The sequence below is a fragment of the Canis lupus genome, chromosome 26 (assembly GCF_003254725.2).
Source record: "Canis lupus dingo isolate Sandy chromosome 26, ASM325472v2, whole genome shotgun sequence".
In the NCBI taxonomy this organism is placed as follows: Eukaryota; Metazoa; Chordata; class Mammalia; order Carnivora; family Canidae; genus Canis; species Canis lupus.
Genome location: NC_064268.1, coordinates 19124535 through 19240072, shown reverse-complemented (window position 1 = coordinate 19240072; position 115538 = coordinate 19124535). Strand labels below are relative to the sequence as shown.

Sequence of the window (115538 nt, the reverse complement as noted above, 5' to 3'; positions counted from 1 at the left end):
ACTCCACTTTCTCAAGAGGAAGATTGTATTTGCACCGAAGAGAGCACTGTGATTTTCATCAGAATTTGTGTGGTGGTTGCCCTTGCCAACCGTTACCTTATTTCAGAGGATGTTTACCATTGGCACACCAAGGCTGGAAATAAACAGCGAGATGGGGTACATTCCCTCAGCAATGGTTTTCTCCTGCTTGGTTGAGTGATCCTGTAGTCAGCATCTGAATGAGCTGGAGAGACACATCCTTCAGGAAAAGCAGCTTCCTCCAGGTGTCCTGTCATTTATTTGGGCACCAGTGTGTCAAACATGATGTCCCATCTGGCTCCTTAAGTTTTTGATAGCAGTAAAATCAGTGCAGAGTAAGAGGGAGCTGAGCCTCATGGTGGTTCTCGTCTTCTGAACCTGCAGGTGGCCCTCAGAACTAGTGACAGCGGTACGTACCCTGAAGCAGTCTCTTCCTGTCTTTAGTCGGAGCGCCAATCTGATCCTGTGTCCTCACTGGAATGAAAATCACAGGTGTAGTGAACTAAACAAAAACCCAAACCAGAAAACGGGTCTTCCAGGTGGAGACCCATGGACATGTTTTCACAAGCAAAGGGGTAGCATTCAGGTAAGGAGTTTGTGTCCAGAGAGATAGAGGGAAGTAGAGATACATGGACGCCAGGGCTCAGTGAGTTCAGCAACTCAAAACTGGGATCCCACTTCTGGGTTGGCAAGGTCCCTGCTCAGCATGTCTGGGGTGTGGGGCCCCACACTAAACCAGTACCTACCTAGGCTCTAGCCTGCATCAGGAAGGAAAAGTGTGAGCTCCTGAAGAGGATGAGGTGTGCCCCTATCTGACTATGACCAGCCCATGTGTATGGGGTCCTCTCCTCTGCTTAGAAGCAGCCCCTGCTGGGATTCCTCTAGGACCCGAGTGCAGACCTTCCTGTCTGAGTGATGCCAGGACCTCTTGTAGTGCCTGCCTCATGGATAGGAGCCCAGAGACCAACGGAAATGAAGTCCGGTCAGGCCAGCAAATTCCACTGCAGGAACACCCTAGGCAGGGAGGTCACAGCTTCCTCATTTTTGGATCCTAGACCTGAGCTATCCAAAGAGGCAGCCGATAGCCAGACATGCCTGCATATGTTGAAATTCCTTACAGTCAATGACGTTACACATTCCATCCCTCATCATACCAACCACAGTGCCAGAGCCCAGTAGAGCATGTTGAAAACACAGATCATTTCCATCATCATGAATGGCTCTCCTGGGCAGCTGCTCTGAGTCTGGCATAGTGCTGCACATGGACCCCATCTAACCTAGCGGGTGTCCACACCCATCACAGGTGGGTCCAGGTGGATCCGTGTCCACGTGAGAGCTATCATGATCTTGTGGAAATGGGGAAATGCCAGGTGAAGGGGCATCCTCTCTCTCTCAAGGAAGGTTTGCCACTGTGGTCAATGTCTTGGTGAAGGGTTCTAACTCCCAAGAGCCCAGGGAAGGTCTGAGGATCCCAAGGAAGAGCAGGTGTTGACAGGTGTTCCAAAGTGGCCTCAGTTGGAATAGCAGGAACACGGGGCCTCACTGTCTAATCACCTCATCCTCGTGTTTGTATCTCTAAAGATTGGGCGGTGGAGAATATTGAGGATGAAATTCCTGAAGAGGAAGAAACCTCAGGTCCGGAAGCACAATGAGGCGGGAATCAACAGGAGGGGGTCCCTGGTGCAGTTGGAGTATACCTGCTACTTTGTAGACTGAGTGGGCGGGATGAAATAAAGACGACGATGTATAGGAATGCGATTGTTTTGTTTTTCATTTACTTGTTTACTTATTTGAGAGAGGAAGAGGAGAATGGGAAGGGCAGAGGGAGAGGGATATTCAGACCCCGCACTGAACAGGGAGCCTGATACAGGCCCTGATCCCAGGGTCCTGGTAATGATCCAAGCTGCAGTCAGACACTTAACCTACTGAGCCACGAAGGTGCTCTTCTCTGGTCTATTCCATCATAAACAGTAGGGTATTTGGATAAAATAGTAAGAAGAATTCTGCCCTGGGATTGGATTGTGCAGTTGGTCATATTCTTCTTTTTATTTGATGGTCATTCTCTGCAGACCAGCTCTGACTCCCTTTGTCAGTGGCAAGCATCAAAGCCCTTGTTGATGTTTGGTTAGCACCTCTTGGGAATAGAGCAGGAGACCTTTTGGTTCGGGTTATTGCCTTTGGTCTTGGATGGAGCCAATCTCTTGATACACAGCTGTGCCACGCCCATCTGAACTTGCACACAGACTACTTCGGTGGGAGCCAGTCGCTGGTACAGCCGGGGCCCCACTCCCTCTGCACCTACAGGTCACACAGTAGCAATGCTGGGCTACCCTCAGTTCTGCCCAGAGGGTGGAAGTGCACTCTAGGGATGGGCATCCCTGAAATGGTCCCTCAGCACCTCCTCCCGGGTCCAGCAGAAGTGAGGTGGGAGGGGTGCCGGGAGCACAGTTCCCTCCTCCCCTCCTTGCACAATCCTCAGTCCTGGGACAAGAATAAAATCTGCACTTGCCTCTGTGTGAGAAGGGATCGAGTGCAGCCAGCCAAGGCCTTCACTGGTGCAGGGAATCTAGAGGAATCTGTGAAAGGCTGCTGGGCTGCCGGCACACGCTTGCGCTCAAGGTCCTGCAGAACTAGTCTCCTGGTCTGACCAGGCCCAGGACACAGGCCCTAGGCAGGGAGGCGAGCATTTCTGCTCCTGTCTGATCTCACTGCTATAGCCACACAGTGCTGGGCCTGCTCCCACGTCAAGGGTTGGCCCAGCCTAGGACATTCCCTCATGCCTGCCTGGAGCCCATGGCCCAGTCCTTCCAGGGATCAGGGCAGATGCTGGCTCAAGCTGGTATTGAGGAGGCCTCACCTGCTGTACAAACCCCATCAGCCCACTTTTAAGCTAAGGGAAATTGGGCAACATAGTTTACCTCTAGCATCACATTCATCTCCTCTATGGGCTACGACATGTATGGGCTGTTCCAAAAATTCAGTGTGTCCCAGATTTAGGAGTCTCATGGTTTGTCTCCCTCTCTAATTTTTCCCACTCAATCCCCCTCCTTTCCCTCATTATCTTGTTCCTATTTCTTATATTCCAGGAGGAGACCACTTGCTGGCATGAGCACTGGTTGTTACATTATATGTTGGCAAACTGAACTTACCTAAGCATAAATAAAAATGTTTAAAAAAGAATAAAGGTTAAGTTTGTCTCAAGTACCTAGGATCACCCCACGCACAAAGCAGTCACATTATAAGTCCAGTGGGATATCACTCTCAGGGCCACATGCAACCCCAAACCATAGGCCCCCAGGCCCATTGCACCTACTCCAGCATTGCCTGGATTGGCTCTTTGATCAACTGATTAAGGAGGGGAGCCCTAGGCTCTGAGACTGTGGTCTCCTTGTTGCCCTCAAAAGCCATACAAAATTTGGAAGGACAGAAAAGCAGGACACCTCATTTACCCAGAAAAACACCCCTTTTGAGGTTCTTATGTTCCTGAGGTTCCAAGCATCTCCCTGTGTCATTTCACTCCATTCGGTAGAAGGTTCTTGCTCATCATTTAATGTCCAAGTTACCTACTGAGGGGAACTGGGTGGCTCATTCAGGGAAGCATCTGACTCTTGATTTCAGCTCAGCACATTCTCTCAGGAGCCTGAGATCCAGCCCCTCGTGGGATTCCTCACTGGGCATGAAACCTTCCTAGGATTCTCTGCCTCCCTCTTCCTCAGCCCATTCATATCCAAATTGGCCTTCCCTCAATCAAACTATATTAAAAATAATAAACATGAACTGCAATAAAAAATTTTTTAATGAAAATAAATAAATCAGGCTCAATGACTGATTCTTCCAGTTGTTTACCACCTGCTTGTCTGCCGACTTTGTCTTGTTTTCATTTTCATTCACCTTTTGCCTTCATTCTTTAAAGCTATCTTTCCTGAACATAACATCCTAGGCTCAGAGGTGTTTTCCTTCTATACTTTGTGTCACCATTGCAGTGTCTTCTGACCTCTGTTTTCTGAGAAGTCACGGGCCTTGGAATTCGTATTCTGTTAGGTTGAACGTGTCCTTTTCCTCTACTTTCAAGGTTTTTCTTCCTCTTTGCCAGCAGATTGGTTACAATGTGTCAGGAGGAGGGTTTTCAGAGCTTTGTAGATCTGAGTCACGTATTTGTGAAATTTTCAGCCATTTTGCCCCCATACCTTCTTCTACACCAACTGTTTTTTTTTTATTTTTATTTATTTATGATAGTCACACAGAGAGAGAGAGAGAGAGGCAGTGACATAGGCAGAGGGAGAAGCAGGCTCCATGCACCGGGAGCCCGACGCGGGATTCGATCCCGGGTCTCCAGGATTGCGCCCTGGGCCAAAGGCAGGCGCTAAACCGCTGCGCCACCCAGGGATCCCCACCAACTGCTTTCCTACAGGAACTCCATGCTGTGGAACTTAGCACTTTTGATGTATCCTAGGCATGCATGTTTAAGTTCCTATCAATTTTTGTTCAGTCTTTTCGCACTCCTCTCATGATAGTACGATTTCTCTTGTTCTGTTTACACGTCCACTGTCTACTTTGTTTCTTCATCAGATTGCTGAGCCTATCCAGTGAATTTTCATCCTGGATAGTGCGTGTCAAGTTTCAAAATTTCCACTTGGTCTTCTGACAGCAAGATGTCCACAGCTCTTTCTATGGTAACGAGTTTTCCAGTGTCTACAATCAAAAACCTTAGGTGAAAAATGTTTATGGATCTCTGTGGATACAAAACTGGACCAAACTACTTCACGCTTGAGGAAAAACCAAAATACAACCAGCAAAGGAGTCGATTGAAAGTAACCAGGAAATTCATTCCTTTAGTTGATTCAAGAAAACTTATTCCAGGGGCACAGGTTTGGTTCATTCAGGTATGTGACTGCCTCCTGGTTTCATCTCAGAGTTCATACCTCAGGTCATCAGATTATCCTAGGTTGGACTCCATGCTTAGGATGGAGCCTGCTTAGTATTCTCTCTCCCTTTTCCTCTACTGCTCTCCCCCTTACACTTTCTCTTTTGCTTTCTTTACAAAAAAAAAAAAAGAATCATTCTTTTACTGTGCTCAGGATACCATACTAAACACAAAAATACAAATCTATATTATTTACATTTTATATGTGAAATTCATAATTTAAATGGTCAGTCAGTAGTTTATGCCAAAATAGTAAAACTGCTTTTACCACTCAAATTTGGTCAAATTAAAAGGTAGGGGTTGTGAAGCTAACATTTGGACACTAGTCTGTGTACAGTATTAACAACATAAAATCACTGATTATGTTTTAATAAGGAGACCTTATTATTGAGATTAGGATTAGACTGGTGTCATAAGGCAGCATATAATATAAAAATTTCCATATCACCCTATCCCTTGGCACATATTTTCCACGATCATACATGCCTGCATTAGTGTGGAATTTTTATCACAAAGAACAAACCAGTGTAGAGACATTATTATCAATGAAGTTGACCACATATATTAAGGACTGCTCTGTGTTATGCATCTGACTGTTTTGACAAATACATAATATTATGTATCCAAGGACCCTGGGATCATGATATGAGCCCAAAGTAGATGCCCAACTAAAGGAATGAGCCTTGTGCCCACATTACTACTGTTTTTTTAAATTGAAATCGAGATGGTACACAAGGTTACATTAGTCTCAGGTGTACCACATATGGATTCGATACTTGTATAGGGTAATACTGTGCTCACCACAAGTGTAGATACCATGTGTCCCCATAGAGCACTATTACAATTCCACTGATCATATTCCCTATGCTGTACGTTTGATCTCTGTGATTTTTTTAATGCATAATGAGAAACCTGTCCCTCCTACTCTGCTTCACAGCTATGGCTATTGGTAAATGGTATACTTTGAGTATTTAAACCTCTCCCGGATGGAATATTTTCACCAAACTGATTACCGGTGCACCTGGGTGGCTCAGTGGTTGAGCGTCTGCCTTTGGCTTAGGTTATGGTCCCATGGGCCTGGGATCGAGTTCTGCATCGGGTTCCCCACAGGGAGCCTGATTCACCCTCTGCCTATGTCTCTGCCTCTATGTCTCTCATGAATACATAAACCTTAAAAAAAAAAACCTGTTAGTGAATAAATAAAATAGAGCACTAGACTAAATAGAACAAAAGAGAATAATTGTCTAGCATTGAATCAAACCTACCAAGAAAAGGGGTAAAATCAGGTTGAAAAACTTACAAAAGAGAGGACAGCATATGTGGACCTACAGAGACAGAAATGATTTTGCCAGATGTCCAGAAGGTGGGAGTTTTTAGTTGGGTTTCACAACAAGCTGCATGAGCGATGGGAAGTCATCATTGGAATCTATGTGCAGATCAGTTCTATTTGTGCCCTGATTATGTCAGGCTACTTGAAGTTGCTGTTGACTTTCTGGGGAAGATTTTATTTATTTCAGAGAGAGAGAGAGAGAGAGCATAAGCAAGGGAGAAAGGCAGAGGGAAAGGGAGAAGCACATTCTGGGCTGAACAAGGCCCCAAGGAGGGGATGGATTGCAGGACACTGGGGCCTTGGCCTGAGCTGAAGGTTTTCCTCATCCACCAAGGAGGATGGACCCCAGACCCTCATATGATACTTATTGATCACTCACTACAATAGTCTTGCCCTGTATCCATATAAACAGTGATCGCTCAGTAATTCCTGAGCACCACATCCAATGAATGCATTGACAGTTATTTTGTGTCCTCCTAAATCTTGCCAAGTGTGTGGTGCAGGAGTTTTTCCACAAAAAAGTCAGTGAATGAGTTTCCAACTTCTTCTATGGAATGCTCACCCATTTTCCTGAATTAGAAATGGTCCTTTTTTCCTCTTTTTGGAGCGAATTCAGATATGACAAGGAACAGTGTATTTTTTAGGAGTAAGGACCATTTTTGTGGGGTTTGGAGGGGATGTTTTAAACTGTGTAGTAAGGGACCTTTCTCTCACATGCAGTTTTTCCTCAAGAATTTCGTGTGGCTCCTTCAGTGAAGGAGAGATCCATCCCCCAGGAATAGCTCCTGCTTTTTCATGGGTGCAACCTGTGCTTCCTTTGGAGGCCTATCGTTTTACTATTGTTGCTCATGTGGTGTTGAATACTCACTAGGAGAACCAATGACAAAGGACACACATGACCTGACCCTCATGGTTTACTCTTTTGTGTAAGTGCAGACATCTCAGAAACCAGCGAAAGTGGTACGTATTCTGGAACCACTCTCTTGCAGAAAAAAAAAAAAATCTAAATAGTACGGCAGATGCAGCAACCTGCTGTTCTCTTCTGGACAGCCACCCGGTTCCATGTTCCTGAGGCTTGGGGGTGTGAGATAGGCAGCTTTCCCAGGTGAGAAAACATGCCTACATTTCTACAATACTAGGAGCCGGTGTGTTCACTGTTTGGTATGGTTGTGAGTGCATGACTCTTAGGGTGGAGTGACTTGTTTAAACCTATGAGTGTGACAGAGTTGTGTGTGCATGTGTGTGACACAGAGAGAGAATTGAGAGAGAGAGAGAGAGAGAGAGAGAATGAGAGACAGCTATGGACACAGAAATACAGAGAAAGGGAGAAGGAGAGAGAAAGAATAAGAGAGTTTTCCCCCAACATTGTCCCACTGACACTGCACCATGGCTTCTCTCATCATTCTCCAAAATAAACTCCTAACACACCATATTTTCCAGCCCTAACCCCGTGAATGGCCCAACAGTGGTAGCTCAGCCCATGCTTAGTTACCAAATGCCATCATGTTCACTAGCCTTCATTCATACTGATCGACAGTCCCCAAATTAGCCTTTTATTTTCTTCAAGAAATTATTTATGTATTTGAGAGAGAGAGGGCAGAAGAGGCAAGAGGGGCAGAGGGAGAGAAAGAAACACACCCTTTGCTGAGCAGGGAGCCCCACATCAGGCTCCATTTCAGGTCCCAGACACCGTGACCTGAACCAAAGGCAGACTCTTAGCTGACTGAACAACTCAGGCACCACTACCTGAATTATTCTTGAGCAGCATGACCAATGTGCTGACGGGTACTCTGTGTCCTTCTAGAAGCACTTTATAATACCTTCATCATGAGAGTATTCCAGAACATCAGAGGAGAAGTGCAAGTTAATGCTGTCAAGGTGAGCTCAGTATCTTTGAGGAACGAATGTTGCTTTCTCGGTTGCTTTCCACACAAATTCTGATGAACATCAGACAGCGTCCATTTGGGATGAAATACATAATCTTCCTGGTGGCAAGGGTGCTGAGTGCTTGCCTCTTGCCATGCATTAGCTTATCTGAGAGGATGTTTACCATTGGCGACACCAAAGCTGCTTATAAAGACAGTGATGGGGTACTTTCCCTCATCAACGGTGTCTCCTGCTTGGCTGGGCAATGTTGTAGTCACCATCCTGAATGGACTGGAGAGACACATCCTTCAGGACAAACAACTTCCTCCAGGTATCCTTTCACTTCCTTTGGGCACCATGGTCTCAAACATGATGTTCCATCTGGTTTCCTAAAGTCATTCAGAGCAATAAAGATCAGTTTTTACTAGGTAATAACATCTATTGAATAAAAACAATAGAAGATTTATTTTTGCTAAAGTTGAGCAATAGAGTAACGTCCAAATATTAGCTTTACTCTAAGAATCATTAACCATAATCACATTTGAGTTGTAGGGTGCCAGTAGTATCAGTCACTTAATTGTACGCCCTGGGGTCAGGACCTAATCCCATGGTCGGGGTTCAGCTACATGTTGGCGTCCCTCCACATGGGGAGCCTACTCCTCCTCCTAACCCTCACCCCGCTCATGTTTTCTCCCTCTATCCCTTTCTCTTTCTCTCCCTCTTTAATAAATTGATTAGTTAATTAACTAATTAAATCTTGAAAAATTAACTGAACTTGATTGGAAAATGCATTTTTACTATTCTGGCCATCAAATGATGTCTCACCTTCTAAATTGAAATATTCACACAGAAAACAGTAGGAATATGGCTTAGAACTTTTGACCTATGAATGGGACACAAGCAAACTAGAATAATGATTTTTTTTTTTTACGCATAGGGATATCCTGAAAATGCACTACCATAAAGAAAGGCAGGACCATAATAGAGTCATGCAAAATGAAATAAATATAAAGGAAACTAATTAAATAATCAGGTAATTACAAGTTCCAGACAGACAGGGAAATGACTTTCCATTTCATTCATGAGTTGAAAACGATGCTGCTGGAATAGTAACTCCTCTCCTGCTGTCAGTGGAGCTAAACCCAAAATTGTAGAACTCACTCATAAACATACATGGAAATGGAAAGGGAGCCCTTACAGGGACCACAATACACTGGTAGATCATGTGCAAATGGCTTTTTTTTTTAATTTTTTTTTTATTTATTCATGATAGGCACACAGTGAGAGAGAGAGAGGCAGAGACACAGGCAGAGGGAGAAGCAGGCTCCATGCACCGGGAGCCTGACGTGGGATTCGATCCCGGGTCTCCAGGATCGCGCCCTGGGCCAAAGGCAGGCGCCAAACCGCTGCGCCACCCAGGGATCCCGGCTTTTTTTTTTTTTTAAAGATTTGTTTATTTATGATAGACCGAGAGAGAGAGAGAGAGAGAGAGGCAGAGACACAGGAGGAGGGAGAAGCAAGCTCCATGCCGGGAGCCCAACGTGGGACTCGATCCTGGGACTCCAGGATCATGCCCTGGGCCAAACGCAGGCGCCAAACAGCTGAGCCACCCAGGGATCCGCAGAAAGGGCTTTAAAACAAAATGGAGACAACAGGGGGAAGAAGGCCGGAGAGTAGAGTCCTCAACTCACCCGATCCGCCAACTCACCTAGATAAATTTCCAGTCATCCTGGAACCTACCAATGCGAGCTGAGAGTTAAAGAGAAGGGTTTTCCCTTCTAACAAGGTAGAAGGTGGATACAAAGAAAGAAAGAGGCGGGTGGGGGGGGGAGCGGCCTCTAACAAGACAAGACAGGAAGGGGGAGAGCTCGGGATAGCACTGGAGCTGCAGCCGGCGGGGCCTCGGGGAGAAGCGGGGGGGCAGGCGGGGCGCTGCGCCTGCTGCCTTCGGGCGCCCACTGCGGCCCCGGGAGGGCGATGCCAGCAGCAAAGGCCCCGGAGCCCAGGGTGCAGGGGACACGGCCGCAGTCCTGCCTGCCCCCGGGGCAGGCGGAGGCTTCATGACTGCAGAATTAAGATCTCATCAGGCTGAAGTTAAAAATCAATTAAATGAGGTGCAATCCAAATTGGGGGTCCTAATGGCAAGGCATAAGGTGCTGGAAGAAAGAATGAGCAACACTAAGACTCCTTGATGGCAAGGAAGGAAGCTGAGGAAAACAGAGAAAAACAATGAAAGGACCACGAGGAAAGGTTAAGGGAAATACATGACAGCTTCAGAAGGTAGAATTACATATCACTGGGGTTCCAGAGAGCACCCAGAAGGACAGAGGGCCAGAAAGCATATTTGAACAAATCCAAGCTGAGAACTTCCCTAATTTGAGGAGGGGAACAGGCCTTCAGACCCAGGAGATAGAGTGGTCCTCCTCCCAAATCAATAAAAACCATTCAATACCTCGACACTTAATAGTGAAACTTGCAAATTCCATAGAAAAAGAGAAAATCCGTAAAGTAGTTAGAGACAGTAGATTCTTAACGAATATGGGGAGAATTATTACATTAATAGCAGACCTCTCCTCAGAGACCTGGGAGGCCAGAAAGGGCTGGCGGGATTGATTCAGGGTCCTAGATGAGAAGAACATGCAGGCAATAAAACTCTATCCAGGAAGGCTCTCGTTCAGAATAGAAGGAGAGATAAAGAGCTTCCAAGATAGGCAGAAACTGCAAGAATATGTGACCACCAAACCAGCTCTGCAAGAAATATTAAGGAGTATCATAGGAAAATTAACATGCTTCCAGAAAATTTGTTCAGGTTTAAGTGAGCAGTTGAGATAGAAATGATTTATATATGCTGTGATTTAGTCTATGGTTTTATTCCAAAATTAGTCACCATGCAGAGTCTGTTTTTATAGCGTATGCATAATGATTGTACTATATAGGAAGGATGACGTGGTGTTACATTATCCCTAATAGGAACAATGCTTTTAACTGTTAAAGAGTAATCTTGCTTTCCTCAGGAGGGGGGGGGGGGAAACCAACTCTACAGAGCTCCAGACATTCTGTACAATCCCTTAGAGGATGGGGCTTCTGCACACACTTTTGGTCAAAGAAGAGACTAAGGGCACATCTTTTGAAAACATTCTAATGAAATGACTCATGTACCCATTCCACCTATAACTGTAATTTAACTCAAATACCAATAACTAGAGCTTGGCTCAGCAGGGATTCCTTAGAGCCAGGTATAAAGCCTTGTGAAGGAAGCCGGGGTATGCCACCCCAAAATATACATATATATATTTTTTGGGGAAGAGGAATCCAGAAACAAATCTTAGTGTTAATGTCTTCCCATATATTTACCTTTCCAGTTTGCCGCCCTTGATAGCCTAAAACTGCTTTTCTTTAGGTTATCATTTTTTCTACAAACGTATTATTGTTCTTTGCTGAAGATGCTATAAAGCCCACAGTTTTAAACTGCTGCTTTGAGTTCCTCCTTGTTTTTGATTTCTTCAGTGTGATGTGCACTGCAAACCTTTATAAATTTTTTCTTTTGATGATATCCTCTTGGTAATGAGTCCCCCCGGAAATCCTAAGATGGGTAGATATGGAGTTTAGCCTCCCGCCACATCAGAACTCATTCTAGTTGTATCCTCATGGAAGAACGCAGGCAAAAATGAACTATTTGGTCGGCAATAAGCCTGGGGCTGGCCACCCCAAGGATGCAGTTTCCTACATGAGATTGTGAACTTATCGCGTCAGCTACACTGGTGGATTTCTCCTAACATACTGAACACTGGAATCCTCAAATTAAAACTCCAAAAGATCCAAGGTCTTTCTTTCATGCAGAAAAGGATTCTGCACATCAAGAACCAGGCATGTGACACTAACAATAAGACTGAAGAAAAAGAAATTACAGAAACAATCCCATTTACAATTGCACCCAAAAGCATAATATACCAATGAATAAAACTAACCAAAGAGGTAAAGGATCTATAACCTAAAAATTAGAGAACACTTTGAAAGAAATTGAAGAAGGCACAAAGAGGCGGAAAAATATTCTGTGATCCTGGGTTGGAAGAAGTAATATTGTGAAAATGTTGATGCTACCAGGGCCATATACACATTTCATGCGATCTCTACAAAAATACCACAGACTTTCTTCAGAGAGTTGGAACAAACCATCGTAAGATTTCTGTGGAAAGGGAAAAGACCCCGATTAGCCAGGGAACTATTAAAAACTTGACAAACTTGATATGGTCTCATTCATTTGGGGAATAAAAAATTAGTGAAAGGGAACAGAGGGAATGGAGAAAATGAGGGAAAATATCAGTGAGGGTGACAAAACAAAAAGACACACTGAACTCTGTGAACTGAACAAGGGGTAGTGGAAGGGGAGGTGGGCAGGCGGTTGGGACGACCGGGTAATAGACACTGATGGGGCACTTGCCGGGATGAGCTCTGGGTGTTATGCTATATGCTGGCAAATTGAACTCCAATAAAAAAATGTAAAAACAGAAAACATTTTGCTAATATTTAACATAGACTAGTTATTCCAAATGTTAGTTTCACAATCCCTTCCATTAAATCTGACCAAATTAGCGGTCTCAATGCAATTTCACTATTTTGGCCACAAACTGATGACTGACCTTTTAAATTAAGATGTGGACACATGAAACAAAGAATACGGCTTAGGAGGTTTGTCTTTACTATGGCACCCCGAGCAAAACTGACTAATGATTCTGTGTTGCGTGTGTGGAGAGAGCAAAAGAGCAAGTGTAAGGAGGAGAGGGGCAGAGGGAAAGGAAGAGAGAGTACGAAGCAGGCTCCATGCTGAATATGGGTGAATCTGATGACCTTGAGGTCATGACCAGAGCTGAAAACCAGGAGGCAGAAACTTAGCTGACAGAAACACCCAGGTGCACCTAGGACAAGATTTCTTGAGGCGATTTAATGAATGAACTTTCATCTTACCTTCTGATATCTCCTATGGTTCTTCAAATTTTCTACGACGGAAGATGTTCAATAATTTCGATTGTTTTACAGGATAGGTGTCGAAAATTTGTCCACATGGTTCTCGTGTTGTTTCCACAACAGATCCAAGGGCATTAATAGACATTGGTAGAGCAGTTGACATTTCGTTGTTAGAAGAGCCTAGAAATTTAAGGATTCAATCCCATTTACAATTGCACCCAAAAACATAAGCTACCTAGGAATAAACCTAACCAAAGAGGTAAAGGATTTCTACCCTAAACACCACAGAACGCTCCTGAAAGAAATTGAGGAAAGCATCAAGATATGAAAAAATTTTCCGTGCTCATGTATTGGAAGAATTAATATTGTGAAAATGTAGATGATACCCAGGGTAATTTACATATTTCATTCAATCCCTATCAAAATACAATGGACTTTCTTCAGAGAGTTGGAACAAACCATCTTAAGATTAGTGTGGAACCGGAAAAGACACCAAATAGCCTGGGGACTATTCAAAATGAAGACCACAGCTGGGGGTATCACAATGCCAGATTTCAGGTTGTACTACACAGCCGTGGCCATCAAGACAGTGTGGTAGTGGCACAAAAACAGACACATAGATCAATGGAACCGAATAGCGAATCCAGAAGTGGACCCTCAACTTTATGGTCAACTAATCTTTGAGAAAGCAGGAAAGACTATCCCTGGAAAAAAGACAGTCTCTTCAATAAATGGTGCTGGGAACATTGGACATCCACATGCAGAAGAAAGAACCTAGACCATTCTCTGACACCACACACAAAGATAAACTCAAAAAGGATGAAAGATACAAATGTGAGATGAGAATCCACCCAAATCCTAGAGGCGAACAGAGGCAACACCCATTTTAAACTTGGACACAGCAACATCTCGCAAGATACAACCGCGAAGGCAAAAGAAACAAAAGCAACACGGAATTACTGGGACTTTACCCAGATCGAAAGCTTCTGCACAGCAAAAGAAACAGTCCACAAGAGTAAAAGACAACCTACAGAACGGGAGAAGATCCTTGCAAACGACCTCTCAAAGGGCTAGTGTCCAAGATCTATAAAGAACATATTCAACTCAAGAGCAAAGGAACAAACAATCCGATCGTGAAACGGGCAAAAGACCCGAACAGAAATCTCACAGGGGAAGACAGAGACACGGCCAACAAGCACATGAGAACATGTCCCGCATCGCTGGCCATCAGGGAACTACAGATCCAAACCCCCATGAGAAACCACCTCACACCAGTGGGAATGGGGAAAAGTCACAAGACAGGAAACCACAAATGTTGGAGAGGATGCGGACAAAGGGAAACCCTCTTGCACTGTAGGTGGGAATGTGAACTGGTGCAGCCAACCTGGAAAACTGTGTGGAGGTTCCTCAAAGAGTTAAAAACAGATCTTCCTTACGGCCCAGCAATTGCCCTGCTGGGATTCACCCCAAAGCTGCAGATGCGGTGAAATGCGGGGACACCTGCACCCCGCTGTTTATGGCAGCAACGTCCACAGTAGGCAAACTGTGGAAGGAGCGTCGGGGTCCATCGAGAGATGAATGGATAAAGAAGATGTGGTCCACGGCTACAACGGAATTATTACTCAGCCATGAGAGACGACAAATACCCACCATTTGCTCCAACGTGGATGGACCTGGAGGGACTTACACTGAGTGAAATAAGTCCATCGGTAAAGGACAAACTTGATATGGTCTCATTCATTTGGGGAATATAAAAACTGGTGAAAGGGAATAAAGGGAATGGAGAAAAGGAGGGAAATATCAGTGAGGGTGACAAAACAGGAGACACACCAAACTCTGGGAATCGAACAAGGGGAAATGGAAAGGGAGGCGGGCGGGCGGGCGGTTGGGGCGACCGGGTGATGGACACTGATGGGGGCACTTGGCGGGATGAGCTCTGGGTGTTATGCTATATACTGGCAAATTGAACTCCAATAAAAAAATGTAAAAACAGAAAACATTTGCTAATATTTAACACAGACTACTATGTCCAAATGTTAGCTTCACAACCCTGCCCATTAAATCTGACCAAATTAGAGTTCTCAATGCGATTTCACTATTTTGGCCACAAACTAATGACTGACCTTTTAAATTAAGATGTGGACACATGAAACAAAGAATACGGCTTAGGAGGTTTGTCTTTACTATGGCACCCCGAGCAAAACTGACTAATGCTTCTGTGTTGCGTGTGTGGAGAGAGCAAAAGAGCAAGTGTTAGGAGGAGAGGGGCAGAGGGAAAGGAAGAGAGAATACGAAGCAGGCTCCATGCTGAATATGGGTGAATCTGATGACCTTGAGGTCATGACCAGAGCTGGAAACCAGGAGGCAGAAACTTAGCTGACAGAAACACCCAGGTGCCCCTAGGACAAGATTTCTTGAGGCTATTTAATGAATCAATTTTCATGTTACCCGCTGGGCTCTCATCCGTTGGATGAACTTTTCCATTATGGAAGATGGCGAAAATTTTTGTTCGTGTTGCAGGGCAGGTGTCCCCAGGTTGTCTGCTGGGTTCTGGTTGTGTTATTTTCACAGCAGATCCTGGGAAATAAGGACATAGACAGAGCTGTTGAGTGACAGGTTGTTGTTAGAAGAGCCTCGAAAATTAAGGAGTCAATCCCACTTACAATTGCACCCCAAAGCATAAGCTACCTAGGAATAAACCTAACCAAAGAGGTAAAGGATTTGTACCCTAAGCACCACAGAACGTTCCTGAAAGAAATCGAGGAAGGCATGAAGAGAAGGAAAAATGTTCCATGCTCAAAAAAAAAAAAAAAAATGTTCCATGCTCATGGATAGGAAGAATTAATATTGTGAAAATGTCCATGCTACCCAGGGCAATTTACACATTTCATGCAATCCCTATCAAAATGCCATGGACTTTCTTCAGACATCTGGAACAAACCATCTTAAGATTCAAGTGTGGAACCGGAAAAGACCCCAAAGAGCCAGGGGACTATTCAAAACGAAGACCACAGCTGGGGGCATCACAATGCCAGATTTCAGGTTGTACTACACAGCCGTGGCCATCAAGACAGTGTGGTAGTGGCACAAAAACAGACACATAGATCAATGGAACCGAATAGCAAATCCAGAAGTGGACCCTCAACTTTATGGTCAACTAATCTTTGAGAAAGCAGGAAAGACTATCCCTGGAAAAAAGACAGTCTCTTCAATAAATGGTGCTGGGAACATTGGACATCCACATGCAGAAGAAAGAACCTAGACCATACTCTGACACCACACACAAAGATAAACTCAAAAAGGATGAAAGATCTAAATGTGAGACAAGAATCCATCCAAATCCTAGAGGCGAACAGAGGCAACACCCATTTTAAACTTGGACACAGCAACATCTCACAAGATACATCCGCGAAGGCAAGAGAAACAACAGCAACAAGGAATTACTGGGACTTCACCCAGATCGAAAGCTTCTGCACAGCAAAAGAAACAGTCCACAAAAGTAAAAGACAACCTACAGAACGGGAGAAGATCCTTGCAAACGACCTCTCAGACAAAGGGCTAGTGTCCAAGATCTATAAAGAACATATTCAACTCAAGAGCAAAGGAACAAACAATCCGATCATGAAACGGGCAAAAGACCCGAACAGAAATCTCACAAGGGAAGACAGAGACACAGCCAACAAGCACATGAGAACATGCCCCGCATCGCTGGCCATCAGGGAACTACAGATCCAAACCCCCATGAGAAACCACCTCACACCAGTGGGAATGGGGAAAAGTCACAAGACAGGAAACCACAAATGTTGGAGAGGATGCGGACAAAGGGGAACCCTCTTGCAATGTAGGTGGGAATGTGAACTGGTGCAGCCACTCTGGAAACCTGTGTGGAGGTTCCTCAGAGAGTTAAAAACAGATCTTCCCTACGGCCCAGCAATTGCCCTGCTGGGATTCACCCCAAAGGTGCAGATGCGGTGAAATGCGGGGACACTTGCGCCCACTGTTTATGGGAGCAACGTCCACAGTAGGGAAACTGTGGAAGGAGTTCGGGGTCCATCGAGAGATGAAGGGATAAAGAAGATGTGGTCCACGGCTACAACGGAATTATTCCTCAGCCATGAGAGACGACAAATACCCACCATTTGATCCGACGTGGACGGACCTGCAGGGACTTATGCTGAGTGAAATAAGTCCATCGGTAAAGGACAAACTTGATATGGTCTCATTCATTTGGGGAATATAAAAACTGGTGAAAGGGAATAAAGGGAATGGAGAAACGGAGGGAAAATATCAGTGAGGGTGACAAAACAGGAGACACACCAAACTCTGTGAACTGAATAAGGGGTAGTGGAAGCGATGGTGGGCGGGCGGTTGAGGCGACCCGCTGATGGGCACGGATGGGGGCACTTGGCGGGATGAGCACTGAGCATATGGTATATGCTGGCAAATTGAACTCCAATAAAAAATGTAAAAACAGGGATCCCTGGGTGGCGCAGCGGTTTGGCGCCTGCCTTTGGCCGAGGGCGCGATCCTGGAGACCCGGGATCGAGTCCCACGTCGGGCTCCCGGTGCATGGAGCCTGCTTCTCCCTCTGCCTGTGTCTCTGCCTCTCTCTCTCTCTCTGTGACTATCATAAATAAATTAAAAAAATTTAAAAAAATGTAAAAATAGAAAACATTTTGCTAATATTTAACACGGACTAGTATGTCCAAATGTTATCTTCACAACCCCTCCCATTAAATCTGACCAAATTAGAGTTCTCAATGCGATTTCACTAATTTGACCACAAACTAATGACTGACCTTTTAAATTAAGATGTGGACACATGAAACATAAAGAATACAGCTTAGGAGGTTTGTCTTTACAATGGCACCCCGAGCAAAACTGAATAATGATTCTGTTTTGTGTGTGTGGATAGAGCAAAAGAGCAAGTGGAAGGAGGAGAGGGGCAGAGGGAAAGGAAGAAAGAGTACGAAGCAGGCTCCATGTTGAATATAGGTGAATCTGATGACCTTGAGGTCATGACCAGAGCTGAAAACCAGGAGGCAGAAACTTAGCTGACAGAAACACCCAGGTGCCCCTAGGACAAGATTTCTTGAGGCTATTTAATGAATCAATTTTCATGTTACCTTTTGATGGTTCGAGTGATAGTTCTACTTGTAAGCCGCAGCAGATGTTTAATAGTCTAATCTGCATTCCTGGGCGGGTGTCCCCAGGTTTTCTGCTAGGTTCTGGTTGTGTTGTTTCCATAGCAGATCCTGGGAAATAAAAGGGCATAGAAAGAGCTGTTGACTGACAGGTTGTTGTTAGAAGAGCCTTGAAAATTAAGCAGTGAGTCCCATTTACAATTGCACCCAATAGCATAAGCTACCTAGGAATAAACCTAACCAAAGAGGTAAAGGATCTGTACCCTAAACACCACAGAACGTTCCTGAAAGAAATCGAGGAAGGCATAAAGGGAAGGAAAAATGTTCCATGCTCATGGATAGGAAGAATTAATATTGTGAAAATGTCCCTGCTACCCAGGGCAATTTACACATTTCATGCAATCCCTATCAAAATAACATGGACTTTCTTCAGAGAGTTGGAACAAACCATTTTAAGATTAGTGTGGAACCGGAAAAGACCCCAAAGAGCCAGGGGACTATTCAAAACGAAGACCACAGCTGGGGGCATCACAATGCCAGATTTCAGGTTGTACTACAAAGCCGTGGCCATCAAGACAGTGTGGTAGTGGCACAAAAACAGACACATAGATCAATGGAACCGAATAGCGAATCCAGAAGTGGACCCTCAACTTTATGGTCAACTAATCTTTGAGAAAGCAGGAAAGATGATCCCTGGAAAAAAGACAGTCTCTTCAATAAATGGTGCTGGGAACATTGGACACCCACATGCAGAAGAAGGAACCTAGACCATTCTCTGACACCACACACAAAGATAAACTCAAAAAGGATGAAAGATCTAAATGTGAGACAAGAATCCATCCAAATCCTAGAGGTGAACAGAGGCAACACCCTTTTTCAACTTGGCCACAGCAACATCTCGCAAGATACATCGGCGAAGGCAAGAGAAACAAAAGCAAGAAGGAATTATTGGGACTTCACCCAGATCGAAAGCTTCTGCACAGCAAAAGAAACAGTCCACAAAAGTAAAGGACAACCTACAGAACGGGAGAAGGTATTTGCAAACGATCTCTGAGATAAAGGGCTAGTGTCCAAGATCTATAAAGGACGTATTCAACTCTAGAGCAAAGAAACAAACAATCCAATCATGAAACCAGGAAAAGACACCCACAGAAATTTCACAGAGAAGACAGAGACATGGCCAACAAGCACATGAGAACATGCCCCGCATCGCTGGCCATCAGGGAACTACAGATCCATACCACAATGAGATACCACCTCACACCAGTGGGAATGGGGAAAAGTCACAAGACAGGAAACCACAAATGTTGGAGAGGATGCGGACAAAGCGAACCCTCTTGTACTGTACGTGGGAATGTGAACTGGTGCAGCTGTTAGAAGAGCATTGAAGATGAGTGATAACCTTATCAGAGGTCAAACTTTGATCTTATTACTGGTCATTTGCCTTGCAGAGCAACCTGAGTCAGCATGCCGTGCAGAAAGGCCTGGAGTTGCCATATGCTTATGGTTCCTGACTGAGAATATAATCTGCTAAATTTACAATGAAACACAATATGGAGTCTCACCCCTCCAGGTATTTAAAAAGGTCTGATGTATATTCTAGAAATCTGAGTTTTGGCAAATAGTTCACAAAATATTGAAAGCTGAATTTTGCAGAGGTTTTGTGCAGTGTCTGCAGCACCTTTCAGCACACCCAAGAAAAAAGCAATGATTTCACGTCCATTGATGAACAAAAGGATAAAAAGATTAGTCTATCTCTACAATGAAATATTATCGCAAGGTAAGAGGAAGGAAATCTCAAGAATTGTGATGACATGCATGGCCATGTAAATCAAATACTGCATGATGGCACTTATAGGTGCACTGGCACGGTCAACACACAGCAGCAGGAAAGAGAATAGGAGCTAGAAGGAGGGACAAAGGGGGAAATGTTGCTGGTCGGATACAAAGCTTCAGTGATACAAATTCAATGTGTTCTGGAATTCTATCTGCAACCAAGGGCCTGTCATAAGCAACGCTGTATTATATGCTTGAAATCAGGAAGAGATTAGAGGATATCAAATGCACTTACTGTCAAAGAACAAGAAATTCGCTAGCAGACACTGTGTGGGGACATACCTTTCTTTTGATGAGACAATATGCAAAACAGAACAACATAGTCATTGAGAACGCAGTGCATAGTGTTGATGACTTGCCAAAAGTTACAATACTGATGAGGAAGGGGTCCGAGACAGGACGTGAGTTGGTTCCCTGGGGAGAGAGTTCCCTGAACACTTCAGATCTGCCTAGGGTCCCGGAGATCATGCTCTGATCCCCTGAACCAAGGGCTGCCTCAGTCTCTTTCTCAAATCCTCCTGCCCTAAGTTCCCTGTGCAAGACATTCCACAACAAGGGGGACTGCCTGAGCCAAGAGTAAAGTTCACATCCTAACGGAGTCATCCACCTCCCGGTTTCAATCCCTGACCCAAAACACAAAGCAGTTGCCCCCAAGTCAAGCTCTTGGAAATGGCAACGGGAAGCCCAACTGTGGTCATCCTCCCCCAGTGCTCACACTGCCATCTGGTTCCCATGAAGCCTTCCTGGGCACCAGTGGACTCGCCCTCAGTGACCAGTGGACTTCTCCCAAGCTGACTCAGAACCCAGGATTTTCCAAACATACTGTCCCATGAGGGCTCTGCCAAGAAGTAGCTTCTTCTCTTCAACTGACCAAACATGTTGAACAGTTATTGTGAATTCATGACATTCAAGCATGTTTTAGGTCTCAGGGTGAATGTGTTATCAGACATACTACCACATGTGTCTTATCACTTTTTTTTCCCTTAGGAAGGCTGCATGCCCAACATAGACTAGACACATGACTCTAGATCAAGAGTTGCATTCTCCACTAATGAGCCAGCCGGGCAGTCTCCACTCTGCTTCCAATTCTTATTGTATGTGTGCCACGGCCTGAGGTCAGACCATGCCATGACACTGATGGCCGGGCACTGGTCAGCTCTGTATCTCAGCTGTACAAGCAAATAGCAATGAGCGGGGAATGGATACCAAGCTAACCATAACCTGGCCCTTGAGTCTGATCTTCATTATCCCAGGGGTAGGCTCTCATTTCACCATTACTAGCGCTCATCATACAGACAATGCCATCACATACCATGAAAGAAAGTCCTCGATTCTCAGCGGATCGAGGTCACGTGCTCAGCACTGACAGACTTAGACCAGGTTATCTAATGGTGCCTCCAAACCCTCAGAATCTGCAAACCGACCACAACCATGGCTTTGCACCTACCACTATCATAGCTTTATGCTGACCATAATCATGCTTTAACTGACCAGAACTATGACTTGGAATTGACCAGCCTCCTATGTCCTTTTCCTACTAGTGACTATGGCAAGATCTTTACCACTACGGCTCAAGAGCTTCCCTGGGCTATGTAACCACGGAGGTGACCTCATAATGGTAGACAGTGCTGGGATTTCCCTTGGCACAACAGGTCCTTCCTGACATACACACAGACGCTAAAGATCCTTTGCACAGTAACCAATAACTCCATGCCTGAGTCATCATTGCAGTTTAGTTCACTAATTAGAATATGAGTTTTGGACTCTAAGCTTGGATTCATATCCTGGCTCCTTAATTCGGAGTTCATGAACTTCATCACTGTGTCTCTGTTTCCCCACCTGAGGAGGAGGGAGTGTCAACAAAACATCACATATGTGTTTGATGAGCATTGAATGAATAAAGGTATGGATAGTGATCAGGAAGGTTAAGTAGAAGCTAAATATCCTGTCTGACATCTCACGTTTCCCAAGTTCCAGAGCTGGATTGAACCCTGGGAATCTGACTTCCCAGACCATTGCCTTGTAACGCAAACTGGCTTTGCCTAAATACAAGTATTTTACCTTAACACCATTTAGTATTCACAGAATTGGAGGCCTTGAAAAAAAAAAGCTATTTGCTTCCTCCCTGAATATACTCTTGAGACCCTTGATCTATCCTGACTATCCTGCACGACGTTCCAATTCCTGAGTCATGATCAGCACATCAAATGTGATGCATAGTAGTGTGCAGGAAAGTAGAGTCACTAGTATCAACTCTGTGTTTTAAAACGTGTGAGACAAGGTCACTGTGCATTAATTATTCCTCACACTAATATACGTGCCTCAAAACAGTGCCTGGTGACCCTTGGCATGTCCTCGGATAAACCACAGCTTAGCTTTTGGACAGAGTTCTGGAGGGCAGTTTAGGAGAACTGAGTAAGACGTTATATGAAAACAACTCTAATGAAGTCTCTGTTTTCAAGCGACATTCCTAAGTGCAAACGCTTGCCATTCTCCACATCTGTAAAATTTACTTTCTCTACTCAACTGTGTGCATCACCTATTTTTCTTTGAGAATGACTAATAAGTGTTTACATGGTTATCTCTCAGTCATTAGTTTATTAACCAATTATCCACGCAAGTAGAAAGACTGGCTATTTGTTGCACACCTGAGAATAATATCATATATTCACCATGCTTACACCTTAAGAGGGGAGGAATGGGATGAGGGATAGCATAAAATTGATATCTCTATAAAGTGTAATTTTGGAAAATGCCCAAAGGGTAACAGGAAATATGTGTTTGGGGCATAAATGGAATCAGAGACATTCATATTCACAGGGGGACTTTTGGGCAACCATTCAGATGAAGGTAGCAACGTGCCCCTGCAAATACGGAACTCGATCCCCATTTTGGGAAAAAACGCAAGGAAGACATTGTAAAGCATTGATAAAACAATGACAAGTATCCTCCATATCAACCTTTCTGGATTTGCACTTAATTTCTGAAATGAATACTTTGAATGTGTAATTTTGGACACTAACGAAACCTGAAAATAGACGTGGCCATATTTCCCCCTGTGAGGTCCTTTGTGATGACAAATGAGGGCTGCAGGATATAATAGGGAGTTAGACATTTTTTCAAAACGGAGGCACAATATTCAAGGCAGTTAGTTTGGTAGAATAACGAAAAACAGAAATGGAGCAATAGAACAAACGAAAACGCGTACGTATAACGCTGCATGACAATTTGGGGAGAGGAAACTAAACAATGAGAAATATAGTCGGAGAAAGAGTTAACCATCCAGTTGGTAGCAAAGAGCATTCAGAAGATCTTTAGGAACATACCATCGCAGAGTAAAGAATTGAGATTGCCCATTGTCACGACGCCAGGTAGAGAGAGCTGAGCACCTACTCACTTCTCACTCACTCAGCTCAAAGAGTGACAGGTGGGAAGAAAGTCAGAGGTGTTTCCCGTCACCATGGCAACGGGCATCCTCATAAAGCTTTCAAAGTGAATGCAGCTGCACAGCAACCAACTTCTGCTCTGTAGACTGAGGTGCATCTGGGGAGACAAGGGTGGTATTTGAGAGGAGACACTTTATATCACAAAGTGTTAGATAAGTAGAGTTTGTATAGCAAACTCTATTTTAAGCTGCCTGAGGACCCTCGCACTGTTTTCCAGAGTGGCTGCTCCAGTTTCCTTCCCATCAGCAGGGCCGGAAGGTTCCCCTTTCTCCACATCCTTGCCAACGTTCGTTGTTAAATTTAGCCATTCTCACCAGTGTAACGTGGTACTTCATTGTGCTTTTGATTTGTATTTTCCTGTTCACAGGTGTTGTGGAGCATTCTTTCCCGTGCCTTTTGGCCACGTGTAGGTCCTCTTTCGAGAAACGTCTGCCCCTTTGCTCTGTCCATTTCTCAAGTAATATTAAAATATGTCATTAGGGGCGCCTGGGTGGCTCAGCGGTTTGGTGCCTGCCTTTGGCCCAGGGCGTGATCCTGGAGTGCCAGGATCAAGTCCCACATCAAGCTCCCTGCATGGAGCCCGCTCCTCCCTCTGCCTGTGTCTCTGCCTCTCTCTCTGTGTCTCTCATGAATAAATAAATAAAATCTTTTAAATAAAATACATCATTAAAATATAAAAGTTTAAATAAATAAATAAATAAATAAATAAATAATATATACAAGTTAAAAAAGGAAAGATTTCAAAAAGAAGACTTGATAAAACAAGAAACTAGGTGAGATGAGAATAAAGGAAAAAATAGAGGATGACTGTATCTTGAAAGAAAACGGAATCATACAAGGAAAACCTTGAGTTGCTGTGCTCTGTTCCCCAGTGCTAGAGGTTCCACTTCTGTTTGGTCAGGAAATGTGCTGCTCACCTGTCCTTCCAGCTGATCCTCCCAGGAAGGGCCTGCTGCACAGATTCTCAGGTGTGTGTGCCTGGGTGGTGTTGCACCGACCTTGTCAGGGGGCCAGGCTGTTTGCTCTGTGAGGGTTTTGTTCCCTGAAACCTTTCATGTCTTTTTGGGGAGTGAGAGGCAAAAAGACCACACCCCGATCTCCAGCCCCAGAGATGAGGGATGTGGTGACTGACCAATCTGCAGACTCCGATGGTGCCTGCCTACTCCAATTCTCTCCTAGGGGACCTGGGGGGACGCAGAAATGTGCAATGTTTAGGTTTCCTCAGGCAGTCTTTGCCGCTCCTGCCCTCCCCGCCTCTTCCTGGAGGAACGGGAGGTGTGTCCCTTTCTGTGGTTGCTGGCCCCCCACAAGGAGAACGTTCAACCGGGCCAATGCTGACCCACTCTTCCTCTCCCAGAGGAAGGTGGAGGCTGTGTTCCAGGCCAGTGTGGACGGGGGTCACCTGGCCCGGCGGGGGATCGTGGTTGATGGCACCACAAACTGAACATTCTCGCAGGCTTGCTCATCTGAACCAGTACTTGGGAACTCTGCTGGCTCAGGCACCTGAGTGCTTTCTGGCCTCCAGGAATATTGAGACCCCCCCCACCCCCGCCCTGCACTGATCTGTGGTTCTGCACCCTTTCACCAATGAGTCCCTTTCAGGCAGGGACATCTCTAGAGGAGCACACTTCTAAGGGCCCAGATTTGAACCTGGGGGCACTTTCACTTTCCTAAAGTTGGCTTACACGTGCTCCCTCCCCCACCCCACCCATTATCCTCTAATATATCCCTTTCCGTTTTACTTCTCCACACTCCGCTTCATTTTTTCACTTTTCTATTTGTACACTCAGCCATTCTTGCTTACAACTCGGCTTGATTTCATTGGTGTTCAGGATGGCTTGATAGTTATGTAGCTAATTTTGGGGGACCAGCTGACATGAGGACCTCTACTCCGCTTTCTTCCATCCATCTGAAATTTATTTTTTTTTTAACAGGCCTAATCCAACTGATTCAGGAGGTTAGTCCATGAACCTGTCATTCCCCAAAATTCAAGTTTGTTTTTCAAATAAAGTCAGCTTTATTTAGGATCACGCAAACTACTTGAAGCATCACACACACAGGATTCCTTAAGAAGAATCTGCGGAAGGTATAGTCCCCCCACACACCAACTTTACTGTCCTAGCTCCATGAGCCTGACTTAAGCAGTAAGAGAGGTTTCTATTCACAGCCACTCACATCTTAGGGGGAGGAACTTCCTCACAAGGTTGGGGCTGTTTCTATCTGTGGTGGGAACCAGGCCCCAGTGACAAGCAGAAGAGGCAGAGGAGAGGCATTCCCCAGCCCTAGGACCTACAAAACTCCAGAATAAAGAAGTTTACTAAACACAAACCATCACCAGGCTGTGTTTATGGATTTTAATAAGTACCCGAGCTTAACAAGCCCTCCTACATCAAGGCTTGCAGGGAGATTAGAAAAAAAGGAACAGGTTCTTAGGGGGTTCCATGGGGAGAACACAATCCGGAACGTTCTAGTTCTGCTCTGTCCTCTGACTTGGGTGTGGACCAGAAAGTCAAAGAATGAATTCCCCATCCAGCAACTGATGCCCTCTGTGCCATGCTCTCTCTCTTAATTCACAGATCATAACTGTGATATTCCTTTCAGAGACTGAAATGTAGAGTTTACACAATCTGCACTTTACAATTTATATACCCAGAGTCTTTAGGGTACACAGATTTCAAGGAGGACTCAATCTGTGGGACTTCATGATCCATCAGTGCTTGAAGCTGAGCATTCCCAACTCCATCCCGATACACAGTTTCCTGTAGTAGAAACTGATTATGTTTCCACCAGAGCTTCAGGGCAGCTGGAAGGAAACCAGAAACACGGGTGAATAAGCCGTAACTCAGAACCAACTGGCCACTGCTATTTGTAACAGCTTCTAGGTTCATGTTCTTTCAATCCTGTAGCCTCCAGGACACATTCACTGCCTTTTGGTCTTCACGTGAGCTCAGCATTTCTCAACAGCACCACTACAGAAATTCTGACCCAGATAATTCTTTGTGGGGGCAGAATGGGTGTTGCTGTCTTCTGTAGCATGCCTGGTCTCTACCCGCTAGTTGGAGGCCAGTAGCACCTCCATCCCACCTCCATCCCATCCTAGAGCGCATCTCTAGGCATTGCCAGACGTCTCCGGGGGGACAGTGTGTCCGCTGGCAGACAACTACCGGATGGAGTCAGGCAACCAATCTTGATGGGACACTAACCTTCCAAGCAGGTTTTAAGCCCGTTCACAAGCTCTTGACCCGACTCCTGGAAAATGCACTGAGAGAACCACCTGTTTGGAGAAAAATAAGCTGTCAGTTTGAGATTTGGGAGTCTTAAAATTCCCTTATTTTTCATACTGAGTTAATCTAGAACCTCTGGTGGTGGGGGGGGGAGGGGAGAGTCACTATGGGTAGCTGAAGATACAGTCAGGAATCCATTCTTTGATGCCTCTGCCGATATCGAAGCATTGGTCTCTTCCAGTACCCTAGGCATTCATTAAAATTGTGAATGCACACAAATAGGAATATGGAAGCATTCACTAACATTGGTACAAATTACACGCACTTCAATGTGCAGGACTACTGCTGTCTCATGGTGGACACCCAAAATAAATAACCAGTGTTACTGGAGATTGCCGCTTTCAGGCTGAGGTCTTAAACAATGGTTCATCCATAATCATGGTTTGAGGGAACCAGTTGCTTTGGAGCAGTAATTTTTACTTGACCACTACCCAACAGATCAAGCAATACTGGTCTCAAGTTTCTATACCCTGTTTTTTTTTTTAATTGCTTCAAAGTATTACAATGACCTGACATGATATAATACATTTGTCTGCTTCTTTTCCAGAATTTACAGTCTACAAGATGAAATCATGGTATGTTCAAATGCTGAGAACAGAGCAGTGGAAATGTTGTGCCAAAAAGCAAGATTTCAACATTATTCATGAACTGAATGAAATCATTTGGGGAATATAAAAATTAATGAAAGGGAATAAAGGGAAAGGAGAGAAAATGAGTGAAAATCTCAGTGAGGGTGACAAAACATGAGAGACACCTAACTCTGGGAAATGGGGGGTAGTGGAAAGGGAGGTGGGTGGGGGTTGGGGTGACTGGGTGATGGGCACTGGGAGGACACTTGGCAGGATGAGCACTGGGTGTTATATGTTGGCAAATTGAGCTCCAATTTAAAAGAATTAAAAATTAAAAAATGAACTGAATGAGAGCTTAATTTCTTCCCATGATTGAAACATTATTTTCCACATGCCCTTCTACCAAAAAAGCAAACCAATATTATATTAAACTAGAACTGGAACTAGACTGGAATAATTGATGCCATTCATGAAAATAAAAATGGACCCCCTTAAAGAATACTCTGTAATTATACCTAGGGGGCCACAATTCTCAGGAAGCATAAAAATGACTGGTGATGGTCATACACGTGCTAATGCTCAAGAAACTAAACTGAAGAATGTGCAAACTCTTTTGAAGGTAGGTTCTACTCTAAGCACAGAAAACAAAAGTATCCCTGAAGCAAGGGAGAAACATGAGATATGGAAGCATATCTTCTTCGGCAGATCCATTACATATAGATCTGTGAAGAGCAGATCCTGTACCTATAGGATTCTGATTGTATTCCTAGGTCTGTCTTCCCCATGTGGGGCCTGAGTCCTTCCCCATGTGTTAATGGGGAGACTCACTGATCATTAGAGCCCCCAGTGAGCAGAAATCTAACGCTTGGAATCTGTGACTATTGTATCGCCCCTGTGATTATGTCCTATGTCACAGTTGGCTTTAGGGGAGATTTTCCAGATGGACCTTATCTAATTTCATAACCCCCTGAAAAAGCAAGATAGCAGAAGGGGGAAGAGAGATTTGAAGCAGAACAAGGAGTGTGTGCTCTGGGGGAGCAGGGCATTCGAGAAGGAATATGGATGAAGTCCCAGGAGCTGAGACAGGTCTGTAGCTGGCAGCCAGCAAGGAAATGGGGACCTCTGTCCTTCATCTACCAAAAACAAAAGCAAAACAAAACAAAACAAAACAAAACAAAAAGATTCTGCCACAAGTATGTGCAATTGCAATAGGACCTCAAGCCTCCAGAGGAGAATGTGGCTTGGCCAACATGGCCAACCTGATGGCTGCCTGACACACCTACACGCAGACACAGGAGTGTCCTCTTAAGCTGCCATGTTTGTCATCATCTGTTAAGCAGCAACAGAAAAATGATATAGATCCTTCCACATCAAATGTATTTGGAGCATAACTTTGCCAGAAGAGGGAGAGAATACCCTGCCCATGGCCCTTGTCAACAAACATTAGTTAGGCCCACCTCTCCTCTTTGGCCTACAGCTAGTTACCATCTACACAATGTCTGCCTACGCCCACTCACTGCGTCAATTCTTGATTGATGCTGGACACGAAGCCTGCAACTGACTTCCGCCGATTTACAATATCATGGAAACAGTCAATACCAATGAACATCGCATTCTGTAACTGAAATTTTTAAAAAAAGGTAAGACATTGAGTTAGAACACAATAGAAGCACAATTAAGCAATTGCGTTTAAGATGGTTGAGTCTTAAATTCCACTGAACACAAGTGAAATAAAGAGAAGGCAATGAAATCCAACGTACTCCTGTCTCCACCTTCCGGAGGGCTCCTCCCATCTTGCAGTTCATCTGCTGGGCAATCTTTGTCACAATGGTCATCAGCGTCTGGGGTTTGTCTAAGGTCCGTGCCACGACACACTGGCTTGGGGTCGGACAATTGACACACAGGTATTGTTTTATGCCATCATACAGGTCTTTCTTTTCACTGGACAGCACGCAAAGGACCTTGAAATAAAGCAGCAACAAGACTACCTAGGACATGAAACCACAGTAATGGGAGAAGTGGATGTCACGTCAAGCAAACTACCTAGGTGGAGGAACAGAGTCTGTTCATTCAATCCACAGCTGGCCCAGGAGGGTAAAGGGTCTGGAATCCCATTCCATTCAATAATGGCGAAGGTGAGCATATGGAAGAAGAAAGAGCCTAGGAGCCAGGCACGGGCAATATGCATGAATCACTTGCACTTGCAAAGTCTTTACGTCCTGGCTATTCTGTTTCTAGGAGTTCATCATGAAGTTGACACAGAGGGTTAACAAGCACAGACTGAAACGTACCATCATCAGGAACGTCACCACTTACATGATGGGTGCTATGTGAGAGCACTTGCCAACCATTGTACTTGACTCAGTTAATTCTTCAATAACCTACTGAGATCAAGACTAGTATCCCCATTTTACTAGTGGGGATAAGCAAATAAGCTCAGGAGTTATGGAAACTGTCTGATGTACAGGCAGCAGGGCAAGACTTCTAACACGTGCTCAGACCTCCAACAGGACATGGGATCATAAGAAAGAGCAATTACTGTTTGGTTGCTTTCTAACTATAATGGAAGATCCTCAATGTATTATTTCTAACATGATGATGCTTCTAGGAAGATTTTTTGGGGATAATCCTCAATCAGACTAGGGAAATTCCTTTCTCATTTTACAATTTTCTTTTCACATGAATGAATGTGGAATTCTATCAAATGCATTTTGTACTTTTTTTTTTACATTTCATCTGCAATTATTTTTCCTATAATTCACCACACTAACTGTTTCTTTTTCTGAAGATTGCATTTCAGGCTTACTGTCACCCTAGGCCCATGGTATTCTACTTTTTCTTTTAAGATTTTTAATTTACTTATCTGATAGAGAGTGAGAATGAGAGCTATCACAGGAGGAGAGAAAGAGGCAGGTTCCCCACTGAGCAGGGAGCCTGAAGTGGAACTCGATCCCAGGACCTGAGGATCATGACCTGAACTGAAGGCAGACACTTAATTGACTGAGCGAGCCATCCAGGTGCCCCATCTCCTGATATTTCTTTAACCTCTAGCAAATCTGTTAATCATGAACTCTCCTTGTTCTTAATGTTGCCAAGCCTCCCTCAGACTGTTTTCTTCAATCTTGACAACACCAAGTTTTAACACTTCTTGCTTTCGATCTGTCATTCTGTTTAGTTTCTGCTTTTTGTTTATTTCATTCTACTTTGTTTTGGTTCACTGCGCTTAGTGCATTAAGGTTCAGATATGCTTTTCTTAAAGCACCTAATCTTTTGGGTACAGATTACACACACACACACACACACCTCCATTTATTTATATATATACACAAATATAAATATACATATATATGTATATAAATTTATGTATATACATATACACATATATGTATATTTCAATAGCTCAATAAGTCAAGCTTTTAAGTACAATTGCAAAATCTAGATTCTAATTTTTCTGTGATGATTTCTGAGTAGTATTCAGAGAGTGATCAGCTAACGTATCCTACAATTTCAGCTTCTGGAATAGCATAGGCCAGTCTCCTCCTAAGAAGAGCTGTTCAAACTGATGAAAACACAGGGACTGTGCCTGTTTGGGGCTCAGCCAGTCTAACAAGGTCATAAAGAGTTATTAGGTTAAGACAGGAAAGAAGTAGGGACCCAGAGAGGTGATCTCAGCAATTGAGGCCACTTTCTCCCAAAGTGTCTGCCCACTCTCCAGTGAACATGGTTGAAAGGTCAGAGACCATGAACAGGCTGACAGCCTCAGAGACAGGAAAGGACAGAAATTGAAGACAAGTCCCTGCCAAAGAAAGGGCACTTGAGATAGATTTTGAGTGTCTACCACTCAAAATTAAACAGATGAGATTTATAACACTACAAAGTAAGACAGCAAGCTGCTGTCAATGGGATGCCGGGGTGGCTCAGTGGTTTAGTGCCAGCCTTTGGCCCAGGGTGTGATCCTGGAGTCCCACATTAGGCTCCCTGCATGGAGCCTGCTTCTGTCTCTCCTGTCTCTCCTGTCTTCCCGTCACTTTCATGAATAAATAAAATCTTTTTTTGTTGTTGCTTTTAAAGGAAGTGCTATCAAATAGACACTTACCATCTGTGTTTTGGAGGAAACATGATTTTCTAAGACAGTTGTATAGGACTGGACTGTATCACTTACTTCAAGCCTAGAAAATAAGTATATATCATCTGTATTCAAAAGGCAAATATGTAACAAACGTTTTATGCAGCCAATGGAGCACCACATAAAAACAAGGTATAATGTTAAAAAAAAATTACTTTTAACTAATGGTCGTGAAAGATTTACTTATTTGAGGGAGAGCTTGTGCACGTACACACATAAGGGGAGGGGCAGACAGAGTGAATCTTAAGCATACTCTCCACTGAGCACCCAGCACGATCTGAGCCAAAACCAAGAGTCAGATGCTTAACTGACTGAGCCACCCAGGTGCCCCGAAAGTTTGTTCTTAAAACAAAAATAAGTTCAATTTCTGGCTTCCTCAGCATGTATCCCAATAGCCACAAACTATATATCCCCAAAGCCTATTTTACAGTTAATTGGAATAGATTAGACTTTGTTTACAAACCTCCATGGTTTTAATACAGTGACCAATTCCTATAATTTAATATCGTCTGACTCTACTTTACCTCTGATTTGAAGATCGGTTGTTATAGATCTTAATTTCAGCTCTACTTACATTTTTGCCTCTCTCATAGCTATGCCCATGGTGGGTGTGACTTTCCGTAGACTCTGTACTAAGGATGAAGCCGCTCCATAATTTCTCGTAGGATAGAGTATTAGCCAATGATCTAGTGACTTCACATTGAGTAAGGGTCCACTTCTGGTCTCTCTCGACCAATCTGCAAACTGTGGATGGGAGTCAAACTGGAAGACACAGTATAAGACTTCAGTTTTTAAAGAAATACCAACAAAGAGCCTTTCTATTGCAAATTTTTGCTACTTCCTACTGAAACGTTACAATTTTAAACTTTGGTCATAACTGAATTAAATATTCTTTCCTTAAGATAGTGGTAAGTAATACTGGGATTCTATCACGGGTTACTCTGGATTGTTTGGATTCTAGCTATTTGACTCTTAAGGATATACTTGGCAGATTGTTTTGCCATAAGAGATGTCCACCAACACTAACCAAAGGTAAACTAAAGTTTACCTTTAACCAAGGTAAACTATAGAGTTTACTATATGCCAAGGGTGTTACATGCATTCTAATCGAACACCTGCTTGCTCTCCCCTAGAGAAAGGACAAACAGCCCAAGAAGAGAGAGCAGAGAGTTACTGACCTGACTTAGGTCCTCTGCATTATTATTCATTTGGCCCCAAATGACTACATGAGTAACTAGAACATGACCATTTTGAAGCTGCCTTACCACTGTTCTTCCTTGAAAAATTCTTACTCCTTTCAAGATCCTTCTCGAGACGGACAAGAAGTTGGTATCAAACTTCAAACCCCAGAGTCAAAGTTCCCGTCGTACCTCCCTATTTCTGAAAGTAAAAATATTCCCACAGAATCAAACCAAAGGAAATAAGCAAAAGTGATGATCCATTTGCAAAATTCTCCTTTAATCTAAGATGCCTTGTTGTTTGTCTTCTGTATTGACATGTTGCAGAGAGAGGGTCTCTAGTACTTTGAAGTCATGTCCTTACTCTCACATTTGTGCTTAGGGTCTTTCTATTTTGTTCTTCCCCTCCAGACCTCCTCTAACTTTGCATCGATGGAACAAATAGAGTTGTTCCCACAAGAGGTCATTTTCTTCCAACCTGTTGTTTTTTAGTTGGAGAATCTGAGATATCAAGAGTTCTGCACGGGTCTCAACTTCAGGACATACACACAAACACATACAGAGAAGAATAGGACTTAACATTTGTATAGTATTCATCAGTTTCCGTAATTCGTGCTGCCTTTTTTCTGGATCCAACCTCATATGAAGAGCCAAGTCTCTCATCACCCTGTAATCTTTTAGCATTTTAACTGATAGACCCTTAAAAAGTTAAGAAGATATAGCTAAACAAGCAAGAATAAATATGTATGTGAAGAAGCCTTGATGGTTTTATCTGGAAGAGGAAGAGCCAACGGAGAGAACACAGCTCTGGGTCATTATGGAGTACTGTGAGAAGCCTGTACTTCTACATCGTAACATCTGGGGCTTGAAAGGGGTGGTCTTCTAAGAGGACTGCATAAATCTGAAGTACCTGTCAGGTAGCATAGCTCAGGAACCAGCATTATAGGCTTATGGGGTACGTCCTGTTGGCTCTTTTTCCATTTGCCTTTGCTGATCAACAGTGGCTGAGTTAGGTCGGTAACCTCTGTATTATACTGCTGCTCAAAAGAGGTGAGAAAGAACACTGGTGTGACTGTCAGCAAAGGCTAGTCAAGTCACCTAAATAGGTACAAAAAAGCCTGGATCACTAACAGAGGCCCAGGGGTGTGCTAGGAAGACTATTTCCCCAAGTTTAAGAACACATTAAAGATACTCTTAATAGTCTCTTATTTTAGATGTCCCAGGGATGACCTCTTTTTTCCCTGTAAGCACACATGGCCCAGGAGAACAAGACTCTCATAAACATTGTGTTGGGGTCACTGCACCAGGCTTCTTTAACTTGCTATAGGTAAATGCGGGACCAAGCCTTGAATTATGTATTTCTCACTATAGTACTGCCTTAAAAAATTAAGGATGTAATTAAGAACTTTGAAGAGGATTCCCACATTAATGGGGGACGACAAACCTGGTCACTCCTTGCAGCTGCAATACTACAGCTATTCCAAACATGCCTCCTGCATCATCGAAACTTTTCCGGCAGGAAAAGGCATTTGCCAAGACATCTATCCAGAAGCTCCTATCCCTAGGCTGCAATTCCTGTACAATAAAGTGCCTTTCCTCTCCCACATAAAGTGATGGTCTGTCATAGATCCTTCCATGCTGATCAGTGAGATCCTCATTAGTCACCAGTTAGCCACATGAATTCTGGTGGGATTGGTTAAGTATCTTGAGAATGTCAAAGGAGTTCCAGAGACAAGAAGACTTCGAATCCAGTGTTCATGGCGCTTTACCTCTGGAGCTGAACTACTACTTTTAATTCTCTGTAGTTATTTGAAAGGCAGCTGGGATTCACCTCCATTCCCCTGCTTCTAGAGTCTTAAGGCAGGAGCTTGTGCAAGTATATGTATATACATGTATGCAGAATCATGGCATCATTTTAGGGCCTCAATCACCACTCCCACTACTGAGACTAGCACAGCCTTTGTACAAGCTATTCTTTCTGTCGAGAACTTTGAGAAACACACTACTTAATTCTCATGGCTGTCCTGTGATATCCCAGACGGATCTCCTACAACACCAACTTCTGCATCTCCACAGGAATTTCCTTGTCCCACTTTGCATTACTATGAACGCTTTTCTGCAAGCCAGGATTGTGCTTGCCTTTTAAGGGCTCATCTATGGATTTCAGGAGTTTTCTAGATCTCATGACAACACAACTAGATTGCCATCTGTTATTATACTGAGTTCCCCCCAGGACATCCCAAGACTACCCAAGTCATTTCAAAGGTCGTCTCAACCAATGACCTTTGAAGTAAAATCTGGAGAATGAGCAAGCAAATATCAGCCTGATATCCCTGTCTGCAACTGCATCAGAGGCTATGTCAACCCAACAATCCCCAAGCCAGCTCCTCACACACAATCTCCCATTGCAATAAGTGATGCCAGCCTCCACTCACTTCCTCAGATAAAGCCAGAGACTCCTCTTACCATTACTCACTACATTTGAGCCATCAAAAGTCCTCCCGTCTGCCTCGTCCATTCCCTTTCTAATCCAGGTCACCATTATCACTGATCTAAATGGACTTAAGCACCTCCCCACTGGTGTCCCTGCCTCCCTTTTTACCCACATACAGTGCATTCCCTGTACATTAGACGCACATCTATAAAATAAAGTACCCCATTTCATCTATCTGTATAGTGTCACTTAGCGGTAAAATCCAATGCGTGTAGGTGGACAGAACTTTATACAATGTGGCTCCCACGTCCTCCTCTGACATCATATCCTGCAACCCTGTACACGTCCCACCCACAACTGGGTTTATTTCTTGACGGGACACTCTAGCTTTGTTTGGGATCTGGATACATCATGCCCATCCTGAAAGTGGTGTAAGAGACAATTCTTCTCACCAATCTGCACACAGCTCGCTCCTTTCTGACAGTCACATACCAGCTACTCAGAGCTTTCTATGACCAGCAGTCTAAGCCACCAGACATTCTCCATAACACCTCTTGATTATTTGCATAGATTTTCCCCAATACATGCTTTCTTCTTGTCTGCCATCTCTCTTCCTGCTACAAGGATGCAAGTTCCTTAAGAACAGAGAACTCAGTAGTCTTACCAATGTATACCCAAGTTGTATAATGAGCACTCATTACATGCTTTCAGGTTAAACAAGTAAGTACTAAGCGTGGAGCACAAGTGGGGATGATGCCATAATAGCACCATACTCTTGAATGGCTGTGTACCCTCAGTGCTTCCAAGTAGCTAGGTTTTGGATTCCTAATATAATTTAGCAAAAAACCCAGCTTATACTTTTCTATGTTCTTTCCGTTTGCTATAAATATCCGTAACTCCTTGAATTCTCTATTATCTGCTGAAGCTAGAAAACCAACCTCAGCACCCAGTGCACCTTCGTTCACAAAGTTTACTTGTTTCTTTGTGAATAAAGATTGAGGGAATTCATGAGTTATGAGATTTAGCACATAAGTGACATCATTTCTGATGGTAATTGCTCACTTTTTCTTTTTGAACCAAGTCCTAGAGAGCTGAGACTTCTACGTAGGTGAAGTCTTCATATCTGAGATCTTGCCATATTTTATTTTCAACCCAATAATCCATCAACATGTTTAAAACTATCATTGCCACTTCTAAAACTCACGAGAGAGGTCATATTGGAGCCATTCTAATTATGTAACATATATATACAAGCACCTATATACAAGGTACTCAAATACGGACAATTCATGTAAGTGATAATACCCTATAGATTATGACTTATGATCTAACATATGTGACTATCAGTTATATATAAGAGACATATTTGATTAAATAAGAAAAATACTTAGATATACTGAAATAAAAGATTGCGTACCTCCCTGTAGTAGTCTACAAAGGTGATTTCAGCACCACCTGATTTTTTAAATTTAGTTCTGGGATTATTCTTCCAATTAATAGAATCCACCCTCTAGGTTTTGTTGTTATACCTGTGGAATATTCACAATATATGGTATTATTCCTAATGTATTCATAGTATGGGGTCAGGCAAGAATTAATAGGCTTTAAAAACTACAGGTAATTGCAGGATAGATCAGCTTTATTATATTTAATATATTCACCGAGTTGTACACCCTTCAACACAACCCAAAGAAACACCACAACCACGAGCAGTCACTCCTCATGTCCACTCAACTTCCCCAGTCTTTAGATAACTGCTAGTTTAAAGTCCATCCTATACGTTTGCCTACCTGTCCTGTTTCATAGGAATTGAGTCATACGATATGTGACCCTTCCTGACTGCCTTCTCCCACTCAGCATAATGTCTTTCGAGATTCATTCCTGCTATAGCATATACTTGTACTTAATTCCTGTTTATTGCCAAATAATATATCTCATTATAGATATGCTATGTTTTTATTTATCTGTTTCAGCGGATGAACATTCAAGTTGTTTACACTCTTGAGCTATAATGAGTAATGATGTCAGGTCTACAAAATTGGTACATGAATGGCCATAAGTTTTCATTTTTCTTGGGTACATAACCAGCAATAGAACTGCTGGATCATATGACCACACTATATTTAGCATGTTGAGGAAGTGCCATACTGTTTTCCAAGGAGATCATACCATTTCACATTTATACCAGCAACGTTTGAGGGTTGATTCCGATTTTTCACATCCTTGCCAACATTTAGTATCTGCTTTTTTAATTTTAGCCATCCTAGTGGGTATGAAGTGCTATTTCACTGTGGTTTTACTCTGCATTTCCCTCAGGGCTAATAACATTGAGTATCTTTTCATGTGATTATGGATCATTTTTATATTTTCTTCAGAGAAATGTCAATTCAGATCCTTTACCCATTTTTTAAAAAGTTATCTTCTGACTTGTACCTGTTCTTTACTTAAATAGATGCAAGTTATGAGATTGAGAGAAAACAATTGCAAATCACCTTTCTATCCACTGTTTTTCACTTTTGACTTTGAAGAAAGAAAGTGTTTAATTTCATGAAGTACAATTTATAGTTTCCTTTTGTCATCCCTTCTCTGTTGGTGTCCTATAAGGGTTTTGGCTCACCTAAAGTCAAGAAGATTTACTCCTATAGTTTCTTCAAAGGCTTTTATACTTTTAACACTTATATTGAGGTCTATTTTGAGTTTATCTTGGAGTGAAATTGGAGTTAATTTTGTATATTGTGTCAGGAAGCGCCAGGTGGATACCCAGTGGTCACAGCAATATTTGCTGAAAGAGTATTCCTTCTCTAATTCCTTCTCTATTTTATACCAACTTGTGATCAAAGAACTCAGTGGCCTCTTGCTTGCTAGAATAGTTGTGACCAACTTGCTTCAAAATTCTAAAAATTGAAGAATAATTTTGTTGAAAATTTAGTGAATATTAAGCATTCGGTAATACACATGAGGACACATTAGGGGGAAAATCTGCCAGCAACTTTGTCTTACACATAATAAGCCTGGTACCTGGTACACATAAGGTACCTGGCACAAGTACACATAATAAACCTGGTACCTGGTACACATAATAAACCTGGTACCTGGTACACATAATGTACCTGGTACAAGTACAAGTAAATTATATTGTGAGGTAGATATTAAGGTCCATTTATCCTCTGTTTCCCCTCCTTTCCATTATATACAACAAACTGTCATGGAAAGACCGTTAGGATGTCCTCCATTCCCAGAAATGAACCAAAACATCTTTTGCATAGATTATGTGCCTCCAATTTGGGATATTTGTCCACCACTGTTACTACAAAATAAAAAACCAGTGAATTTGCTCTAAGGAGAAATATGCATAGGCATGCATACTCGATGTATGCTCCTCCTTCCAGGCAGGTCCAGGCACAGGATATGGGGGTAGGCAGGGAGAATCACATTGAATATAGGCCACAGAACTTAAGCATGTGTAGGTGAGGGTCAAGTCCCATTTCATCTCCAAGATCCTCTGCCCTCTCAGGATGAGGAGGTGTCAAGAACATGAAATTCTAGGAGCAAATATCTATGTTCAATGCCACTGACACACGAACACAGTCATATCTCAAGAAAACTAAAGCTTATAAAGAGAATGTTGCAATAGCGTAAGCAGTCTGGTGAGTTGGGTGAGAGTTCGCTGATGAATTCAATGGTCAGCGTCATAACCTGGTTTTTCAATAAGCTGACCAATTCCGTTTTCCGAGATAAAGATAAAACAAGAAGGTCTAGCAGTCCTTCCGAAGACAATAAGCTCATTACTGAACCACAAATCAATAGGTCACCTGGGTATGAAACACACCAGCGTGGCTTTGCCCCGAGAGACACATGCAGGGAGAATATAAGATTTATGAGGCTAGAGTGAGGAGTCAGAATTAAACATTTACAACTACTTTTTTTTTTTTTAACTTAAACGAGCCTCTGTAGATTATTCATTTGGTAAATAGATGTTTATTGAAAAAATATTAACTCCTTCTAATGTTTCTGCTGAAAGATGAGAACAAGAGATAAAAACTATTCAATACTTCATCAGCATTTTACCCATATTTGCCACTGAAAAGGTAAAAATATGTATATATTTTGCTCGGATTCATTTTAAGCACTAAAATGCTTAAAATGAAGCATTTTAAGCTTCATTAAAGCTTAAAAGAGAGAGAACATCAGTGATAAGCACACATGGCATGTGGGTTTTGTTATAAATCCCATGGGCAAGAGATCTTCAGGTCTCCTCAACTCTTTGTACAAAAATGGTATTTGCTTTAATACAGTGAAGATGTAAGAGGAAGAGAACAAAGGTCAAGAAAATGCCTAGGGCACCTGGGTGGCTCAATTTGGTAAGCATCTGCCTTTGGCTCAGGTCGTGATCTCAGATCCTGGGGTTGAGCCCCGAGTTGTGCTCCCTTCTCAGTGGGGAGACTGCTTGTCCCTCTCCCTCTGCCCTCTTGCTGGTTCTCTCTTGCTCTCTCAAATAAATAAAATTTAAAAAGAAAACATCCAATAACAGTACTTAACCTGCAACAGTAGCTTGTGAGGTAATAATAAAGAGTTCCCATCAAATATAGGACACTCTCTGATAAATGCTTTATGCTGCAAAAGCAATTCTGAATGAACCTTCCCATCCTCGATGTCTGGCATATAGTCAATGTTGCACTTATATGTGACCTGCTGGGGGCGGGACGTCACTCGGAAATGGTTTGTGAATAGCTTTACAGGTCTACCCAGCGTGCCTGCAAAAATGAATCCACGTGTCAATAATGAAACAAGCAGACCGACTGTACCTAAATAATGTGGATATCCCAATACTGAAATCCAAAGTTAGGCCAAACAAGGATATTAACCACCAAACACAAACATTTACATACAGCTGATGTCCAGAGTATGTATCATCCATTTAGAGGAGTCCTCACTCAAGCAGACATTTAAAGAGTTAAAATAGAAGATTAAAATATTTAACAAGAGATCAGAAGAAAGATCTCTAACACAAGGCTTCCAACAGGGGGAGTGGGTGGGGAGCCAGAATAATGTTAATGCTGTAATTATGTTCAGGTTTCTTTTTTCTAAAGTCTCAGTGCATTCAAAGAGCTGGGTCATTCTGTCTTAGTGGCTATAAAAGGAAGAGAAAAATGGAGAGTCCATCTAGGACGCTCTAATAGTCTCTGTTTCTGCAAAATTGGGTGCCATTACAACAACGTAAGCAGATTGGGAGCTTACCTCCACTCACAGTGATGGCATGAAGCTTTACACACACTCTTAAACACAAACATGCACAGGTTTCACGTGAACAATTCCCTCATGCTGGGTCGTTAACGGCCAGCATACCTGTTGTGGACTCTCTAACATGTTCCAAGTACTGTCCGGTATCCACCACATGGTCTTGAAAAATGCCCCAAAACGCTTTTTCTCCTTCAGTGAGGTTGCCTGCAGTCTAGTTGCCAGCTGAAGTTCCTCTACATGGAAACGGATGTGAAAGCCATGAGTGTTATACAATAAAAAAAAGGGGGGGAGGAAACATAAAACCACAAAGGACAATATTAAACACCAGCTATTAAGTAAAACTAAGTTGAGGTTGCTGGAGTTAGGAAAGTTACGACTGTCCAAGAATCCAAAGGGTATTTCAGTCATTGGTCACCAGAAAGGGGGAATGGGACCTGGAAACCCCTCTGAACAAGACCCCACCCCACATCAGTGGCCGGCCTGGCCAGCCCCACATCCATCCCCATGGAATTTACTTTTGCGCCAGACACTTGTTCGGAGTGCAAGCTTCAAAGCAGAAACTTTGTCCTTAGCCAGCGGCTTTATAGGCCAATCACTTGGCACCTCACTGCCCTCTGAATAAGCAGTTTATTTTTAAGAAGTGCATGAAATTGCCTTTGATACAAAATAACTGAGACGTTCTTTTTATTAACAGCTACTGGAAAAGGCTCTATTTTTTAATTATGTTGAAATATGTATACAGATTTTACGAGGCACCATTTGGAGGACAAGACAAAGCAGTCTTTCAAATACCCTGGAAGAGGGGATTTATGAAGATGATGGAGGAGTAGGGTCCTCACCTCACCAGGTCCCCCCGACTTACCTACAGAACTTCCAAACCATCCTGAACACCTACGAATGTGACCTGAAGTTTAAAGAGAGAGCAGCCGGAACTCTACAGAGAGAAAAGTTTTGGCTTCTAACAAGACAAGACAGGAAGGGGGAAAGGGAAAGGGAAAGGGAAAGGAAGAAAGCCTGGGGGAAGGTGGGGGGGTGGGGAGCTGCGGGCCAGAGGAGGTGGCTCCAGCCTGGCGGGAAAGCCTGGGCGCCCCTAGAGCCCAGTCCCGGAGAGGAGGGCGTCGGGCTGAACCCCAGGAGGGGCGGCGGAGCCCCCAGGCTCCCGGGGTCACGAGCAGACGAGGCGCGCCCGGGGCAGAGCGCCCCACAGCCCGCGGGCCGAGCTCGGGACAGCGCTGGAGCCGCAGCCGGCGGGGCCTCGGGGAGAAGCGGGGGGCGCGGGGGCAGGCGGGGGCTCCGGGCGGGCGGGCGCTGCGCCTACTGCCTTCGGGCGCCCGCCGCGGCCCCGGGAGCGCGATGCAGGCAGCACAGGCCCCGGAGCCCAGGGCGGGGGACACGGCCGCGGTCCTGCCTCCCCCTGGGGCGAACAGAGGCTTCAAGACTGCAGAATTAAGATCTCATCAGGCAATTAAATGGGGATTAAATTAAAAAGCAATTAAATGGGGATCCCTGGGTGGCGCAGGGGTTTGGCGCCTGCCTTTGGCCCAGGGCACGATCCTGGAGACCCGGGATCGAGTCCCACGTCGGGCTCCCGATGCATGGAGCCTGCTTCTCCCTCTGCCTATGTCTCTGCCTCTCTCTCTCTGTGTGTGTGACTATCATAAATAAATCAGAATTTTAAAAAAATCAATTAAATGAGGTTCAATCCAAATTGGGGGTCCTAATGGCAAGGCATAAGGTGCTGGAAGAAAGAATGAGCAACACAGAAGACTCCTTGATGGCAAGGAAGGAAGCTGAGGAAAACAGAGAAAAACAATGAAAGGACCACGAGGAAAGGTTAAGGGAAATACATGACAGCTTCAGAAGGTAGAATTACGTATCACTGGGGTTCCAGAGAGCACCCAGAAGGACAGAGGGCCAGAAAGCATATTTGAACAAATCCAAGCTGAGAACTTCCCTAATTTGAGGAGGAGAACAGGCATTCAGACCCAGGAGATAGAGTGGTCCTCCTCCCAAATCAATAAAAACCATTCAATACCTCGACACTTAATAGTGAAACTTGCAAATTCCATAGAAAAAGAGAAAATCCGTAAAGTAGTTAGAGACAGCAGATTCTTAACGAATATGGGGAGAATTATTACATTAATAGCAGACCTCTCCTCAGAGACCTGGGAGGCCAGAAAGGGCTGGCGGGATTGATTCAGGGTCCTAGATGAGAAGAACATGCAGCAAGGCTCTCGTTCAGAATAGAAGGAGAGATAAAGAGCTTCCAAGATAGGCAGAAACTGCAAGAATATGTGACCACCAAACCAGCTCTGCAAGAAATATTAAGGAGTATCATAGGAAAATTAACATGCTTCCAGAAAATTTGTTCAGGTTTAAGTGAGCAGTTGAGATAGAAATGATTTATATATGCTGTGATTTAGTCTATGGTTTTATTCCAAAATTAGTCACCATGCAGAGTCTGTTTTTATAGCGTATGCATAATGATTGTACTATATAGGAAGGATGACGTGGTGTTACATTATCCCTAATAGGAACAATGCTTTTAACTGTTAAAGAGTAATCTTGCTTTCCTCAGGAGGGGGGGAAAAAAACCAACTCTACAGAGCTCCAGACATTCTGTACAATCCCTTAGAGGATGGGGCTTCTGCACACACTTTTGGTCAAAGAAGAGACTAAGGGCACATCTTTTGAAAACATTCTAATGAAATGACTCATGCACCCATTCCACCTATAACTGTAATTTAACTCAAATACCAATAACTAGAGCTTGGCTCAGCAGGGATTCCTTAGAGCCAGGTATAAAGCCTTGTGAAGGAAGCCGGGGTATGCCACCCCAAAATATACATATATATATATTTTTGGGAAGAGGAATCCAGAAACAAATCTTAGTGTTAATGTCTTCCCATATATTTACCTTTCCAGTTTGCTGCCCTTGATAGCCTAAAACTGCTTTTCTTTAGGTTATCATTCTTTCTACAAACGTATTATTGTTCTTTGCTGAAGATGCTATAAAGCCCACAGTTTTAAGCTGCTGCTTTGAGTTCCTCCTTGTTTTTGATTTCTTCGGTGTGATGTGCACTGCAAACCTTTATAAATTTTTTCTTTTGATGATATCCTCTTGGTAATGAGTCCTCCCGGAAATCCTAAGATGGGTAGATATGGAGTTTAGCCTCCCGCCACATCAGAACTCATTCTAGTTGTATCCTCATGGAAGAACGCAGGCAAAAATGAACTATTTGCTTGGTCGGCAATAAGCCTGGGGCTGGCCATCCCAGAGATGCAGCTGCCTACATGAGATTGTGAACTTTTTGCATCCGCTACACTGGTGGACTTTCTCCTAACATACTGAACACTGGAATCCTCAAATTAAAACCCCAAAAGATCCAAGGTCTTTCTTTCATGCAGAAAGGATTCTGCACATCAAGAAACAGGCATGTTGAGGTTTTCAACTTAAATATCACTTGCTTTACATGGTGGTAACATGCTTTTTATATGAAGAAATAAGAACCGTTTACTTAATATCATATAGCTACACTGTTCTATCAGATTATCTTTTTTCTCACGAAACTAAAACATTTGCAATGTCGCATCTTGAAACTGTTAGTGTTTGTAGCATTGAGATGTTTTGCAAGTATACACCGATGACGGAGACTGACCCTTCCTTGTGGGGAAATTTATGTTAAGTTTGAAAGTAAAACACCTGAGGGATCCCTGGGTGGCGCAGCGGTTTGGCGCCTGCCTTTGGCTCAGGGCGCGATCCTGGAGACCCGGGATCGAATCCCACGTCAGGCTCCCGGTGCATGGAGCCTGCTTCTTTCTCTGCCTGTGTCTCTGCCTCTCTCTCTCTCTCTCTCTGAGTGTGACTATCGTAAATAAATAAATTAAAAAAAAAAAAAAAAGAAAGTAAAACACCTGAAATGCTATATGTGCTATATTTCCTGAATTGCCCGTACTTAATCTCAATGACATCGGATCAGAACACTATGATCATATTTTAATGACTAGAGTCCACTGTGCATTAGTTGGGCAAGAAAAATTTCATTTTGACTGATAGTACCCTCACCTGTATAATGGAAATGTACAGGACCTAGCCCTTTAATTTGTGAATCCTACTCATTCTTAACATTACAAACTATGTGCAGAGTGACTGCATACCTGCAGTTTCTTAAAAGGAAAATTAAAAAACAAGTTTTTTCTCTTCTCCAGAAGTTTTTCCTTTCTGGTTTTGACATTAAAAAGCCCAACCTTGGGATGCCTGGGTGCCTCTGAGGTTTGGTGTCTGCCTTCCGCCCAGGGCGTGATCCTGCAGACTCGGGATCGAGTCCCGCATCAGGCTCCCTGTGTGGAGCCTGCTTCTCCCTCTGCCGGTGTCTCTGCATCTATCTGTGTGTCTCTCATGAATACATAAATAAAATCTTTGAAAAATGATTGAAATCTGATGTTCTGGATAGCCTTTACATGGAAAAAGAGATTGTTCTCAGTACTCTTAGAACAACTGCAGAACAACTGGATAGAGAAAGTCACTCCCCCAGTTAGGCCTCATATTGTTACGTTGAAGATGACTGGACGTTTTCTTCATAAATTCACACCTCCCATACGTTTCCTTCTTGTTACCTACACTGCCGGGATCTTGAAATCCCTTCGCGGTGATGGCCTGGGGGAAGCCCACGTATCTTTTTGGGCTTCTCCCTATATTTATGTCAGCTTTCGTATCTGTACATAATACATCCCAGACACAGGGATAAACAGGTAACATAGCTGAACTATCAGGGGGCATTATCCTAAGGTTCTGTTGTACTAACATTTCTGTTTCCTCGGCATCTTAGGTTTGCTTCCTAGGCCTGTAATTAAACGGTGTCTGTTTCTGATGAAGCACTCTAATTGTAACTTGCCTCAGTTAACTCCTGGGAGTGAGTTTGTAAAAGCCTACCTTCTCAGGTATCTAGGCAGGGTTGACTATTTATGGACTGTGGCATTCACCGTGAAAAGTGCTACTTAAATGCAAGGGATGCTTTTCAAGAACTCTGACGCCAGTAAAATGTCCACATTAATAAAATGTTCTCCCTTGAAACATGATTCTAGGTAACTCAAAGAATAAGCCCAAGAAGCTTCTGGATAGAAGTATGACCAAAAAACAATTATTGCACCATCTTTCTGATCGAGGAATGTCAAACATTAGATGTGTTGTCTAGTTTATGGATACATAAAAGGAACTCATAATCCATCCCCGATACTATCTTTTGTACCACCACCAGGTAGAAATGAATAGGGCAGAAACGACTGATCCCACTTACCTGGGAAAGAAACTGGGGCACAGAAAGCTTTAGCAGTCTTTGTACGTCACACATTCCTTTTGGCTTTCTTTTGAAGGCTCCTCCATTCCTTGAAAGGTCAGGTAGAAATATCAATAATGGAATTCCAGTGCTGGAGGATCACTTATCCTGACCCTTTCCCTTTTACCAAAGAAGAAACGGAAGCCCTTCAAGATTACCCATTGATACTCCGAGAAGTTCATAAACGTCTTGATTTCTGAAGTGTCACAAAAATCCTACACGATATAAATAAGACTGTTGAGTGGGCCCTGACACATCTGCAGCGCAAGACACCTTGAGTTTGATTTTAATTATATTACAGTTGACTGTATTATATTAAAATAGAATCCCCCCTGCTACTCTAGAGAACCCCACAGTGTCGGGGCCCCACCCTACCTATTCTCGCAGGGCAGCTCGGGCTTCTGCTCTGAAGAAGGTGGGCTCTGGGCAGCCCCTGGGCATGGCCGGCCTCGGAGGGAGGATAGAGAGCTTCGAAGCCCCTGCTGGAAAGGGACAGAGAGGTCTGGGGTCTCAGGCAGTCAAGGTCGGCTATAAACAGCCTGGGAGCCCTTTCGCCAGTGCTCCCATCCCTCAGTGTACAGCCTCTACCTGCCCACCCTGGACACAGAGTAAGAACAAAATATTTGAATAATGAATAGCCAGAACTTTCCCAAGTTGCTAAAAAGTATATACACACAGATTCAGGAAAAATAAAAGAGTCCAAAGTAGTATAAAAAAATAAAGCAGGCTAGGAACCCTGGCTGGCTCAGTCAGTGGAGCGAGGGACTCCTGACCTCAGGGTTGTAAATTCAAGCCCATGTTGAATGTAGAGATTACTTAAAAATAAAATCTTTAAAGTAAATAAATAAACCAGGCCAAGAAATAATATAATGAAACTACTGAAGTCAGTGATAAGGAAACATTTTAAGGTAGAATGAGAAACAAGAAACATTGAATATAGATTAAAGGAAGGAAAAAAGCAAAGAAGAGGAAAAGAGGGAAGGAAGCAAGGGAGGAAGGAAGGGAAGGAAAGAGGCTCATCACAAACTATCCAAACAAGAAGATGATGGAAAGATATCTTTATAATTTGAGAAAGAAAAAAAAGATCTGTCACCAGGAAATTTTGACAATCTTTGTGACCATGGATTAGACAATTTCTTAGACTGGACATTAAAAGCTCTAAACATTAAAAAATGATAAATTGGGGATCCCTGGGTGGCTCAGCAGTTTGGCGCCTGCCTTTGGCCCAGGGTGTGATCCTGGGGTCCCAGGATCGAGTCCCACATCGGGCTCCCGGCATGGAGCCTGCTTCTCCCTCTGCCTGTGTCTGTGCCTCTCTCTCTCTCTATGTCTATCATGAATAAATAAATAAATAAATAATCTTTAAAAAAATGATAAATTGGACTCAGCAAAATTAAAAATATTTACTCTACAAAAAACAGTGGTAATAAAAGATAAGCCTAGGACTGAGTGAAAATATTTGTAACACATATATGTGATAAAGGACATGTAAGTTGAATATCTAAATAATCTTACTACTCCTTTAATATGAAACCAAGTAACTTAATCAAAATGGGGTTTTGATTATATCATACATTTCACCATAGAAGATAAATGAACGGAAAATACACAGGAAAGGACACCCAACATCATTAGTCATTAGGAAAACACAAACCAGATCACATATGATAGCACTACCTGCTCAGCAGAATGGCTGAAATTAATAAAACCAATAATACTAAGTTTTGTTGAAGATGAGGGACAAAATGATAGTAAGAAATGACATGTACCACTGCACTTTGGAGAGTGGTTTGGTAGTTTCTCAGAAAGTTAAACTTGACTTTCCTAATGATCCAGCAAGTCTTCTTATAGGCATTTACCCAACAAGAATGAAAATGTATGTTTACACAAAGAACTATATTTGAATATTTAACATAGCTTTATAAATAATAGCCAAAACCTGGGCATAAAAATAAAGTGTAACTATTTTTACATCAGAGAATACTGCTCAAAGGTGAGAAGGAATGTACATTCATACAAAAGACAGAGGAAGTACAAAGGTGGTAGGGAACATTTGAGTCCACAGACATCACAGAGACAAAGACATATGGAGGGGTGAGAGGATATGTGGCATTCAGTAAGTACCTATTAGATAATTGGATAAGTTACTGTTTCTCTTGTATTTGAGTCATTTGGTTTGAACATTGAGTCAGAAGATACAGGCAGCTCATGGTAGGATTCAGAATCTGATTATCTTGTAATATGAGTATTTTGACAGGGTAAGGAAAAATCTTGCACAATTATTATGATGATTAAGTCTTTAACTGTGAAGACACAACAGTGTCTGGGACAAAGTAACCACTGCATAAATGCATGCTATTGTAATTATTAGGCCAAATAGATTTGTCTTTTAGAAAGATCTCTCATCCCAGAGTGTACCGGACATGTATGAGTGGATGCAGTTACACGCTGGGAAATAGCGGCAAGGCATTTTCAATCATTTACAATGGAGATATTGAAATCCTGAAGCATCTTCTGTCTTGCCTGGACACCTGGAATGTTCATCATTCTCTCCTGCTATAGTAAACTATCAAATCCTATCAATTTTTCTAGATGCCTGTGAAAGTTTATATTTTTCAGTGAAGCTCATCTACACCACCGTAATTTCAACATCATCTCTCCTTAGGAATATTATTCCATTGACTCGATACTTTTAGTGTTTATAACTCCATCTATTATATATATAATTTACATATTGATGATCTCTATCCAGTGACGTAAGCCAGTAAAGTAATAATTATGTTATGAACTCTAATGATTATGAACTATAAAGTAATGGCAGGTAAAACTTTTAAAATAATTTTCTTTGAAAAAATTAACTGTATCCACAAAAATATTTAGATTTTCAGTATTTAATTTAAAAACTTAAAACTGCCTTTTTCTCAAAGGAACAGCATTGATTTATAGTGGAAAAGAAAAGAGTAGGTGAATTATGGATAACAATCAATCATTTGAACTAAAATAATTAATGATATTGATATATTTTCATCGATAGAGAACAGAGATTTCAATTGACTGAAGTTTCCTTAAGGGGGTGGGAGTGAATGGGTGACGGCACTGGGGGTTATTCTGTATGTTAGTAAATTGAACACCAATAAAAAATAAATTAAAAAAAAAGATGATTTTAGTCAAGTAAGTCAGGTGAGCTATAACTGCTATATAATTCTAGAAAAAATAATGAATTCAAGATTTTGAATTTTTAAAATGTAGTTTGATTAAACAGCAATTCTGGCACAAATATTTTTGTTATGGTAAAATACACATACAATTTACCATTTTAACCACTTTCAAATGTGAAATTTAGCATTTACTCTACATGCACAATGTGTGAAACCATCACTTCTATCTAGCTCCAAACATTTTTATCAACCCCGAAAGAAACCACCTATCTATTATGTTCCCATCGCTTCGTGCCCAGCCCAGCCTCTGGCAACCACAAATCTTCCTGTCTCTATGTATGTGTCAGCGTGGATTTTTGATATAAATGGAATCATATTAATATGTAACTTTTATGTCTGGTTTCTTTCCCTTATTATAAAGTTTTCAAGCTTGATCCGTGTTGTAGTATGTGTTAGGACTTCATCCTTTCTAGGGCTGAATAATATACTTTATATGTATTATGTCACCTTCTGTTCATCTGTTCATCAGTTGGTGGATATTTGCATCATTTCTACCTTTTGGCTATTGTGAATTTTGCTATGAACATCTACATACAATTTTTTGTTTGAATAATAGTTTTCATTCTTTTGAGCAGATACCTAGGAGTGAAATTGCTGGGTCAGATTGCCATTCTCTGTTTAAGTTACTAATGATAAATCTTTTTATTAAGATTTATTCTTTGCTGTGTTGATATTATGGCTAGGGAATCTGAAAGAGATTATATATATATGTGCAGGTACAACTTCACATGCCAATGTATTACTGAAACATATAGAGAGATATACATGTGTATATACATATATACGTCACATGATAGGCCTGAAAAGTAATCTGTTAATAGAAAATGTTTTGGGATCCCTGGGTGGCGCAGTGGTTTAGCGCCTGCCTTTGGCCCGGGGCGCGATCCTGGAGACCCAGAATCGAATCCCACGTCGGGCTCCTGGTGCATGGAGCCTGCTTCTCCCTCTGCCTGTGTCTCTGCCTCTTTCTCTCTCTCTGTGTGTGACTATCATAAATAAATTTAAAAAATTAAAAAAAAAGAAAATGTTTTCCTCATAATATGTATTATTAACTATAATGCTATTGATTAATGGCTATATGCCAGATTTTTATTACTAAGATTTTGAACATGAATAAGTCACCTTATACATGGTTCTTGCCTTAAAAAAAATTAAATCTAAATGAATACAGAAAAAAATACAGGAGAGCTAGGGAACGAAAGGTAAGTCTGATCCATAATGGGACGGATAAAAATCTTGTATGTGTTTAGAATTGAAAAACAAACTTTATGTGGCTTTTCAATCTGAAGATCCTTATATGAGGAGAGGATCTATATAATAATAAGATCATTCTATTGTCAAGCTTCTAAAAAATCAAGAGCCAGGGCAAATGAAAGTTGGATGGCTTTGGAACCTAAAATAAACTAGCAAATTGTACTTACTGAACCTGGATCCAAACTGTATTCTGCCAATCCCCTCTGAAGCTGGGAACTGGCTTTTCTGTGTACTGGTTTCCAACATGGAGTCACATTTCAGTTAGGTCCCCACCCAGAGGGAAGCATAGATGCAGTAGTGGCTGAAAGATTCTTTTGAAACTAATAAGCTGGATTTCCTTGAGATTCAGGACACTACATGAAAAGGTTTCCAACTTTGGATTTCTCGCAACTTTGGATCTCTCCTGCTGTTCCCTATGAAACTGGGAGAGGATACTAGAGTAGATTATGTGGTTCAGATCATCTTACCACGCTGGTGAAGTTAAAATCCATAGCAGATGGATTTCAAATAAGCCTTCCACCTCAATACTGCATCTCAGTCTTCCAATCCAGATGTATGTATTAGCACTCTTGATGCAATCACTAAAAGAAGTACTTACAGCTGTATAATCAGCTGCAAAATAACTTGGTGTAATTCACATGACTGGTTTATTTATCTATTTTTTAAGATTTTATTTATTCATTAGAGACAGAGAGAGAGAGAGAGAGAGAGAGAGAGAGAGAGAGGCGGAGACACAGGCAGAGGGAGAAGCAGGCTCCATGCCAGGAGCCCGACGCGGGACTCGATCCCGGGACTCCAGGACCACGCCCTAGGCCAAAGGCAGGCACTAAACTGCTGAGCCACCCAGGGATCCCCACATGACTGGTTTATGACCAGCAACATCTCTGTCAAAATGACCATTGTGTGACTATTTAAATATTTTGGTTTTACTAGATTCTTCCCCTCAGGTGTTTAATAACTATCAAACAAGAATGAAGAGCTGGGTAAAATGGTGAAAAACTTCAAAGAGGTGGCCAGCATCCCTGACTTGGTTTATGTATACAAATTCTGACATGGGCATATAATAAATAAGTAGCATCTATAAGCATTTTGTATACAGATAGAGAATGTTGCTATTACCTGTTTATATTTTTTCTTTCTCTTGATTGAATGAAAGTTACTTAAGGAGAGTTTATGGTTTTTTTCTTTCTTGTTTTTTTTTATCCCAAACCCCACAAAGTCCAACCTACTGGTGATAGATAAATGATCAATTAAGAATGAGTGAATTCAGATGAAAATTCTAGGTATCTTAATGGTTTCTAGTGATGACTTTCAGGGTCATGTATCTAAACTCTTCCATTTTCAGACAACATGCTATTTATAATGGGCTTATTCATACTACATTGATATTAATCTTTTACCAGAATGATTAAAGGAATGATTTTTTTGTTATAAAACATTTAATGTTAACCTACAACACAATGGAAACTTTTATGAAAAAAATTTAAAGTACACTAGATTTCTTCAGTAAATTATCACGTAAACTATTCAGGCTCAGTACAAGTTGGGACACTGCATCTTTTGTGGAGGGATTTCCTGTTTGCTGCATTCCTCACAAGTCCTAAAAAAAAAAAAAAAAAAAGGAAACAGTTGCAAAGTGGAGCTCCTTGTTCAAGCACCAGGTAATACTCCCCTGATTTTGCATTCTGGGGGTTATCACTCCTTCCTCCTACAGTCATTTTCTGAAACTCTTTCCTTGGCCTTGGCACCATTAGCAATTTTCATAATGACTGCTCAGTTGAAGATTCTAGGTTCCTTATTATTTTTTAAGAGATATTCTCCGATCATTTTTTATCCAAACATCACAGTGGAGGCAAGCAAGGACAAAAGAAGTATTTGCTGCAGGAAATTATGCAGAAGTGGAAGAAAAGACCAGAAATGCCCCCACTAACTGCAGAAATTCAACTGACTCCAACTGGGTGTCTTTGCTTGGTCATTTCCCATGTTATTCAGTTGAATCTACAACGTCAGTTTTGGGATGCAGAAGAGAACTTGAAACAAGTGTTTTTTTTTTTTTTTTTTTTTTTTTAGGTTGATGGCTTGCTGTTTGATAAACAGCTGAAATAACCCAGAGGTGATCTGGAAATGAGAGAATCCTTGCAGATCATCGGCTTCTCAGTATTTTCTCCCTTGCAGGTCCCATGGAGTTCCGAGGTCCTTGGGAGTAACAGATTGTACTGGCTTTAAGTGACAAAATGTGCATCCTTCCTGGAGGAGGAAGGGAGATGACACCTATGCAGCAGCCCTCGGTAAGGAGACAGGAATGGGGTCTGAGCAAAGCAGGCTTGTTTCCACACGTACTAGGAAGGAACATGTGCTTCAGATAAAACTTCCTGAAACCTAAAGTAAATGGGTAGGCCATCCCAAGAACTGTACCGACATACACTTTTTCTTAATAATCTGGCATCTGACCTCCTTCCCTGAGCAAGTATTGAAAGTCCAAGAGACATAACGTGCACATTGTAGAATAAGATGCAGACTGAATTAAGGAAAAAGTTTTACAACTTCCCAAAGACGTGTGGGCAAAACACCCAAAACAATACCCAACCTAGAGAAGGCCCTTATTATCCTGCCCTTCTGTGTACTGCCAGGGAAATAGCTATGAGTTTGACAGGGAGGAGAACTCGAAGTTAAGTGGGAAATTCCTCTTTGCATGGTTGTAAGCATGAAGCAGACTTCACATAAGGCTGAATAGAGAACATGCTTTATCCTGGTATCCATTCCAGATACCTTTCATGCCAATAGACAGTGACTTCCCACTCATCTAGCCTTGAGGCAGCAGTAAACAAAATGGAATAATAGGCAGCCAGGAGCAAAATTAAATTAAATTTTCCTAGAGATGGTGTTTTAGACATCTGTGCCAAGACCCCTGGGTAATTCCCGGGCTCCCTAGGTGGTGCCTTGTGAGGTTCCTTATCCTGTCCCTTACCCATGTTTACCCCAACCACTGGTGGGATGCAGAGGAGAAGCCACGTACATCACTGCTACCTAAAAGAGAAAGAGTTGCCCTTAGATTTTAGGGAAGCAAGAGAGAAAGCCTTTGGAGACTGCAAATCTACCACGTTATGTTTTATCTTGATATGAAGCCTGGCCTCAAAGCATGCTAGGCTCCAGTTACTTCAGTAGGTTGCTGTGTTACAAGTCTGCACCAGTCTAGCTATAGAACACTTTGGAATATTTGCCAGCTCATGCTGACATCTGTTAATAATACATGGCATGACCCATGTACCCAATACCATAAACTCAACCAAAGAAGGGACATCCATCCAGAGGTTAAAAAACCCCTATTACCTCAACACAGCAATAGAGGGAGAGAATTAAAACCTGCCTCCAGCATGTGGCTATATCAGAAACTAACTGTACCTTCCAGCAGATTACACACACCTGGAGTTCTGTCTTGGCTCCCTTCAAGGTTTCTAGTTCTATCCTTGAACCACCACCACCACCACCACCACCCACTTCTCCCACTGAGACAGGCAGGGCACCATCATGGGGTTCTGCTGGTTCTACCATTGACCCTGCTAGTCGTTTGGGAAGGCACCAAGATTGGCAATTCAGGAACACTCGGGGCTGGGCAGGAAGAGCACGCACACATCAGAAGAGGAATGAAGAGCTGCTATCCTTTGGTTCAGATTGCATAGTAACCATCTAGTACGGATTCCAAGGGACAACTGCAGTTAATGAGTATACACAGAGTTCACACTGCATATATGGGGATATCTGTACAGAGACTTTGTAGGGCAATGAACTCAGATTTCCTCCCAATACTCCAAGCGAGGCGCGTAGATGGTAAGGAAGGACAGCAAGAGTTGGACCATAAAGAACCACCTCTCTAGGAATGTGAGAGGGACAATGGCAAAAATAAGCACAAACCAGCCCAGTTCACCTTTATTACACTCTTGTGGGCTAAGGACCCCAGGGCATGAATTCATGGGCTTAAGAATTGGCTCTTTATCAAATAAAGTTTAAAAAAAAAAACAGCTATGTTGTGGGACAGGAAATTTAACAAAATCCCCTACCCCTGGACAAGCAGAGCAGGACTGACTATTTTGGGCTGCACCTGCCTTGTGCTGACCTGCTTGTTACTTAAGGGCACAACATTGTTAGCCTCATTCCTCTGGTCATTACAAAGCAAAAAAAACATTTAGAAGTTATTCATAAAATGTGGGAAGTTCAAGGAATATCTCTCTTCTGTGCCTCTTCTCTGGTGGTGGGAGAAGCAAGTCGTCAGGAGATGCTGCAGTAGTAGCTGGTTGATAGATGTTTTTTTCCACTTTTATTTTTCATAAAAGCAAGGATGAATGAGAACTAGTGGGAATGTCCCCTTCCCCAGCTGGGACAATGACTGGGTCGAAGAGTCTCCTTTCTTTGGAAGGTGTGTGGTGCAGAGGCAGTAGGGAAGGGTGGGCTTGCCAGTGGGAACGTTCACTGCTGACCTTCGCACACACACACACAGGTGGTGACTCTTTTGGGCTGCATGGTTTCTGATCCTCCCTTAGGATACAGCAGTCTTAAAAAAATATTGTATTATAATAATAATATGAATTTCTCTCTCGGTTTTTGTTTGTTTGTTTCTCCATTTCTTTTTTTTAATTTATTTTTTATTGGTGTTCAATTTACTAACATACAGAATAACCCCCAGTGCCCGTCACCCATTCACTCCCACCCCCCGCCCTCCTCCCCTTCCACCACCCCTAGTTCGTTTCCCAGAGTTAGCAGTCTTTACGTTCTGTCTCCCTTTCTGATATTTCCCACACATTTCTTCTCCCTTGCCTTATATTCCCTTTCACTATTATTTATATTCCCCAAATGAATGAGAACATATAATGTTTGTCCTTCTCCGACTGACTTACTTCACTCAGCATAATACCCTCCAGTTCCATCCACGTTGAAGCAAATGGTGGGTATTTGTCATTTCTAAGTTTCTCCATTTCCTTTAGGGATTAGGGTAGGAGGGGAGAGGGAAAAAAAATGTCATTCATCTTTCAGGTCCTGAACAGAGAACTTCTGTGTGACTGAGTCTGGCCTCCTGAAGTGTGGGGGTGTTGGGCCACTCCTCTGAAGGGATGCAAGGCAGCACCCACCAGGGAAAGTTGGCTTCAATCTGAAACTTTTCAGGGCTTTCTTTCAAGGAGAAGAAGAAGTCATGGATTACTGTTAGAGACTGTGAAAAGTGGAATCACCTCTCTACTCGAGAATCATTGGCTAATTTGAAAATGATCTTGACACTTTCAGGGTCATCAGGGGAAGGCTCTGGGGGCAGACACTCCAGCTTCCCTTCCTTTTCCTCTTGTAAATTCCGCGCACCTCTCTCCTCTGCCAACTTTTGCTGTTGCACCTCCTCCTCCTCCTCCTCCTTGTGCCCCTTCAGCTCCGGCTCCTCCCGTGTCTTCCTTTCCTTCTCCTGGTCAGCCCTGAGAGAGGCCAGATAGGCCTCGTCTTTCTGTTGTCGCAGGACCTGGGTCTGATTTCGTTCTTCCCTTTCAAGGTGTTCTGACACGAGGTAAGTCTGGTTTGCATCCATGATACATGTCAGCTGGTTAATAAGGTCATCGGGTCCCACTGCAGTCATTCTCTGATCCTTCAGCATAATCAAGGCCAGGAATGGATAGGTGTTCCCTCCTAAAGCCTGCAAGTCCCTATATCCCGCAGGTTTATTTGTGGAGCATGCCCAGAGAAGCATCCTAGTGTTTATTAGGGAAATAACTTCAGGGCCCAGAGTGTGTTGCTACAGAACTCATCGGAGTCCTGGGGATCATCTCCATGAAGACAAACCAAAAGCAACCAAAGCTCCCGCTTGGCATCGTTAAGTGCCTGGCTGTACGTTCCCTGGTAGAAGGCAGGGTGTGCCCTCCCATATTTCTCTTCAAAAGAGAGCATAAATGAAACAATGTCCCCAACGGGGTCAGTGACCCGGCTGCGAGGGGCAAACCTAAATATATCAAGTATTGTGTAGGTAAATCGGAATGGAAGCATTATTAAGTAATAACCCCATCCAGGCAGCCCCCTTGGCTGTGGTCTTGCAACAGCATAACTGTAGGGCCTGTGCTCAGCTGTATTAACTTGCAGGGGTCAGGATGGAGGTGGGTTGAAAACATCTGGCACACCCTCTTGTTCATTCAATCGGTCCTGTACAGCAGCCTCTATGTCCCAGTAATGCTGTTCCAAGGGATGGCAGCATTGATCCATAGATGCTATGCCAGTCAGATCCTGAAACTGCAGCAGCTTCTCCGTCTGCTCCTGGGTTATATCCGGCTCCTCAGGCGCTGCCATTTGGCTGCCGCCTCTACGCTTCTTAAAGGAATGATTTGATTACCTCTTATTGTAACATAATTTCCTGTTTTTATTTTCATACTCTGGGTGTTTTGTTTTGTTTTGCCTGTTTAAAATTTTTCCTCTAATTAAGTTGCTGATTTTAAAAATACGTTACTCAAGGTTGCTTTTTCTTTGAACAGAATGAATAACAGTGCAGAATGACCACATTTAAAAAAAATTATGCTTGAAACAGTACTTAATTCCATGTTATTTGCCATATTCAATTTGGTTTTCTTTTGTTGCTTAGCCCTATAAGACTACCTTTATATAAATAATATTTCCTTTTAAGCACTAGCCATATGAATTAACAAATGTCATACCTGAACTCTCACTGAATCATATTAATTTTGTCTTAATAATTATGTAAAAAATAATTATGTATATGTGCATACTTTTTTGTGGGGAAGGAGTGTAGAATAAAAGAAAGAATGAAAACAGATCCAGAATATTTTTTCATTAATGTATCTTGAAAAAATTAAAATGTACTTGTCCATACAAGTACATCTTTATTAAGATGAAACTTTGTTCATAATAAATAATTATGCTATAAAACGTCTTAAATCCATAACCTTTGTCAAAATGGTAAAATTGCTGAATAAACTGGCAACATAACTGGAAAGAAAACACAGAACTATGCACACAGACACACATTAAATAAGTAGCCATGAAGTCACAGTTTGACCCAGTGAAGAATTTAAAACTAGAAGCAAAAGGTAGTCCTTTTATAAATTGCTGATCTCCTCATACACCTTGTTGCTACGTTAGTTGTTTTGCTTAGGAAAGAGGATCATTCTGACAGCTATAATTTGTGTTTCTCTATAAAATTGGAGTTGAAATATTATAAGATATTCTTACGATCTGTTTGATATTTTTAAGAGTATTATTTATACAATATTGAAAGAATGAGGAGACATCTAGTCACATAACATGTTTTTTATTTACCAAAATTGGGCATCTTCTATTACCTCCACGGTGGCATCCAAGCCATTTCCCAGTTGGCTTTGTTTAGAGAGGTAAAATTAACTCATTCTCTCACCATCAAGTGTCTAAAAGCCCAACTGGGAAATAGAGAGTAAGTAAGACCAAGAGAGATGATATTTATTGTCAAAAGGGATAACAGCTTAATAACTTAGTTATGTCTTCTATAATAAATAAGTTTGTATTACATAGATATCACATATGTAATATTTAAATATTACAAACATATGTTACTTATATAATGTATAAATATATAGTTACTCATATATATTAGTATATGTATCAATTGTATATAGATAGCATTGCTATTTCTTATATATATACCTACACATACAGAAGTATATATTGCATATGCCCTGTTTGTGTTTGTGTGTGTGTGTGTGTGTGTGTGTGTGTGTGTGTCAGTTAGGAAAATGTTAGAAACAAGATCTCAATCAGAAATTCAGGTCCTAAAGACCATTCTAAGACATTATACTTTATTTACTATGTGAGTTGTGTCTTGGAGCAATACTTCTGAAAGTTTGTTGCTTAAAGGAAGCATTGTGCTATACATTCCCACCTTAATGCCAGTTAATAAGTGAGGTAGGGGAAAGTGTCCATGAAGCTCCCTGGAACCTATTTGCTATACTACTCTAGGAACACTTTTAGTTATCTAAGCCCTCCTTATTGTTGTTATTTTTGACTTCACATATCTAGAGATCAATATATACGAAGTCATCTTTAACATCTGAGTACAACTCTGTTCCCATTATTCACTCACAGTCCTAAACACGGGATTTGGCGATTTAGCAGGTATTCCTTGAGTGCCTACTGTTGGTCTAGGTACTGAGCTATGGCTGGAAATACAATAAACAGATTCCCATACTCATGAACTTAATAGTTTAAGGTAGACAAGGAAATAATCATATAAAATACAAAATATAAGTGGCAGCATCTATAAATATAGAAAGCAGGTATTTCCTTAACTTTGAATGGCCAATTTGCATATATATGCAGCCCTCTGGACTGAGACCTGCAGTGCTCTGGAATTCAGCCAAGCCCAGAAATGATTTATTCTGGAAATTTGGGATCCCTGGGTGGCGCAGCGGTTTAGCGCCTGCCTTTGGCCTGGGGCGCGATCCTGGAGACCCGGGATCAAATCCCACATAGGGCTCCCGGTGCATGGAGCCTGCTTCTCCCTCTGCCTATGTCTCTGCCTCTCTCTCTCTCTCTCTCTCTCTCTGTGTGTGTGTGTGACTATCAGAAATAAATAAAAATTAAAAAAAATTTATTCTGGAAATTTGCTCACAGAGATGGGACTCAAACATGTGGCTGATTCATTTTTGAAAACTTTTATTGAAGATGTAGAGACTTTTTACCTTTATTTACTTTTAGGTAGAAGTCAAATATTTCTGAGGGCTGTGGATTACTGCAAACTGAGTTTTAAACTATCCAATGGTGTTAAACTTGATCAGATGCTCTGAAAAGATAGCATGAAGTTAAAATGGTGTTAAACTGATCAGATGCTCTGAAAAGATAGCATGAAGTTGAAAGTCAATTGAAAGACTGTAAACCTATTACTGTTTTCAATTTGAATGTTAGTTTGTGATTTGAAATTAGTGTGGAAGAAAAAAAAAATATCCAGTGATTAAAACTCAGAGCAGCATTGCTAAAACATTGCTCCAGAGGGGAGGGCTATGAAAATCCTATACAAATACATTCAAGAAGAGGTTTAGTTTTAAAAGGCAACAAAGGCAGTAAAATCTGTATTTTTCCATTCACAGTGTAAACTCTTTTAAATGCTATTTAGCTATTTGCTTATTGTATCTACTAGAGTTTAATGTAGAGAAACATGCTGAGTAGAAAAGTGAGCCCGCATGAAGGAGCCTGGAAATGTTATAGAGCAAAGCTTTTTCAAAAAGTATTTATTTTCTATATGGCCAACAACAGAAAGGCATGGGACACTATGGTGTACAGAGAGTTAAACTGTGTGCGTGTTTGGGGGTGGGGTGGCAAATGTAAGAAGAAATACTAATTCTGAGCCCTCAAACACCTTTCCACTTTTCTGATAGCAAACTCTATTTGAATATGCATGTTCAGCCTTTCCTAAGAGAAATCTTGTTCCTAGCCAAGAAAGGTAATGTCATATCAATCTAAATATTCAGCTATACATTGAATGTGCTGATCTGGTCATTAGGAACAAGGATACTGGTTACACATGCACTATTTCTGTTACCTGTTTCCTAAGAGATATCAAGATAATTGCTTTTTGTGCTTCAGTAATATTCTATGCATAATATTTCACTTGCTGCATTATTTTATAAGTACCTATCTCTGTATATATCTCTCTGCTTGAGGACGGGTACTCTTTTTTTTAAATTTATTTTTTATTGGTGTTCAATTTACCAACATACAGAATAACCCCCAGTGCCGGTCACCCAATCACTCCCACCCCCCGCACTCCTCCCCTTCCACCACCCTTAGTTCGTTTCCCAGAGTTAGCAGTCTTTAAGTTCTGTCTCCCTTTCTGATATTTCCCACACATTTCTTCTCCCTTCCCTTATATTCCCTTTCACTATTATTTATATTCCCCAAATGAATGAGAACATATAATGTTTGTCCTTCTCTGATTGACTTACTTCACTCAGCATAATACCCTCCAGTTCCATCCACGTTGAAGCAAATGGTGGGTATTTGTCATTTCTAATAGCTGAGTAATATTCCATTGTATACATAAGCCACATCTTTTTTATCCAACATCTTTCGATGGACACTGAGGCTCCTTCCACAGCTTGGCTATTGTGGCCATTGCTGCTATAAACATCGGGGTGCAGGTGTCCCGGCGTTTCATTGCATCTGTATCTTTGGGGTAAATCCCCAACAGTGCAATTGCTGGGTCGTAGGGCAGGTCTATTTTTAACTGTTTGAGGAACCTCCACAGTTTTCCAGAGTGGCTGCACCAGTTCACATTCCCACCAACAGTGTAAGAGGGTTCCCTTTTCTCCGCATCCTCTCCAACATTTGTGGTTTCCTGCCTTGTTAATTTTCCCCATTCTCACTGGTGTGAGGTGGTATCTCATTGTGGTTTTGATTTGTATTTCCCTGATGGCAAGTGATGCAGAGCATTTTCTCATGTGCATGTTGGCCATGTCTATGTCTTCCTCTGTGAGATTTCTCTTCATGTCTTTTGCCCATTTCATGATTGGATTGTTTGTTTCTTTGGTATTGAGTTTAATAAGCTCTTTATAGATCTTGGAAACTAGCCCTTTATCTGATATGTCATTTGCAAATATCTTCTCCCATTCTGTAGGTTGTCTTTTAGTTTTGTTGACTGTATCCTTTGCTGTGCAAAAGCTTCTTATCTTGATGAAGTCCCAATAGTTCATTTTTGCTTTTGTTTCTTTTGCCTTCGTGGATGTATCTTGCAAGAAGTTACTGTAGCTGAGTTCAAAAAGGGTGTTGCCTGTGTTCTCCTCTAGGATTTTGATGGAATCTTGTCTCACATTTAGATCTTTCATCCATTTTGAGTTTATCTTTGTGTATGGTGCAAGAGAGTGGTCTAGTTTCATTCTTCTGCATGTGGATGTCCAATTTCCCCAGCACCATGTATTGAAGAGACTGTCTTTCTTCCACTGGATAGTCTTTCCTCCTTTATCGAATATTAGTTGACCATAAAGTTCAGGGTCCACTTCTGGGTTCTCTATTCTGTTCCACTGATCTATGTGTCTGTTTTTGTGCCAGTACCACACTGTCTTGATGACCACAGCTTTGTAGTACAACCTGAAATCTGGCATTGTGATGCCCCCAGATATGGTTTTCTTTTTTAAAATTCCCCTGGCTATTCAGGGTCTTTTCTGATTCCACAGAAATCTTAAAATAATTTGTTCTAAATCTCTGAAGAAAGTCCATGGTATTTTGATAGGGATTGCATTAAACGTGAATATTGCCCTGGGTAACATTGACATTTTCACAATATTAATTCTTCCAATCCATGAGCATGGAATATTTTTCCATCTCTTTGTGTCTTCCTCAATTTCTTTCAGAAGTGTTCTATAGTTTTTAGGGTATAGATCCTTTCCCTCTTTGGTTAGGTTTATTCCTAGGTATCTTATGCTTTTGGGTGCAATTGTAAATGGGATTGACTCCTTAATTTCTCTTTCTTCAGTCTGATTATTAGTGTATAGAAATGCCACGGATTTCTGGGCATTGATTTTGTATCCTGCCACGCTACCAAATTGCTGTATGAGTTCTAGCCATCTTGGGATGGAGACTTTTGGGTTTTCTATGTAGAGTATCATGTCACCGGCGAAGAAGGAGAGTTTGACTTCTTCTTTGCCAATTTGAATGCCTTTAATGTCTTTTTGTTGTCTGATTGCTGAGGCTAGGACTTTCAGTACTATGTTGAATAGTAGTGGTGAGAGTGGACATCCCTGTCTTGTTCCTGATCTTAGGGGAAAGGCTCCCAGTGCTTTCCCATTGAGAATGATATTTGCTGTGGGCTTTTCATAGATGACTTTTAAGATGTTGAGGAATGGTCCCTCTATCCCTACACTCTGAAGAGTTTTGATCAGGAATGGATGCTGTATTTTGTCAAATGCTTTCTCTGCATCTAATGAGAGGATCATATGGTTCTTGGTTTTTCTCTTGCTGATATGATGAATCACATTGATTGTTTTACGGGTGTTGAACCAGCCTTGTGTCCCGGGGATAAATCCTACTTGGTCATGGTGAATAATTTTCTTAATGTGCTGTTGGATCCTATTGGCTAGTATCTTGTTGAGAATTTTTGCATCCATGTTCATCAGGGATATTGGTCTGTAATTCTCCTTTTTGGTGGGGTCTTTGTCTGGTTTTGGAATTAAGGTGATGCTGGCCTCATAGAACGAATTTGGAAGTACTCCATCTCTTTCTATCTTTCCAAACAGCTTTAGTAGAATAGGTATGATTTCTTCTTTAAACGTTTGATAGAATTCCCCTCGAAAGCCATCTGGCCCTGGACTCTTGTGTCTTGGGAGGTTTTGATGACTGCTTCAATTTCCTCCCTGGTTATTGGCCTGTTCAGGTTTTCTATTTCTTCCTGTTCCAGTTTTGGTAGTTTCTGGCTTTCCAGGAATGCGTCCATTTCTTCTAGATTGCCTAATTTATTGCCATATAGCTGTTCATAATATGTTTTTAAAATCGTTTGTATTTCCTTGGTGTTGGGAGTGATCTCTCCTTTCTCATTCATGATTTTATTAATTTGAGTCTTCTCTCTCTTCTTTTTAATAAGGCTGGCTAATGGTTTATCTATCTTATTAATTCTTTCAAAGAACCAACTCCTGGTTCTGTTGATCTGTTCCACAGTTCTTCTGGTCTCGATTTCGTTGAGTTCTGCTCGAGTCTTGATTAACTCTCGTCTTCTCCTGGGTGTAGGATCTATTTGCTGTTTTTTCTCTAGCTCCTTTATGTGTAAGGTTAGCTTTTGTATTTGAGTTCTTTCCAGTTTTTGAATGGATGCTTGTATTGCGATGTATTTCCCCCTTAGGACTGCTTTTGCTGCATCCCAAAGATTTTGGAAGGTTGTATCTTCATTCTCATAAGTTTCCATGAATCTTTTTAATTCTTCCTTAATTTCCTGGTTGACCCTTTTATCTTTTAGCAGGATGGTCCTTAACCTCCACGTGTTTGAGGTCCTTCCAAACTTCTTGTTGTGATTTAGTTCTAATTTCAAGGCATTGTGGTCTGAGAATATGCAGGGGACGATCCCAATCTTTCGGTATCAGTTCAGACCTGATTTGTGACCCAGTATGTGGTCTATTCTGGAGAAAGTTCCATGTGCGCTTGAGAAGAATGTGTATTCAGTTGAGTTTGGATGTAAAGTTCTGTAGATATCTGTGAAATCCATCTGGTCCAGTGTATCATTTAAAGCTCTCGTTTCTTTGGAGATGTTGTGCTTAGAAGACCTATCGAGTATAGAAAGAGCTAGATTGAAGTCACCAAGTATAAGTGTATTATTATCTAAGTATTTCTTCACTTTGGTTAATAATTGATTGATATATTTGGCAGCTCCCACATTCGGGGCATATATATTGAGGATTGTTAAGTCCTCTTGTTGAATAGATTCTTTAAGTATGATATAGTGTCCCTCTTCATCTCTCACTACAGTCTTTGGGGTAAATTTTAGTTTATCTGATATAAGGATGGCTACCCCTGCTTTCTTTTGAGGACCATTCGAATGGTAAATGGTTCTCCAACCTTTATTTTCAGGCTGTAGGTGTCCTTCTGTCTAAAATGAGTCTCTTGTAGACAGCAAATAGATGGGTCCTGCTTTTTTATCCAGTCTGAAACCCTGAGCCTTTTGATGGGGTCATTAAGCCCGTTCACGTTCAGAGTTACTATTGACAGATATGAGTTTAGTGTCATCATGATATCTATTCAGTCCTTGTTTTTGTGGATTGTTCCACTGAACTTCTTCTTAAAGGGGAATTTTAAGAGTCCCCCTTAAAATTTCTTGCAGAGCTGGTTTGGAGGTCACATATTCTTTCAGTTCCTGCCTGTCTTGGAAGCTCTTTATCTCTCCTTCCATTTTGAATGAGAGCCTTGCTGGATAAAGTATTCTTGGTTGCATGTTCTTCTCATTTAGGACCCTGAATATATCCTGCCAGCCCTTTCTGGCCTGCCAGGTCTCTGTGGAGAGGTCTGCTGTTACCCTAATACTCCTCCCCATAAAAGTCAGGGATTTCTTGTCTCTTGCTGCTTTAAGGATCTTCTCTTTATCTTTGGAATTCGCAAGCTTCACTATTTGATGTCGAGGTGTTGAACGGTTTTACTGATTTTTGGGGGGGGGGGTCTCTCTGTTTCCTGGATCTGAATGCCTGTTTCCCTTCCCAGATTAGGAAAGTTTTCAGCTATGATTTGTTCAAATACATATTCTGGCCCTCTGGCCCTTTCAGTGCCCTCGGGAACACCAATTAAACGTAGGTTTTTCTTCCTCAGGCTGTCGTTTATTTCCCCTAATCTATCTTCATGGTCTCTTAATTGTTTGTCTGTTTTTTCCTCAGTTTCCCTCTTTGCCATCAACTTGTCTTCTATGTCACTCACTCGTTCTTCCACCTCGTTAACCCTCATCATTAGGACTTCTAGTTTGGATTGCATCTCATTCAATTGATTTTTAATTTCTGCCTGATTAGCTCTAAATTCTGCAGTCATGAAGTCTCTTGAGTCCTTTATGCTTTTTTCTAGAGCCACCAGTAGCTGTATAATAGTGCTTCTGAATCGACTTTCTGACATTGAATTATAATCCAGATTTTGTAACTCAGTGGGAGAGAGGACTGTTTCTGATTCTTTCTTTTGAGGTGAGGTTTTCCTTCTAGTCATTTTGCTCAGTGCAAAGTGGCCAAAAAGCAAGTTGTATTGGGAAAAGGAGAAAAAGAGAGGAGAGAAAGAAGGAAAGGAAAGAGAAAGAGAAAAAAAAAGGAAGAAAAAAAAAAGAAAAAAGAAGAAGAAAAAGAGAAAGAGAAAGAGAAAGAAAAAGAAAGGGAAAAAAAGGGTGGAGGAAGCAAACAAATCAAAAAGCAAAACAAAACAAAACAAACCAAAAAACCCACGGGGGAGTATCTTCTGATTCTGTACACTTTAAGTCCCTTGACTTCCCCTGGAACTTGTCCGATGAGCTGGTCTTCTGGGGGAGGGGCCTGTTGTGCTGATTTCCAGGTGTTAGCACTTGGGGGAGCTGCTCTGCCCCCTGCCTGGTGCAGGGCTCAGTGGGGGTTGTTTACCCGGTGAGGCTCCAGGAGGTACAAACCCAGTGGCGGGGCCAGCTCTGGAAACCTGGATTCAGCCCCCGCAGTAACTCCAGAGCTCTCCGTCTGCAGGGCCTGGAGGCTCCGGGGCGGGGCCGCTGATCTGCTCAGCTCGGGGCAGGAGCGTCCTTGCTGTCCTGGGCCCTCCCGGCCTCTGCCTGTCCCCGGGGGAGGCCGGATCCTGGCCTGTGTCCCGGCGCCCTGTGCTCCCGGGCCTGCGCTGTTGGATTCGCGCTCCCGCCCCGCAGCCCCCTCCGCGGAGCCGCCCCCGAGCCCCTCTGAGCTGCTCCGGGTCCCGCCGTGCGCGCTGCAGCCCTTAGGGAGCTCGGCGCACTCTCCCGGGGCGCAGGTGTCTGTTACTGTCCCAGGGAGCCTGAGGGCATCCCCGCCCTCCTGGGGTCCTGGTCCAACTCCCTCCGAGCCCCTTTCCGCCCGGGAAGGTTGGTGCAGCTCCTGCTTCTCCGGGACGGGGCTCTCCTGTCCTGGGGACACTCGCCCCGGCCTCAGCCCGGCTCCTCACGGGGCCCCTCCCCCTTGGATGCCTTTTGTTTCTTTTTTTTTTTAAATTTATTTTATTTTATTTATTTATGATAGTCACACAGAGAGAGAGAGAGAGGCAGAGACATAGGCAGAGGGAGAAGCAGGCTCCATGCACCGGGAGCCTGACGTGGGATTCGATTCCGGGTCTCCAGGATCGCGCCCTGGGCCAAAGGCAGGCGCCAAACCGCTGCGCCACCCAGGGATCCCCTTTTTGTTTCTTTATTTCTTTTTCCCCGTCTTCCTACCTTGATAGAAGCGCGAACTCTTCTCACTGTAAAGTTCCAGCTGGTCTCTCTTTAAATCTCAGGCCGAATTCATAGATTTTCAGGATAATTTGAAGGTTTTCTGGGTAATTTGGTGGGGATTGGTGATTTGGAGACCCTACTCTTCCGCCGTCTTGCCCCTCCTCCTCCGAGGACAGGTACTCTTAATTGTCTTTCTGCTTGCAACACCTAATTCAGTGCTTGGCAGAAGGTTGGCACATGGTGTTTAATTCAAGGAATGACTATGTTTTTTGGCAGGCCAACTTCCTCTATAACTCACCAAGTACGGTTTTCTTTCTTTAAAGACTTTCTAAATAAAATGTATAAGTTAAAGGGCAAGAATTAATTATTAATAATTTGCCTAAGAAATTAAGTCTCTAGATGGCATAAATCATATGCTATCAGTAACATTCATGCTTCTGTTGAAAACCTATCAACACTTCTACAATTTCAACTTACAATCTAAAATGTGAAAATAGGGATCCCTGGGTGGCGCAGCGGTTTGGCGCCTGCCTTTGGCCCAGGGCGCGATCCTGGAGACCCGGGATCGAATCCCACATCGGGCTTCCGATGCATGGAGCCTGCTTCTCTCTCTGTCTGTGTCTCTGCCCCCCTCTCTCTCTCTCTGTGACTATCATGAATAAATAAATAAAATCTTAAAAAAAAAAAAAACAATCTAAAATGTGAAAATATTCAGCTGGAGATGATCAAACCCACTGGGCTGGACAGAGCAATAGGTCAGCACCTTTGCCCACATCCACAGCCTGGAGGTGTTAGAAGGTAAGCAGCGCCTTCATCATTCTGGCAATCTATTTTAGTCTAAGTCTACATCAAAAGCCTGTCAGGGCTCAGTGCTGATAACAAAGCACTATGGCTTTTCAAAGTGACAGAGCATAGTGACATATCAACACTAGGACTTAAATGAAAAACCCCTTCTAATTTAACAGGGAATCTGCTGAAGCTGTATTCAGCCCAGCACTCTGGTTTTCAATTAAAACTTTTTCAGGGGATCCCTGGGTGGCTCAGCGGTTTGGTGCCTGCCTTTGGCCTAGGGCGTGATCCTGGAGTCCCGGGATAGGGTCCCGCATCGGGCTCCCGGCATGGAGCCTGCTTCTCCCTCTGCCTGTGTCTCTGCCCCCGCCCCGACCTCTCCCTCTATGTGTATCATGAATAAATAAATAAATCTTAAAAAAAAAAACTTTTTCATAGCAAGAGAAAAGTTTGGCGTATCCTTTCCTTTTTTGAGGCAGTTATGGAATTGTGTGGAGAAGACAGTAGTATGGTGTAGAGATGGCCCGGTAATAGCTAAGTACGTATGAGCCCTTCTCATCCACTAATTGCAGTTCCAACAGTATAACAAAAGTCTTACCTAAAACTCATACTGCTGAAAAGATCCTTTCTCTCAACACAACTTTTCTTCAATGAATGTTTTTTTTCTGACACAGAGCGTAAGAAGACAAAGGGGAACAATATATCAATTACTTACTACCTGCTTGTGCCAAGTACTATCAGTATAGGGATGGGGAAGGGGTTCTTATCTATGTTATTTCATGTAAATATTACCTATGCTATTTCATTCCTACTAAGGTATAGAATGTAGATGTCTATTTTCATGTTTTGTTCATACAGAAAAAGAAACAAGAGTAATTAAGCAGCTTCTGTATGGTCACACACCCATTAAGGGGTAGAGTTGCAATATGCCCACCTAGTCTTTTATATTAGCTACAATATTGCTAAAATTTAAAAGTGGAGAACTATGGATAACATCAACATGCTGACATAATTAAACATTTATTTATTTATTTATTTATTTATGTATGTATGTATGTATGTTTCTCACTTGCACTTTCCTTTTTTTAAACAAGATTTCATTTACTTATTCGAGAGCGAGAGAGAGAGAGGCACAGACACAGGCAGAGGGAGAAGCAGGCTCCCCGCAGGGAGCCCGATGAGGGACTTGATTCCGGGACCCTGGATCACGCCCTGAGCTGAAGGCAGACACTCAACCGCTGAGCCACCCAGGCGTCCCTCACTTGCACTTTCCTTAAACGAATTTCTTGAAACATATATCTTAAAACAAGCTTAGTTTTTTGGGTATCTTTTCTTAAAGGTTTTATTTAAATTCCAGTTAGTTTCAGGTGATTAACAATTACATGAAGACCTAAAACCATAAGAGTTTTAGAAAAAAACAGGGAAAAAATATCCTTGATATTGGTCTTTGCAATGACGCATTATATGACACCAAAATTATAAGCAATAATAACAAAAAAAGTGAGATAATATCAACTTAAAATACTCTTGCACAACAAAATGAAAAGCAACCCATGGCAAGGAAAATGGTATTTGCAAACAGCACTTAACATCTAAAACATATAAGAAAATTCAACAGCAAAAAACAATCTGATTTAAAATGGGTAAAAGATTTGAATAGACTGTTTTCCCTGAAGAAGATATGCAAATGGCCAATATGTACATGAAAATGTCCTTAACATTACTGATCATCACAAGAGTGCAAATCAAAATCACAGTGAATGTTCCCTCATACTTGTCAGAATGGCTATCATGAAGATAAGTGATAACAAGTGCTGGTGGCAAGGATTTGAAGTTAAGGGAATCCTTGTGCAAGTTGGTTGGGAATGTAATTCAATATGGGTACTATGGAAGGCAATATGGAGGATGGAGGTTCCTCAAAAAATTAAAAATAGAACTCCATATGATCCAGCAACCACCCTATGGTTACATATCCAAGATAAAATAAAATCCCTCTCTGAAAGAGATTTCTGAATTTCCATGTTTATTGAAGCATTATTTACAATAGCTAAGACATGGAAACAACATAGTATACATAAACAAATAGATGAATAAAGAAAAAATATATATGAATATCATTCAGCCATTAAAAAGGGAAACCTGCTGTTTGGTTTTTTGTTTTCTTTTGTTTCGTTTTGTTTATTTTTTTAAATTTCTTTTTATTGGAGTTCAATTTGCCAACATATAGCATAACACCCAGTGTTCATCCCATCAAGTGCCCCCCTCAGTTCCCATCACCCAGTCACCCCAACCCCACACCCACCTCCCTTTCCACCACCCCTTCTTCGTTTCCCAGAGTTAGCAGTCTCTCATGTTCTCTCGCCCTCTCTGATATTTCCCCACTCATTTCCTCTCCTTTCCCCTTCGTGCCCTTTCACTATTTTCATATTACCCAATTTAATGAGACCATATAATTTTTGTTCTTTTGTGTGTGTGTGTGTGTGTGTGTTCCATCCTTGGAACAAAAGGATGATTTATTTATTTATTTTATTTTATTTTTTTTTTGAATTTTTTTTTATTTATTCATGATAGTCACACGGAGAGAGAGAGAGAGAGGCAGAGACACAGGCAGAGGGAGAAGCAGGCTCCAAGCACCGGGAGCCCGATGTGGGATTCGATCCCGGGTCTCCAGGATCGCGCCCTGGGCCAAAGGCAGGCGCCAAACCGCTGCACCACCCAGGGATCCCTATTTATTTTATTTTTTATTGGTGTTAAATTTGCCAATATATAGTATAACACCCAGTGCTCATCCCATCAAGTGCCCCCCTCACTGCCCGTCACCCAGTCACCCCCACCCCTGCCCACCTCCCTTTCTACCACCCTTCGTTCGTTTCCCAGAGTTAGGAGTCTCTCATGTTCTGTCCCCTTTCTGATATTTCCCACTCATTTTTTTTCTTTTTCCCTTTCACTACTTTTTATATTCCTCAAATGAATGAGACCACATAATGTTTGTCCTTTTCTGATTGACTTACTTCACTCAGCATAATACCCTCCTGGTCCATCCACGTCGAAGCAAATGGTGGGTCTTTGTCGTTTCTCAAGGCTGAGTAATATTCCATAGTATACATAGACCACAGTTTCTTTATCCATTCATCTTTCGATGGACGCCAAAGCTCCTTCCACAAGTTGGCTATTGTGGACATTGCTCCCATAAATACCGGGGTGTAGGTGTCCCAGCGTTTCACTGCATCTGTATCTTTGACGTAAATCCCCAACACTGCAATTGCTGGGTCATAGGGCAGATCTATTTTTAACTCTTTGAGGAAACTCCACACAGTTTTCCAGAGTGGCTGCACCAGTTCACATCCCCACTGACGGAGTAAGAGGGTTCCCCTTTGTCCACATCCTCTCCAACATTTGTTGTTTCCTGTCTTGTGACTTTTCCCCATTCTCACTGGTGTGAGGTGGTATCTCATTGTGGTTTGGTTTTATATTTCCCTGATGGCAAGTGATGCGGCACTTGTTGGCCTTATCTATGTCTTCCTCTGTATGATTTCTGTTCATGTCTTTTGCCCATTTCATGATTGGATTGTTTGTTTCTTTGCTGTTGAGTTTAATAAGCTCTTTATAGATCTTGGATACTAGCCCTTGATCTGAGAGGTCATTTGCAAATAACTTTTCCCATTCTGTAGTTTGTCTTTTACTTTTGTGGACTGTTTCTTTTGCTGTGCAGAAGCTTCTTATCTTGATGAAGTCCCAATAATTCATTTTTGCTTTTGTTTCTCTCACCTTCATGGATGTATCTTGCAATAAGTTGCTGTGACCAAGTTCAAAAATGGTGTTGCCTGTGTTCTCCTCTAGGATTTTGATGGAATCTTGTCTCACATTTAGGTCTTTCATCCATTTTGAGTTCATCTTTGTGCATGGTATCAGAGAATGGTCTAGTTTGATTCTTCTGTATTTGGATGTCCAATTTTCCCAGCACCATTTATTGAAGAGACTGTCTTTTTCCAGGGATAGTCTTTCCTGCTTTCTCGAATATTAGTTGACCATAAAGTTGAGGGTCCACTTCTGGATTCTCTATTCTGTTCCATTGATCTATGTGTCTGTTTTTGGGCCAGTACCACACTGTCTTGATGACCACAGCTTTGTAGTACAACCTGAAATCTGGCATTGTGATGCCCCCAGCTATGGTTTTCTTTCTTAATATTCCCCTGGCTATTTGGGGTCTTTTCTGATTCCACACAAATGTTAAGATGGTTTGTTCCAACTCTCTGAAGAAAGTCCATGGTATTTTGATAGGGATTGCATGAAATGTGTAAATTGCCCTGGGTAGCATGGACATTTTCACAATATTAATTCTTCCAATCCATGAGCATGGAACATTTTTTCATCTCTTTGTGTCTTCCTCAATTTCTTTCAGAAGTGTTCTGTAGTTTTTAGGGTGTAGGTCCTTTACCTCTTTGGTTAGGTTTATTCCTAGATATCTTATGCTTTTGGGTGCAATTGTAAATGGGATTGACTCCTTAATTTCTCTTTCTTCAGTCTCATTGTTAGTGTATAGAAATGCCACTGACTTCTGGGCATTGATTTTGTATCCTGCCACACTGCCAAATAGCTGTATGAGTTCTAGCAATCTTGGGGTGGAGTCTTTGGGGTTTTCTATGTACGGTATCATGTCATCTGTGAAGAAGGAGAGTTTGACTTCTTTGCCAATTTGAATGCCTTTTATTTCTTTTTGTTGCCTGGCTGAGGCTAGGACTAATAGTACTATGTTGAATAGCAGTGGTGAGAGCGGACATCCTGTCTTGTTCCTGATCTTAGGAGAAAGGCTCTCAGTATTTCCCATTGAGAATGAAATTTGCTGTGGGCTTTTCTTGGATGGCTTTTAAGATGCTGAGGAATGTTCCCTCTATCCCTACACCTGAAGAGTTTTGATCAGGAATGGATGCGAAATCTCCTGTTTGTGACAAAATGGATAAATCTTGAGGACGTTATGCTTAAGTGAAATAAGTCAGAAAAAGAGAGATAAATACCATATGATCTAACTTGTATGTGCAATCTGAAAAAATAAAAATGAAACAAAACACCCCAAGCCAAACTTAAAGATACAGAGAACAGATGGGTGGTTGCCAACGGCAGGGAGTGAGGATGGGTACAACTGAAAAGTTCACAGCTATCTCACTGTGGTTTTGATTTGCATTTCCCTAATGACTAATGATATTGAATACTTTTTTTTAATGTGGCTACTGGCTATTTGTAGAACTTTAGAGAAAAAACTATTCAAATCCTTTGTCTACTTGTTAATTGGGCTGTTTGTCTTTTTTCTGTTGCACTCTCACTGCTCTTTTTACATTCTGGACATTAATTCTTTATCAGCTATATGATTTGAGAACATTTTCTCCCATTCCAAGGATTGCCCTTTGCATTTTGTTGCTTTAGTTGTTAATTTATCTCAATAATGTAGCCCGTTCTATGTAGAGGTTTTATACTTTTCAATAGATTGATTTTTTTAAGTTTTTATTTAAATTCCAGTTAGTTAACATACAGTGCAATAGTAGTTTCACGTGTACAAATACGGTGATTCAACACTTCCATCCATCACCCGGTGCTCCTCACAAACATGTGCACTCCTTAATCCCCATCTCCAGTTTTCCCCGTTATCCCACTCCTCCCGTATGGTAACCATCAGTTTCTTCTCTATAACTAAGAGTCTGTTTCTTGATTTGCCTCTCTCCCCTCTCCTCGTTTTTTTTTTTTTTAATTCCACATGAGTGAAATCATATAGTATTTGTCTTTCTCTGATTTATTTTGCTTAACATACTCTCTAGCTCCACCCACATTATTGCTAATGGCAAGATTTCATTCTTTTTATGGCTTTATTCATACATCAATCGACGTGTGGATCTTCTTCACTCATACATTAATCGCTAGACACTTGGGCTGTTTCCATAGTTTGGCTATTGTAGAAAACGCTGCTATATAACCATCAGGGTGCATGTGTCCCTTTAATTTAGTCTTTTTGTATTCTTTGGGTAAATACCTAGCAGTGCAATTGCTGGATCATAGGGTAGTTCTATTTTTAACTTTTAAAGGAACCTCCATACTGTTTTCAGGAGTGAATCCACGACTTTGCAATCTCACCAACCAAGCATCTTTTTTCTTTTTTTACTTTTACTAATTTTGGGGGGGTTTAATATTTATGTATTTTTTAAAGATTTTATTTATTTATTCATGATAGACGGGGGGGGGGGGCAGAGACACAGGCAGAGGGAGAAGCAGGCTCCATGCCGGGAGCCGGACACGGGACTTGATCCCGGGACTCCAGGATCGCGCCCTGGATCAAAGGCAGGCACTAAACTGCTAAGGCACCCAGGGATTCCCCCGGTTAATATTTATTAATATGAAAGTAATTGAAAAATATTTAAATTAAAGAGTAAAACACTTTAAGTTTTAATATTTTCGGATGTCTGCATAGCTCAGCGGTTGAGCATCTGCCTTTGGGTCAGGGCATGAGTGTTCCAGGATCGAGTTCCACATCAGGCTCCCTGCGAGGAGCCTGCTTCTCCCTCTGCCTATGTCTCTGACTCTCTCTGTGTGCCTTTTATGAATAAATAAATTTAAAAATCTTTTTAAAAAGGTTTTAATACTTTAAGTATGTCAACATTAGAATTTATTACAAATTCACTTTGCTGGTTTTACCTATTTGATATTTTTATTTTATTAGATGTAGTACTTTTATTTGCTATTTATCATTTGTATATAGAAATGCAATTGATTGTTAATTGGCCTTATGTTGAGTAACCTTGGTAGAATCATACATTAAAACTGACAATTTAGCTGTATATTATTTTCAACTTACTAGCTCCATTCTTACATCATATACAAATAATGTGAGTTTTGTATGTTCCATTTAAATCCTTGAACTCTAAAAGATGTGTTTATATGTAGGTATGCATGTTTGCATGTATGCACACAGGCATGTGTACATGCATGTCTGTATATATTTTTATTTTTGTACTTACTAGGACTACCAGGACAATAGTGAATAGAAGTGGTGATACTGGGAGACGCCTGAATGACTCAGTGGTTGAGCATCTACCTTTGGCTCAGGGCGTGATTCCCAGTAAGGGCGTGATCCCTGGTGAGGGATCAAGTCCCACATCAGACTCCTCACTGGGATCCTGCTTCTCCCTCTGCCTATACCTCTTCTCTCTGTGTGTGCCTCTCATGAATAAATAAATTAAATCCTAAAAAAAAAAAAAAAGTGGTGATACTGGGCACTGTCTTTTGATTTTAAGGAGAAACTTTTTTACCCTTAAACCCAGTATTTGCCATAGGTGTTAGATAGATATACTTTATCATATTGAGAAAGATTCCTTCTATATCTGTCTACAAAGAGTTTTAGGTATACAGGCTTTTGATGATTCATTACATTAATAAGTATAAGATTATTTAGATTGCCATGTTCTTTCTCTTGTCAATTTTAAATTGTACTTTACTAAAAATGTACTGCTTTAAAATTTTCAATTTTTAATATCATACCGTCTACCATTGAAACGGTCCTCAAAAGAAAGCAGGGGTAGCCATCCTTATATGAAATAAATTAAACTTTATCCCAAAGACTGTAGTAAGAGATGAAGATGGACACTATATTATACTTAAAGGATCTATCCAACAAGAGGACCTAATGCTACAGTGAGAAGAGTTTGCACTTCTATCAATGTAGGAAGACAGAGAAAAAAATAATAAAGAAATAAAAAAGCATCCAAGGAGGAGGGAACCATGCGAGGAGCTGGGCTAAGGCCGGGCAGCGAGTGCCCCCAGGACAGGAAAGCACCGACCAGGAGAAACAGGAGCTTTACCAACCTTCCCAGCAGAAAGGGGCTCAGTACACCAACACCGTGCGGGACCGCGAGCTGGATCTCTGGGGGTATAAAATTCCTGTCATTGAAAATCTGGGTGCTACCTTAGACCAGTTTGATGCTATTGATTTCTCTGACAATGAAATCAGGAAACTGGATGGTTTTTCTTTGTTGAGAAGGCTGAAAACATTATTAGTGAACAACAATAGAATATGCCGTATAGGTGAGGGACTTGATCAGGCTCTACCCCGTCTGAGAGAACTCATTCTCACCAACAACAGTCTTGTGGAACAGGGTGACCTGGACCCTTTGACATCTCTCAAATCACTGACTTACCTAAGTATTCTGAGAAATCCTGTAACAAACAAGAAGCATTATAGACTATGTAATTTACAAAGTTCCGCAAGTCAGAGTACTGGATTTCCAGAAAGTGAAACTAAGAGAGCATCAGGAAGCAGAGAAAATGTTCAAGGGCAAACGGGGTGCACAACTTGCAAAGGATATTGCCAGGAGAAGCAAAACTTTCAATCCAGGTGCTGGTTTGCCAACTGACAAAAAGAAAGGTGTGGGCCATCTCCAGGGGATGTAGAAGCAATCAAGAATGCTATAGCAGATGCGTCAACCCTGGCTGAGGTGGAGCGGCTGAAGCTCTTGCTACAGTCTGGTCAGATAACTGGCAGAGAACGCAGGTCAGGTCCCACTGATCTTGAAGAGGAGATGGAAGAAGACACGGTCACAAATGGGTCCTGAGCAGTGTGGCCCAAGTATCTGCAGGATGTATAATATGCCTACTTGAGACAAGTCCTGTTTTTTTGAACTTGGAATAATAACCTTGTTTGAATCAGCAAAGTGGAGCTTATAAACATTGTTGAAATGCTTAAGACTGCTGCCCGTAATTTTGTAATACTATAAATTTTGAAATCTAAATGCCAGTTTTCTACAAATAGTAAAAATGTGACATTCACTGTGCTGCCAAGCTGTCTGTCATCGGGCGGGGGTGGGTGGGTGTGCAGTACTGTGAGGTATATGGACATGTGGAGGTTGGAAATGACAGAAGTCAATGTTTCTAGGTAGGCTTCCCAGGCCTCTCTAAAATGTTTAGATTTTTAAGTTCTTAATAAAACTCAAGATAATCTGCAAAAAAAAAAAAAAAAAAAAAAGATTTTGACACAAAGAGAGCACAAGTAGGCAGAGGAAGAATCAGGCTTCCCGCTAAGCAGGGAGCCCAATGTGGGGCTCAGTCCCAGGACCCTGGGATCATGACCTGAGCCGAAGTCAGTCTAACCAGTTGGTTAGCCACCTGGTTGGCCACCCCAGTGCCCCCCACCCCCAAATCTGCAACTTTAATTATCCTTCCTCATGTAAGGCAACATCTGGGCAGATTCTAAGGATTAGAACAGGAGCATCTTTTTGGGAAGGTGGGGAGGGGCAGAGGCATTATTCTGCCTCTGAGACCTTGCCCAGGAGTGTCAGGGTGCAAGGACATATTTGAATGTAGGAACCCTTCCCTCCATAGGGATCTAGGGAGAGAAGAGCGACTTGGGGGAGCCCCCTGCTGGAGGCTCAGAGGACAGAACCCTTAAGTGCCTGCACTGGGTCCAGAGCTCCTTTCTCCCTTGTCCCCCTCACTCTGCACTGGTGACAGCTGAGCTGCCCCAGGTGGAAGATTTGTGGGAGACCCCTCAGCTCTGCTCCACTCCCTCCCTCACTCAGGTGTCTGTTCCAGCCGTTCCTTCCCCTGCTGGGGTCTGTGGCCCAGGCAAGGGCTGACTCAGCCACCCCCTGGTGTCCAAGAGCCCAGGACAAAGGCCACCATCACTGGCACTGGAAACAGCCACCGCATGGGTAATCAGGGAGCACCTTGGCTGCAGCCACCCCCCTGGGGCAGTGTTCCCAAATTGCTGATCCACAGAAGTGCAACAGGACTCCTAGGGATCTCAGAATGATTCTTGGGTTCCAGGTCATACAGCCTGGGCTCTTTGGGTTCTAGTCTGGTGATGAGGTTGGTTGTTACCTCATCCCCAGGCTCTGGATTCTATACTTGCACCCCTCCCCAAACTATAGACTCATCAATCCCTGGTTCCCTGGGTCCAATCTTAGGCTGAGAGTAATGGGCTTGTTCCAAGGCTTGTCCCCACCCCCCACCCCCCGCCCCCGGCTTTCTCTCCCTGGTGAGGACCTCTCTGCATTTTCTCTCTGCCCCCCAGAGAGGAAGGAACCACGGGGTGAGGTGAAGACCCGCCCCACACCACAATGGGAAGCTGGTAGGTTTGGCTGGTCTGTCACCTGTCCCTGCCCTTTGTCCTTGGGACATTGTGAATCTGAATATGCATCGGAATATTCTCTGAGCTTGGGATCCCTCTGGGGACCTCTATGGGGATCAATGTGGAGGAAGAAGCTGGGCTATGGAAGCTCACTTCATTGAGCTCAGGGCTTCACTGTGGAAAAGAGGTTGCATCCTGATAGGGAGGCTCCTGGGCAGAAAGGAGACCCCCATCTGGGAGGAGGGAGCAGCGGAAGGGAGCATGGGGTGCAGTTCTCTCTCTCCAGGGTCCCCTTTCTGTAAGAGCCTCTGGCCCTCAGGAAGCAGGGGGAGCACCCTCCTGGGGCACAGCTTCTACTGGTTCTCGGCCCCCTCCCCCCACCTTGGAGCTCAAGTGCAGGACAAGAGAGATGTGCTGACTCCCCCACCCTCCCATTGAGTGGAGCAAGTGGGAAGCAGAGCTCCAGGGGTTTGTCCATCACAGCCTCTATCCCTCCCGCACCTCCTCCCTCTCTGCTCGGGTAATCTGCTGTCAGGCATCAGGGGAGGCCTTGCCATTTCCTTCTTATAGGAGGGGGATCACATGACAGTGACTCAGACTCCCCACTTTTGTGTGTCTCTCCCTTTATTTCAAGACGCCCGGCACAGTGTGTACTGTCTCGGGAATCTCAGGGTTGGGGTATCCTGGACAGAGAGGTACCTGCCTTGCACTGGGCAGGTCAGCACTTTTGGATCAGGAGGTCCAGGCTGGTATCAACAGCTCCCTGGAGCTGCCCCCAGAACTGTGATGCCCAGAAGTTCTTGGCGCCCACCTCATTCCACTATTATGGTTATATTTGCCTCTTTAATTAGTTGTGGAATGAACCAACCGTCTTCTATTCAATGGAAAACTTTGAGTCTATTTAGAATGATCTGTTCACTGAACAGATGCAGGAAGTGACCTCTAAGGGTTCCGTGTGATTTCTATTCCTTGGGAAGTTGTCTTGATGACTCATCCCATGTCTTCAGTGACTGTAGGACTAGCCATGATTTTCTGCCTGGCTTCGGACAAGTAACCTAACCCCTCTGAAGGCAGCTGCATGCAGAGGTGACTAAACTCACTTTATATGTTTGGGCCAAATGGACAAAGCCTGGTTAAGTGCTTGGGATACGTGGGGGAGGGTGGGGGGTTCTTTGGAAGGACCTGTGAGGCTGTACAATGAGTGTGCCAGGAGGGCAGTGACACGGCAACACTGCTGTATATCCCACATGCCCTAGATTCTGGTAGAGACAGCCAGCCCCTAGACATCTATGTTTTAAGAAAAAATGGCAGGCACACAACATAGAACTGAGAAAAGAATGCCCATGGCAGAGGTTGGCTGGGGCTGGCTGGGACCATGGGGGCAGCAGCTCTGATGCGCGTGGCACCTCTGAGCTGTTCAGAGGCTCAGGCCTGCTGAGCAAGCAGGGTTTGCACAGAGGACCCAGTTACGTGGGGCAGGCCACCAGCAGGCCGCCACGCAAATTTGGTGGACAGTAACGCGACACACTCCACGGACCTTACATGAATAATACTTCTCTCTGTCCTCACGAGTAATTCCAATTACTGTCACTCCTATTTTATTTATTAATTTTTTTCATTTTATTTTTTATTTAAATTCAGTTAGCCAACTTATAGCATATCCTTAGTTTCAAATGTAGCTTTCAATATGTCACTCATATTTTAGACACGAGGCATGGGCGCTCCTAGAGAAGTTTGTTGATCCGGCCCTGGGTCACGTGGCGCGAAGGGCAGAGCTGGGCACAGAGCAGACTGTGCAGATTCAGATCTCACGCTGTCCCCAGCATGGAGTGTTGTCCTCATTGTCCTGTCTCCAGAGAATCTCTGTCCTGTTCATGAGGTGCAACAGGGAGTGTGCAGCATGCTCTGGAGAGTAAGAACGTCACATCCTCTGCCTCCATGGATCCTAATTATTCTGAGGAAGATACACATAAAATAACCTCACAATGAATTGTCTCCTAATAGGAGACCCCTGAAACAGATCAGCTGGGCACAGCTCTAGTCAGGGAGATCTTGGGAGGCTCTCTGGGAGGGGGCTGAGTGTCCATCTGAAGAAAGCATTCGGGGTAACTGGGGTGCAGCCTGAGTTATGGCTGGGTGGGCAGTGGGAGAGAGGATGTCTCCCTGAATGACCACTGGTCTGCTTGACTCCTAACTGTTGCAGAACCCGTGACATTCTAAATCAACTGTTCACATGACAGTTGCCCAAAGAATGAGCTTCAACTGACCAAACCTGGGCGATGAGCAGCTAATATTAGCTAGGAAAGGGGCCTGCCAGGCTGGTGCTCTGGTGGCTTAATGGATGGAGTCTACAAAGCCCCAGTGTCTTGATGACCAAGGGTCTGACCCGCCCTCCGAGCAGCCAGAACTAAGGCACAGCCCAGAATCGGCAGGGGCTCCCTGGCTCTGAGCGGGCACCTTCCTTCCTCCTTCCTTTCCTCCCCAGCATCCAGTCTCTGCTGCACAAACTACAGTCAGTCGACTTGCATCTACTCACGGATTTTGTACCCACAGGACCTTCAATGGAGTAGTCCCTGGAGGTGATATTTGTGGCTCTGCCCTGTTGTTTGGCCAGAAGTCCATTTGGATGCTGCCGAGACACTGCTGGGGACAGCCAGTAGATTTTCTTGACTACAGATGATTTTCTTGTGAATCCTGTGTTTGAATTCCCTATGATCTTCTCTTTTTGTAACCTAAGCCATGATCCTGGAAGTACACTAACCACAGAACGGTCGCTATGCAGCTGGGAGAGGACCCTGGGAGTGCGATCGTTCATTGCTGGGTCACACTCCCGTTCTCCTTGTTCACCTGTGCCTGGGGAGCCAACTGAGTCCAGGCTGGGCCCAAGAGGGGCATTGCGATGTGGTGTGTGCTTACCACCCCCAGCAGAGTGATGTATGGGGACGCGATTTTATTTGGATGAGACAGTACAGAAAAGATAATAGGACAGTGACCAGGAGCATGGGAGCTCGTGTCTGATGACTGGTGACCGATCATACTAGAAGCCACCTGGGAAAGTTACCTAAACCCCCTGTCCTCGGTCCCTGTCCTGTGACATGGGGCCTACTTACTAGTATTATGCTATAAAGCTTACTAAACTCCAGGTAACGCCGAAGGAAATGACTGGTACCTCGTAGTGGCATAAGTGATCCCATATGCCACATCTGGAGGAATAAGCAAGAAATGCAGAAGTGGCTGCCTGCAGAGGGGGAGCGTGGATGGCTACAGGGCAGGAGAGGGTGGAAGGTGACCTTTCACATGGGCACGATGCTTTACCTCAGGGAGAATGTCTGCCATCGTCTCCTGTGATCCCCCAGCAGCCCCCCATGGCATACACGGGGCAGGTGCAGTCACCCTCTATTTCGTAGTTCATGGCACTGAAATTCAGAGATTTTTAGTAACTTGCCCAGAGTCATGATGTTGATGACAGACGCATCTGGGACAAGAAAGGAGTTGGTTCCCTGGGGACGGAGATCCCCGAACCCGGCCCCCAACTGAGTCCTGTGGATCATGTCCTGGACTCCAGACCAAGCGCTTCCTTTCGCCAAACTCTCTTGCTGCAGAGACACGGGAGGTGCTTGTGCCAAAGAAGGCATATGCTTGACTCAGCCTCCACCCAGAGGTTTTCTGAAAGGAAGTTCCTTGAAAGGTCAGGGGCTCCAATCTGTGTCCCTTCTCCCTCAGCATCTTCACACAATAGCTGCCCAAGATGAACTCCTGGGGGTCTGACCAGTGGTCTGCTGTGGCTCCCACGTGGCTCAGAGTCCAGGCATTTCCAAGCCAACTGTCCACATGACAGCTCTCTAGTGAGTTACCTTGGCCTTCACCGACCAACTCTAGATGAACAGTTGGTGCTGATTAATGAGGACAGTGATCAACTGGGCTAGTATTTGGTGGTTTAATGGAGGAAGCTGGCATGTCCCCCGCTGTTTACTTACTGATCTAAGCACCTGTCTGAGCAGCCTGGCCTAAGGTCTGGCTGAGGGCAGGCAGGGACTGCACTGGCTCTGAGTGGGTATCTTTCCTCCTCCTCAATATGACAGAGTCTCTACAGACTCCTCATCCTTCTTAGTCTCCACAGTGGTAGCGGAGAGAGTCTCATGTTCTCCTAGAGGGTCACCTCCATAGCCATAGCCTATGACACCCACCCCCCAGGACTCTGAGAGTCACCCAGGCCCTCCTTCCCTCTGTCACCAAATGTTCATTCCATCAACCCGATGGCACTATCCCTTCTCACCACTCCCCTAGGCAACACCCAAATGGCCAGGGACCTTGTCCACATCCATCCATGGAAATCCCACCGTGAGATCCCAGTTTCCTTTCTAAATCTCCAGATTTACACTGCTAATATTTGGTTTTGGATTTTGACATCTAGATCCAGAGGAGTTGACCTGTGACCCCCCCATTCCTGTCAGTGTCCATGCTGGGGTAGCATCAAAATGCTCCTAATCCCATGAAAGCAGTGTGGGATGTTCCTCTGTGTCTGTTCCCTGGAAGAGTGTGTAGGAGACTGGCATTTCCATCTTCAATATTCAGTTGAATTCAGAGGAAGCCATCTAGGCTTGAAGTTTGCTTTGTGTGAAAATGTATTTTTTTATATCTCTTGTTTTTAATTGTTACTTATGCTACATATTATGCAGTGCACACATCTTAAGTGTACAGTTTTATGGTTTCTTATAAACACACTTGCCGCCAACACCCAGTTTCCACATGCTGAGCGGCTCCAGCACCCTGGCAGCCTCCTGTAGAAGGACGTCAAAGTCATTGCTAATTTATTAGGTTACAAGGATGAAATCAGTTACTCCATGAATATTCCAAGCACAATGATTACACATAGTTGGTGCAAAAATAGTGTGGCAGCACCCTGGGAAGGTAGTGGAGCAAGCGGGAGAGTTTCCACTGTGGGGGCCTGGGGCAGGGCACGGAGGCTGAGAGAAGCTTCTCGGAAGCATTTGGCTTTCGCAGAGTGAACAGCCACTGCTCCAGAGTGCAGTACCTACATTAATTCAGCGACTGCTTCCTTTGCTTCAAGTGCTGTTCTGTTTTTGTGTTTCATTTTACATAAAGATATTTTAAAGATCAAACTAGCAGAAGATAAATTCTGCTTCCTGTAAAAGCCTCCAGCATTAACTATAAAACGTTTCTCTGCAACTCAGGTGGCATTTGTACGATTCACACACTCGGAGGCTGGCACTGACTTAGTTGGCTGGGGCCCGAGGAGCAGTGGGGAGCCCTTGGTCCTTGGCCTCCTGTCCCCTTTAAGCTTCCAGACACTCTGCAAGTCCAGGAGCTCTGAGATCCCAGCCGACACCTGTAGGGCACTTCCTTCCTGGGTCTCTAAGCAGCATCTGCTGTGCAAATGGGTGCAAGGCTTTCTGCCCCCCCGACCCCTGCAGAGGCACAGAGGAAGGGGGACTGCTTGGGGGGGTGTGTGCGGGACCCAGAAGGCTCCTCAGGTCCTGGAAGGTGACCTCGGGCCTGCAGGTCCCCAGCAGTCAGATCCGCGGGGCACTGGGTCTGTTTGTGGCTCTGAGGCTGAGGGTGTCACCCATCTGAGGAGTGTGTCTGTAAGTGTCCTCCAGGAGAGAGACAGCCTGGGCCTGGGGCCAGGAGCCCTCAAGCCCCGGGTGCCCTGGACAGTGAACTGGAGCGGCCGAAGGGGAGGCTCCAGACTCTGGGATGAAAAGCCTGAGTCCCACCCCTGGGCCTGTGAGGAGCAGGAGGTCTGAGGACATGGGGCAGGAGAGGTGACGTGCCCTCAGCCCATACATGAGGGGGCCCGTGTGACACCTACACCACCAGGGGGACAGTTCCCTGGAGGGCTTCCCTTTCTCCCCTAAGAATCTTCTCCACCAATGCCTTGCCTGTGCCTTTCAACTTAAAGAAGGTTATGCTGAAGTAATAAAAACAAATTAGTCTTACGGTTCAATGTATTTCAGCATGAAGACTACAGAAGGCACTGTTATTTGAAATGTGATGAAACCTAAAAAAAAAACTAAAAATGAAAAACCAAAACGTAGTGAAAGCAGTTATATTTTATTAATTTTAAAAAGTAGAAAATAAAAGAAACATAAGCAATTTGTCATTCTACCTCCTTACCATATCCCAAATGAGTATGGTACCGAGTTTCTTTCCATTTGTGTGTATTTCATTTGATTTTTATACATATATATTTTAAAAGTCTACAGAACCTTGGCTTGAGGTGCCCCAGGCCCTGTGCGCAGAGGCTGGGGGGCCCCGGGGCTTGGGCGACTCCCAGCTGGGCTCGGCCGCTGCGATGTCGCCTACTGGGCTGGCTGCCCTGGGCCCGTGGGGATGGGGAGCTGGGCCGGGTGAGGGGCCCTGCTGGGGTGAGAGGGAGCCCGCGGGCCTCTGTCCTCACTTTTCCCGGGAGCCTGAACTGGGACATCAAGCCCGCCCCGTGCTACCTCAGCACCTGGCTTGGTGGAGGTGTTCCCTGTTCACCTTGAGAGTTGGGCGGGTTGGGTCCTGCAGGGATCCTGAGGACGTCAACCCTCCAGGGACACTTTCACAAAGAACAGAGCGATCTGCTACCCCCGGAGTCCCGCACATGGGGGCCCTGCAGGCACCTACAGACCTGTCTCCCCCGTTCAGGAGCCAGTGGAGGACTCAGCCTCGCACACCCAGCGCTGGAGAAGGCTGGGGCGTCTCCTTCCCTGCGGCACTGGCCTTAACCTTCATGTCCCGCTGCAAGGTCAGGGCACACCTGGGTCTCTGGTGCCCTGAAGAGCACTTGTTCGCCTTCTGCTCTTCCTCCTGCCTCTCTACACTCAGCTTCCTCTCCCTGTTCTCTCTCATCTTTCTTTCTTGATTCAATCTCTTAAATCCAGGACAAGAGGATTTTTGGAGTCAGATTCCTGATGGAATAATACTATTTTAAAATTGTGTGATTTGGGTAGCTGTAAAGTAGAAAACAATCATCTGAGTCCAGAGCTCCCCTGGGGCAGGAGAGCACAGACTGGGGGGTGTCCAGGACAGATCCAGGCTTCCGGGGCCCCTCCAGCAGGGTGGAGAGCCCTTCTGAATTTCTGCCCTGCTCCCCACCCACCACCCAGGGCTGCTCAGTATCATTCAGCGGTGCAGACCCAGGTCAGGAGCCAAGGAGATGCCAGGAGAGCAGGTGAGGGGGGCAGTGGTGGGAGATTTTTAATAATAAATTTATTTTTTATTGGTGTTCAATTTGCCAACATACAGAATAACACCCAGTGCTCATCCCGTCAAGTGCCCCCCTCAGTGCCCGCCACCCAGTCATCCCCACCCCCCCGCCCTCCTCCCCTTCCACCACCCCTAGTTAGTTAAGAGGAAGTGATTCTTAACCCTACCAGTTTGTCGGATATTCAAGCAAATACTTCCACAGATGGCAAAATAGCATTCTACCCAATAGCACAGTCCCAGGAATACTTGCAGGTTCTGTGGTACCCATAGTAATGGGTGACCTCGAGCAATCTCGCAGTTTCAGTTTTACTAAAACTGAGGAGGAATACGTGAGCAATTACTTCAAGAAGAAGAGTTTTTCTCACTATTATCAGCCCCTCTAAGGCCCCAGTACCACCTCCATTGGTTTCTCTTCTTCTTTTCCCTGCCCAGGGATGTGGGAGGGCTTTAACATTCCAAGAGTCAAAATCCAGCTCCTACCCCCTAACAAACCCAGCAACCATGAGGCCAAGTGGTGGGAGATTTTATAGACACCGGAGATGAAAGGACCTCCTGTGCCCGAATGGGATCGGGTCCTTCAGGATGACAATCATTCACAGAGGGAACAGGGAAGAGCCACAGAGGGAGCTTATGGGTAGGAAACAAATAGAAGAAAAAAAGCCAGAAATAGGAAGTAAATTACATGCAGATGGCTGGGGTCTGCGTCCTAATCCTCAGGATCTTTAAGACAGGCTTCAGCATGCACCAGGGCAGTGACAGTGATGAGGTGGTCTTGGGAAAGAGAGGATCGAGTCAGAGGCTAGGGAGGACTTGGGTCACTGTTCCTGGGGTTACGGCCCTGACCCCAGACCACATTCTGTCCTCAGCACTGCAGTACCCCCCCAGGACTGAGATCCAATGGGATGAGGAGGGGAACCGTGTCTCTGGGCCCTTCCCAGCCCTCAGATTTCATAACTGAGGCCAGAAGCAGCCCCTGGTCCATCCTGTCCCACTAAGAGGCGGTCATAGTCCCTGTGACTTTGTGTTGGAGACATTGCCTGCCTCCCTCTTCACCGCCCGCCCCCAACACTTTCCTGTCTCCTCATTCCTGCCCATTTCTCTTCTCTGATTTGGCCTACACCTTGGTGTTTCTGTCCAGTATCAGAAGAGCAGAGAGGAGTGGTCGTGGGTATGTTACCACCCTCCCTGATCAATCAGTCAATCAATTAACGAAACCTGCCAAATCCAGGGGCACCTTCATGGCTGTGCTGGGCTCCTTGCAGAGGGAAACCAGCTCTGCCCACCCTGTCACCAGCCTGTGCCTGCTCTGACCTCAGGATCTCGGGAGACACTGAGCTTCACCCAACCCCATCATCCCCATGGCACCTCTGGCCATTTAGAGAGGGGAACATGACATTAGAAGTAATGGAACTTGACCAAATCCCTTAGTCTATAGGTGAAGTGAGGGAAATCCACAGCTACCAGTACCTGGCAGCCTTTGTCCTGAGACCTGGGAGGACTGGGTGGGGGAGGTCCTGGGGAGGCTGAGGGAGGGTCCTAGGGTGGGGCCATGACCATGATGTGGGGAGCAGGCCCATCACTGTGTGGCTGGAGCAGCAGGATCAGACTAGAGCAGAGACCCTGGCCCCCCTGCCAGAGCCTCTCCCCTGGATTCGGTCAGTCCCAGGAGACCAGCTCAGTGGGACCATGAGAGGGAGTGTGTGTGGCCAGCTCAGCAGCCTTCACAGAGGCCTCTAGAATTCTCATCGGCCAGGGAGGGCCTCAGGGTGGCTGCACACAGGCCTCTCTCACATGGAGACAAGTGCAGGTTTTATTCTGGTCCCAGGACTGGGGATGTGGATGATGAGAGGAGGAGAGAAATGTGCTCCAGGGCATGTCTCCCACCTCATTTCTGCAGCAGGACCCAGGAGCAGGGGCAGGAGGCTGAGAGGGAAAATTCTCTGTGCTGCCTGCCCCGGGTGCACCCATCACCCAGAGGCAGACCTGAGGGCGGCCCTGCTGGTGCTGCTCCATGACCCAAAGCTGCAGAGGGAGAGGGTCCCAGATCCCCAGCCCCTGGCTCACACGGAAGCACTCTGTCTGCCGTTCAGGTGTATGGGACACAGTGCGTCCCACCAGACCGCCGCTGTCATGGGTCACCCCAAACCCGACCCAGTACTCCCCTGCTCAGTTCCCAAGGCACGTGATCTAAACATAAGCAAGGTTTTGCTGCTTGGCAGAGGCAGAGCAGAAGAGAGTGGGTCCGGGGAAAGATAATCTTAAATAGCAAAGCAAGAAAAAGATGATTACAAACAGTACACCTGAAGCCAATAGATATGACAGCTCTTATTCTTACATCATTAAAATATAAATAGAACACACATTTCCTTTTTCTCTCTGCTTTATTTCATAGCCCCTTCCTGGGTCTGCAAGCTGCAGGTGTAATCTGACTGCTCCCGGGACCCTCTCCCATGGGACGCACCTGAGAGCTGTTCCCTACCTGCGGTGTCTTTGTCCTCGCTGCTCGAATCGTACTTTCTGTCGACAAGACAATCTTTAGAGACAAGCATGAGCAGCAGGTTATTAGAGAGAGGGGCTCCCCTGTTGCTGCTACTCCAGCTGAGGCCAGGCTCGCTCACCCAGCATCACCCGCTCTTCCTCTGGGTCCTCATCCTTCCTGGGCTCTGGGAACTAGAGCCCTTCAACAGGGACAGTGACCACAGTTGCAAACCTTCAGTGACAGAAAGGCTCCCCCTTCACCTGGCACTTCCCCATCTCCACAGGATCATGACAGCTCTCACCTGCACACGGATCCACCTGAGATCCCAGCTCTGATGGACACACACTGGGTTAGGTGGGGTCCAGGTGCAGCCCCTGTGCAGGCTCCGAGCAGCTGCCCAGGAGAGCCGTCTGTGGTCACGGAAATGGTCTGGGCTGTAAACATGCTCTACTGGGCACCTGACATGTGGCTGGTATGACGGGGGATGGAATGTGTAACTTCATTGACTTTAACTAACTTAAACGTAAGCAGAAACGTCTGGCGAGTGGCTACCCCCCCTGGATAGCCCAGGCTCTGGGATCCAAAGGTGAGGAAGATGTGACCTTCCTGCCCTGGGGGTTCCCCAGAGGTGTTTGCTGATCTGATCTGACCATTCATTTGTAGGTTGTCCCTGGCTTCTGCCCACATGACAAGCGCTACATGAAGCCCTGGGGACACTCACACAGGAAGGTCCACACCCAGGTCCTAGAGGAATCCCAGCAGGGGCCCCTTGTAAGCAGGGGAGAGGACCATGACCCCACACACATGTGCTGGTTGTAGTCAGATCAGTAGACAGAGAGGGGACACTTCACTCTCTTTGAAGCTCACCCTTTCCTTCCTGATCCAGATTAGAGTCCGGGCAGGTACCCGGTTTAGTGTGGGGCCCCACACCCCATACAAGCTGAGCAGGGACCTTTCCAACCTAGAACCGGATTCCGGCTCAGGGATTTTAGTACAGGGGCTGCTCAGAGCTGAGCTCTGGAGGATGAGCAGTGACCACCTGGGATCAGGGCTCTTGAATAGAAAGACACAGATGAGAGTTTGGGTCTGAGAATTCTAAGACCATTTCAAAGATACTCTCCAATTGATGTCCTCTGGCCATAAAAGAACAGCAAGGAGCACCTTTACTCTGAGATCATCCCCCATCACTCTGCTGAGCCCACCAAGCACTGGAGTCTGCACCCCTCTTACCTCCTGGGCAACTAGAATGTCCTACAGCTGCCCTGGCCACATGGCGTGAGATCCCTTCAGTCTAAATGTGTCTGCAATCCAGACAACCCTTGGCCAACAGCATGTAGGCAAGGGCTGGTTGTCAGGTGACTCCCAGAAGCAGAAGAAAAATAAAAACTGGTCCCTTCTGGCCCCAGTGGATCAGGCTGGAACTCTCCTTGTGTCTGGCCTGGCCCTGGCTCTAGCCCACTGACATCTTCTGGGTGGGAGAGCAGGAGACCTGACTCCATTCTCTGCCTCTCTACAATTTCCACCAAGGAAAGTGCCTGGTTTGTCATACAGATAGATGGAGAAGAGGATGGAACAGGAAGGAAGCCCCTCTCTCCAGGCTTTTAGGAAGACGTCCATACAGTGCCCACACCAGCCATGACGGTGGACCAGCCTCAACCCTGCTCAGAAGTCTTTCCGGGGCGGGAGAGGCATGAGAGACAGTGCATGGGGTCTGGGACTGAAGGGCCTTGTCTCAGTGTCAGCTCCCCATCCGCGGGTTGTGCAACCCCCTGCAATTCAGCACCCTCTCCAGCCTCTCTCTTCTCAGAAGCCTATTAGATACATTAGGGCTCCTTTCCTAATGAGGAATGCTCCTCATTATGCTCCTTAGTTATGCTTGATCCCCCTGCCCTGCAGGGAATGAAACAACCTGCTCACAGGTGAGATCTGAAGTTGTTCCTGACCCCATAACGGTGATTCTGGAACACAGTTTTGTCCACTTAGAACCCTGTGAACCTTCTCCTAGCTGGTGATGGGATTCCCCGCAAGTTTATTGGGGTGTACTTGGTGTACAATTTAATCAAGTTTGAAACACAGATAATTGCATGAAACAACGATGATGGGAATTGTCACTTAGAAGCTGATGCTGGCAACTGTGTTGTTGGAGGGGACCTGGATCTAGGGAGACACATACACACACGTACTCACACAATCACACTACCTGATTCCCCCAGAGAACAGCCCGCCACACTGCACGCAAACCCTCACCTCCCAAAGGGAACAAAAGTGCTTGTGGAGAAATGGCCACAGCTCTTTCCCTGGAGAGTCAGCCTCCTTTCCCACCTACCCAGCCTGGGCTCCCAGCAGGAACCCAGAATCGGTGGTGGCGGTGGCACTTCAGAGGAAAGCCAGCAGGGGAGACTCGCTTCTCTTAGCACCTAGATCTTTCCCCAACAAGGGAGGGACTCCAGAGTACGTACTGTTGTCACTTACTCCCAAGACCACCTGCAATGACAGGAGACAGCACACGGATCAGATCACACCGTGTATCGCCTGCACAGTCGTCTGTCCTGTTGGCGACTTTAGCAAACCAGCCGAGGACCCGTCTGGTCGGATTCCCCAGGCCCACGGAGAGGATGCTGGTGAAATGGGCGTGAACTTTTCCTGGATCACATACTCTCAATCCACATCGGTTGCCATGAAATTCTTCCTCCGATGAGGGGAGATTTCTGCTGAGGGATACCCCCCCCAGCTCATGCTGCCATTCCCAGTTGGCCGTGGGACACAGGTGTCACTGGTGGGACCTGATCCCCCACTGCCACCCTCTGTAAATATCTCTGTGATGCACATGCCCACATCTTCACACATGAATTCAACTGAATTTAAACAGAGAAAGAAACCAAGAAAAAGGGTTTGCATCTCAGACAAAAGCAGGAGAGCTCACCTTGGCATTCGATGGGGTCTTTTACTCAGCTCGTCCCCTGGGTGCTCCTCTGCTAGGCCCTCGGGGGAGCTAGGAGGACACAGGGTAGCTCAGTCACTGGTGGTTTGCTTGACATGGACTAGGGCCGGTGTGTATGGCAGTGATGGGTTAATGGGGACTGAGCTGCTCTGGACCACAGGCCACCGCCTCGGTGGGGGGAGGAGGCGAAGGAGGGAGGCAGAAGGGGAGGGAGGTGCAGGTCCAGGCTGATGATGAAGCCGGGTAGCGAGGTCCTGTTTGTCACTGTCCCAGGCTATGAAGCTCACAGAACCCGATGCTTCCAGGGGTTGTGGTGATAATACTATTAAACACACTCAAGTGTCTCCCTGATTCTTACCTGCTTTGGACGGGAGGCTAAGGAGGAAGCCCAGCAGACAGATGCTGACCCACACTGGCCGAGGGGGCCTCGCGCCTCTCCGGATCCGTGCACTGACAGAGGCACAGGGCTTTCACCTGTGCTCACGCCACTGACCATGCCAAAGTGGGCTACACGCACTTGTGGCTGCCCAGGGCTGCGTGACCACAGAGGCCGCCTTCTAACGGCGACAGTGCCTGGGAGCTCTGGAGACTCTGGGACCTCACGTTCGTTCACAGATGCTGGGACCCCCTCACTCAATGACTAGTGACCCTATGCAAGTAATGAGCACAGGTCAGTAGTTCAGAGCATTGGCCACACTCCTGGGATCATGGGCTGGCTCTTCCCCAGGGAGCTCCTTAGCTTGCGTCATTTATCTCTGCACCTCAGTTTCCCCTTCTGAGGGTTGGGGAGTGAAAACCAATGCCCAGCACAACTGTGGTGAGGGGTGACCAAGACAATCTATGCAAAGTATGCAGGGGTGACACCAAGTTGTGATGTGTAAATGGGACGTATCCACTGGGGGAATATGTGCTCTTCCCCACAGGCATTGGGCACACCTCACATTCACACCACAGAGACGCGCACAGAGACACCCCTAAAGCCCAGGCACACAGAACCACACCACCTAAAGAGACTGTGGCACCAGCCATGGTCCCTTACTTGGAAAATTGGTTCTTGTTCCTCATTCACAGCAGGAAGCTGGAAGGGTGACCTTTCAGACCAAAACCAACAAGAAAGCCCCACTTTCCTTTCTTATGGAGTTGACCTCAGTAAGTAAATGATTCTAAAACATGTACCATTTTCACTGGGTCTTGAGGTCACCTGCAGTTACGGAAAAGAAAACGTTGTGAGAGTCAGGTCATACTGTACACTGCTTGCACGGGGCTTTTGTTCGCTGGGTGAGTCTAGAAAACCAGACGGGGAACCCCAAAGTAACAATGGAGCAAATGTCCTTATGCCAAAAGGCACCACCTTTCCCTGGAGAATAAATGTCTCGGGTCCATTTTGATTGGCAATTGCAAAATTGTTTTCCATGGACAAGAAATTGCTGCACGGTGAGATGCTCACTATTATCCAGTTTGTAATTGATGCTGCCACTCTAGAAGGCCTCGAGTGCCCTCTAGGATCACACATCAGTTGCTAAGACAGACAATCGAGACCCCTCCTGCAATCAGAATTGCATATCCTCTCTACAATATACATTGTCAGATTTTCCATAGAGGACTTGAGTCAAACATGAGAAAAACCGACAAAGCGACATATCCATCTCAGATAAAGATGGGTGACCTTACCTTAGGATTAGATGGGGCCTCTTCCTCTGCCGTGTCATGAGGAAGCTCCTCAGACAGGCCCTCCGGGGGGTCTAGGAGGACACATAGGGACTTATTCAGGCAGGTGTGGTCGACTTGGGCAGGGAGGGAGAGTCACAGAGCTGGTTAGTTAAGAACTGTGAACTAGGCTGCTGCTGAGTCATCCTCCTGGGTGGACGAAGGAAGGAAGACAAAGGGGAGAAGCAGAAGAGAAATGAGGAACAGAGCCTTTTGGCTTCCTGGGAACGACTGTCAAGTCACCATGAAATGTTCATGATTACAACTATATCGCAGTCGGGAAAAGGCAAATCTAGAGTGACAGTAAAAAAGATCAGGGGCTTCAGGAGGGAGGGTCTAGAGGTGAAACCAGGGGAATACTAGAGCAGTGAGACTCTTCTGGGTGGTTGACACCAGACATTACGTATTTTTTCAAAAACCCATAGAAATGCACAACACAAAGAGTGATCGTTAATGTCAAGTATTCATCGATATCGGTTCACTGATAGTAACAACTAGACCACAGGAAGGTAAAAGGTAAATAATATGGGAAACGGGGCAGGGGGAGGGGAAGAGGGCACACAAGAACTTTCTCTGTTATCTATTCAAATTTCTTTATTTATATAATTTTATTAATGAAAAGATTAACTTTAAAAACTGGTTTATTAATTTAAAAAGAATCTGGCTGCCTTGTTTCAGGGACAGATCTATTTTCATTAATGTTCAGCAACCAGTTAATATCCAAACATTAGCTTGAGATACTGTTTCCTATTAAATGCAAATAAGGCTGAGTGATTTGTCAACCCATCTTTACTTCCATGGTCACAGGCACTACTCACTGGCTTAGAACTTTCACACACGGAATAAACAAGCACATGGCTTAGCATTTTCAACGTTTTCCACTACATATGGTACACTGAATCAACTTCAGTCACGATTCTTGAGTCTCCTTAACAATTAATTTCCACTGTACCTTCCATCGCCTCGTTTGCGGGGTGCACCCTGAGGTGCGGCAGGATGCCCATTGTTCTGATCCACTGTTGGGGGTGAGGTGCGTATCATCTTAAATGAGGAATAAATTTTCTTTTCATATCCATCAGCTAAGACTCTGGAAATGCGCTCACAGTAAGAGAGCTGTTGACACCTCGCCAGCAGAAGAGCACAGCTAAACTAGTAATAACTTATTCACAGTTCAAGTTTTTGATCTCTGGTCCACCCTCTGAATCAAAGCTGGGCTTCAGGATCTTGCAGTTTGGTGCACACTTAAAACACCCAGCTGACAGACTGCGTGGGAAACACCTTTCCTCACACAAGGCAACACAGAGAGTCAGCAGAGCTCCTGACTGAGATCATGGGGCTAGTGCCCCAAGTCCGGGGCTCAGATCCTACTAGAAGCCACGTGAACCTGGGAAGGTCATGCCACCCCTCTGTGCCTCGGTTCTCTGCACAATCCCATGAAAACTTCAATAGAACCTCCCGTGTCGTATTACAGTATGGTGCTAAAAATGATTAAATTCAGGGAAATCTCTAAGAAAATAATTGTCACTTTTTAAGTGCTCTGTAAGTGTTCAAGTAGTGGCTGCCTCCAGAGAGGGGGCTTGCACGGCCACAGAGCCGGGAGGGTGGAGGTTTACTCCTTATCCCTTACATGGGGAGGATGCATTACTGCTCCTGAGGAATATTTGTCATCTCCTGTGACCTCCACGTCAGCCCTGTGGTGTGTAACCCACACTGTAGAGTTCACGGCACTGGAATTTAGAGATATGCAGAGATTCACAACACTGATGTGTGAGGGGTCTGGGACAGGAGTGCAACTGGTTCCTGGGGACAGAGGTCCCTGAACTCCCTAGTCCTTCAGATCATGCCCTCAAACTCCTGAACCAAGGGCTTCCCTTCCTTCCTTTCTCAATGCCTCCTGCCCCAAGGTTTCTGCAAGAGAGGACTGATGCCTTGGAGGAAGTGTCTGAGCCAAGCCCGAATCACAACTGGGCCTTTTCTCCCTATTGGACCTTGCCCCAAAATATGACACCGTTTTCCCCAAACAAAGCCTCACTGGAGGGCCAGCGGAAGCCCCACTGTGGCATCCTCCCCCAGCATCTTCACTCTGTCTGCTTGGCTCCCAAGCTGACTCAGAACCCAGAGCATTCCAAACCAACTGTCACATGACAGCTCTGCCAAGAGTTAGCTTCCCTTCAACTAACCAACCCTGGCCAACCAGTTACTGTGAATTAGCCAGGAAAGTGGCCACCAGGGCTGGTGCTTTGGTGGCTTAATGGGTGAAGTCTGGGACACTCAAGGTCTCACTGACAATGAATCTGAGCAACCATTCGAGCAGCCTGGACTAAGGTCTGGCTGACAGCGGGAGTGGGCTGCACTGGCGCGGAGTGGGCACCTCCTCTGCTACTTCCCTCCTCCCCAGATCTGGTCTCTATAGCTCCTCATCCAATCCTAGACCCTGCCCTGGCAGGAGACCAACTGCCATCTTCTCTTAGATGGTCCGCTCCATACCAACAGCCTGGGAGCCCACCCCTGGACTCTCCCTGAGGATCACCGGACCCTCATTGCTTCTGTTACCAAATGTTCATTCCACCAACCCGATGGCACTGTCCCTTCTTACCAACGTCCCAGGCAGACAAGAACAGGGAAGAATGCTGGTTTGCTCTGGATTCTTTCAGCAGGTGGAGGGGGGAGGGCTGTGGGCAGGGGCATCAGGGGAGGCAGGAGGATGGGGCAAGTGGGAAGGGACAGTGTGATGACTGTTCCTGCAGAGCCAGAAACCCAAGGACCTGGGTTCAGAGGGACACAGGCCCAGCTGCTGATGAGTGGCCTGGAGCCATGGAGACACCCTGGCCTTGCCCTGCATGGAGCCCTCTACTGCCCTGGCATCCTGAGTCCTGGGGACTTGGGGACAATGGAGGCAGGGTCCTTAGCTGGACACAGTGCAGATGGAGCAGAACATGAAAGATAGGTCTCTGAGCCCACGGAGCAGGAGACCCAGTGCTTAGGGAGGTCAGGGAGGGAGGGAGGGATGGAGGAGTCTCTCCTCCATTGGCCCTGAGTCCTGGATCCCATCAAAGAGATCATGCCTGACCTCCCTTGCACATGTGGGTCACTTCCCTGGCTTCTCTGCCAACCTTTGTCCCAGTGTTTAGAACTTTCTCTTCCAAATGTCCCTGTGATGCTGTCACTTTTCCTTTCCTTCCACTAGATGCTGCTCTACAACCACTGCAACAACCCGCATTTCTGATTCCTAGGTCTCCGTGTGGACAAGGCAGAGAGGAGATCTCGTGAGTCCTCCCCATTCTCCAGAAGGTGCATGGAGATCTAAGTGTTTACCTGGGCTCCTTGATGTTATGGTGACAGTATTAACTCCAATAGTTATAGCTTGATGAGCACTCGGTGTGTGTCAGGCTCTTTTCACCGATTAGCTTCTTAACTCCCACCCCCAGACCCCTTGAAGTTAGTTCTTGCCCTACATACCAGGAAATTGAGTCTCAGAGAGGTGATGTGACCTGCTCAGAGTCACACATAACTGGATAGGCTGCTACCTGGCAAAGTTTCTGTTTAAATCCAAAGGTCAGAGACATAGTATTGTCCTATTGTCCATAGCAGTTGCTAATTATTGAGCTCCTACTATGTGCTGGGCACTGTTTGAGGTTTGGAGGATACAGAGATGAATAAAACAGACCCGTTCTATAAGCAGTTTGTCCTGTGTCTACTCCCCTGGAAACCTGGAGGGCAACACTCATTTGTCTGGTGCCTAGCACAGAGTAGGGTTTAAGTTTATGATAAATAAATAAATAAATAAATAACCTCCTGCCAATTGCAAAACAAGCACTTAAGATGATGACGGCTAAACTCTTGGATACGAGGGGAAAAAAATTTTGGCCATGCTTTCTAGCAAATGATCCTGGGTCAGTTTTCCAGATGGAAATCTTTTTTTGTTTTGTTTTGTTTTTTGTTTTTTGTTTTTTCCAGATGGAAATCTTTAAGCTAACCTCAAAATCATATCCAAAAATCAGTTTCAGATTGATTATGGGATCTAATTATACAAGGTAGACCAATAAAATTTTAGAATAAAACAAGAGAGAATGTTTCACGACTTTGGGGGTTGGCACAGATTATGTAACTAGCATACAATAGTCCTAACCATAAGGGAAGAAATGGCTATTTTATTCTGCTTATCAATAGACACCATAAAATGATAAGCCATGGAGTGGAAATGCTTTCTGCATACACACATCCAATAAAGGACTTGTGTCGACAAAGAAAGAGAGAGAGAGAAAAAAGAGACAAAAGATGCGAATATGCACTTCACCAAAGAGACTATCCATTGCTAAAACTCCAATGAAAATATGCTCAATCTGATATCAGTTTTCAGTGAAATGCAATTGGACACTCAATGTGCTACTGACACACTGGCACCAGAATGTCTACGTGAAAGTCCTCAGTATCCGGTGTTGCTGAGGATTTGCAGGAACTGGAACTCTCTTTGGTGCTGGTGGCTGGATAAGTTGATAGAACATTTTGAAAAACTATGTGTGAGTCTCTCCTAAAACTACATTCATACCTTTGCACTCAGAAGATTCCCCTCCATAGAGTCCCAACACAGGTGTGTACTTATGTTCACAAATACAGATGAACTGTAAGGTTCTATAAGCACCCTATTTGTAAGTGCCCCAGGTGTGCACTAATCAAATAACTACTCATACCATAGGATAAGGTACCGTAAGTAAAGTCTTACAGTTGCAGATACCACACAGCATTGAAATTGAACAAACCACCAGTATATACAAAAATGTGGGTGAATTTCACAAACATAGAGTCAAATTTTTAGTAGCCATATTAAAAACCAGTAAAAGTAATTTAACAATAGATTTTATTGTTTCTGCTAAATTCAAAATGTTGCTATTTCAAAATGCAGTTAACATACAAATTAGCAAGGACAGATTTCACATTCTTTTCTCTTAAAAAATTGCCAAAGGGTATTTTACAATTTAGCACATCTCAGTTCACCCTCTCCCCAGAGCTGGGCTCAATAAATAGGAATTTGATGACTGATGTACTTAGACACTTCAGAGGTTGGGATATCCTGTCTTGACCTAGACAGCAGGGTCTGGCTCTAGTTCACTATATCCAGGTCCCTCCCAGAGGAGCCACCGGTTCTCTTGGGTGGCACTTTGTTTCTCTCTTCTCTCCAGCTGATTAAATGTTTTCTGTACCAGTTAACTTTCCCAACTACTAATAGAATAAAGGCATGTTTTTAAACTTCCTGTAAAAAACCCCCACAACACTTCAGACTTTACATGTTCACTAACTTCATTTGGCTGATGGCTAATAGTGCAGCTCTGGTATAATCAATTCCATACAATTCTCTCTTCATGGGCAGCCCTGGTGCCCCAGTGGTTTAGCGCCACCTTCAGCCCGAGGTGTGATCTTGGAGACCCCGGGTCGAGTCCCACATAGGGCTCCCTGCATGGAGCCTGCTTCTCCTTCTGCCTGTGTCTCTGCCTTTTCTCTCTCTCTCTCTCTCTCTCTCATTAATAAATAAATAAAATCTTAAAAAACTCTCTCTTCAAAGTTCCTTGACTCATAACTAACGATAGCATTTATTGAGTGCTTAGTGTATGCCAGGCATGGTGCTGAGAACTTTACATGCCTCCTTTCAGACTTCACCCTAAGAAGTAGATATTATTGCTGTCTGTTTGACATATGAGAAAAACAAGACACAGAAAGGCTAAGTGACAAGCCCAAGGTCATGAGAGAGGTGGAATTTGAACCCTGGGGAGCCTGGCGTTGTAGCTCAAGCATGTAATCGCAAGGCTTCGCAAAGTGCATTTTTATTGTAATATAATACTTTAATGTGTAGGATTCCTTTAAAAGCATGATATAAATATTAATCAAAACATTTGGCTAATCCAAATACTCTACTCCCACTTTACAGAAAAGCCTATTGCTTATTGCAGAAAAGCCTCCTAAGACTAAGCACCTTGCTCATTAAGACTACTCATCCTAGTCATTACACAGAGCATGTAGTTTAAGAAATGCTACAGAGTGGGTAGCCCGGGGGGCTCAGCGGTTTAGCGCTGCCTTCAGCCCAGGGACTGATCCTGGAGTCCCGGGATTGAGTCCTGCGTCCGGCTCCCTGCATGGAGCCTGCTTCTCCCTCGGCCTGTGTCTCTGCCTCTCTCTCTCTCTCCCTCATGAATAAATAAATAAAATCAGAAAGAAAGAAAGAAAGAAAGAAAGAAAGAAAGAAAGAAAGAAAGAAAGGAGGGAGGGAGGGAGGGAGGGAGGGAGGGAGGGAGGGAGGGAGGAAGGAAGAAAGAAAGAAAGAAAGAAAGAAGGAAGGAAGGAAGGAAGGAAGGAAGGAAGGAAGGAAGGAAGGAAGGAAGGAGGAAGGAAGGAAGGAAGGAAGGAAGGAAGGAAGGAAGGAAGGAAGGAAGGAGGAAGGAAGGAAGGAAGGAAGGAAGGAAGGAAGGAAGAAGAGAAAGAAAGAAAGAAAGAAAGAAAGAAAGAAAGAAAGAAAGAAAGAAAGAAGAAGGAAGAAGAAGAAGAAAGAAGGAAGGAAGGAAGGAAGGAATGCTACAGGGCACAGTAAAGGCAAAATCTCTGGTTCAGTTCGTTAGTGTTGCACAATTTGATGAAACGCTAAACAGCAAGGTGCCCACGTTTTCTTGTCCTTAAAAATAAAAATAGAAAAAAACATTTGCTTGGGGATGACAGTTGGTAACTTCTGTCACTGGTTTACGGATTTGAGTCTTGTGTCCGGTACCTCCTAGCTGTGTGACCTTGGGTGAGCAGCCCGGCCTAACTGTACCTCCCTGCCTCCTCCTGGGGCTGGTTGGGAGGATGAAGCGACCCCACCCCTCGCCCAGCCGACTCCAGGAGCTCCCGCTACTGATTGAGCGATCCTCATCGCTATTCACGAGGCAACAGCGCCACCAGTGGCTCCTCATCTTGGCTGCAGAGAAGCTGCCGCCGCGCAGCAATAATGAGGCTGGGCGGCGGGCGGGCCGGGGTGGGCGTCTTGTGCCCAAGACTGAGGCCGAAGCAGGGAGAAAATCCATAAATATTCATGGGATCATATAAATCTCAGGCCTGTCCGTCTCCCTGAGAATAAAGTTTGTTCTTTGGAAGCTACTGTCTGAACTGTCATCTCTAGAAGAGGAGGGAAAATGAAATCTCTCTCCCAGGCCCCCCTTCGCCCTCCAAGACACCCCCCCCCCGCCCGCCCTCCCCCGCCCAAGGTGCTTTCTTTGGGCCTGGGAGGGGCAGGGGAGGGAATGTATGGGAAGCTGTCTCTTCAAGATAGCTGACAGGCCAGTGGGGCCTTGGCATTGTCACCCACTGGTGTCCCAGGCTGGGTGTCAGGTCACCGCCAGACACAGCCTCTCCTTGCCTCTGGCTTTTCTGCAAGGCCTGAAGAATGGAAAAGGACAGTCAGCTGAACGTGGGAGCCTTTTTTGTGACAGTCACACAACACGGACAAATGTAAGCTCTGTGCTCCCTCCTGGAAGGGTCTTGTGCCGACAGAGCCATTAGCCATTGGAAACAGCTCTTTGTCCTCAGAAAAGGAGCTGCAGGAGAGTCTGTGAGACCCAGAAGCCACTAGAGCATCATTTCTTTTTACATTCCTGCATCAGTGTGAGAGTTTGACACTGATTTCCCTTTCTGGGCTGAGCTTAGAGGCTTTCATTTAGCCTGTGAGCCTGGGAAGGAAGCTCTGCAAGGGATGGAGAAGGTTGGCTTTGGGAATGAGTAGGCTTGCATTCAAACCGCAGTTCTGACACTTGCTGCCTGTGTGACCTTGGGCAAGTCATTGTCTCCTTACCTTGTTTTTGCCTCTGGAAACTAGGGGTGACAATAGTACATCTCTCAGGGATTTGACATAGGACTTGACTGTGCTAATCTATCTCACAATCTTGAATGTCTACAGAGGCCAGGCAGGCCTTGTGGGAGAAGTGAACTGGGTGTGGGGCAGCAGGGACTGGTGGGGACTACAGTAAACCAGGAGCACAAACCCCAAGTAATGGGGGCTGCTGCTGGTCAGCATTTTTTTAGTGTTTTTTTTAGTGTTTTTTTTTTTTTAATTCAAACTACTCAAGGCCCTTTGACTCAGGGTGTCCAGGCAACCTCAAAACCCCTAAATTTGGGTATTGGTTTGTTTTTGCACAAGAGTCTGTGGGTGGGCTTTGGCACTATGAAGCTCAGCTGACCTGATAGAATAGATTTGTGTAGCAGGGAAGCATGGTAGAAAGAAATGTGGCCCCAGTGCTGCCAGCTTTTCTCAAATGTTCTAAAGAAACAGAAAATCAGCTGCATTTTTCAATGCTTGCAATTAAACAGTATTTTAAAACCAATGTATTGGGTTGCAGACAAAATCCTGTGTTAGCTGTGTGACCTTGGGAAAGTCTGTTAACATCCTCTGAGCTTCTGTTTCTTCAGGAATGACAGTAAACATACACCTAGCTCCTGACCTTAGCAATTTACATAAATTACTTTATTTAACCTTTCCCTCAGTGTGATGACCCATGTATTGCTTCTATCCCTCAGCTGTAAGCTGAGGGAAGAGGGCACAGAGAAGCTAAGTAACTGGCCCGGAATCCCACAGTCAGTAAGCGACAGGACCACTCTGAGGCTTCAGAATGAAAGAGTGCATGCAAACTATCAGTGACTATTAGCTACAGTTATTTTATCATTGTCATTATTACTACTGTTATTAATAACAGAAATGGCTCAAGGTCAGTTCTCAAATTTAATTTGATGACCAAAGCAAGCTGCTAGATTTCAATCTGCCAGACAAAGACTGGGGCCAGCTCTAAATTATGCAGTATATATTTTTGCAGGTTGCTTTTGACCATCTTAAGCATTCCTATTTCCATAGGTACCAGGCTACCCTGCCAATGAGTTTCCCAGGACGATAATTAGATTTAGACCCCTGGTGCAGTGGATAGATTTTCATCTTGGGGTGACCAAGCCAATCATGACCTGTAATTTACAGCCTGAGTTGTTCTGAAATCAATACGGATTTGCTCTTCACCGAGTGGGCTGTAAAACACGGGTGACAGGAGGCCCCGAAAAGCAGTTGACATGGGAGCAGAGAACTTCCTGTGGCCTGGAGAGAGGCCAGGCTTCTTAAGAGACAAAGCAGAGGGTGTGAAAGACCTACCTCTGTCTGGCGGGCTGTGGTCAGAGCTGTCCAGAGTTCCCACTGGGGTCTGCATGGGACCCAATCTGGCTGAGAGAGTAGATCTGATTGGCAGTGAGGTGTGACAGAAAGAGGTCAAGTTTTGAAGTTGGGTAGAGCTGGATTTGTAAGTCAACTGTGCAATTTTCTACCTGTGGTACTCTGGGGGCATTGGGCTCCATTCCCGACACAGCCTTCTCATCTGTAAAATGGGCAGCTAACTGAACCTATTGCAGAGATGAAGATGAGATTGAGTCAATGTTTACAAAGCACATGTTTTATTGCATGGTGAGGCTGGTGGTCAAGAGGCTGTGGAGTCAGGAGGACTTGGGGTTGAATCCTGTTCCTCTCGGCTGTATGCACAGTCACCTCAGGTAAGTCACTCCACCGCATTGAGCCCAAGTATTCTTATTTGAGGATAATAATAGAAACCCCTACCTAGGGTGGCTGTGATCATTACATCAAATAATGCATATGAGATGAATTAGCACCGTGCACAGAGCACAGCATGAGCTTAGCAAGAGGAACGCATTATTTTTGCCAGTCTGATTCTTATCCATCGCAAGCCAGGCACAGAGGAATCTCTCAGTGTACATTGGCTCAGTTACACGATGGATTGATGTCTTCTTCAGGAAAGAGATGGCATCCTCAAACTGGGTAATTTGAGGAGAGTTTAATTTTAAAGATTAATGACACTGAAATTCAAATAATAAAATAGTCAATAAAATTATACATATATGCACTATTTACAAATGTGTGGATGGGGCATCAGACAGCCAACATGGGATAGCACTGAATGGCAGGGCTATGCCACTCTTTCCTTCCATTTTAGCAAACATGGAGTAGTTACTCATTATATGCCAGGGCTTGTGACGGGGACTTGGGAAACATATGACCAAGACATAGCTCCTTTCCCCAAGAACCTCTAGATCCAGTGGACAAGAAATAGATTCTCAAATAAAAAAAGACGCAATAAAACTCAGCCAATTTTTAATAAGACACAGCCAGCAGGAGGCAAGTTCTTGTAATGGTTATGCACATGAGCTTTGAAGCCAGAGCAGCCTGGCTTTGATGTGGGCTCTTGCACATGCTAGATGAAGGTTCCCATACCTATCACAGCACCGTATCAAACCTCAGTTTCCTCCTCTGCCAGGTGGGAATAAGGATTGCCTGTGTTTTAGAGGATCACAGTGGACACGAAACACAGTAATTTAAGTAAGTCACCATACTCCAGCAAGGAGCTCATTGACACCTTTAATGCAGAATGTGGGACCCTGAAGAGAAGACCCCATGAAGCCGAGCCTGGACTAGTGATTCCTAGAAACCACAAGATTTTAATTGTGTGTTATTTTAAGCTGCTGATGACATTTGAAGCCATTTGTTACATGGCACCATTAACACTAAGACTTGCCCAAGGCTACATAGCTCCTCAGTGATAAGAGCTGGGATTCAGAACAAGAGGGAACCACCACACTTAGTGAAAGGTAACAGCTAGAGGGGTTAAGACACAAAAGATTTTCTGATTAGGACTCAGTTGACTGGTAAATTCCATTAATCAGAATCTCTAATTCCTGGCCCTTACGATTAGTCAGGGGTTTTCTGGATTAGAAATCAAGTTTTCTATGGCAATTGGGACCAACACTACAGATGCCCTGGAGAAGGGCCACGAGCCTGGAGCCAGGAAAAGAAAGTTCTATGTCACATGTCACACAAAGTTCTGATTCGGACCAGCCACATGTTTCCATCTTGAAAATGCAGTGGGGTTGCTTACTGAGCAGCAGCCATCTGATGCTGTGCTTCCGTTCCTCCCCACTGGACCAGAAGGGCTGATAAAATGACATTTGAGGACCTATGACTTATTCCTTTTAAAGACAAAACATGGGGGTGTCTGGATGCCTCAATCAGTTAAGCAATCTGACTCTTGATTTTGGTTGTCTCCAGTCATGATCTCAGGGTTGTGAGATTGAGTCCCATGTTGGGCTCTGTGCTCAGCAGGGAATCTACTTGAGATTTTTTTCTCCCTCTTGCTCTGCCCTTCTGTTCTACCCTCCCTCACTTGAAATATATATATATATATATATATATATATATATATATATATATATAGCATGACTCCAGTGGGAGGGGGTGTCCACCAACCCCAGATAGCCATACCCGCTACCAACGTAATAAGAGCAGCTTGCAATCATCCAGACCCTCCTTAGCCTGACCCAGAGTCTCTCTGAGACCGCAGGTTCCCCAGGCAGATTCACAATTGGCATCCCTTCTATCGTTAATCTTTAGTATCTATTCACCATCTATTTATTAGAAGTCAGGGAAGCTACATTTCTCCTAAGGACATGCTTTTGCAAACCCAGAATGTGGACCAGACATGTCAGTCAAATACTGCAGGAATGAAGAGTCACGTTTACTCATTCACTCCCCTGGGCCAAAACAGATCAACGGCCTGAAAGCACTGGGCAAAATATTCCATCCTATTCTCTATTCCATTTTCTCACTTCACTTTTAGTTTCCAGGTTCTTGGGAGACACATTAAAGGAATCAGCATTTGGATCAAGAAATAAGCCTCACTTCTGGAAATGAGCTCTGTACCATGCACAAGTGCAGTGCAAAAATCCTCAATAGACCAGAGCTGGTGCAGGTGGCAAGAGTTTTTCAAATTTTCGCAAGTATATTCTCTCTGCCAGCTACGTTCGAGCGTGTGCAAGCCTGAGGTAACTGGCCCTGCACTCCCAATCTGGTCCAAGGCTACTTTGGCACCTCCTGCCTGACTGGCTTGCCCCTTGACCTTGCTAGTCTCTGCAGAGCACTTTGTCTGGATCATCTAATCTTTTCCTTCCTATCACTTTGTGAGGCATCTAATCTTTTCCTTCCTATCACTTTGTGGACCCATTTTCTCAATGAAGAAACTGAGGCTTAGCAAGGCAAACAGATTTGCCAAGCTCAGATTTACCCAAGTTCAGCTCATTAAATGGTGGAGCTTGGATATAAATGCAGTTGAGACTGCTGCCAGCACCTGTGCTTTTATTAATTATGTTGGATGCTCCACAGTATGATCCAGCACATCATAGGTGTGCATGTGTTGTTGACAGGTGACTACATCCAGGGTGAGCCCTCAGCATAGCCAGTACAAAAGGAGAAGTGAGCTGTTTGTTGGCTGAAGCAGTGCAGGGAAAAGACATGGGAGACAGACTCACTGTCAGTCGCAGGTGACAGACACTGTGAGGCTGAAGAACCTCAGCTTTAGCACATTTCAGATTTGGTCCAGACTCCTTTGTTTTCATGTTTCCAATTCGATCCATTCATTATTTGAGATTTATTGAGAACCCACACTGACAAACACTGAGGGGTGGATTAGACTAAGTCCCTGCTCTTGTGGAACTTGTATTCTAATATAAAGATAAAAGAGATAAGCAAGAAAACCCAGAAATAAAGTAGTTTTAAGAAAATACTGAGATGTGAAGGAAGTACAGGAGGATCTTCTTAAGGAAACCAGAGAAGACCTGTTGGAGGAGCTGAGACAAGAATGGGAAGAGGGAGACAGCCAGGCTAGTACTTGGAGGAAGAGCACTCCAGGCACATGGAAGAGCAGGTGCAAAGGCCCTGAGGTAGGAATGAACAAGGGCCACACAAGGAAGAGAATGGATGCAATTAGGATGCTGGCACATGGTACTTATGTTGAAACACAGAGGCGGTCGGCGGCGGGGGGATGGCGCATAAGGTCTGAGGTAAGGTCAGCAGGTGTCAGTAGGACATTTGAGGATAAAAGGAACTGGGACTTCATCTTGCTGGCCACAGAGAGTCATGAAGAGGAGCAGCAGGATCCAAGTTATATTTTTCAGTGATCTCCCTGATGGCGATGGGGGAGATTGGAAAAGACCATTCCGAGAATGGTAGCAGGGAGAACAGGTGGGAGAGCTGGCAGGGGTCCTCGCCTGGCCACCCTGAGGGGTTTCCTGCTTTATCCTAGTCCAGGTACACGGGAATCCTGGCCTTTAACTGACAAGCTCTTTCTTGCCTCAAGGTCTCCCACACGGTGCTGCCTCACTCGCTCAAAGATGAAGAGGATAATCTTCCTCAGCCCCTTTCTCTAGCTACCTCTCCAGCTCTCTCTCTCTCTCTTTTTAAAAGATAGATTTATTTATTTATTTATTTATTTATTTATTTATTTATTTAGCATGAGTTGGGGAGAGACAGGGAGGGAAAGAGAATCTCAAGCAGACTTTGCATTGAGTGTGGAGCCCCACTCAGGGCTCGATGCCCTGACCCTGAGATCATGACCTGAGCTAAAATCAAGAATTGGATGCTCAACCAACTGAGCCGCCCAGGCACCCCTCCCGTTCGTTCTTTATACTGTCTTCTCACACATCTGTTCACCTGGGATGCCTTCTCTGATCCCATGTCCAGGTGAATGCCTATGGCATCTAGTTCTTTCTCTTAGAGCTTACATGGAGCTTGCAAAAGCCACCCACCCCACTCTCCCTTCTGAGAGCCTATGAAGGCAGGAACTGCACCATTGCCACCCTACATAGAATGCATATTGGAAGCTCTCAGCAAAGATTTAGTTGATGGAATAATATTTTGTTAAAGTTAGTGGCGATTTGAGCTTTATGCTGCTGACCCTAAATGATTTTTAAGCAATTAAGTAGGGTTAGTCTTTCAAACGTGTTTGTGGAACAATAATCATGATTGGCTGCATGTCTCCTATGTGCCAGGGGTGGCGCTAAGCACGCAGACTTCTCTCAATTATCTCCATAACCATAGACACTGGGAACGTTCACCCCCACTTTTCAGATGGGAAAATGAGGATGAAAGTGGATAAGAAACTAGCCCAAGAACACCTTACGACTATGTAATGAAGATAACAATTTGAGTCTACATCCATTCGGATGCAATGCTAATGATCTTTTGACCACTGATTCCTGAAAATAGGCACAATATTTCCTTCATCAAGTATTTACTATGTGGCAGCTTCAGAGATGGAGGAGGATGTGCTGTGAAATTAGCCAGAGTTCCTGCCTTCTAGGAGATTAGCATCTGGTAGGAGAGCCCAGAGACCTGAGGGAAGGGTCAGTGTAATACTGATAACTCGGAATCCATGTGAACCAATTTAAAGAAGTGTTGAGATCAAAAGAACAGTTTAACAATCATAGTAATAATTGCAAAAATGAGTCATATTCACTTATTGTAATTCTCCAACACTGTGGTCTCATAGTCCACAGAAGTATTTCTTAAACCTCATTTTCTATCGCAGTGTGACCCCAAACCACCTTCTGTACTCTTGACGGATACACTTTTTCCCCTTCTGCATTAAGATTTCATATCACTGAAGCTCCACAGAGCTAACAAAACCCAAACTGGCCCCTTTGACAGTCTGTGAAAGCTGTGGACTTTCTCTCAGAGAAATGCTCCAGTACATGCATGTGAATGCAGATACCCACATATGTGCTTGCACACATGCACACACACACACACACACACACACACACACACACACTTCATTGGTTTGCCTATCATTTCATGGAGTTTGCAGACCTCCTGAATCTTACCCGCAGTTTCTGAGTGAGAACCTCTGCCATTGGTAATCTGAAAAGCCTTCAGCACCTTGGCATTTGCCAAAGGAAAAGAGCTTCTGCTCTTTCCAAGTGCACATGAAAACTTCAAAAATTTATGTAAAAATAGGTACACTTCCAACCAGCCAAACCCACCCCTTGCTGTTCCAGAAGCTTATCTTTCTGCATAGTCTCCAGCCTGAAATGCCTTTCTCTTCCAGGGAGCAGGAAACTCTGTAATTAGGATAACGAATGACAGTGGCCTTAGCCACTCTCCAGCAGTTGGCGTGCATGCAGAAGAAGCTGGAGCCAATTCTTTCCTTTTTTGGTCTGAGTTTGGGTTCTCAGTACGCAGGGTAGTTTTAATTCAACCACATGTCATGGTTCCGGACACCAACGGTTCTCAACCACTGCACTGCCTCACTTGCTGCTAGATGGCCATCAGTTTACTTGGGATGTTGGGACATAACTTGAACTAGTGATGAAATATCAAAGTTGGTAAATTATCTGCTAAAAATTTAAATTCGAGAATGTTTAAATTTCCCTCTAGAACAATACTGTTTTCAATGCCCTGTTTTCCGATGTGTTTTCCTGTGGGTGATGGATGGGTAGCAATGGGCCGTGGGTACCATCTGGGGAATTCTGAACGACCCTAGGATACCCACGTGACTTAGTCTCATCCTGCATGGTTCCCGATTTATTTTTATGTTTTGAAAGGCCTTGGCTAAACTCAAGATTTCTTGTCACCATTTTTACTCCTTCTAGAATAATTCTTCATATACTCCAGATATTTTAATATCACTTTCAAGATTTTTGCCCCATCTTTAGTTATACCTTATTATTTTTTAAAAATATTTATTCCAGTAGCCAACCTTTATAGTCTTGACCTACCAATAATAATCATGAAATCACGGGGTTGATGTGTTTGTCATTTCCCCTCAAGACACCTTAAAATAAGTGCACAACTTTAAACGGAAAAATCACTATCCATGTACCGTGAACCATCATTCCCTGTGCCCTCCTCCCCCAGTGGAATGGTAACCACACTTTAAGGATGCACCATTCTAATAAGTGCCTTCATGCATTGAAAAAAAAATTAACTTTGGGATCCCTGGGTGGTGCAGCGGTTTGACTGCCTGCCTTTGGCCCAGGGCCCGATCCTGGAGACCCGGGATCGAATCCCACATCGGGCTCCCGGTGCATGGAGCCTGCTTCTCCCTCTGCCTGTGTCTCTGCCTCTCTCTCTCTCTCTCTGTGTGACTATCATAAATAAATAAAAATTAAAAAAAGAAAAAAATAATGATCCATTTATTCATTTGTAAATTCTATTTCCTCTTTTTAAATCCTCTGTTTAAAAGAATAATCTGTTAGTTGATTCCTATGCATCAGGTACTGGCCTGAGCATGTGCATGCTCATTATTTCATTTAATCCTTGTAACAGACCTTTGAGGTTGCTACTGCTATTCCCATTTTACAAATGGAGCAAAAGAGGCTCAGAGAGGTTTGAGGATCTTGGCAAGGTCACAGTCTAGGCCTTTCTGGGAGGACAGAACAAAATTCCTATCTTAGGGTAATAAGGACTTATAAGCCATGTTGGGGACGCTGGTTGGCCTCTTCCAGTATTTGGGTACTGGGCTCCATGGCGGCTCCATCTCCTCTAAACAGTCAAACCTCAGTGGAGACATTTGTTTGTGAAATATGTCACTATGTTCCAGCAGCCTAGAATCTTTCCAAGGGTTTCTCAAAATCCAGCAGAATAAATATCAGATTTTTTATTGCCCACCACATAATAGGAATATAACTTATTACTGTTAGAGCGCCAGACTTTCGGCAGCCTCCATAAATCTGGCGCTCCAATTGACTCCATATGCATTTAAGCAAAACCCGGCCCACGTAGGGGAGCAGTGGATGTAATTGGAATATGGAGTGGGGCTTTTGGATTAATCACATTCTGAATATTAACTGTGCATTATGCTGATTTCCTTGTAAATATATTCAGAAGCCCCAGCGTGTGTACCTGACTTGGGCTTATACAATCAGAATAGCAAATGTCCTGAATGCAGGGTTGGAAATGGTCCCAACTGTAGTGTACAAAGCCGAGTTTCATTTCCCCTGAGAAAAAGAATATTTCAGCCCACTCCGGGAGGCCTCAAAACACAATGTATGGTTTTCCGACACTACGGGAAGGAGCTGTGTTTGTTTTCAACTGCCTAGTTCAGAATGGATTTTGCCAAAAACAAGAACACATTTTTTTCAACAAATTCTTGGAGGATTTTTTTTGGCCCTCACACTTTTTAGGAATAAGCCATTCTGTCTGACTGTCTTTACTGGGTAGGCAGTGGGGTCAGGAGGTGGCAGAGGAGAGAACAGGATGGGGAACAGTATGATCAAGGATTGAGGGTTTTTCTAAAATTATTTTTTATTTTTAAAAAGATTTTATTTATTTATTCATGAGAGACACAGAGAGAGAGGCAAAGACATAGGCAGAAGGAGAAGCAGACTCCCTATGGGGAGCCCGATGCAGACCTCGATCCCATGATCCCGGGATCATGACCAGAGCCAAAGGCAGACACTCAACCACTAAGCCACCCAGATACCCTCATCTTTATCTTCTTAACTGAGAGTTGGTTTTTTTGTTGTTGTTGTTGTTGTTGGTTTTGTTTTTTGTTTTTTGTTTTTGTTTTTATTTTGGCTTGTGTCTCGTGAGCCTCACCCTAGTCCTGACCCTTTATGGAGGCAGAATTATTACCTAAATCACACATGTTCCTATGTCAGGCCTCTGATCCCATCCTTCTGGGAGGCTCCCTATTACATACAGGAAAGAGACCAGATGCCCAAGCCTGGCTCAGAGAAGCTTCTGGAATCAGGGAACACTGTGGCTCTGTGATTTACATATATCAGATGAATAGTAGACTTTGGGCTAAGGACACAGGTTCTGGACCCAATGGCCTGAATTGGGATCATGTTCTATCATTTACAAACAGTGTGATCTTGGATGATGAACTTAAAGTGGCAGGACCTCAGTTTCCTCTCCTGAAAATGGGGAAAGCAGTCATACTTGTCTCATAGAGTTGTTAAGAAAATTCAAAAATAAAAAAACTTTAAGAATCATAAAAAATAATATCATTTATTGGGCACCAATTTTTCCCCAGTGTCTGGCATATATGGCAAATGCTCAGTGAATTCATTCAACAAATATTCATGAAGCACCTACTGCGTGCCAGATACATATAGTGCTGGATATTTTGAGGCTCAAGAAGTGCTAATTATTGCTCTTGCTATTATAGCAACAGCTTGAGAGGTAGGTACCCACTGTTTTCATCCCCATTTTATAAGGCAAAGAAGCTGAGGCTCAGAAGAATGAAGCCAACATTAAAGAGTCAGGATTGCACCCCAGTAGGTCTCTCCAAAGCCCATTGAGATGAAGTCAATTGGAGCCTTTTCTGAGTGTGTGTTGTCTCTCTCTGGGGACTGCGAGCTTCCAGAGAACCTGCCCCCCTAGTGTCTACCTCAGAGCCAGCAAAGAGCTTTGTTTAAAGCAAGTACTCAACCAATGGCCAACAGAATAGACTCAATCTTGATTTGAAGCCTTCTTGAGTATGCGTTGTGGCTTGTGCCCCTGTACGTACAGTCTGTGATGAAGGATGTATGTACTTCTTCTCTGAACTCCAGGTTCTTTGCAAGGAAAGTGACCCTGGTTGAAGTCATGGAGGTGGTGGTGCCTAAAATGAAACTTGTACTTTGCCCCCATGTGCCTGCTCCTTCTCTAGGTTCCAGTCTCAGTGGGCATAGCAGAATCCACAGTTCACATGAGACACTGGGCATCCCTCCCCCTCCCTCCTCCTTTCCTGTCCCCTGACAGTCATTCAGCTGCCATGTGCTGGAGGTTCCACTTCTTTATTATTTTCCCATCAGCCACCTTTCCCTATTCCTCCACCACCTTAGTCTAAGCTGTGATCAGCTTTGCTTGGATGCCTGTAATGATCTCTTCACTGCTCAGCCTAGCCCCATCCCATTCCACTCTCTACTGGACAACCAGAATCACTGTTTAAACCACAGATCTGATGCAGTCTCTCCTCTGCCTCAAACTATCAAGGCTCAGTTTACCATATTCTGGTCTCTGAAGTGAGGCATCTACAAAGTGGAGGCAATGTAGGATGATTCTCCTGAGTGTGGGAAGAAGGTATAAAACCTTCTATTTCTGTTTATTTTCCATTGTATCTGTATTGGGAGTTATGTTTCTGGTTATGTTTTATAATGTACTACCTTATTTCAATTTCCCTGGAAGCAGAGCCTGAGGCAAGGACCTGGATGCATGTGACTTATTTAGGCACTGCACTTAGGAGGCACCTATGAGAGAGTAAGGGAAGCAGGACGGAGTAGAATGAAAAAGCTAAGCAAATGTGTGGTCTCAGCTGGAGTATAGCTTCATCTTGGTCCAGGTGGGGGCTTTAGAAAGTGAATTGCACCACAAGGTGTTGACCTGTGAGGACCCAGCCTCACCTTGGCCAACTATCAAACTTTATAAGCTCTGTACCCCTGGGCAGCCACTTGACCCTACAGTGATGAGGAATGTCCACTTCCAAGTGAGGCCACTCCCTTTGGCCAAGGATAATTCTTTGGAGAAGTGGGCAATTCTTTGGAGCTCTTCTGTGAATGGGCATGTTGCATGGGAAAGAGAGGGGAAAAGGCATCCCTTTTAGTGTTGACTATATGTTCAAGGGTGTAGTAAGAAGGTATTAGGCTTTCCATCTCTTCCTTTTACATTTTATGTGTTTTATCCATGTTTTATAATAGACACCTCACCATACTATACATATTAGTACAAGACTATGTATGCAGTTTAACAACAAATTGTTAAATGGTTAGGAAAAAAGCTCATCTTTTTGACTCCCTAGGGGTTACAGATGAACTTGAACTTACATCTGAGTTCTGAGCCACAATGGGTGGAATCAAGTCCTCCAGAGAAGCCAGGGCTAGGATGGGCAGCAATGCACCTCAAGCAGAGGGAATCTGGGCTTTAGTGGGACCAGGCTTGTTTATGTTGGAATCTAGCATTTGAATGCTTTGGCTCAGTCTCTTCTGGTCACTCCATCACTCACTGGGAACATGGGAAGGGAATGATTGCATTGAGGGGAGCTCTTGCAGTTGTTCTTAGAGGCTCTAATAAATCTGCCTTTTTTTTTTTTTTTTTTTTTTTACCTTTTTTGTGCCTCAACCCTTAACGGGTCCTCTGGATGCTGTGAAATCCAAAGCCCATCTCATCCTTGGTGGAGAGCTGCAGCCAGAGTGGAAAGTCCCATGAGAACCAACAGTGTAAAGGCAATCTGCCTTGAAACAACAGAGGTTCCCATTCTGTGCCCAGCTGGGCCCTGCATGCAAATTACTCTGATTCAAGGCTTCTGGGCTGGCACCAGAGGGTCTAAATTCAGCTCACATCTGGAATAGAGTGCAGTAAAGAAGGAGGGACTCTCGGAAGTCACGTACAGTTGGAACCTAACCTCACCTTGGCCCACTGCCAAGCCTTATGAGCTCTGTACCCCTGGGCAGTTTACATAATTTGTCTGAAGTCAAGGTCTTTAAAACATTGAGGTCAGTTTCCCAAAGCCAAACCCAGGACAGTGAGCTGTGAGTGGAATAACTGAGCATTTGCTAAATGCTTAGCATTTGCTATATGTGCTAAATAAGATGTGTGTGTATATATGTATATGTACATATATAAAATGTGGGTGTGTGTACACACAGATATATTCTAATTTAATAATCTCTAAAACACTATTAGCTAGGCACATTGTCTTTATTTTATAGATGAGGGACCCGAGGCTCAGAGAGGGTGAATAACATGATAACTAGTACATGGTGGAGCTGGGATTTAAACTGGGGCAGCTCACCTCTTCCCCTTCCTCTTTATTGCCTCATAGATCCTCCTTTTCTTTTTAAAATATTTTATTTATTCATGAGAGAGAGGGGCAGAGACACAGGCAGAGGGAGAAGCAGGCTCCATGCAGGAAGCCTGACATGCGACTCGATCCTGGGACTCCAGGATCAGGCCCTGGGCTGAAGGCGGCGCTAAACCGCTGAGCCACCCGGGCTACCCAGATCCTCCCTTTCTTAAGTTATTAGCACCCACCAGCAGCCTCTGAACCCTTCTGAGATGGTAAAGGCCCTGTTTGCAGGCATTGGAAGTCATAATTAAAAAGCAACCGTCATCTTTATTAAATTCCACGTGGTAACCAGTTGGGTGTAGAAACCGCACAAATTGGATGGTTTGAATGTCTTTTTTATCCCGGTTGGTGCCTACCCTAAATTAAAATCCCCTGAAGGTACTGCTGTCTTAATTAACAGTTTGCCTTGTTAACACTGTAAACATTTTCCTCTTGTGGAGCAGGTCATGCCAATTAAAGGCACAGATGATGCTGAGCGGGAGGGCAGTGCGTGTGTGCCTGGTGAAAAGCCCAGCCTTTTCTGACCAGCTGTGGTCCCTACATTTCTGTTGGGAGTTTACTGAAACACGGGGCTGTAGAAGAACAGCTGCTTCTACATAGTATGGGTATGTATGTTCTCGTTCTCTCTCTCTCAAATAAATAAAAATTTAAAGGTTTTATTTATTAGAGAGAGAGAGATAGAGATAGAGATAGAGATGAGATAGAGAGAGAGAGAGAGAGAGAGAGAGTGAGCACACTAGCAGGGCAAAGGACAGAGGGAGAGGGAGAAGCAGACTTCCCGCTGAGCATGGAGCCTGATGCGGGACTTGATCTCAGGATCCCAGGATCATGATCTGAGCCAAAGGCAGATGCTTAATCAACTGAGGTACCCAGGCGACCTCTGTTTCTTGCAAATTTTTTATTAAAGAATAACGTACGTATAGAAAATCACACAAAGCTTCCACTTATTAAATATTTACGAACTGAATATATCCCTATATCTATGCCTAAAACACAAAATAGAATGTTATCAGCCTCCCACCCCCGCCCGAAGACCCTCCTGAGCCCACATCCCATCACTATTTACCAAAAATATCTACTGTCTAGACCTCTAAAGCATGGGCTAGTTTTGCTAATTTTTGAACCTCAGATAAATGGGATTATGCAAAGTTATATATACAGAAAAATAAATGGATTTCTATTAATGGAAATATGGAAATATAATGGAAATATAATGGAAATATAAATGGAATGCAATATAAATATAATTTAGCAAAATGATATAAAGAATACATAAACTATGTATTCTTTTGTGTCTATCTTCTTTCATTCCACATTCCACATTTTGTTTGTGAGTTTCATCTGCATTGTTGAATTAGTTGTAGGCCATTCACTCTTATTTTAGTGTAGTATTCCACTGTGCCTAAATAAACCATAGTTTATTTATTCATTCAACTGTTTTTTGACATTTGGGTTGTTTCCAGTTTTCAGCTAATGCAAGTAGGGCTTCTACGAATATGCTTGCACATGTTGGTTGGTGAATAGATGTGTGTGTTTCTTCTGGGTAGAAATGCTGAGTCATAGGTTTTATGCAAGCTTGGCTTTAGCAGATATTGTAAAATCATTTTATGAAGTGTTTATACCAATTTATACTGCCACCAATAATTTATGAGAGTTTTCAATTGCTTGGATGCTTGGTGTTGTCTATCTTTTTAATTTTAACCCAGTATGGTAAGAGTGAGAGATACTACATTGTAGTTTTGATTTGCATTTCTCTGATGTTTAAGAACTTTTTCATGTACCTTTTGGACAGTTGGGTATCGTCTTTTGTGAACTTCCTGTTCATGTCTTTTGTTCATTTTTCTTTGAGGTCATGGGTCTTTTCTCTTACTAAGTCATAGGAGTTACAGTTGACCCTCTAATAATGCAGAGGTTATGGACATTGACTCCCTGAAGAATTGAAATCTGTGTATAACTTTTGGCTTCCTCAAAAATTAAGTACTAACAACCTATGATTGAGTGGAAGTCTTACTGATGACATAAACAGTCACCTAACACATATTGTGTATGTTATATGCATTATATACTGTATTCTTACAATAAAGTAAGCTAGAGAAAAGAAAAAAAGAAAATATTATTTTAAAAATCATAAGAAAGAGAAAGTACATTTACAGTACTGTACTATATTGAAAAAAATACGTGTATAAGTGGATCCTTGCAGTTCAAATCTATGTTGTTCAAGGGGCAACTGTTTTTTTTTTTTCCACACTTTGGATAAAAGTTTATTTTGAATTCAGAAATATCCATGTCCAATCTACTGGTTGTCTTTTCATTCACTTTATGGCATGTTTTAATTACTATCAAAAGATGTAGTCCAATTTATTGGAATTTCCCTCGGTTAGGTCTTATGTGAACTGTTTAAGAAAGAAATTTTTGCCTATCCCAAGGTTATGAAGACATTCTCCTATTTTTCCCTAAATGTGTCATTGTTTTACCTTTCACATTTAGCTGTATGATCCACCTGGAATTAATTTTTTGAACATTTTATTTATTTATTCCTGAGAGACACAGAGAGAAGCAGAGACATAGAGAGAGGGAGAAGCAGGCTCCATGCAGGGAGCCCAATGTGGGACTCCATCCCGGGACTACAGGATCATGCCCTAAGCCAAAGGCAGATGCTCAACCGCTGAGCCACCCAGGCGTCCCCACCTGGAATTATTTTCATGTATGGTGTGAGGTAGGGTTAGTGGCTGAGGCAGGATTTGAACATGAAGTGAGAAAACTTCAAGATGAAGTTTTCTTTTCCATATGGCTATCCACATCCAACTGAACCATTACCAGTATTTGAAAACAACATCCTTTCTCCTCTGTTTCCAGTGAGCCTTTGTTATTAATCCGATGATTATATATGTGTGAGTCCATTTCTGGACTCTATTTTGCTTCATGGGTTTATATATCTAACATTTAAGACACTTTCATATGGAAGAGAGATCTGTGAAGAAAGAGATACCCCCAAGAATCCATTATTGGTAATGGTCAAGGGAGAGGCAGGAAGAAATCCAACCAGTTTCTGGAAGCAGCTGCAGCAAGGTCCTAGAGCCGTGGTAGTATGAATTACTGTGTGTAATTTTGGCTTTGGCTTCAGTGCCATTAGCTGTAGGATCTCCCCTGGAGCAATCCAGGGGTATAAGATGGGCATTGCCCTTGGCCATGTAGACTTGAAGCTTAATTCTCTGTTCCTTCCATAAAGCTGGATGCAAAGAATTTGAATCCTCTGTGCTTGCCTTCCCTTGAAACCAATTTGCCCCCGTGTGCTCCTTCCCCAGTAAGCTGTGAAATACAAGGTCTCCTTGTAATACTTTTATACACTGCTTGCTGCAGTTTAATATATGAGACACTGCATCATAGTCTGGAGGTTCAAAATTACCTCGAAGTAATCATTTCCTAGAGGGCTGGTAGTAAACATTCTGTCACACAGCTATAGATTGTGGCCTGTCGCCATCAATCAGCCCCCAGGGAGATATTAGGGGAAATGATACGGGAATGAATTGAGAACTAGTGCACGTGGCTGCCAGGTCTCTGCCGAGGGAAACAGGCTTGGTGGCCTA

The 115538-nt window shown here is 44.0% G+C and overlaps 1 protein-coding gene, 3 long non-coding RNA genes and 2 pseudogenes across 4 annotated transcripts; 2 read left to right on the top strand and 4 right to left on the bottom strand.

Moving 5' to 3' along the window:
* The first annotated feature begins 468 nt into the window (after window positions 1–468).
* Window positions 469–1771, top strand: LOC125753741 (uncharacterized). Its single transcript, XR_007406204.1, has 2 exons — window positions 469–604; window positions 1600–1771. It is a non-coding gene; the product is annotated as an uncharacterized LOC125753741 (long non-coding RNA).
* A 2025-nt stretch (window positions 1772–3796) lies between these two features.
* On the bottom strand, window positions 3797–13274 carry LOC125753740 (uncharacterized). The gene is made up of 3 exons (XR_007406203.1): window positions 13104–13274; window positions 8093–8527; window positions 3797–4710 (listed from the first exon to the last, which is right to left on the bottom strand). It is a non-coding gene; the product is annotated as an uncharacterized LOC125753740 (long non-coding RNA).
* Window positions 13275–25685: 12411 nt separating this feature from the next.
* On the bottom strand, window positions 25686–33042 carry LOC112676361 (piwi-like protein 1). The gene is given in 8 exon segments (XM_035706317.2): window positions 25686–26332; window positions 26733–26803; window positions 28900–29003; window positions 29143–29343; window positions 31479–31551; window positions 32083–32270; window positions 32774–32888; window positions 33032–33042. Coding segments are annotated over 8 exon segments (948 nt in total). The 3' UTR covers window positions 25686–26147.
* A 22140-nt stretch (window positions 33043–55182) lies between these two features.
* On the bottom strand, window positions 55183–56481 carry LOC112676323 (FAS-associated factor 2-like; annotated as a pseudogene).
* Window positions 56482–74592: 18111 nt separating this feature from the next.
* On the top strand, window positions 74593–75643 carry LOC112676360 (U2 small nuclear ribonucleoprotein A'-like; annotated as a pseudogene).
* An 8651-nt stretch (window positions 75644–84294) lies between these two features.
* Window positions 84295–91565, bottom strand: LOC118352360 (uncharacterized). Its single transcript, XR_004809353.2, has 3 exons — window positions 91250–91565; window positions 89561–89629; window positions 84295–89121 (listed from the first exon to the last, which is right to left on the bottom strand). It is a non-coding gene; the product is annotated as an uncharacterized LOC118352360 (long non-coding RNA).
* Between the last annotated feature and the right edge of the window lie 23973 nt (window positions 91566–115538).